The sequence below is a fragment of the Mobula birostris genome, chromosome 3 (genome assembly GCF_030028105.1).
Source record: "Mobula birostris isolate sMobBir1 chromosome 3, sMobBir1.hap1, whole genome shotgun sequence".
NCBI lineage: Eukaryota > Metazoa > Chordata > Chondrichthyes > Myliobatiformes > Myliobatidae > Mobula > Mobula birostris.
In genome coordinates this window covers 167,856,478-168,000,656 of record NC_092372.1, presented here as the reverse complement: position 1 = coordinate 168,000,656, position 144,179 = coordinate 167,856,478, and the positions used below count along the sequence as shown (strand labels likewise).

Here is a 144,179-nt window from a genome sequence, read left to right as displayed (position 1 = left end):
CCTGGATGTGGTGCATACAACCCTACACCTGGACATTGTACTGTGGTCAACTGAAGACAGGAAAATAATTCTGGTTGAGCTGACTGTGCTGTGGGAGGAATGATGGGAAGAGGCCCATGAGAGAAAGGCCTTGAAGTACCAGCCCTTAGTGCAAGAGTGCAAAGACAAGGGATGGCAGGCATGGTTGTTCCCTGTGGAGATCGGCTGCAGAGGTTTCCCAGCCAAATCAGCATGGTGGTTGTTGTCAGCTCTGGGCCGGGACGAAAGGAGCAAAAAACAAGCAACTTGTAGGATGAGGGAAAAGGCAGAACAAGCCGCTTGTTGGACTCAGAGTAAGCAAGAGGAGGGAAGCTGGAAGCCAGGAGCAGATGGGCAGTGATTTGGCTACCACTGCCAGCCCACCAACTGGAGAGTGTTGTGGTTAAGGGTCAAAACATTCTGTGAAGGTTGGGAACCACCTGATGACATCTGCTCCTGACCTTATAAGGTATCTGGAGGATGCACCCTAACAGGTGTATGTAACAATACAAGTAAATTTGCTGATGACACAAAGGTTGGGGGTGTTGTGGGTAGTGTGGAGGGCTGTCAGAGGTTGCAGTGGGACATTGATAGGATGCAAAACTGGGCTGAGAAGTGGCAGATGGAGTTCAACCCAGATAGGTGTGAGGTGGTTCATTTTGGTAGGTCAAATATGATGGCAGAATATAGCATTAATAGTAAGACCCTTGGTAGTGTGGAGGATCAGAGGGATCTTGGGGTCGAAGTCCATAGGACACTCAAAACTGCAGTGCAGGTTGACTGTGGTTAAGAAGGTATACGGTGCATTGGCCTTCATCAATCGTGGATTGAATTTAAGAGCCGAGAAGTAGTGTTACAGTTATATAGGACCTTGGTCAGACCCCACTTGGAGTACTGTGCTCAGTTCTGGTCACCTCACTACAGGAAGGATGTGGAAACTACAGAAAGGATGCAGAGGAGATTTACAAGTTTGTTGCCTGGATTGGGGAGCATGGCTTATGCGGATGAACTTGGCCTTTTCTCCTTGGAGTGGTGGAGGATGAGAGGTGTATAAGATGATGAGAGGCATTGATCATGTGGATAGTCAGAGGCTTTTTCTCAGGGTTGAAATGGCTAGCACAAGAGGGCACAGTTTTAATGTGTTTGGAATTTGATACTGAGGAGTTGTCAGGGGTAAGTTTTTTACACAGAGTGGTGAGTGCGTGGAATGGGCTGCCAGCGATGGTGGTGGAGGCGGATATGATAGGGTCTTTTAAGAGACTCCTGATAGGGACATTGAGCTTAGAAAAATAGAGTATGGGTAACCCTAGAAAAGGTGCAAAAATAACAGGGTTATGGGTAACCCTAGAAAAGGTGCAAAAATAACAGGGTTGTTATCATGGGTGACTTTAACTTCCCTAATATTGATTGGCACCTGATTAGTTCCAAGGGTTTAGATGGGACAGAGTTTAAGTGTGTCCAGGATAGATTTCTGTCACAGTATGTGGACAGGCCGACTGGGGGAAATGCCATACTAGATCTAGGACTAGATAATGAACCGGGTCAGGTCACAGATCTCTGTGTGTGAGAATCTGGGGGACAGTGACCACCACTCCCTAGCCTTTAGCATTATCATGGAAAAGGATAGAATCAGAGAGGACAGGAAAATTTTTAATTGGGGAAGGGCAATTTATGAGGCTATAAGGCTAGAACTTGTGGGTGTGAATTCAGATGATGTTTTTGCAGGGAAATGTATTATGGATATGTGGTCGATGTTTAGCGATCTCTTGCAGGATGTTAGGGATGAATTTGTCCCAGTGAGGAAGATAAAGAATGGTAGGGTGAAGGAACCATGGGTGACAAGTGAGGTGGAAAATCTAGTCAGGTGGAAGAAGGCAGCATACATGAGGTTTAGGAAGCAAAGATCAGATGGGTCTATTGAGGAATATAGGGAAGCAAGAAAGGAGCTTAAGAAGGGGCTGAGAAGAGCAAGAAGGGGACATGAGAAGGCCTTGGCGAGTAGGGTAAAGGAAAACCCCAAGGCATTTTTCAATTATATGAAGAACAAAAGGTTGACAGGAGTGAAGATAGGACCGATTAGAGATAAAGGTGGGAAGATGTGCCTGGAGGCTGTGGAAGTGAGCAAGGTCCTCAATGAATACTTCTCTTCGGTATTCACCAATGAGAGGGAACTTGATGGTGAGGACAAGATCAGTGAGGTTGATGTTCTGGAGCATGTTGATATTAAGGGAGGGGAGGTGTTGGAGTTGTTAAAATACATTAGGATGAATAAGTCCCCGGGGCCTGACAGAATATTCCCCAGGCTGCTCCACGAGGCGAGGGAAGAGAATGCTGAGCCTCTGGCTAGGATCTTTATGTCCTCGTTGTCCACAGGAATGGTACTAGAGGATTGGAGGGAGGCAATTGTTGTCCCCTTGTTCAAAAAAGGTAGTAGGGATAGTCTGGGTAATTATAGATTACCCTAATATTGATTGGCACCTGATTAGTTCCAAGGGTTTAGATGGGGCAGAGTTTAAGTGTGTCCAGGATAGATTCTGGTCACAGTATGTGGACAGGCCAACTGGGGGGAATGCCATACTACATCTAGGACTAGGTAATGAACCGGGTCAGGTCACAGATCTCTCAGTGGGTGAGCATCTGGGGGACACACGTCCTTACGTCTGTGGTGGGAAAGCTGTTGGAAAAGATTCTTAGAGATAGGATCTCTGGGCATTTAGAGAATCATAGTCTGATCAAGGACGATTAGCATGGCTTTGTGAAGGGCAGATCGTGTCTAACAAGCCTGATAGAGTTCTTTGAGGAGGTGACCAGGCATATAGATGAGGGTAGTGCAGTGGATGTGATCTATATGGATTTTAGTAAGGCATTTGACAAGGTTCCACACGGTAGGCTTATTCAGAAAGTAAGAAGGCATGGGATCCAGGGAAGTTTGGCCAGGTGGATTCAGAATTGGCTTGCCTGCAGAAGAAGGCCAAAAAGTTCTATTTCAACTTCATCAGTCCACAGGACTTGTTTCCAAAATGCGCCAGGCTTGTTTACATGTTCTATTCAAAAATTTCAAAGGAACTTTTTGGCCGCAATGAGCAATGGTATGTTTGGAGAAAATAGGGTGCAGAATTTAATGAAATGATCCCCTCTCCAACTGTTAAACACGGGGGTGGATCAATCATGCTTTGGGCTTGTTTTGTAGCCAGTGGCACAGGGAACATAGAGGGAAGAACGAATTCAACTAAATACCAACAAGTTCTAGAAGCGAACATCACATCGTCTGTAAAAAAGCCAAAGATGAAAAGAGGATGGCTTCTGCAACAGGATAATGATCCTAAACACACCTCAAAATCCACAATGGACTACCTCAAGAGGTGCAAGCTGAAGGTTTTGCCATGGCCCTCCCAGTCTCCTGACCTAAACATCATTGAGAATCTGTGGATAGACCTCAAGAGCAGTGCATGTAAGACGGCCCAAGAATCTTACAGAACTAGAAGCTTTTTGTAAGGAAGAATGGGCGAAAATCCCCCAAACAAGAATTGAAAGACTCTTAGCTGGCTACAGAGCTGTGATACTTGCCAAAGGGGGTGTTACTAAGTACTGACCATGAAGGGTGCCCAAACTTTTGCTTCGGGCCCTTTTCCTTTTTTGTTATTTTGTAAAAGATGGAAATAAAAGTTTTCTTGCTTAATATATTAAAGAAGTGTGTCATCTTTAACTTTATGCCTTTTGGAAATCAGTTCATCTTTTACTTGCTTAGCTATTGACAGTAACAGAAATTTTGACCATGGGTGCCCAAACATTTTCATGCCACTGTATCTAAATCAATATGATTGCATTGCTGAAGAAATCAGCTACACTGTTTTGCCATTTGATTATTAATTTGTCCAATGCCTAATGCATAAATGTACACTTGGTTCCTGTGTTGGTTTTGTTTCATCCATATACTTTAATCAGAATCCCGTGAGGTGTTTGGTTAACTTTTTGTGACAATTTCCTTAATTTGAGTGGGTAAAAAGATGTTCGTTCATACTTTTTATTCAAAAACTTTATTTCAGGAATAACGGTATAAAGTTCAGAAATTGGGAATGATCATTTAAAGCTGAAGTGCATAGGAGCTACTCGTAGCTTGGATCTCTTGAGTTCTTTTTCCCTGGAGGATTGTGAAAGTTTATCCTTAGTTCATTAGATCATTAGTTTATTTAATGCAGGTATTTTTGAAAAAATCAGGGAATTGAGACAGTGGCCTGGGTAGATCAGCATGATCATCAGAATCAGATTTAAATCACTGGCATATGTTGTGAAACGTGTTGCCTTTGCAGCAGCAGTACAATGCAATACATAATAGGAAAAATAGTTACAGTAAGTGTGTGTATATTTAATAATTAAATTGGTGTGGTAGTGTTCATGGGTTCAATGTCCATTCAGAAATCCAATGGCAGAGAGGAAGAAGCTGTTCCTGAATTGTTGAAGCCTTCAGGCTTCTGTACCTCCTTGATGGTAGCAATGAATGGTGGGATCTGGTTTCTTGCATTCTTACCAACACTAGGGGGTATTTCAACCTATTAGCACATCTTTGGGGTGTAGGAGGAAACTGCAGCACACAAGAGAAACATAATCAGAGACTAACAGCATTGGAAATCAGAATTGAACCTGGGTGGTTAGAGCTTTTGCAGCAATACCAACTGCTGTAATGACTGTGTTATCCTTTGAGACCAAACATGAATATTGTCATTTCACTTTCAACCAACCAATCTGATTCTCTCATTTCACTCCTAAATCCTTGACACACTGTTGTCCCTTGTTGTGGAGCCCTACCGGAGGATAGATGAAATAAAAACTATCCTATCTAAATTTTACATAATAGCATTGGGAAAGCTGCTTGCACTGTTTCTATTTGAGTATTCTCTTAATTTAATGTATGATAACATTTTTGATGAATCTGCTCACCACCTGCTTGTAGGATCCCAGGATCCATGAGGACTGTCCCCAGAACCTGAATGCAGTTCTCAAATGGAATATGGCCAAAGCTCCACTGCAACTTGGATTTCTGTCCTTTAATTTTGTTACAGATTTCCTGTCTGCCATATCTCTCCACTTTGATTCCTAGTTTTGCATGACTTACATCTAACAGTATCATTCTGATATCTAAACTAGCTAACCTTGCCCTATTCAATAGCAATATCATAGTATTTCAGAAGGATTGCAGCAGGTCAAGAATGTGCCCCCCCCCCGGGCACTTTCCCATAAACAGTTGATAATAGATGCAAACAGGAGGAAATCTGCAGATGCTGGAAATTCAAGCAACACACACAAAATGCTGGTGGAATGCAGCAGGCCAGACAGCATCCATAGGAAGAAGCACGGTCGACGTTTCAGACGGAGACCCTTCATCAGGACTGACAGATGTTTCCTCTTCCAGTGATGTGTAAATGCTGAGAAGTTTTGCACAGGATGAGGTTGGTATGCAGGGGAAAAAACTGAGCTGGGAGAAGAATACCTGAAGAAGGACACAGAAGGTACAGACCTCAAATTCTTCTCGAGCAATTTTAAGCCCAACAAGGAAGGGGCATTTGAACTGGAACAAAAGTGAAAAAGCTAGGAATGAAAAAGCATTCCAGAGGCAGCAATCAAAATTTGCAGCACACACAAAATACTGGAGGAACTCAGCAAGTCAGGCAACTTCTATGAAGAGGAATGAAGTTAGTTTTGGGCCAAGGCCCTTTATCAGTACAGTGGGGGGAGGAAAGGAGCAGGTCAGATTTCAAGAATCTGTATTATCTCTTCTGTTTAAAATTCCACTTAGATTAAACAGCCTGTGACCAATGGTGTGTCTCAGGAGTTGGTGTTGGGCACATTATTATTTGCCATCTATGTCAGTGGTTTAAGCAGGATACCTGGTAGTGTGGAGGAGCAGAGGAATCTGGGGGTACATGTCCACAGATCCCTGAAAGTTGCCTCACAGGTAGATAGGGTAGTTAAGAAAGTTTATGGGGTGTTAGCTTTCATAAATCAAGGGTTAGAGTTTAAAAGTCACAAGGTAATGCTGTAGCTCTATAAAACTCTGGTTAGGCCACACTTGGAGTACTGTGTCCAGTTCTGGTCAACTCATTATAGGAAGAATGTGGAAACATTGGAAAGGGTACAGAGGAGATTTACCAGGATGCTGCCTGGTTTAGAGAGTATGGATTATTATCAGAGATTAAGGGGGCTAGGCCTTTGCTCTTTGGAGAGAAGGAGGATGAGAGGAGGCATGATAGAGGTATACAAGATATTAAGAGGAATAGGTAGAGTGGATAGCCAGTGCCTCTTCCCCAGGGCACCACTGCTCAATACAAGAGGACATGGCTTTAAGGTAAGGGGTGGGAAGTTCAAGGGGGATATTAGAGGAAGGTTTTTTTCTCAGAGTGGTTGGTGCATGGAATGCACTACCTGAGTCAGTGGTGGGGGCAGGTACACTAGTGAAGTTTAAGAGACTACTAGACAAGTATATGGAGGAGTTTAAGGTTTGGGGTTATATGGGAGGCAGGGTTTAAGGGTCGGCACAACAATGTGGGTGGAAGGGCCTGTACTGTGCTGTGTTCTATGTTCTAATGTACAATGCTTTCTTAGTAAATTTGCAGAGGATGAATATTATGATTTCCAGTGAGATTGTGATCAGCTGGATAAATGGCCAAAAATGGCAGATGGCGTTAATTCAGATTAAGTGTGAAACATATTTTGAAAATCCAATCAAGGTAGGAATTTCATAGTGAACGGGGGGGAATTGAAGTATCGTACAACAAAAGGAGCTTGGAGTTCATGTACATAGTTACAAGTAGAGACATAGTGGTTTTTGGCATGCTGACCTTGGAGCATTTAGTATACAAGTTAGGAGATTATGTGGCAGTTGAACAGGATGCTGGAGAGGCCACATTTGAAGTATTGTTCAGTTTTGGTCACCCTTCTATAGGAAAGCTATTATGAAATTGGTAAGAGGTTCAGAAATGATTTACAAGACTATTTCCAAGATTCTAGGGTCTGAGTTAGAGCATGGGGTTGGACATGCTAAAATTTTGTTTTCCAGTGTGGGAGGCTGAGGTGCCTCCTACATTTTTGGAAGGAGTAGTAATTGGAAAAGTAAACAGCAGGTGGAACTAGAGGGACTATGTGGTGGACCATACTTGATACAAAATTCACAATTTAAGACTAAAATTTTTGTAACTACTCTACTGATAATTGTAATGGAAACTAAACTGTAAGATGAAACAAGTGTTTTGGCCTTCACTGGCACAATGTGATGCATGCCCTAAACTGTCTATCTGTCTATCATTCCAGTTAATTAGGCCATCTGTTAACTGGGTCATCACTTTTATTGAACTAAAACAAATCAAGAAAATAGCTGGGATTCCCTTCATTTATTTGGGACACAATGCTGCTGAATTGGGGTAGGAGACTATTGATGAACTGTTTCTACCTAGCACTAGATGTGCACACTTGTGTAGCCATTAGATGCTACACCATACTTAGAGCGGACAACTTTTAAATAATGTCAATTGTGTGAGTTTGTGTTCAAAATGCTCTTGTCACTGATGGTGAGAAATAAACAGTAAGACAATTAAGAACTGTTTTGCTCAGTGTAGTTTCAAGCATTCAAGCTTGGAGATATCAGAAATGCTGGGAATGAAAATGAAATGATTTCACTATTTCAACAAGTTTGGCACTATGAAGAATTTGAAGGTATCGGCAATCATCTTGAATGTTACACTGAAAATAAAGATTTGCAGGATGCAATCATCAAAAGCATTGTGTGAAGAAGTCTATTATTTGCACTAGGTGTTTGTGCTGATTTTGTTCATTTACAGTCAACAAAAAAAAACAGCAGTATACACTGGATGAACCCTCGTAAGAATTTGTACTGTTTTATAGTATAGTATGTGTTCTAATTTGATCAGTATTTCATGTAAATACGTAATTTGTTATTCAGTTAAACAGTAGTTTGTCATTTTTATTCCTTTTTAACTCTTTCCATGGAACTTCAGCTAATTGGGGCAACACTTAGTTGGGGCAGAATGTACTGGTCGTGATGTGTCCCAGTTAACCAGAATCCACTATTTATTTTCAGTGAGCCTGTATCGAGGTGGTACATCTTTTTGAAAGCATGTACCTATGTTGACAATAATCTTATAAAAATCTTCTTTTTAAAAAAAAATTCTATCGTGTGCCACAGTAATCTTGAGCAGAGATTATAATTGATTAATGAATTAAGTCACAGTTAGGCTCTTTACTGATAAAGGATGTGTCCTGTAACTTTATGTGTAATTCATTGTTTTCCCATTGAAAGTATAGCAGACATTTAAAAATGAATGTAACTTTTAATCTTAAAAAGAAAATTGAAAAATAACAGTTCTAACGTATTGTAACCATTTACTATCCAAACACTGTACAAAAAGTATCATCTAATGTCACCTACTCTCAAAACTGTTCAGCTGGTGCCAAGCCAACATGAGGCATTTCTTGTTAAAACATGTTACAACTCTTGGGTTGTAAAAAAAAAACACCATTCACTGCTTCATTTGGCAGTAAAGATGATCAGGTATTTTATTATGGACGGGTTTTAAAGAATCATGTGGGAACACTACATGTGAGCTGAATTTTTGTGTGTGTCGATGGTTTGCAACCCTAGCCTAGATATTTTTACTTGAACTTCCATTGAAAATATTTCCTGTGCAGCAAATACCTGCATCTTTTCAAATGATGGATATTCTGGCAACACACACAAAATGCTGGAGGAATTCAGCAGGCCAGGCAGCATCAATGGAAAAGAGTACAGTTGATGTTTCTGGCCAAAATCCTTCAGCATGACTGGAGAGAGAAAGATGAGGAGTGGATTTGAAGGGGGGTGGGGGGGGGGCGAAACACAAGGTGATAGGTGAAACCGGGAGGAAGGGGGGTGAAGTAAAAAGCTGGGAAGTGATTGGTGAATGAGATACAGGGTTGGAGAAGGGGGAATCTAATAGAGGACAGAAGACCATGGAAGTAAGAAAAGCGGGGAGCAGTTGTTTGGATTTCCAGCATCTGCACGCTTTCTCTTGTTTGTGAATAGATATTCTGCACTTGTTGAGGGGACTAGTTACCTCTTGTCCCATGTAGAAATTGATTTTTTTTGACATCTTTATGAAATTTTTCAGTCAAGCTTTGCTTCAGTATGATTAACCTTTTTATATGTTCTAACCACTCTGTTGAAATACTCATTTTATATTGCATATTTTTTCTGTACCCTCTCAGACCTTTCAAGTCCTTCCTAAAGTGCAAAGACCAGAACTTGTTTAATGATGGAACATTTTGATAGGAACTGCAGCTTTATCCATTCCAGCTATAATTTAGAAGTGGTGAGCTGCTCTAGTCCAAGAAGAGGACATGGAATGACATTTCAGTTTTGAGACTGAAAGAATGATAATATATATTAATCAGATGTCTGATTTTTGGAAATTGGCAGGTGTTGAAATTTCCTTGTATCTGTTGTCCTTGATGGTAGATGTAACAGTTTTGGAAGCCTGGAATAGCTCATTTGAATGATTGCAATGTATTTTGTTGATGGTACATAATGCATTCAGTGTGTGCTTGTGAAGGGTATGAATAATTAGCATAATTCATGAGGTAACAATCAAGCAGTTATAATTCACAGAAAGGCCATTGGGTTGGTACTATCTCTGGAGGAGCAGTCCATTGGGTTATATTCCACTCTTTATTTTTCCTGCAACCCTGCAATTTATTCTCCCTATTTTATTGTGCCTCCAAGTACCTTGAAACTGTATCCTTAGTAATAGACTCCAACTCTTTCTAATCACTGAAGTCAAGCTTATATATTTATTTTCTTCTGCCTGCCTCCATTCTTGGAGTGAGGTAACATTTGCAATTTTCCAGTGATTCTTGATTATTACTAATGCCTCCACAATCTCTTCAGCTATCTCTTTCAGAACCCTGCAGTGTAGTCCATCTGGTCCAGGTGACTTACCTACCTACAGGCCTTTCAGCTTCCCAAGGATTTTCTCCTTACTAATAATGACATTCACTTCTGCCTCCTGACATTCTCACATTTCTAGCATTGTGCTAGTGCCTTCCACAGTGAAGACGAATGAAAAATACTTGAGTTTCTCTCCCATTTCTTTGTCCCCCATTACTACCTGTCCAACGTTATTTTCCAGTGGTCCGATAACCACTCTTGTCTCTTTTACTCCTTATATCTGAGCTTCTCTTCATATTTCATTTTTTTCTCTCCTTACAGCTTTTTTTGTTCACTTCAGCTTTTTTAAAAGCTTCCCAATCCTCTATCTTTCCACTAATTTTTGCTCAGTTGGTTTTTATGCTGTCTTTGACTTCCTTTGTGAGCCACGGTTGCTTCATCCTCCCTTTAGAATCCTACTTAATATTTGGGATGTACTGAATTTTCCCTGCGCCTTTGGAATTTCCCCCCGAAAAACATGCCGTAGCTGTTCTGTCATCCCTGCTAGTGTCCCTGTCCAATCAACTTTGACCAGCTCCTCTCATGCCTCTAATTCCTTTCACTCCACTGTAATACTGTGGCATTATATGGTTCAGATTGTGTCTCTTGAACATGACTGAGTTTTGTTGAGGTATTGATGAAAGTGAGGATAGAGCAGTGGATGCTATCTACATGGATTTTAATAGGGCATTTAACAAGGTCCTTTACAGTAGGCTGATCCAGAAAATTGCATGGGATCCATAGTGTCTTGGTAGTTGGGATTTGGAATTGGCTTGCCTATAGAAAACAGTAGTGGTGGGAAGGTATTATCCTATCTGGAAGTCTGTTACTAATGGTATCCTGCAGATACCAGTGCTGGGACCTCTGTTTGTGATATATAAATGACTTGGATGTAAATATACATGTGTGGGTTAGTAAGTTTGCAGGTGACACCAAGATAGTTGCGGACAGTGAAGATGGCTGTCAAGAGATGCAGCACATTATAGATCAGTTACAGATTTGGGCAGAGAAATTGCAAATGGAGTTTAATCCAGGCAAGTGAGATGTTGCATTTTAAGAGGTAATGCAAAGAGAATCTATAATGTTTATGGCAGGGTGCTTACAGCATTAATGTACAGATGGAACTTGTAGTCCAAGTTAGTATCTCCTTGAAAGAGACCACAAGTAGGGTGATAAAGAAGGTATACTGTGTGCTTGCCTTTATTGCTCAGGCCATTGAACTCAAGTACAGTAGATCCCACCCAGCCAACAGACTTTTTGTCCCTCTTCCCTCCGGGAGAAGGTTCAGGAGCTTAAAGACTCGTATGGCCAGATTTGGGAACAGCATCTTTCCAACTGTGATAAGACTGCTGAACTGATCCTGACCTGGATCTGGGCCATACCCTCCAAATATCTGGACCTGCCTCTCAGTTTTTTTGCACTACCTTACTTCCCATTTTTCTATTTTCTATTTATGATTAATAATTTAAATTTTTAATGTTTACTAATTTTAACTATTTTTAATATTTATAATATTTAATATTTGTAATCCAGGGAGTGTGAAGCACAGAATCAAATATCGCTGTGATGATTGTACGCTCTAGTACCAATTGTTTGGTGACAATAAAGTATAATTGGGCTCATTGGGACCAGTTTATTGGCCCAATTTAACGGCTGTTCCAGTTAGCCGAAGTTTCATGGAAATATTTAGAAAGGAAAAAAAAATCAAACAGCTGATTAACTGAGTAACAAATTATGTACTTAAATGAAATACAAAACAAAAAAATTAGAACCCTATCAATACTACTATAGTACTACAAAACTTCATTAATTCCTAATGGTCGATGGAGTGGTGTATGCTGTTGTTGTTCTTTTGAATGATTGTCAATGAACAGCTAGTATAGATAATGGACTCCCTTCAGACAATGCTTTTGACAATTACATCCTCCAAATCTTCATTTCCATTTGTAACATTCAAGATGATTGTTGATGCCTTTCAAGTTCTTCATGATTCCTAATTTTTTTTGCAGTAGTGAAATTGGTTTAGTTTTACTTCTTGCCATTTCAGGTATCTCCAAGCATGAATGCCTCAAACCGCAGTGAGCAGAACTGTTCTAAACTGTCTTACTGCTTATTTCTTGACAACTTTCGGTGACAAAAATCTCTGCTTTTAGAATACAGTCATACACAACTGATACAATTTTAAAAACTTTTCACTCATAGCATGGTTGTTATCCAATGACCTTGCAAGTGCATATGACTGATACTAGTTAGAAGCTGTTTGGCAACAGTCTCCTGCTCCAAATAAGTGGCATAGTGTCCCAAATCAACAGATGGAATCCCAGCTATTTTATTGATTAGTTTCTGTTATTTAAGATTTGTCCCAAATGAGCGGCTGTCCTAGTTAACCAGAATCCACTGCATTGGGAAGCTGTGTTACAACTATACAAGACTCTTTAGGCTTTGCTTGAAGAATTGTGTGCAATTTTGGATGCTCTTTTATGGGAATGATAGGAAAGCCTTGAAAAGGGTATGAATGAGGTTTACCAGATGCTGCTTATAAGAGGTTAACCAAACTTGGGTTGTTTTCCTTGAATCATTGGAGACTGAGAGTATATTTCATAGAAGTGTATAACATTGAGAAGTAGAATGATAGAATCCTTTATACCAGGGTAGAAATGTCATGTAATAAGGACATGAAATTAAGGTGAGAGGAAGAGTTTAAGGAACTTTGCAGGGCAAGTTTTCCATAGTTGTGGGTGCCCGGAATGGGCTGATAATGATGGTGCCGTTTAAGACACTTGTAGATAGACAAGATGCATATACAGAAAATCAAGGGCTATGGATCATGTGCATGCAAGAGAGGTTTAGTTTGATTTGGCTTTGTTTGACACACACATGGGATCAAGGGCCTTTTCCTGTCCGGTATTCTTCTAGGTTCTATGAAGAGAAACTGGATAGACTGGGACTGTTTTCATTTCAGCAAAGATGGCTTTGGGGTAACTTTATAGAAGCTTGAGTCATAGGATAGAAATTTACTTTTCCACAGGCTAAAACAGGAGGAAGTAGGTTTAAGAGGACATCACGGTTCGCATGGGTGTTGGGCTAATGAGCCTGTTCCCATGCTGTATAACTGGATCCATGAATGTAATGCTCAAATCTGATCTGATTGTGGGATTGTAGTGATGCTGTAGTGGTTAGCACAATGCTCACAGTGCCAGCGATCCGTTATCAGGTTTCAATTCTTTCTGCTGTCTGTAAGAAGTTTGTATGTTCTCCCTGTGACTGGATTTCCTCCTGTTGCTGTGGTTTCTTCCCACTTTTCAAAGATGTACTGGGTTTTGGTTAGTGAATTGTGAGCAAGGTATGTTATTGACATTTGTGGGCCTTCTCCAACATGTCCTTAGAATGTGTTGATCATTGAAACAAAAGATGAATTTCATGTTTCAATGTACATGTGACTAATAAAGCTAATCCTTTTTCATCTTTAATCTTTATTGCTAGCTGTTTCACTGTATCATGTGTTGCAGCTTCAGACTTGCATTTCATTATGAAGCCCTCTGCTGTTGCTCCTACCTTGACTGTGTATTCCAGGGTTGATCCTATTTGTAAGCAGTGCCATTATTTTTATCTGATTTGATTTTAATATGGTGATTTATGTGCTGAACCATGAAGTTGCTGATTAAGTAGTAGATTATTGCTGTGCTATAGTTTTGTCAATTTTGTTACATTTTGGTATAAATTGCCTTTTGAAAATGTCATTGACATGTAGGGAGTGTCAAACTTAAGATTTCCATTCCTGAGAATTGTCTCTAAGATGCTTTCTCAAAGTCAGAAAAGTCCATTTTTGATGGTTGCCAATATTGCATCACTCTACATTTGCTATATTTTTAAATTTAATTGATTAATCACAAATGTTACCCATAAAGTAATGGAATACATGTATCCAGTTGTTAATGAATACCATGAAACATAATTACTTTCTTGAAAAATTATTTAATAATATATGCGGGATCTTCTGTAAAGTTGGGTTTTTGTAAGTCATCGGAAATCCAGTGATGTATTACACTTACTAAGTAACATGCATTTTTATTACAGTACTCTGTTCAACTTTTACCAGCTCATGTGGGCTTGATAACAGTTTAATGTAGGAAATCAGCAAAGCCCCCATTTTGTCAAACTGGTCCACTATCTGGAGCATGAAGTTCCTCATTCAAATGTTGTCAGGCATATGGCTTCCGTATCTCTACATCTGTGAAAGCTAATTTGCATTGCAATGGAAGAAGTTTTGATAACTTCCACCTTCATTACTGAAATCACAAAATACCAGCAGTATGTTCACAGGATGTAGGAAGCAATGATTCTGAAGCACTCTGGTTCCCTTGTGAATTTGTAGCTGAAGTTGTAAAATGTGCCACTTTTGTATTGGACTTTATCTCACACTCCACATTAACTTGTCCCCTTTCAGGGTGACTTCTTTTTCAATCAGGGCTGTGTCTTAGGAACCCTTTTCCTCAAGGGGCAAAAAAGCATGTGCAAGTGAATTTTTAAGCATTGTTGTTGAGCAAAGACTAAGGATTTCTGAGTTGGGCAAGAAAATTAGTTCTTGGGTTGGTCTAGTCAACCATGATATTAAATAAGACCATAAGATATAGGAGCAGAAATAGGCCCTTCAACCCGTCAAGTCTCTGCCATTCCATCATGGCTAATCTCGGATTCCACTCAACCACATACATGTGCCTTCTGGCTATATCTTTTGATGCTCTGATCAAAGGTTAGGCTGACTGGCCTGTAATTTCCTTCCATTTGCCCTCCTCCCTTCTTAAAGAGTGGAGTGACATTTGCAATCTTCTGGTCCTCCAGGACCATTTCAGAATCACTTGATTCTTGAAAGATCATGACCAATGCCTCCGTTATCTCTTCACCAACTTCTCTTAGGACTCTGGGATGTAGTCCATCTGATCCAGGTGACTAATCCACCTTAAGTCCTTTCAGTTTGTCTAGCACATTTTCCTTTGTAATAGCAATAGCACTCACTCCTGCTCCCTGACACTCTCAGGCCTTTGGCATACTGCCAGGGTCTTTCATCGTGAAGGCTGATGCAAGATGCCCATTAAGTTCATCTGCCATTTCCCCTATTACTACCTCACCAGCATCTTTTTCCAGTGGTCCAATATCAACTCTCACATCTCTTTTAGTCTTTATATAACTGAAAAAGACATTCTAGTATACTGCTTTATATTATTGGCTAGTTTGCCTTCATATATCATCTTTTCCCTTGCAGCTTTTTTAGTTGCCTTTTGTTGGATTTTAAAAGCTTCCAATCATCCATCTTCTTACTCACTTTTGCTACCTTATATGCCCTTTCTTTGGCTTTTGTGCAGTCCTTAACTTTTCTTGTCAGCTACTGTTGCCTACACCTGCCATTTGAGAATTTCTTCCTCTGTGGGACATATCTATCCTGCGCCTTGTGAACTATTCCCAGAAACTTCAGCCATTTCTGCTCTGCCATCATCCTCCTCCAACCCACCTGGGCAAGCTCTTCTCATGCATCTATAACTTCCTTTGTTCCATTGCATTACTGATGCATGTGAGTTATGCTTCTCCCTCTCAAATTGCAGTATGAATTCAATCATATTATGATCACTGCTTCCTAAGGGTTCCTTTACATTAAGCTCTCTAAGATCCAGGTTATAATAATCTCCCAGTCTAACATAGCCTTTCCCCTGCGTAGGCTCAAGCGCAAGCAGCTCTTTTATATTAAAAAAAAATCTTGTAGGCATTCAACAAGTTCCCTCTCTTGCGATCCGACACCAACCTAATGAAATACAAGGGCAGACTAGCCAATAATATATAACTGGATACCAGAAGTTTTTTCAGTTATGTAAAGAGTAAAAGGGAGATGAGAGTTGATAATGGACCACTAGGAAATGATGCTGGTGAGATAGTGATGTGATTGCATTCCTGTAGCTCCTATCTATCATTTCCTTAGACTCCTGGCTTGTCTGGATCTATGGAAATGTACACAGGCTTTTAACAACTGAACTAATAAAAATATTTCTAAAATGCATTTGAGAAAACGAAGGCAAAATTATACACTTTGTACATAACTCAGCAGCCCAGTTGAAATGTACTGTGACTTTGCTAATTTTGTTAATTTGTTTTTGTTCAGGGGAAGAGAGTACACAGGTTTACAGTTTAGAAGCAGTCTCAGTGTCTGAAGTGAAGTGACTGGTCCTGTTTATAGGATGGATGAAGCTGATCTTTGCTAATGTCTATACTGTTGATCCTTAAAACTGGGCTAAGTTATTTATGTTGGTTTTGTCGTAAGCACTTTTGATCATGTAAAACAAATCCATTTTCTTACTGGAAGCATTATGTAAAATCACAATTGTATCTATATCGACTGTATACCCTTTTTATATTTCTGATTTCAATTTCTATTGTACAAACTTGGTTATTATGTCCCAGGGTTATAATTTATCTTGTAGGTTTCTTTGGAATTGCCTTTTCGTGAAGTTTAGATGGTTATGACCTGTGATCTATGGGTTTAACTTTGACTTTTTTGACAGAATTGAATTCTGAATAAAATAAGATGCATGGTCATTAACAGAAATGGCAACATTACCTTGATGGTAATACCATCAAATTTCAGGAGAGCATAATTATTTTTCATTCTAAGAGTAAAACTTCCTTGTTTAATTAAAGTACCCATTTGACCAAACCTTTACAAATTGCATAAAATACTGAAGAAACAATCAGCATATGTGAAGAAATGAACAATTTATTTCTTTAAAGTATATTGTATGGCTTCCAAAGAGAATATTGTGATATTGACTTACTCGTAAGCAACATTCAATTTTAAAAATATTAATGCAGCTGCAAAAGACCAAGTGAACCATTACCATAAATCTGGAGAAAGATTTTATTATCATATCAGAGGATGTCACATGGTAGATGAATTTCAATATGTAATTACAAATATTCAATGTACTGTTCCAAATATTGAGATTTCACTATTGGCATTGTAATTTTGTATTTTATATCCAGGCCCTCTTACACGAGACACAACTTTTCATATAGGACTAAGGACTCAATCACTTGTGCCTTCATTTAAAAGCTCAGTTCTAACCTAAAATCTTTTTAGCACATACTTTCCCTTTCACCAAAATAATTGATTTGTGACCTACAGTAACTTAACGGATCTATTTTTAATATTTTGAATTTTAATTTAGTCACTAATAATGGCTTTGAAAGCAAATAAAACTTGACAATGCAAGCAACTTTTATTTTACAAAATGTGACAATATTTAGCTGCCATCACTATTATGTTTGATCTGATATTGTTTACTTTTTAAATTTCTTATTACCTAAGTATTTTAGAGCCTGGACAGTTTTTCTCCATAAATTTGATTGCTTTGTGCTTCCTGAAGTGCTTGGGAACATTAAGAAATTTAACATGCTGAATGCTATCTTATACAGGCTTTAACTTGATTGAACTATAAACTATTCCTGAAGTTCTTGATTTTAAATAAAACTCCATGCCTCTTAATCATCTTTATCAAGTATTATTTACTTGGCTTTACTTTCCTTTAAAGCAGCCATTTGGAAGAATACACCTTAGATAAAATAGTCTATCTGCTGCATGTACAAATATTGGAGCTTCCTGCATTGAAAAATAAAGGTTAATTGGCACTCTTCATAAAGTGTGTTTTAATAATGCAAGACCTTATTTGGTAACCTGGCATCAACTTGGGTTTGTGATTAATACTGTAACACTAATGCAAAATCTATTTTTGTGTACAGAATGACAAATCCAATTTTAACTTTCAATAGGGATCATACTTTCCAGAGTTTAGCAGAGTCAGTACTTCCTTCAAGTTGTCTGGTATCAAATCAGTGAAAAAATGTAAACTCAGATTTAAAAAAAAAATTCTTGGGCTGTGTTGGTGGTGAAACTTAAAGATTTTGTTTAAATCTGTAAAAATCTAACATATTGATAGAAACAAGCTGTCGTGAAAATGAAAAATTTCTTTGTAAGTTGTAGATGTGTGAAGCTTTAACTTTTGAATTTCTTGTCAGTGATTTAAAATATAGAATACTTTGCTGAATGCCTTAAAGTCTCACTTTCACGTATCATAATTTGTAAATGTAAACACTTGCTGATTTTATACTAAACTGTTGAACACTGTAAAATATTGTTTTGCTTAAATTTATGTGTGGTTCAGTATGCATTCCTGTCCTTTGTTTTTTGATCTATTGTAGTTTGAAGTAATCTGCAGTAAAGATTAATAATCATAGCTAAATATACTGGCTGGAAAGTGATTTTTTTTTTCCATTTCTGAATTGCATTACAATTCTGATTGATAGTAAACATGAGAAATTATGCAGATGCTGGAAATCCAAAGCAATGTACAGAAAATACTGGAGGAACTTCCCGTGGACACTATGGAAATGAATAAACAGTTGACTTTTTTTTTTGAGCTGAGACCCTTCTTCAGAACTAGAAAGGAAAGGGGATGATGCCAGAATAAAAAGGTTGGAGGATACCTAGAAAGTGGTAAGTGAAACCAGATAGGTAGGAAGGAATCTGATGGAGGAGAGTGGATCAAAGGAGAAGGGGACCCAGGGGAGGTGATAGGCAAATGAAAAGAGGTAAGAAGCCGGAGTGTTGGATGCGGAGGCTCGTAGTTCCTCCTGTCCTTAACTACCACTCTTATCACTGTAAAGGTGGCGGGAAGATGGTGTGAGTGTGGATGCTTGGGAAATAGAGGTGAGGGTAAGAGCAGCATCAATGGTGGAGGAAGGGAAGCCCCATTCCCATGATTATCTTGACTATACCACTTCCCAACCTGTTGCCTGTAAAACTGCTATTCTTTTTTCAATTCCTTCATCTCCATCATATCTGTTCCCAAGATGAGGCTTTCCAAGATATCAAAGATGTCCTCCAAAGAATGGGGTTTCCCTTCCTCCACGATTGCTGCTGTCCTCACGCGCAACTCCTCCATTTCCCAAACATCTGCACTCTCTCCATCTTCCCACCTTAACAGTGACTCTTGTCCTTACCTAGCAGCCTGAAAGCCTCTGCATCCAACACATCATTCTCTGCAACTTCTGTCATTTCCAAAGTGATCCTACCAACAAACATTTTTACCTCTTTCTTTCCACCCCCATCCCTTATCACCTTCTAGCTACCTTCCAACCCCTGCCACCACCTTTTTTTTTTCGTGCAGCCTTTCTTAACCTTTTTGCCCTGGAGGAACCCTTGAAGTAATTTTCAGGTCTCATGGAATCCCTGCATAAAATATATCTACAGCTCACAGTATATTAATGTATCAGTAAGTTATAAATATAATCCAAAAATAATTGACAATGCTCTTGAGTAGAGAATTTTTAGCCAACCTTGGGTGGGGGGGGGGGGGGGGGAGTTAAAGGTAGCTTACCTACCTTAAAGTTAATCTCCTTCTTCCCCTTAAATTTTAACTAATTTTTATAAAGTTTGGCTAGGTAGATTTAAATAAAATTGTAAATTGATTTTAATTAATGCTGTTTACAACATGAAGATTTATTGACAATGTTGAATAGTAAAGTTACCAAAAACTACACAGGTAGAGTTTGCTCCCATAAGTCAGTCAGCAGTGCATAAGGGGAGCTTGGGAGAGGTAATGTGGGAGGGAGAGGCTGACGTCACAGTCTATTCAATGCTCAGAAAAAGCAGTCTGCGTCGGGTGACTGCTTTACTGAACACCTACTCTCTGTCCACCAGAGAAAGCAGGATCTCCCAGTGGCCACACATTTTAATTCCACATCCCATTCCCATTCTGACATGTCCATCCACGGCCTCCTCTACTGTAAAGATGAAACCACACTCAGGTTGGAGGAACAACACCTTGTATTCCGTCTGGGTAGCCTCCAACCTGATGGCATGAACATCGACTTCTCTAACTTCCGCTAATGCCCCACTTCCCCCTCATACCCCATCCGTTATTTATTTTTATACACACATTCTTTCTCTCACTCTCCTTTTTCTCCCTCTGTCCCTCTGACTATACCCCTTGTCTGTCCTCTGGTTCCCCCCCCCCCCGCTTGTCTTTCTCCCTGGACCTCCTGTCCCATGATCCTCTCATATCCCCTTTGCCAATCACCTGTCCAGCTCTTGGCACCATCCCTCCCCCTCCTGTCTTCTCTTATCATTTTGGATCTCCCCCTCCCCCTCCCACTTTCAAATCTCTTACTAACTCTTCCTTTAGTTAGTCCTGATGAAGGGTCTCGGCCTGAAATGTCGACTGTACCTCTTCCTAGAGATGCTGCCTGGCCTGCTGCGTTCACCAGCAACTTTGATGTGTGTTGCTTGAATTTCCAGCATCTGCAGAATTCCTGTTGTTTGCCTCTCATAATTTTACATACTTCTGTCATTTCACTTCTTGGCCTCCTTTGCGCTTGGGAAAACAGACCCAGCAGATTCATTTTCTCTTTGTCACTCATTACCCATTCTTGCACCCTCTCATGCTTAAATATACCTTTCATAATAGTGTGGTGACCAGAACTGCACACAGTACTCCCAAGTGCAGCCAAACTGAAGTTTTATTCAAAGACCCAGCCCATACTCATTGCCTTGGCTAAAGACTGCAAGCATGGCATACATTATTTACTGCCCTGTGTTGCTACTTTAAGGAAATTATTTACTTGTACCCATGTCTATCAGAAACATTCCACATGGCTGTACCTTTTTCTGTGTATTCTGCTCTAGTTTAGAACATAGAACAACAGAACATTGGCAGGTTCTTTTGTTCACTATATCTGTGCTGACCATAATGTCAATCTAAAAAAAGTAATCCGATCTACCTGAGTGTAGTCTACAGCCATCAATTACTGTTAGTTCATGTACTTCTCTAAATGCCTCTTAAATGCTGTTGTACTAACTTTTGCCACCTCCACTGGCAGTGTGTTCCAGGTACCTACTACACCTAGTGTATAAAAAAAATTGTCTTGCACATTTCCATCTAACTTTCTCTCTCCTTAAACTTCTGCCCTCTAGTATTTGACATTTCCATCCTAAGAAAGAGATTTACAATATCTATCCGATCCATGCCTCTCATCATTTTATGTACTGAGGTCATCCCATCAGCCTCCAGTCCTCTAGTGCAAACAATCTTTTTTTTGTCCAACCTCTCCTTGCAGCTAATACTCTCAACATACTGGAAACCTCTTCAGCAGCCTCTCCAAACCCTCTAGGTCCATGCTGTAGTGTAGCAACTGGAAGTGCACACAGTACACAGTAAATGTAGCCTAACCGAAGTTTGAAAGAGCTGCTCCATAACTTGCAAGCTTTTATACTCAGTGCTCTGACTTTTGAAGGCAAGTGTGCTGTATGCCTTCTTTCTGACCCTATTCATTGTGTTGCCACTTTCAGGGAGGTATGAACTTGCACCCCAAGACCTCTGGTTTATCGATGCTTTTAAGGTTCCTGCTATTTACTGTACACTTTCCCCTTGCATTTGGTTCACAGACTGCAACACTTCTCAATCTTGCCCAGGATAAAAATCATTTTCCACTTCTTTGTTCAGACTTTTATCTCATCTATATCCTGTCTAAATCATTTAGATATGACAAACAAAAGTACTGATCCTTACAGAATATGACTGGTCGCTGACCTCCAGTCAGAATAACATTCCTCCACCTTCTGTCATTTATGACCAAGCCTATTTTATACATAACTTACTAACTCAAATTGACTTAATCTTCTAAGCAATCTTTCCATGAGAGATCTTGTCAAGTTCTTTATTAAAGTCCACTGCCCCTACCTTATTAATCATCTTTATTACTTCCTCAAAAATTTAATCAAATTTGCGAGACAAGTCAAGAGCTATCATTGCAAAAGGCAATGTTAGCTTTCGCTGTTGTTGAGTCATCATTGACTCACGGAAACCATATAGATGTTGTCTATAGGGTTTTTGAGGCAAGATATGAAAGTAGATTGCCAGGCCTTTCTTCCAAGCAGATACTGCTGTTTGCCCAGGTTGGGATTCGACTAGATTTGAACTCAGGACCATCCACCTAGAAGTCCAGTGGTGGTGTCACTACACCACCAGCCAGCCTGTTAACTATCCCTATCAAGTCCATATTTTTCACAAAGGTAAAGCAGGTGTATGAGAGTCTTCTCTAATAGTTTCCCAACAACTGATGTAATGATCACCAGCATGTAATTGCCAGGTTTATTTCTGTTGTACTTCTTAAAAGAACAGTATCTGTTCTCCAAACTTTTGGGATCTTACATGCTTAAGGAGGATATATGGACCCAGCACAATCATTTGTTTTCTTTCCAAATGTAAATAAATTCTGTCTCTCGAATGCCTTCCAGTAACTACCCCACCACTGATGCAATGCTTACCAGTGTGCAGGTGTATCCGGGCTGCTTTTATCAAATAAAGGAACAAAATTATCTATTCTAGCTTCAGGTTTGGCAGTGAGAAGTGTCCTATGAAGCACTGCAAGTACTGATCTTTGTGTCATGGTTCCTGACATCTTACATTGATCACCCATTCAAATGCTTTTTCAATTGTCTGCCTATCTCCACTGTGTGTCTTTAACATATGGTATATATTGGGAACTATATTTGAATGAAAGGGGCCTCTTTAGATATGTCTGCTATGATTGGCATAAAGCTTAGACCAGATCCAAACCATACAGTATCTGGCCCCTTGGCTCAGCAATTCCTGACTAAGCCCAGGAATTCAATTTCCAACATGTTCTTTACTTGTGAACGGCCATGAAAATGAAGGCACACTCTGGCCCTTTTGTATGTAGTTAATGTAGAACTAAATTTTAGAAAGTGACAGTCATTGGCTAGATAGCATAATACTTATGGAAGGATTTTAATCCTTTAATTAAGAATTAATTTACCAATTATCTCAAAAATGATAGATTTCTTGAGCAGTCAAGCATATGCTCCATTCGATAATACATTGAATATGGATGGCAATTCAATGCAAGATTTTCTTTACATGAAATTAAGTTTTTAGAACAAGATTCTCTCTAATCTACTCTGCCATTTCATTAAAATGATGCAGACCAATCCCATTCTCTATTTCTTTTTCTTTCCTCCTATTTATAACCATATAACAATTACAACAGTCTATGGTTTTAAGAACATAACAAAACTGGAGGCATAGGCCGCTCAGTCCCTTGTACCTGCCTTGTCATTCAATTTGATTATGGCTGCTCTTCTTCAGATTTCAGCTCTTCAATTTTAGTTCACGATAGCCTAAATTTAATGACCTTTCAAAAATGTATCCACTTCCTCTTTATACACCCTCAATAATTTATCCTTCACAACACCCCAGGATAGAGAATTCCAGGGATTTGCCGCCTTCTGTGAGGAGATATTCCTGCACACCTCAGTTTTAAATGATCACCCCCTAATCTTGAAACTGTTCCCCCGGATTGAGAGTCTCCCACTTTAGTGCCTAACCTATTGTGCCCTAATGGATCTTAATTTGTTTCAATAAGATTTCCCTTCATTTCTCTAAACTCCAAATAATATGGATATGATTTCTTTAGAAACTGAATCCCATCATTTAGATCTGTGTATCTTTGTTCTATTAACATCTACAGAAAGTACCTCATAGATACCGGGAAGTTCAAGTTTAATTATCATTCAATCATACATGAATATAGACAAATGAAACAGTGTTCTTCTGGGGCCACGATGCAAAATACATTACCAGCAGCACATCACACATAGCACATATGGTTATAATTTCAGAAAAACATGCAATCACAAAGAAAATTAAATAACATAGCTTGGGTTGCATAATTGTAGAATTGATGGTTAGTTGTTCTGTTCCAGCTTGTTCTATGAGATGGCTTTTTAGAGCAGCTTGTGGTTAAGCTCACTAGGGAATCAGCTATTCTGGATTGGGTGTTGTGCAATGAACCAGAATTGATTCGAGAGTTTAAGGTAAAGGAACCCTTAGGGGTGCAGTGATCACAATATGACAGAATTCACCTTGCAGAATCAGAATCAGGTTTAATACCACCAGTATATATCCTGAAATTTGTTAACTTAGTGGCGGCAGTACAATGCAACAGATAATAATGCAGAAAAAAAGTAAGTAATACAGTAAGTATATGTATATTAAATAGTTAAGTTAAAAATAGTGCAAAAAAACAGAAATAATATAGAAATAGTGAGGTAGTGTTTATGGGGGAAGAAGCAGTTCCTGACTCGCTGAGTGTGTGCCTCCAGGCTTTTGTACTTCCTTCCTGATGAGAAGAGGGCATATCCTAGGTGATGGATGTCCTGAATGATGGACTATTTCTTCTGAGGTACCACTCCTTGAAGATGTCTTGGATTGTACGGAGGCTGGTAGCCAAGATGGAGCTGACTAATTTTGCAACTTTCTGTAGCTTCTTTTGATCCTGTGCAATTGCACCCCCATCCCCATACTGGACATTGATGCAGTCTGTCAGAATACTCTTGCACAGTACATCTGTAAAAGTTTCAAGAGTTTTAGGTGACAAACCAAATCTCCTCAAACTCCTAATGAAATATAGCCACTGTCTTGCCTTTTTTTTATTTGCATCACTATGTTAGGACCAGGTTTGTTTCTCAGAGATATTGACACGCAGGAACTTGAAGTTACTCACTCTCTCCACTTATGATCCCTCTATGAGGATTGGTTCGTCTTCTCTCATTTTTCCCTTCCTGAAGTCTACAATCAGCTCTTTGGTCTTACTGATATTGAGTGCAAGTTTATTGGTATGACACAACTCAACTAGCTGTTATATCTCACTCCTGTATGCCCTCTCGTCTCCATCTGAGATTCTATCAACAATGGTTGTATCATCAGCAAATTTATAGGTGGCATTTGAGCAATACCTAGCCACACAGTCATGGGTATAGAGAGAATTGAGCAGTGGGATAAGCACACACCCCTGAGGTGCTCCAGTGTTAATGGTTAGCGAGGAGGAGATATTGTTACCAATCTGCACAGATTGTGGTCTTCTGATTAGGAAGTTGAGAATCCAATTGCAGAGGGAGGTACAGAAGCCCAGGTTCTGTAGCTTGTCAATCAGGACTGTGGGAATAATGGTGTAAAACACTGAGCAATAGTCAACGAACAGCATTCTAACATAAGTGCAATTTAAGAAGGAGAAGCTAAGGTCAGATGAATCAGTACTACAGTGAAATAATAGGAATTACAGAGGCATGAGACAGCTGACCAAAATTGATTTTCTGGAGCAATTCAGAAGGCACAGCATAGTTATATCCCAAGGAACAATAAGTATTCCTGAACAGACTGACAAGAGAAGTCAAAGCCAACATAAAAGCCAAAGAGAGGGCATATAACTAAGCAAAACTTTGTGGGAATTTAGAGAATTGGGTGGCTTTTAAAAATCCACAAAAGGCAACTAAAAAAGTCATAAAGAAGGAAAAGAGGAATATGAAGGTAAGCTAGCCAATAATATTAAAGGGGATACCAAAAGTTTCTTCAGATGTTTAAAGTGTAAAAGAGAGATGAGAGTAGATATTGGGCCACTGGAAAATGCTGCTGGCTGCCCCGGGCGAGCCCCTTGCTTGAGCCAAGTCCTCACCACAACTAAGACAACGCAGCTCCCCCGCCATTGGTCTCACCAATGAACCAGTGAACTGGACTTGCAGTATTCAATGTTACCAGCCCCAGTAGGATTTCACAAATACAAACATGTCCAAGACAATCACTTGCATCTGTTTTTGGAACACACCATCTCAACACAGCAGTACATGACAAGTCCAGACAACAACACAGCAATGGTGCACGATAAGTTTAGCTCCATTGCTATGGAGCAGCTGGCTGGTGGGATAGTCCTGCAGTACTTGTAGTTCTTGGTATCCAGTGGTGACTAGTGATCATAAAATAGACATACAAGGTGAACAAATACACATTTGATTGACCCTGGAGTCACTGCTGCATCCAAACACACTGCCATCTTACCAAATCTTCTGAAATAAGCAAATATTGATTTTTTTGCTATTATAACCCTCACCAGCTTAAGATCCCAGTTTATCATCCTTTTGTAAACCAACATCTAATCTGAAGGTCTGCAGGGTCTAAAGGTCCAGATAACACTTCCCTTCCCTGATACATTGTGACATTTGCACAAACAAATCTGAAGCAAAATTCCTTGAGTTCGAGACTCTTCGCACAGGTGTTGTTTCCGAGGATAATGTTACTCTCTGTGAACTCCCAGAAGCTGAATTGCATCTGCGCTAAAATCTATCCAATCTAACCTAATCTGATACATCAGTTAAATTACTTTGTAATTTACCTGTTTGCAAAGTAATTAATTTGATGGTATTGAATTTGCTGACTGCAAAGTTCTAAACTCAGACAAAGATCTTAAGGCCCATCCGATAAAAATAACCACAAGTGCCCTCAGTAAAGGGAGGTTATACTGTAACTACCCTATCTTCAAGGAGTCATTTACTTGCCTACTTATTTGTCATGGCACGTTTAGCTGAAGATACCCACTGCTGGTATCAGCATCACAGCTTTGAAAATTCTGTGTTACATTTTAAATGTTGAGACAATGGGATTATGGTTCATCCTTATTCATCAGCAAAGAATGTGCTTAAATGGATCTGTTTACTGAAAGCAGTGGACATTTCACAGATAACTGAGGACAAATTCCCACTTCTCTATTTCAGGTTGACCTATTCAACAACTTAACAGAGAGTAGCTGTCTCCTTAACTTTGTAACATCGTAGCCAGTTTACAATGTGTTCACAAAGGAGTATTATTGCTACACTGCCAGTAAATAACATCATATAATTATATTGATAATCATTGAAGTGGAGCTAAGTGTCATCTGAGTGTCATCTTCTTCGTATTGGAATGACTTCATGAAAATAATACAATAGTAATGAAAATCTATATGGCAAATGGATGCTTCATCCAGCAGCTACTAGCTTCAGTTTTACTCCAATGCCAGGGTATTTTTGCTCAGTTGCTACTTTTTATTTGCTTCCTTCAAATTTTCTATCAAGAATAATTGAGAAATGTATAATAGTGGGAACATACCCATATACAAAGACAGTAATGCCAAATCTCATTGGTAAATATATTCCTACAAGATTGGATTCTATCCTGAATAGCACAGCTTGAAAATGTGCTATAGTGGGTGCTATTAACTCATGTTAAATAGGGTAATGTTTCTACTGAAATAGTGGACTAGTGAGTATGCTGTGAATTTGTTCTGTAGTATGTTACAATATACTATTTAAATTTAATGTTTGCATAGTAATGGTTTAGGAGAGGCAGAATAGTCTCCAGTGGCATTTTTCATGGGATCCAATGACATAAATCACAAAACATATTGCTTTCTTGAAAATGTTGTCTTGATGAAAATAAACCATAACTTTTCTCCCCACTGTTAAACAATGATATTTTGCTGAAAAATATCTGAACTATTTCTAATCAGCTGAACTTAAGTTTACATCTTTTATCAGCCCTTAGCTGCTTCTTGCTTAGGGTTTGTTATCATAAAGAATGAAATAAATCTACTTGGTGACCTTGGCCTCCCTTGTGCGAGATATTCCCCTTAACCTAAACATCTATCCCTATCTGTGCTTCTGTTTTGCAGAAGAATCTTTGACCCCTAAAATGTTAATTTTCTTTTTCCATTAAAGCTTCCTGGCCTGCTGAGTGTTTCCAGTATTTTCTGGTTTTGAACTTCAGTTCAATGTCCACAGTGGCAGCAATGGAATTTCTATTTATTAGTTATTAGTAATGATAACCACTAAAAGAAAACAAATTGTTGTAAAGTCCCATCAGCTTCACTAACGATCTTCAGGGGAGGAAATCTAACATCATTACCAGATCATATGACTCCATTGTAGCTACTTCATTATCACAAATCTCTCCCACTGGCAGAACAGACGCTCCAGAGGGGAGTATGCATATGGCAGTGAGTAGCCCTGTGAATCACAGCAATTGCTCTGAATCCCATGAGGTCTCATGGCATTGGCAAACATCTGTTCAAACTGGCCTGAAGGAATGAGCTTCTGTTGGTGCTGAACATTTGAGGCCAGATTGATGGAGATAATTGAACAGATTAGAGGGAGATCAGTCCAGCAGTAATCTCCAGCTATTGTAGATTTGCAAGCATCTCCTTGGTTCATTGTTGGGATGATGATAAAAGGTAACAGTTTGACAAGGAGTGTTGCCATGAGGTCCTATGCTTGCGTCAGTGGTGAAACAACATGTTCCTTGTGAGAAGGGCACATAGCCGGAATTTTATTAGAAGAAGGACTCCCTTGGAGTCTGCTTTCTCTGCTCCTTTCTATGCCAGATGGTTGCATTGCTTCATGGAATTTGCCCAGGTAGAATAGTTTGTCTCCCTTCAGGATGCGGACTGGGATTTTTTTTCAACATTAGTGTCAAATCCCCCTTGGCCTCATCTTCAGTTCCAGAATTGGGACATGTGCACTGACTACTGTGGTATGTTGGTTCCATGTTAGAGTGAGCCATAGGGTCATCAAGTTTTTGTTAATTATTCAGAGGGAGTTGTTGAATTAGCTCATTCTCGACAGTTAAACTCACTCTCTAAAGATAATGGTCTCTTCCACTTTGCTCTTTCAGAAGATGTACCCAGCACCTTATTAAACTGATCACCTACTGCCTGTCTTGCCATATTCAGTGGCACATTGGTGATGTCAAAATATTTGAGTTTTTGAAATATGATGGTGAATCAGTGTTCAGTACCATCTCTGCCAGAACTGTCATGAGTGATCTAACACTGCAAATTGCCTGTGCTTGGTTTCTTTTTGCACACTGCTACCACGTGAATTCCATACAGAAAGTATTTTGGGAGCAGCTGTTTGAGGGTAAATTTCTATCTGGCAATTGGGTATCTTTCAAAGGCCATTTGATTAAAGTTCAGGACCAGCAAATTCCTACAATAAAGAAAGATCAGGATAGCAAGGTTCGAAAACCTTGGATGACAAGAGATATTGTAACTTCAGGATGCATATGTAAAGTTTAGGAAGCTGAAAGAGAACAAGAATCTTGAGGAATATAAAGAAAGCAAGAAAGAAATTAGGTCTTAAAGGGGCCATGAAATGTCCATGGCAAGTAGAATGAGAAGAATCCCAAAGCATTTTATACATACATTAGGAACAAGAGTTAAGCTAGGCAATGGGTAGTACCACTCAATGAGAAAGAGGGATTTATGTGTAGACACAGAGGAAGTGGTTAATACTTAGCATTGACATGGATTATGATGAGATCAGGGAAGGGTGCATTGTTATTCTATGGCATGCTGATATTAGGAAAGAGGACATATTGGGGGCCTTGAAAAGCATTAAGGTGGATAAGTCTACAGGGCCTGATGGAATCTTTCTCAGGATGCTGAGGGAAGCAAAGGAGAATATTGCTGGGGCCTTAACAGAGATCTTTGCATCCTCTTTATCCACAAATGAGGTTCGGGAATTCTGAAGAACAACCAGCATTGTTCTCGTTTAAAAATGGAAACAGGAATAATACAGTAAATTATCGGTCAATGAATCTAACACCAGTGGTAGGAGAATTATCAGAGAAAATTCTTAGGGACAAGATGAGTTGCATTTGGAAAAACACAGATTTGAGGAAGAGTCAGCATGGTTTCCTGCGGGGGAGGCCCTGTCTCACAAACGATTGAGTTTTTGAGGTGCTGACAAAAGTGATTGATGAAGGTAAGGCAATGGAGGTTATTTACAAGGTCTTAACGAAGCATTTGATAAGGTCCCTTTTTGTAGGCTGGATAAGAAGATTAGGTGAGTTGGAAATTGAATCCCAAATTGGTTAGTCAAAGACAATAAAGGGTAATTGTGGAGGGTACCTAGGACTTAAGTTGTTTATGATATGTAGGTATTCATGCTTGGATGAAAATGTAGGTGGTCTGATTGGTAAATTTGCAGCTGACACAAATATAGATGGAGTTGTGGAGACCAAGATATATTGTGAAAGGATTCAGCAGGATGTAAATTATCCTGTATCCTTTAAACGATTTGGAATTTGAGTGGAGAAATGGAAAGTAGAATTTAATTCAGACAAATATGAGCTGTTGCATTTTATGAGGTCAAATGATAGAGTAAGGTATAGAGTAAATGGCAGAACCATCAAGAACGATAGTATACAGAGGGATCTTTGGGTGGAAATCCCCAGCTCCCTGATAGTGGCATTGCAAGTGGATAAGGTGGTAAAGAAGTGGTACTAGATGATTGCCTTTATCGATCAGAGCAGTGAATATAAATAATGGGCAGTCATGCTGCAGCTGAATAAAACTTTGGTTAGCATATTCTACACATTTCTGGTCACCATATTAAATGAAAGATGTTGGAAGGTTTGGAGAAAATGCAGAGGAGATTCACCAGGATGCTGTCAGGTTTCGAGCAAATGAGACGTGAGGAGAAGTTGGTCAAACTTGGATTTTGTTCTCTGGAATATCAGAGGCCGAGTAGCAAACTGATAGAAGTATATAAAATTATGAGAAATACAGGTTGCATAAATTGAGTCTTTGTTCTCAGGTTGGAAATGTAAAATTCCAAGCCTCATAAAGCTTGAAGGAAATGTGTAGGCCAAGGTTTTACACAGAGTGATAGGTGCCTGAAAACTGTTGCTGGAAATTCAGATATGATGAAAATGTTTAAGAGGTATTTGGACAGGTGGAGAACAGGGGGATACAAGCCAGGTGCAGGCAGGTGAATTTAGTTTAGAATGACTTCATGGTCAATGCAGACATAGTGGGCCAAACAGTTTGTTCCTGTGCTGTTCACAGAGTAAAGTCTTGACCCAATGGCAGTGGGAGATTAGGCTCTATTGTGGTTGTTCCACCTTAAATGTATGCTGTAGTCTTACTGATAATGATGGCAAAACACTCCTCAGAAACACACTGAGCTGGCTGCATAAGCATTTGATGACCATCAGGTCCCCTTACAGAAATAATTCCTACTGTTCACATTCTACAGCTAATTTTTTCTGTAAAAAATAACTGAACAATTGGAATGTTGGAGGCTGCCTGCAAAACTGTGTGAATTTCTTTGAAATTACATAAATGTGCAGCTAGAGGGAGCAGGGTGGTTCGGTTTGGAAGATCCTACTAGAGATTGTTTTGCACCCCACCAGCACTCATTTCTCCCAGCTCTCTCAAGTTCCCTGTTTTTTCAGTGGATCTGCTGCTTGCACCCCTGCTGAATAACATTCTTCCCCTCTGGGGTCGATGCACAACATCTTGAGCTGTGATGAATGCCCCCTGTGTGGCTGTCACCTCCTGATGATGGCAGAGCCCTAGCTTTGCACGGTACGACTGTGCACTAATCTATGCTTAGCCGATCATGACTGGGAGCATGTCAGAATTTGGGAGAGAGTGTTTTTTCCATTTTCTGTTTAAAAAAAACACAGCATATTTTCTGCCTCCGTGTGCAATTAAAGGGTTTCGGGACTGTTAACCCTCAACATTCCTCACTTTGACACCAACCAGATTATTGAATCTCATGTGGCATTTCTATTTGAAGCAAACAGATCTTCCCATTGTTTTATTTAAACACAACTTCAGTTAGTCACAGATTGCTCCAGGAGTGGGTTGCCTCTTTAACAGTCTCTTCCGCAGATCGGACGAAAGGAGTTCAGCCTTAGGGGATTGTTCTGGGTCTTAAAATATGAATTTCATTGAAGAGTGAAGTCAGCATGCTGGCTGCCCCATCTGGCTGCTGAACTGGAGCTCACACCCACTTCAGCGAGTTAGACGTTTGTAATTCATTCTTGGCCGATGTTCTGTCTTTCACCTCACTATCAAGTCCCTTATTTCAGGGATCTTTATGGGACTGTGACTGGTATGCGTGTCGCCTTCACGCTGTTATGATTGGAGCAGTAAAGGAGAAGGGGTAAAAACATAAAACAGTGAACTGTTACAGGATGTGGTTTCACTGAACACGCAGCACTGAAGATTAAAATTTTTGATGCATGACGTTTTCAGCAGCAAAAAGGAAGTTAACGGATAATTTTAGACCAAAATGCTTCAATTGTAAAATTGGTATAAGAATCAGACCAGTCTGGTCACCTCTTATGCTGTTTGGAATAGTGCTTTGTTGCACTCTGCCTTTTCGAGTTATTTCTTGCTTGTAAAGCTGATCTAAGTTTCCTTCAGGGTCAGGAACTTCCACTCCTGAAATGAGAGTATCTTTAATTGTGGTGGCATTTTGATCACCGGCAATTCTTGAAAAGACTGCTGGCTTGCTTGAGATAATTTTCGTGCAAGCGTTCCTCAGGTAAATTATTCAATAATTATTTGTGTGCATGAATGCATGTGTTGATGGATTAATGTTAGTTGCACTCTGTGCTCTCAGTTTAGGTGCTAATGCTGAAGTGGAGGAGTTGAAGCTTTGACACAATAAACAGCATTTTATTTGATCTTTAGAATTTTTTTCCCTTTCTTAATTTGTTTGCTTCATTTAACTATCACAGGAAGCATGTTACTATGCAGCTATGAATCTGCCGAGAGTGCTCTTTTTAACTATCTGTTGACCAAAATCATTTATAAATGTGTTAAAAACAATCAGGGGTTGCTGTATTAAATTTTGCTGGTTCTCATGATAGATGGAGAAAGAGTGATCATTTCTATAATTAAAATGCAAATACAGATTTGTATTTGTTGCATCATTGTATATTAAATATAAACGGCACCAGCCTTCCATCAAATAGTTAAACAGTCTTCATAAATAATTATATAGTAATAAAGGGTACAATTCTTTTGACAACTATTGACTACATAATTATTTGCACCTTATTTAATTAAAATGAATTCCCAGGTTGACATCCTTGATTTTCAGCAGATATTTTAAGTTTTATTAGTCATTTTCTTACACCTTCTTAAAATTATTTGAAGAGTACAGCATGGTTAATAATCTTTAAGAATTTTTGTGTAACAATGCTGTAGGATTCTCTGTTAAAAAGTCATTGTACATGAGGCCAGTCTTTACATGCTGACAGAGTCTTGTAGAGAACTCTCAGAAAAAAAATCAGCTGGCAGTTGTTAACAAAACTGCAAATATAGCTGATAACAGAGCCCAAGAAGAGCATTACTCTATCCGTTATGTATTTGGTGGTAAGGGTTCTACCACACAGGCAACTTAAAAATATCTGCAGTACCTTCTTTTATATGATGTTTTAGTTATTTGAGTGACAGTACATTTCTTCTTAAGAAGTATATAAACAAATTCAGTAAAACCAAGTTTGTAAATAAGATGAAAAAACTGCTAACATATTCCAATTAAACCCATAAATATAACTGACCTAATTGGCAGCAGAATATGGAAATTGCGAGTAAAATTACAAAGCTGAACTTCCTTATAAGTTAAGCTTAAGAAAAGAAAGAGTGGTTTTAAAATGATAAACATGTGCTATGATTTAGGAGAAGGGTTTAGAAATGATAACAGAGTCAATACTGCACATTAGTCATCAATCAGAGATATTCTGGAATAGCACAGGCTGACTGTGAATGAAGTCAGTACTCAGTCTCTTGCTATTGAAGCTGCTGAATTCTTCCTATCATATACTACCTTAAAAATAACATAGACATAAGGGCACAATTTAACCATATTTCCTAGGCAAGAACTACTCCTTCAAGTTACTAACCTGTTGGAAAGGTGCACAGGATTCTCATTTTCCCAATTTGTGACAAATGCATAGCCAACAGGATCGTATTTCTCTAATGCTAATTGAGGATCTCCACCGTGACTTAAATTTCTGTCAGAAACCTTTTAGATAAGTTTATATTACTGTAGGAGGAGGAGTGCTTTAGCATGCCAGTGAGTGATTAAAGTTGTTGAATCCTCATACCCTCATTTAACCCTTAACTTCAATTCTGCCTTTCTATGCGATTGGCTTTATTGGAATATATTTTGGGATGCTCATTCCCCATTGTGTGAAAGTACGTCCTGGCTTCATTTCTGCATGATCTGGATCCCCCAGTTTATCATGAGAACAAATAGTTTATGTAAATCCATCACAATGAATAACACTATTTTAATCACCTCAATCAGATTACATCCTCACCTTCTCAAGTAAAGGTAACTCAAGGAACTCTTATGCAGTCAGTCTTAATAGCATAATACTTTAACCCACAAATCATTCTGGAGTAAACTGTAGCAAGAGGTTGAGGAATCAGTCGCTGACATTTAGAATCACAGCCAGTTTCCGCCCATCCTTACTGGATTATATGTAAAATATGTGATGTGATATTGCATTTGAATAATATTTATTTGATTCTATCACTGAGATAGAAAGTTTGTCAAAAAAACATAAAAAGCAATCAATGTAAAATGTTGTAGTTTATCCTAGCTGACTTTCTCACAACAAAGTATAGTTTTATTATCTTCTTTAAACAATTTAAATTTCTCTAAGCCATAATTGCGATGTGAATGCAATTGTAAGTAAATTAGGCAAAATATTGCAGATCCTGGAAGACAGACATAAAAACAAAATGCTGGAAATTCTCAAGTGGTCAGGCAGCATCAATGCAGAGAGAAACAAAGTTAGTGTTACAGATTAATTATAAATCTTGATTTGCAAAAATCAATGGGTTAATCAGAGTTTTCAGATTTCCCATTAATTTTATCCAAAGTATTTCAACCCTTTAAGAGTTAAAATATTGTTCTATTTTTAAATGAAGAAAACCTCTTCAGTACAGTTTTAATTATATCTATTTATTATTTATTCAGGATACATACCATAGAATCTCTGTTAAAGTGAAAGTACTGTTGACAACAAAAACTGAAATGCTGGAAACATCAGCACATGTAAGAGAATATTGGGTTAACTTAGCAATCTATGATTTTATGTTAAAAATTCAGTACAGTGGATTCCAGTTAATTGGGATACATTGGGACCAGTACATCTCGGCCCAATTAAGTTACCCTAATTAACTGAAGTTTCATGGAATTAGTTAAAATAGTATAAAAAAAAAGACAAATTACCATTTAACTGAGTAACAAATTATGTATTTAAATGAAACACGGAACAAATTAGGACACTACCATTCCTACTACAATACTATAAAACTGTACATTAGTTCCTAATAGTTATTGATAGAGGAATTCATTCAGTTTACGCTGACGTGTATGGCGAGTCCAGATAGAGGCAGCACCTCTGGTGAAGGGGCTTGTCATGATCATTCTGGAGTAACTCACTCACTTTTGGTCCCTACTGGACACTCAGCCCTCACCCCTGGCTCTAAGTAGCTGTTTGCAGGTGACAGCGGCCACACTCCAGTACACCGCTTTGATAGGAGGGCCAAACAAGTTGAGGATAGCCAGCGGGTTGCATGTCCCGTTGAAACAGGGACATGCTTGTCCTAGTATGTGAAGTCAGCTCCAGTGGACTAGGTGGATGAGATCAATAGTGCGATCCAACGGCTAAGAAACTGGCTCTGCAACACTTTGTGGAGAGCGAAGGCTATGATGACTACTCGTACCACTGGACCCAGACTTCCGAGGTTGAGAGAGTGGAACTGTTCCAGTGTAACGGCTCTTCCACTTTAAAGCTCTCTCATGGAGGTTCACTGTCATCGTCAGATACGACGAACAACCAACATGCTGCCGTATTCTTTTTGATTGCTTGTACATGAACAAAAGTAGTGCAGACACCTAATGCAGTTAATGGACTGCCTTCATACAATGCTTTCAACGATTGCATCCTGCAAATCTTCATTTTTATTGTAACATCCAAGATGATTGGTGATACCTTTAAATTCTTTGTAGTTTCTAACTTGTTGAAGTAGTGAAATCATTTCATTTTCACTCCCAGCCATTTCTCCAAGCTTGGATGATTGAACCCGCAGTGAGTAAAACAATTCTAAATTGTCTTACTGCTATTTCCCACCAATTATCAGTGACAAAAATCACTGCTTTTTGAACACAGGCACACACAACTGATGCTATTTAAAAACTTCGCTCTGAGCACAGTGTACTGTCTTATGGGCACACTAGTTCATGTGATTAACACTAGTTGGAAACTGTTCAGCAACAGTTTTCTGTCCCAATAAGTGGCACAATGTCCCAAATAAAGGAAAGGAATCACAGCTACCTTTTCAATTAGTTTTTGTTCCTTAAGGGTTGTCCCAAATAAGTGGCTGCCCTAATTAACCGATGGACCAATTAAATAGAATTCACTGGATTGTCAAAAGTTGTAACCTTTTCTTGACAAAAAGATTTATTGGGTGTTTACAGATGAATATCAAAAATAATAACAAAGAACCAGATCAACTTTCTGGTTTGTGATTTAAGAGGTCCGAGGTTAAGAAAGGAATACCATTTTAAATATTTCGTAGCAGTAAAGAATGAAGGTCAACTGGTTTGATTGTGTTTCGGATATATTATATGACTTCAGATTTATTTTACTCTTGTACAAGTGATGCACAATTAAACCATGCTGGCAGTTTAAGAGAAAATCAAATGTGGAAAATGTTTCATAATGGAATCATTGTATAGTTAATGCTTGTAAATATTTCCATGTTGCCAGCTGCTTTGTTAAGGATAAGGTTTAAAGAAAACAAATGTGACATCTGTAATAAATAGAATTCATACAGTTAGCAGCATGTTTATTTGATTAAGATTTATTAAGTTTCTCAGGGATATCTGAGGGTGTCATTTGTTGATGCTGTGCTGTTAATTCTATCACTCCCTGTACACTTCTATTTTATATTAGCAACTGAAAAAATGGGCTGCGGCTTACCAAAGCTGGAAAAATCCGATGAAAGCAGCCCTGGCAAAATCTATTCAACACTTAAAAGACCACAAGTGGAAACAAAAGTGGACATAGCCTATGAATATAAGCTTCTGGATTTCACTATAGCAGCAGAGGGTGGTAAGTGGTACTCATGTTCTTAATATTACAAAGCAAAGCTGTGAATTGTGATCCCACATCTAATTACATTGACTTTGAAGAGGTATTCTTAATTGAGTAACACTCAAAAAGTATTCTCTTGACTCATCTGTAAAATTGTAAAAATCTAAACTGGAACAGTAAAGTGATTATCTCACTGTCAATGTAACATGCAGCCATCTCTCAATGTGCCTAATATTACCTTCTTTCAGGTGGTCACCCATTGGTCTTAGTCTTGGAGTCATAAGGATATACAGCAAAGAAACAGGTCCTATGGCCTAACAAGTCCTCACTCAACATAAACCGTCCATCATTACACTAATCCTGTCCTAACCCATTTTATCCTCTTTGCATTCTCATCAACTCTCCCAGATTCTACCCTCATCTAAACACGTTAGGGCGAATTTACAGTGGACAACTAACTCACCAACACAAAAATTTTTGGGATGTTGGAGAAGACTGGAGTACCTGCATGATTTGAGTGAGAACATCCAGACTTCATGCTGGCAGCAACAGTGGTCAGCTTTGAACCTGGCTCACCAAAGCTATGAGGTAGCAGCTCTAGCAGCTTTACTTTAACCTTCCAACAAATGAAGCCACTTCAGGTGCTTGACTGGCTTGTGTCATTTAAAGATGTGCATGAATGTGCACACCTGAGCACTGAAGGATATTTCAACTTACAATGTTGTGAGTTAGTTTCCTTTGTCAGCTTCACCACTACAGTAAGGCAAGAACGGTTTGATGCCACAGATCTACTCACTCCGAGCACTGCCTTTGGGCCAGAGGGAGTAGGAATATTCCCTCAGCTCTGTATTTTCCCTCCCCAAAGTTAGCAGAACTGTTTATCCCTCCATGTTATTATAGTCCCAAGGTATATCATAGCCTTCTCCTGAACTTACTGAGAATCTCTCCATTTCACTGTCTTACTAAATTCTCTGTCTTTCTCAAGTCCATCCTTAGCTGCCACTAATCTATCCACAAATTTGTCCCATAGGCTCTTCTAATCAAAGCATAGCATTATCAAATGCACCACAATCTTTGCCCACTTCCTTCACATGTTCTACCTCCCCACCACTGAGGACATCTTCAAAAGATATTGTCTCCAGAAGGTGGTATCCTTGACAAAGGACTCTCACCACTCAGAGCATGCCCTCTTTTCTTTACAACGATCAGGGAGGAGGTGTAGGATGCTGAAGTGTCACACTCAACAATGCAAGAACAGCTTCTTCCCCTCTGTCATCAGCTTTTAGAATGGCCTATGAGCTCATGAATACTACCTTGTTTTGGAATATATACTTATTTCTGTAATTTATACTAATAATATGTTATTGCACAATCTGCTGCCACAAAACAACAAATATCACGTCATATAAGTCAGTGATAATCAATCCGATTCTGACTCTGGATCCAGTTAACCTCCCTAGTGTCCATTTGTACCAGACCAATTGTTGTCCCCCTCCAATAAGAAATTTAATCTCCTATGGGTTTGATTGTTTTTGCTCTCATTCATCTGCACTCTCACAAAATGTATGTAGCAGGCCTGTTGTGGGTATTGAAGGATTTTCTTGACGGAGTTTCTGCGTGTTGTCCATTTGTGGTTTTCTTGCTAAATGATGCTTTAAAAAGTCAAGTTTCCAAATATCACTCCACTTCTTCCCACTTGCAAATTCTCCAGCAACTTTTGCATTGTGATAATACATGCAGGTAACACCAGTTTCTGTATTTTACATAAATTTTTCTCGAAGCTGCACATTTCTGACCTCATGAGCATTTGGTGTAACAATTTCTACTTTTTCATTAAGCCATTCTGCTTTAAGTGAACTAGCAGTTCCTTTGGACTTCACACCCTTCGCTTCTTTGGAATTCAACATACTGAATCAATAATTTCTTCAATAAAAACAGTATAAATAAGCCACTTCTAAAATCTGCAGATAAATTGTCGCAAACTCCATGTTGTCAACACTATCTGCACCAGAAACTGGAAAAGGAAATGTGATTGCGTATGATTGTGAAATATACTTAACATGCCAATGAGGTAGAGGGTAACAACCTTTTGTGGGCAGTTTAAATTCCTCTGTGCAAATGATGTGTATGCACACACATGCACACACCTTAGATGGAACATTGTTCCTAAAAGCTAACCGACCTCTTAATTTACAGTTTCCAAACACATAAATTAGTTTCTGCAATTAATGTAGCAGCACTTGTTTCTGGAAACCTGTACTGTCAGGCTCCTTGGCCACTACACTTCCCAAGCCCACTCCCGTAAACCTTGGAATCAATGAATGAAGATAATATCTAAGGAACAAGAGAGCTGATGCCCAGTCACACTAGCATGTATTATTTCTTTTTGATTCATTCAGATTGTAAAAGCAATTGCCATCCCATCGTTTTGTCAGATAATACAATCCCTTTCAAGCGTCTGTCCAATTCCTTTCCAAGAATTGCATCAGACAAATATCAATACTTCGCTATTGATTAAAATGAATTTGGTAAAACATTGCCAGATAAGGGAAGAAATGATCCTTCGTTTTAATTCCACTCCTAATATAACAATATCCTGTAACTACATGACACTTCATATTATCAACAGCATAAAATATGAAACAACCAAAAATCTTTCACAGTATCTAGCTTAAGAAAGCAGACTGTTTCTATTTGTTTAAATCTTAAAATAACTGATAATCAAAAATACCATGGGGAAAATCTCCAAGAAGGGAAAAAAGTCTGCTAAAAACTTTATTTACCCTCCTTGATGATAAACCAAATATCCAGGATATGTTTATCACATCATAGCCAACATAGCTCAGCCTGACAGGTCGATTCTGCAGTTGCCATTTTCAGAAAGTCCAGGCCGCAGGACAACATGTAATCATCTGTGCCCATGTTGTGCTTCCAACCTTAATCCATGAGCAACTAATGATAGAACCAAATCAAAACAAGTTTGGTATCAAAGTATTCAGAAGCATAAGAACAACCCACTGTGCCTTTTGAATAAGGCTTTTTAGCACAATGTTGGTTCCTGGTAGTTCAATTTGCTCAGTCCCATTCCTCTTCTTTCTTTTCACTTGCAAGCTGCTTTCCCTCGTGTGCCTGTCCCAGTTCTCTATTTCCACTGTCCCTACAGGCAGTGGGTCCAACATCATAACCTCTTCATCAATGAATAAAGATTTTCCTTCATCCATCCAGTGATTTGCCCATCAGTTTCCAGATCTTGAACAATTTGTTACTGGGAATTGCTCCCCCTTTACCCTAACGAAACCTAATTGGGTACATATACACCAAAATTCCTCTCAATCTTTTATGGTCCAAGAAGAATCACCCCAGTTCTCCAGACTAACTTCATAGCTGAAATTCTACATCCCTAGAAACATTCTTATAAATCTTTTCTGCACCCTTACTAAATTTTTACTTCCTTAACTATGTTGACCAGAATTGGATGCAATACTCTAGTTGTGGTCTAACCAATATTTTATAATGTTTCAACTTAACCACTCAGCACTTGTGCTTTGTGCCTGTTTATGAAGCTCAGGATCCTACACACTTTATTAACCACTCTTGCAAAACACCTTGATGCTTTAAAACATTTTGACCTAGTTATACATAGGCCCCTTTGTTTGTGCACATTTTTAATGTGTGCACTATTCAGCCAATAGTCTATCTCAGCCTTTATTCTGCTAAGCTACTTCACCACTATTTTCTGCAGATGTATTTTTGATTTTGATTAGTTAATCAGCCTGTTATGCAGAAAATCCATATGAGCATCATCTACTCCATTGTCTTCATTAATTTCTTCTGCTACATCATTAAAAAAATTCAAACAGTTTAGTTGAACAGGAGACACAAGAGACTGCTGATACTTGCATATGGACTTAAGGAGCTGGAGGTCAAGTGGCATCTATAGAAGGAGATGGATAGTCAATGTTCTGGATCCAAACCCTTCCTCAGGTCTGGAGAGAAAGGGCGGAGGTAGCCAGTATGAAAAAGTCAGGGAAGGGGTGGAGCGAGAACTAGTGAGTGACAGTTGGATCCACAAGAGGGGATGGTAGGTGAGGGAGAATGGAAAATGGGGATGATGTCACAAGCTGGGAGGTTATAGAAGAATTGACAAAGGACTAAAGATGATAGAATGTGGAGCATGGAATACAGTGAGGGAGGTGGGGAGGGAAACCAGTGGGAGGAGTGTATGGATAATGGGCAGGTGGAGAGGGTGTGGGAGGGAAAGGGATAGGGTACTGGGAGCCAAGTGGATCGGGGGTAGTGAGAAAGAGAAAAAGGAACTTAATTTGATTTGCTACACTCTGGGGGGAGAAGTTCTGTTGGCTCCATTTCAATCCACTTAACGTTTGAATCAACTCCCTGACTTTATGCTCATTGTTTAAGTAAGCCTGGTCTACAGCACCTTTTGTTTAGAAATTCTGCTATGCAACCAGTAATTCCAGAGTCAGGCAAATGAAAATTGCAACTTCTCAGACTGAAACATGGGTTACCGAGTCCAACTATGCCAGGTTAAATATTAATCTGGGCACTTCCAGTTGCAAACTGTGCTTGAGCAGATGAGCTACTTCTATGCAGGTGTAAACCGTGACACAATTCATAATGTAACCGTCACGTTGTGTGTGGCAGGAAGAAAGGTCACCTTGGTCTTTGGCTCATCCACTGTTGGTTACCCACAACACAGCTATTGGTTCTACAGCTGTGCTATTTACGAAGGAACTCACTCAGCAAACTCAACACAATGCTGAATACCTAACTCTGATGGATCCCTTTTAAATTACTTGTTTATTGGTTCTCTTTATGACACTCTTCAACTCTTCTTTCATTAATACCTATCACATTTGCCTCAAGTTCTCTCAAACTGATAACGACTGACCATTCAACATCCACTCCACACCAGTGAGCACTTCCTAGTTCACTAATTCAACACCCCACTACTGCTGATTGCACTCTACAATTAGAGTCATGGGGTCAGACAGCCATACAGCCTGCCTTGTCCATGCTAATCTGCACCAATCCCTTTTGCCCTTATTAGGAATGGATCCTCCAGTGCTTTGCTTACGTAAGTGCCTGCTTAGATGCCTCTTAGAGTGACTTTACCACCTCCTATGGCAGTACATTACAGGTATTAACCACTCTAGGTCTAAAAAATCTTCCTCCTAAGGACTCCTATAATTCTCTTCAATTTCACCTTAAAACTATGCTCTCCTGTTTTTTTCACCACCTTCAACAGGATCCTACCACCGACCACATCTTTACCTCTGTCCCTCCCACTCTCCACTTTCCACGGGGATCCCTCTTGTCCATTCGTCCCTCCACACTAATCTCCCTCCCGGTGCTTATCCCTGAAAGCGGCAGAAGTGCTACACCTGTGCATTCACCTCCTCCCTCGCCTCCATTCAGGGCCCCAAGCAGTCCTTCCAGGAGTGCAACACTCCAGCTGTGAATCTGTTGATGCCACCTGCAGTGTCCGGTGCTCCCAATGTAGCCTCCTCTACACTGCTAGGACCTTTTCGTAGATCGGAGACCGCTTTGTTGAGCACCTTTGCTCCAACCACAAAAAGCAGGATGTCCTGGTGGCCAACCATTTTAATTCCAAATCTCATTCCCATTCTGATGTGTCAGTCCCTGACCTTCTCTACTTCCATGATGGAGCCAACTCTCAGGTTGGAGCAGCAACACCTCATATTATGTCTGGGTCACCTACAACCTGATGACATGAGCAATGATTTCTGCAACTTCTGTTAATTTTCCCCCTCCCCTTCCTTCTTCTTTAGTTCCTCACTCTGGCTCATCTCTTACCTCTTCTCTTCTCCTCACCTCCCTATCACCTCCCCCTGGTGCCCCTCTTCCTTCCCTTTCTCCTGTGGCCCACTCTCTTCTCCTATCAATTACCTTCATCTCCAGCCCTTTAACTAATCCACCTCTCACCTCCCAGCTTCTTACTTCATGCCCCATCCCCCACCCACCTGGCTTCACCTATCACCTTCTAACCTGTCCTCCTCCCATCCCCACCTTCTTATTCTAGCATCTTCCCCCTTCCTTTCTAGTCCTGATGAGGGCCTTGGCCCAAACATCAACTGTTTATTCATCTCCATAGATGCTGCCTGACCTGCTGAGTTCCTCCAGCATTTTGTGTGTGTTGCTCCCCTGTTTTTGCTATCTCGGCTGTAGGAAAAGAAAGATCCTGTGTATCTATCCTACCTGTGCCATTCATAGTTGTATATATTTCTGTCAGGTCACCCCTCAGTCTGCTTTGCTCCAGGGAAAACAAGTCCAGCCTTTCCTATTTCCACCAACAACACACGCAGAATATGGCAAAGTCTGCACACCATCGCAGACTTCAAAGCTAAGCACACTGGTGCTGCCAACATCGCTGCCTCTCTCCCAGATGAGCTAAATCTTTTTTACGCTCGACTCGATGTTGCCAACACTGAGCCCCTGAGGAAAGCTGCCGAAGCCACCTGCACCTTGGTCACCTCTGAGGCTGAAGTACGCAGGTGTTTCCAATGTGTGGACAGTCGCAAGGCTGCGGGACCAGAAGGCATCCCAGGGCGGGTACTCAGGATGTGCGCAGCACAACTGGCAGGTGTGTTTGCAGACATTTTTAATCTCTCCCTCTTCCAGTGTAGAGTGCCCTCCTGCTTCAAATTATCCACCATTGTTCCTGTACCAAAAAAGACCAAGGTAACATGCATGAACGACTGGTGTCCTGTCACACTTATCTCAATAATAAACAAATGCTTTGAGAGGCTGGTCAAGGACTTTGAGAGCATGCTACCACCCACACTGGACCCCAAGAATTCGCCTACGGCCACAACCGATCGACAGATGACGCAATAGCCACACCGTCCTTACACATCTGGAGAAGAAGGATGCTTATGTGAGAATAATGCTCTTGGACGACAGTTCAGCATTCAACACCATAATTCCCTTCAGGCTTGACAAGAAGTCAGCCTTCACCCTGCCTTGTGCATCTGAATCCTGGACTTCCTGTTAGATCGCTGGCAGGTGGTAAGGGTTGGTTCCTCAGCTCTGCCCCTCTGACCTTCAACACAGGAGGCCTTCGGAGCTGTGTCCTAAGCCCCCTCCTTTACTCTCTGTATACCCATGACTGTGTCGCCACCCACAGCTCCAATCTGCTAATTAAATTTGCTGATGATACTACATTGATTGGCCTTATCTCAAATAATAACGAGGCAGCCTACAGAGAGGAAGTCATCAGCCTGACACAGTGGTATCAAGAGAACAACCTCTCTCTCAATGTTGCAAAAACAAAGGAGCTGGTTGTGGACTACAGGAGGAATGGAGACAGTCTAACCCCTATTGACATTAATGAATCTGGAGTTGAGAGGGTGAGCAGCTTTAAGTTCCTTGACATACACATCAGTGAGGATCTCACGTGATCTGTACATACTGGCTGTGTGGTTTAAAAAGCACAACAGCACCTCTTTCACCTCAGATGACTGAAGAAGTTTGGCATGAGTCCCCATATCCTAAGGACTTTTTACAGGGGCACAGTTGAGAGCATCCAGACTGGCTGCATCACTGCCTGGTACAGGACCTGTATTTCCCTCAATCGCAGGACTCTACAGAGAGTGGTGCAGACAGCCCAGCGCATCTATAGGTGTGAACTTTCCACTATTCAGGATATTTACAAAGACAGGTGTGTAAAAAGAGCCCAAAGGATCATTGGAGTCCCAAGTCACCCCAAGCACAAACTGTTCCAGCTGCTACCATCCGGCAAACAGTACCGCAGCATTAAAGCCAGGACCAACAGGCTCCGGGACAGCTTCTTCCACCAGGCCATCAGACTGATTAATTCACATTAATACAATTGTGTTTCTAAGCTATATTGAGTGTTCTGTTGTATATCTTACTGTACACACTATTTATTACAAATGACTATAAGTTGCACATTGCACATTCAGACGGATGTGTAAAATAAAGATTTTTACTCCTCATGTATGTGAAGAATGTAAGAAATAAAGTCAATTCATTTCAATTCTCCCCATAATTGAAATTCTCAATCAGGGCAATATTCTGGTGAATCTTGTCAGTATTCACTCTAGCACAAACCTATCCTCCTTCTGGTGTGGTGACCAGAACTGCATGCAATACTTAACAAGCAGCTAAACCAATACTCTGAAGTGTTGTAACATAATATACCAATTCTTATATTATAGGCCCAACCTTCTTCACCACCCTATCCATTTGAGTTGCCATTTCAGGAAACTGTGGATGTAAACACCAAGATCTCTCTGTTCATCAGTATCTCTTAGTACCCTCCTGTTTGATGTATATATCAGGATTAAATTCCATTTGCTAACCCTCTGCCAATTTCTCCAACTGATCTACATATTTTGTTATAGTCTTATAAAAACTTTCTCGTTATTTACAACACCACCAACTTTTGTGTCATCCACAAATTTGCCAGTCAGTCCTCCTAGATTCTCAACCAAGACATTAATTTATGGACCTCTGTCCAGACTCTTGATCAGCAATCACAGGCCCCAACATCATTGATCATCAACAGTTGACCCTTCATAACACCTCTTCTGATCCACAGCTCTCCTTCAAATCCTGGAGATCTCTCCTCTCCGATTCCCCTAGACCAGGGGTGGCCAATCTTTTACATTCCACGCGTCAATTTTTTCACGCACGACCTCTATATTAACATATTTTACAAGAATTGAATGGGTGTACAAGAGTTGTGTGGCGCATCTGAACTTGTGCGTGAAAAAATTGACGCATGGAATGTAAAGGGTTGGCTACCCCTGCCCTAGACCATGCCCTGTTCCTGCCCTTGTGCTCTGGATTGTTAGAATTGTAAGGCCAACTTAGCAGTGCCTAATGCCTTTGACCTTGGATACTACTAAGTACCCAAATGCTCAACCTATTACTAAACCTCTAATGGTAAGACACGTAATGACCAGCTGGCACATCCCTGCTTATGCCAAGGAAATCCTAAGCATTGGAATTGGAATTGAGGATAATTTATTACTGTCATATATATGAGGTATGGTGAAAAGCTTGCCTTGCAGACTGTTGACACAGATCAAATCATTATACGGTGTATTGAAGTAGTACAAGCTAAAAGGATAACAGAATGCAGAATAAACTGCAGCTGCAACAGAATAAAGTGCCACAGTTGCAGAGAAAGTGCAACTCACGTAGACAATAAGGTGCAAGATCACAATGAGGTAGCTTGTGAGGTCGATACTCCTTCTTATTGAATTATTCCAAAGTTTTCAATATAGAGCAGAGCAGAGGCTGCCCTTGAGCCTTGAGATCTGTGCTTTCAGGCTTTTGAATGTTCTGATTGATGAGAGAAGGGAGAAAAGACAATGTCTGGTGTGGACGGTGTCTGATTATGTTAGCTTCTTTAATGAGGCAGCAAGAAGTATAGACAGAGTCCATGGACGGCAGGCTGATTTCCATGGTATTCCGAGCTGTGACCACAACTGTCTCCAGTTCCTTTTGATCATAGGCAGAGCAGTTGCCATACCGAGCCATTATACATTCAGAAAAGATGCTTTCTGTGGTGTATTAATAAAACAAAAAGGTGAGGGTCAACGGGGACATGCAAATTGTTTTAACTTCCTGAGGAAGTAGAGGTGTTGGTGATCTTTCTTGATATCTATGTGGCTGAACTACGGACAGGCTATTTGTGATAACCACTCCAAGGAACTTGAAGCTCTCAACCCTCTCCGTCTCAGTCCTGTTGATGTAAACACGAGCCTGACAACCACTTCCTGAAGTCAATGACCTGCTCTCTTGTTTTGCTGACATTGAGAGAAAGGTTATTGTCATGACATATGCTACTGAACACTAAGATGCATCATTATTTGAGGATTGGCTCACTGATGGTATCATCTGCAAACTTTCAGATGGATTTAGATTAGTTTCTTAACTTTAAAAAAGTTCATTTTTCATAAAATAAAATATTGGAGCAGGAGACCATCCTGGCTCTTGGCAGAAGCTATTGTTGGCAGAATCTCAGATGGAGACGGGAGGACATACAAAAGCGAGATATACCAGCTAGTTGAGTGGTGTTGCCACAACAACCCTGCACTCAAAGTCAGTAAGACCAAAGAGCTGATTGTCATCTTCAGAAAGGGTAGGACGAGGAAACATGAATCAATCCTCATAGAGGGATCAGAAGTGGAGAGAGTGAGCAATTTCAGGTGTCTGGGTGACAAGATGTCTGAGGATCTAACCTGGTCCCAACATATTGATGCAGCTATAAAGAAGGCAAGACAATGGCTAAACTTCATTAGGAGTTTGAGGAGATTTGGTTTGTCGCCTAAGGCACTCGAAAACTTCTACAGTTGTACCGTGGAGAGCCTTCTAATTCCTAAATGGACAATGAACCCATCAACACTACCTCTTTTTTTTAATAATATTTCTGTTTTTGCACTATTTTTTATTTAACTATTTAATATACATATATACTTACTGTAATTGATTTACTTTTTTTCCTATATTATCATATATTGCATTGTACAGCTGCCGCTAAGTTAACAAATTTTACAACAAATGTTGGTGATATTAAACCTGATTCTGATTCTCAAGTCTACTCAGGCATTCAAAAAGATCATGACTGTTTTATCTCATGTCTGCGATTCTATACAATGCTCGTTGTTCCTTGTTAATCTAGTGTCTGAAAACCTATTAAATTTAGTTATTTACTGAACAACTGTCTAAGGGATCTCACAGAGTGTTATAGTTTATTGCAAGGGAAAGTGAATACAGAAGTAGGCAGATTATGTTTCAGTTACACAGGGCATTGGTGAGACCACAATTGAAGTATGTTTAAGAGAGGGTATTTATTAATACTTTGGAAGCAGTTCAGGCAAGGTTTGCCAGATTAGTATCCGGATTGAGCAGGTTAAAATCTATAACTCACAGCCTGAGGAAGGAAAGCACCCTTATAATTTTCTAAGAAGTAAAAGTACTAAATGAAAATATTCTGCACCTGAGGAAAGAGAAACAGAATTAATGTTCAGGTCAAAATATTTAGAAGAGCATATGAAACATGGCAAAGAGGTTGTGCACCGTACACTAGAAATATTACTAATATATACTTGACAGCTGGTGTTGACACTGAGGGCCAAGCGCCTGTTTCTGTGCTATACAACTTATTAACTCCAAGGCTCTGTGTTTGTCTTATGAGGACGGGATGGACAGGCTAAGATTATATCAACTGAAGAGTAAGGCACTTCAACTGGAACATACTTGAGTCTTGGATGTGCAGAAGATGTATCTATATATGGCAGATTAGGAACTAGAGATCACTGTTTAAAAATATTTGGTTCAAAACAAAGATAAGGTTATTTTTCTTCTCTCTCAGAGGGTTGTGAATGTTTTTTTGGGTAACAGCTGAGAATATTTTTAAGACAAAGGTAAATAGATACTTGTCTCCCATTTTCAACATTGTAATTTCAATATTATATTCCTTCTACCATACCCTTGCCCATTCATTTACTCTGTCTATAGCCCCTGAGGTCCTTTATCCAAATTATTGATACTGATTGTGAACAGCTGGCATTCCTGCATCAAACCTGTAACATCGCACTAGTCATAGATCCCCAACCCAAAATAGGATCCATTTATTCTTACTTCTTGTATCTCTATCTTAACCAATCGTCAGTCTGTGCCAGTACATTACCTATAATATTGTGCATTTTAAACTTGTTCAATTATCTCTTGTGTGGCACTTTAGTGAAGGTCTTTTATTTTGAATGTTCAAATACACCAGAACCACCTAATCTGCTGATTATAACCTCAAAAACTGCCAACATATTTGGTCAAACCTTGTGAATAAATGTTTCACACTGATTTGGTACTAATATGCCATGATTGCTCTCTAACTGATACACCTTCTGAAAATTATCCAGTGAGACAGGTGGGAAAACAGGATAGGATGACAGGAATGTTAAAGTCTCCTGCTGTGAAACCTGGTGATCTGGAGCTGCTTTGCATTGATCAGGGTAATTACCAGAAGCATACTGTATGAGTGTAGCTTTTTTCTGACCTGTTTAAATAACATAACTGGAACTGCTGACTCAGTACAAGATAAAGCAATGTTTTCAGTTGAGCTCATGATACTTTATGACTTAGCTTGCACGAGATTTTTTTTATCTCATGAAGAGTATGTACATAAATAATCTGGATGAAAATATAGATGTGTGGGTTAGTAAATTTGTGGATGACACCAAGACTGGTGGAGTTCTGGATAGTGTAGAAGACTGACAGAATACAGCACGATATAGATCAGTTTCAGATATGGGCTGAGAAATGGCAGATGGAGTTTAATCCAAATAAATGTGAGGTGCGGTAAATGCAAGGAGACAGTACAGCGTTAAGGGCAAGATCCTTAACAAAGTTGCTGAACAGAGAGATCTTGGGATCCAAGTTCATAGCTCCTTGAAAGTGGCTACACAGGTTAATAAGGTGGTGAAGAAGGCAGCTTATAGAATGCGTGTTCTTATCAGTCGAGGCATTGAGTTCAAAAGTCAGGAGGTTATGTTGGAACTTTATAAAACTCTGGTTAGGCCACATCTGGAGTATTGTGTATAGTCCTGGTCGCCCCACTATAGGAATTATATTAAGGCGTTGGAGACGGTGCAAAAGAAGTTTAGCAGGATGCTGCCTGGTTTAGAGGGCACATGCTATCATGAGAGGCTGGATAACTTGAGTTGTTTTCTTTGGAGAATTGGAGGCTGAGGGGAGATCCCATAGAGGTTTAAAAGATTATGAGAGGCATATATAGAGTGTCACAGGGAGTATCTGCTTCCCAGGGTGAAATGTCTAATACCAGAGGGCATGCATTGAAGGTGAGAAGGGATAGGCTCAAGGGGATGTGAGAGGTAAGTTTCTTACTTGGATGCCTGGAATACAGTGCCTGGTATGCTGATAGAGGCAAATTCATCAGAGGCTTTTGAGAGACGTTTAGATAGGCACATGGATATAGGGAAGATGAAGGGATATAGACATGATTAGTGTTTGGGTGTTTTTGATTTGCTTTTTAGCTGGTTCAGCACAACATTGTGGGCCAAATGGCCTGTTGCTGTGCTGTACTCTTCTATGTTTTGTGTTTAAGAGCTGTCAATAATTCTAAGTAAAGCCCTTAGCAGGATGAAAATCTGAATCACTAAATTGTTTGATTTAAGGTTTCTAAATGTTGTTTGGAACTTTTAATTGTTAACCATTCTTCCCATTCCAGCAGGGTTGAAACATAACAGTTCTTGAAAAATATTATTGACAACAGAGGAGGTTTATTTGCTACAGTTTCTAATGCTAGAATTGATAAATCTCTGTCTTAATGGAATTTTTTAAATTAAGCATACTTTCAAGGTTCAGCTTTTTATGAGTTGTGCTGCCTATTAGAATTAAGCAAGGCTTATACTGCAATTCACCCTTCACAAGAAATGTAGTGAGGGTCCAAAAGATGAGAGAAAACAACAGACACAATGATTAGAAATCCATACATTTGCTTAAAATTTTCACAGTCTCTGACTGGACCATCTATACTTTTTTTAATTCTAAAGTTTTTCTCATCCTTATCAACCACATTGTCAATTTTTTGTTTCACATGCAAATTTATTTATCATGCTACCTACATTTAGGTTTAATTGTTATTATATGTCAGAGCTCTGAGGAGCCCCAGTGGTAACAACCTCTCTTCTAATCACAAAAATATGTGTCAGCTACGACCGTTTGCCTTCTGCACAGAGCCACTTCTGGATCCTATCTTCCACATTCTCTTGGATCCTGTTGGCTTGTACTTTCCTGATCAGACTGTTATTCAGGGCCACGTGTGTTGCTAAAATTAAATGAAGTCTACATCAAATGCACTGCCCTCATCATACCTTCTTGTTATTTCCTCAAAATATTCTAACGACAGTCTTGTACCAATTTCATTTAGCATGTTCTCTCTAGCTGTCTCAAATGAATTTATGACTTTCAAAATGAAAGTTATCCAGCCCCCTCAAATGGATTCCAATAATTTACTGACAACTGAAGTGGCACTAGCTGATTTGTAACAACCTGCGATGCACTGCATCCAAATCAGGTGACTTATCCATTTTCAAAGATATTCAAACCCGTAATACATTATGTTTATTCCACACATCTCTTGCTCCTGATCTTTCACAATAATATCAGTATCTCCTCCTTTGACAAAAATATCAAAAACCTCACCACACCTTTTGCCTCTAAACCCAGATTAATTTCTGAGTTTTAGCATATCATAGATTCCACTCTTTTATCCTTGTTCTCTATATTCTTATGAAGCTTCTTCACCTTTTCTTTGATTTTACTTTCTGATTTCCTTTTCCAACCTCCCTTAGTTTTCTGAATCACTTACTTCTGTGTATCTGGGCGTACTGAGCTCAAGGTGCCTTTATCTCTCTTTTGATCTTGATGTCTGCCTTTTCCAAGAGATTCTCTGTTTGTCAGTCCCAGCCTTGAATCTGCTGCTTCTCATTGCATTGAGACTCTTTAGTAACAGGTTCCAGTAACTTTTATTAAATCACTTCTCAGTTGAATATGATTGAACTTAACCCCATTTAAAGTATTTACGTACTATAATTTAATTATTGCCCTTCTCTCTATTTATGCTAAAGGGAACCAAATTATAATGAGCATCACAAAAATGCTGTCCCACTAATAACTCATCCACCACCCACTTCCTAAAAGAGTCACTCTCTCTTGTTGGACGTGTTCTCATGGAGCAGAGCAACACAGATACAGACCCTTTGCCCCAACTCATTCATGCCAACCACCACGCCTATCAGCACTAAGCCCATTTGCCTGTATTTGGACTGTGCCCCCCTATGCCTTTGTTATACATGCACCTGACCAAATGCCTTTCTAATGTTGTCATTGTATTTGCTTCCTTCCCTGGCAGTTCGTTCAACCCTCTCTGTATAAAACAGATTCAGATTGCCTCTAAATTTCTCACCTTAAAACTGTCTCTGTCAGTTCTACACACCCCTGCCCTGGGAAATGCACTCTGTCTCTCTATCATATCTATGTCCCTCGTAATCTTATGAATCTCTATAATAACTATACATTTTTCTGAACACAATGCCCCTTTGCACTTCTTATACTACATATATCCCAGGTAATGGACAATTAAGTTAAGTTCGTTTGTTATTGTCATATGTACCAGGGTACGGTGGAAAACTTTATTTTGTAAGCCATCCATAAGATTATTTCATCACATCAGTACACTGATGTATTACAAGGAAGACAATTACAGAATTTGAAATAAAATGCTACAGTTACCAAGAAACTACAGTGTAGGCAGACAATAAGGTGCAAGGCCCTGAGAAGAGTTTATCTTATTGTGCTACAGAACTATTCGGTCACAGGGTAGAAGTTGTCCTCGAGCGTGGTGGTACGTGTTCAGGCCTTTGTATCTATTGCCTGATGTAGGTGTGGGGAACTTCCAGGCTAGGAGGAATCTTTGATTATGCTGGTTGCTTTGCTGAGGCAACAAGAAGTATAGACAAAGTCTGTGGAGGGGAAGCTGGTTTCTGTGATGTGATGAGCTGTTTTCACAACTCTCTGCTGATTCTTGTAGTATCAGGAAGAGCAGTTGCCATGATGTATCCAGTTAGGCAGGTTCTTATAGTGCATTGGGTGAGGATTAATGGGAACACACTGAATTTCCTTAACCGTTTTTGGCAAGACATCTACATGGTTGGACCAGGCAGGCTGCTGTGATGTTCACCTGTAGGAACTTGAAACTGTTAGCCAGCTCCACCTTAGTGATGTAAATGGCAACGTGAGCGCCAAACTTTCTGAAGTCAATGGCAAGCACATTTGATTTGCTGACATTGAGTGAGAAGTTATTTGCATGACACCATGCAACTAGGTTCTCTATCTCCTTCCTGTAGTTATTTGAGATTCTGCCTACTGTGGTTGTGCCATCTGCAAACTTGCTAAGATTATTTAAACCTCCCATTGCCCTAATGCTTTTTGCATATTAATAATTTGCTTACACATGCCTTTTGATTATGTTTGGATTGTGGGAAGTATATCACACTCCCAAAAGCTTAAATGTCCCTTTTTGGCTGTTTAATTCAATGTATATAGCCTAATTTTAGAAGAGACATATTGTCTCTCCTTCCAGCTCTCATTGTTTCTTTTAACTGATTATGTCATCACTTCCACTTGTAATCCCATCTCTGCCTTCTTTGAAAGCTTTATAGCCAGAAGCATTAAGCTAGGAGATTGTTACCCTCTTTAAGGGATGTCACCATTAGATTATACCTCTTTGCCTATTAATGCCCCTCAATTTCACTATCTTACTTCCTCAACCTTTTACAGTGTACCGTTAAGCTGAGTCAGAGTCCATTTTTTGCCAATTTTCTACCCTTGATTTTCTCTTCTTACTAAATTCTCTCAATGTTTTCCTTTCGATTTTTCTATTTTGCTTTACGCTCTTCTGAATCTTTGCTCAGTTTCCAGTACCCACACCAATCTAATTTAAACCTTTTCAAACGACACTAGCAAACCTATCCATGAGAATGTTCGCCCGAGCCCTGGCACCTTCCCCAGATCCAGTCCCAGTTTCCCAGGAATCTAAAGCCCTCCCTCCTGCACCGATTCTCCAGCTATCCATTCACATGCACTATTCTCCTGTTTCTGCAGAGTGCCAGGGGTAATCTGAAGTTTATTCCTATTATGTCCTGCTTGGCAATTTCATTCCTAACTCTAACATCTGACTGAAGAACCTCAACCTTTTTCTATCCAATGCCATTAATACCAATGTCAATTACAACCTCTGAGCTCAGTGAGGCAATTTAGTCTCCAATAATTATGCCTGCAATCAGAGAAATATGTTTTACTCCTGAACTCTAAGATGTCCCTTACCTTCCCTCTCCTTCCTTATACAGCTGAGCCGTCAATGATACTGTGGTCTTGTTTCAGTTTGCACTCCTCAGGGGAAATCCCCTCCCTCACCACAGTAGTCTGAACCTGCAGGATAGTAGTTAGAGAGCAAAATCACTGTATGATTACTTTACAGGCTATTTGGCTATAAAGACAACCCACCTAGTCCCCCAACTTCACCTTTCTTTTCAAATATTTATCCACCTCCTTTTTAAATGTTAAAGAATAAAGGTATCCAGTAGTCTTGCAAGATCTTGGATCTGCACCTGGAAAGTCTTCACTCTCCAGGGCACAGACCTGGGCAAGGTTGTATGGAAGACCAGCAGCTGCCCATGCTGCAAGTCTCCCCTCTCCACGACACTGATGTTGTCCAAGGGAAGGGCAAGGGCCGATACAGCTTGGCACCAGTGTCATCGCAGAGCACTGTGCGGTTAAGTGCCTTGCTCAAGGACACAACACGCAACCTCGGCTGGGGCTCGAACTCACGACCTTCAGGTCACCAGTCGAATGCCTTAACCACTTGGCCACGTGCCACACTTCATTATAATTGGATGTTACAATATGCTTCAATGTTACAATTATAATTATAGGATTATATAGCGTGGAAATAGGCCACTCTCTAACTATTCTATGCCTACCAGTGGGCACCATTCTGTATTAATCCAGCACTTGGTCCATAATCCTCTATGTCCAATAAACTCAAGTGTTCATCTAAACCTGCCTTTCTCAACTGTCGCGCATGTGCCAAGTTCAAAAAACAGTATTTACTTTTTTTAAATTCATGATCTCTTGCAGAACCCTTAGCAACTTCTTACAGAACCCTAGTTCAAAGAAACCCTGATCTAAACACTTCTGAGATGCTGTTGGCAGTCCCAGGCAAGGTGTTCCAAACCCCATCTATTTCTGCATAAAATAATTCCTTGTGTCCACTTTTTGTACTTTTGTCAGTCATTGATTTTAGAAACATAGAAAACCTACAGCACAATACAAGCCCTTCAGCCCACAAAACTGTGCCAAACATGTCCCTACCTTAGAACTACCTAGGCTTTACCCATAGCCCTCTATTTTTCTAAGCTCCATGTAGCCATCCAGGATTCTCTTAAAAGACCCTATCATTTCTGCCTCCACCACTTACCCCTGACATCTCCTCTGTACCTACGTCGAAGCACCTTAAAACTGTGGCCTCTCATGCTAGCCATTTCAGCCCTGGGGAAAAGCCTCTGACTATCCAAACGATCAATGCCTCTCAGTATCTTGTACACCTCTATCAGGTCACCTCTCATCCTCCGTTGCTCCAAGGAGAAAAGGCCAAGTTCACCCAACCTATTCTCATAAAGCATGCCCTCCATCCAGGCAACATCCTTGTAAATCTCTTCTGCACCTTTCCTGTAGTGAGGTGACCAGAACCGAGCACCAAACACCAAGTGGGGTTTTTATGTTCACTGGTTCTCTCCCTCTTCTTTAATGGGAATCATTTCTCTAGCAATCAACTCCATTTATCAACTTTCCAGCTCTTAGCTCCATCCCTCCCCGTCCTGTCTTCTCCTATCATTTCGGACCTCCCCCTCCCACTTTCAAATCTCTTACTACCTCTTCTTTCAGTTAGGCCTGACAAAGAGTCTCGGCCCGAAACATTGACTGCACCTCTTCCTATAGATCTGCCTGGCCTGCTGCATTCACCAGCATTTTTATGTGTGTTGCTTGAAATTCCAGCATCGGCAGATTTCCTCGTGTTTCCCATTTATGCTTTTCATTGTTTTAAATAATATCAGATATCTTTATAAACACTTTTTGACCAAGAGCTACAACCCCAGCTTTTCCAATCTATCCAGTTAACTGAATACACTGGACATTAGTTTGGTAAATATATCTTGCCCCTTCGCCAAAGCCTTCACAACTTTCCCATTCTCGTGCATTGAGCTAGACACAGTATGCCAGTTGCAAGCAAACATATCTTAAGAAAGCTATAATTGAATTGGCCTTACTATTGCAGACAGAACCTTCCAGATCCTAAGCATTCACTTTGTGAAAAAGTTTTTCCTCGTTCCTTTTTTATTTATTCTCTCATCACTTCCATTTGATGTCTCAAATTATTAACCCCCCAATAAGAAATCTATCTGAGTTCCCCTCAGCCTCTGAATTACTCTGAATTTCTGTTGCCTGTCCATGCAGAGGAAGTTACTCATTCCAAATAATCATTCCAGTAATTTCTTATGCACTCTCCTACAGTTCTGAATCAGAATGAGAACCAGTGTTATTGTCACTGACATCTGTTGTGAAATTCACTGTTTTGTGACAGCAGTAGATTGCAAAATATAAAAAATTCCTGTAAGTTATAAAAATAAAAAAATATTGCAATAGAGAAATAAGGAGGTGATGTTCACCTCCATCATGATGGAGGATCCCTTCACCATCATTTTGCGGAATTTTAACCAGGCCAGCCTGAAAAAGTCACTAAATAATCATCATCAACAAATCACTTGTATGTACCAGAGGAAACAACATACTGGACCACTGTTACACCACCATCAAGAGTGCCTATTGTGCTAATCCACACTCACACAGTGGAAAGTCTGATCACCTGGCTGTACCTCTACTCCCTGAGTAGAGGCAGAGACTGAAGACTGCATCACCAGTAGTGAGGACCAAGGTGTGGACAAGGGAAGCACAGGACCGCTTACAGGACAGCACAATATTTAGGGATTCATCTCCGAGTCTGGATGAGTACACCACAGCTGTCTCTGACTTAGACAATAATAGACAATAGGTGCAGAAGTAGGCCATTCAGCCCTTTGAGCCAGCACTGCCATTCACTGTGATCAAGACTGATCATCCACAATTAGTATCCAGTTCCTGTCTTATCCCCATAACCTTTGATTCTGCTATCTTTAAGAGCTCTAGCCATCTCTTTCTTGAAAAAATCCAGAGACTTGGCCTCCACTGCCTTCTGGAGCAGAGCATTCCACATATCCACCATTCTCTGGGTGAAAAAGTTTTTCCTCAACTCTGTTCTAAATGGCCTACCCCTTAAACTGTGGCCTCTGGTTCTGGACTCACCCATCAGTGGGAACATGCTTCCTGCCTCCAGCATATCCAATCCCTTAATAATCTTATATGTTTCAATCAGATTCCCTCTCATCCTTCTAAATTCCAGTGTATACAAGCCCAGTCGCTCGATGAAAATCTGTGCAGATGAGTGTGTGCCTATGAAAACTTGCTGCACATTCCCAAACCAACAGCCATGGATGAACCAGGAGGTTCATCGTCTGCTGAGGGCTAGATTTGTGGCATTTAAGTCTGGTGATACAGGTCTATACAAGAAAACCAGGTATGACTTCCGGAGACCTATTTCAAGAGCAAAGAATCAATTGAGCGTGATTAGAGGCGATATTGGATGCATGTCAACACTGGCAGGGTTTACAGGACATAGCTTCCTACATGGTAGGGTGAAGGAACCATGAGTGACAAGTGAGGTGGAAAATCTAGTCAGGTGGAAGGCGGCAGCATACATGAGGTTTAGGAAGCAAGGATCAGATGGGTCTATTGAGGAATATATGGAAGCAAGAAAGGAGCTTAAGAAGGGGCTAAGAAGAGCAAGAAGGGGGCATGAGAAGGCCTTGGCGAGTAGGATAAAGGAAAACCCCAAGGCATTCTTCAATTATGTGAAGAACAAAAGGATGACAGGAGTGAAGGTAGGACCGATTAGAGATAAAGGTGGGAAGATGTGCCTGGAGGCTGTGGAAGTGAGTGAGGTCCTTAATGAATACTTCTCTTCGGTATTCACCAATGAGAGGGAAATTGATGATGGTGAGGACAATATGAGTGAGGTTGATGTTCTGGAGCATGTTGATATTAAGGGAGAGGAGGCATTGGAGTTGTTAAAATACATTAGGATGGATAAGTCCCCGGGGCCTGACAGAATATTCCCCAGGCTGCTCCACGAGGCAAGGGAAGAGATTGCTGAGCCTCTGGCTAGGATCTTTATGTCCTCGTTGTCCACAGGAATGGTACCGGAGGATTGGAGGGAGGCGAATGTTGTCCCCTTGTTCAAAAAAGGTAGTAGGGATAGTCCCTGTAATTATAGATCAGTGAGCCTTACATCTGTGGTGGGGAAGCTGTCAGAAAAGATTCTTAGAGATAGAACCTATGGGCATTTAGAGAGTCATGGTCTGATCAGGGACAGTCAGCATGGCTTCATGAAGGGCAGATCGTGTCTAACAAGCCTGATAGAGTTCTTTGAGGTGGTGACCAGGCATATAGATGAGGGTAGTGTAGTGGATGTGATCTACATGGATTTTAGTAAGGCATTTGACAAGGTTCCACATGGTAGGCTTATTCAGAAAGTCAGAAGGTATGGGATCCAGGGAAGTTTGTCCAGGTGGATTCAGAATTGGCTTGCCTGCAGAAGCCAGAGGGTCGTGGCAGAGGGAGTACATTCAGATTGGAGGGTTGTGACTAGTGGTGTCCCACAAGGATCTGTTCTGGAACCCCTACTTTTCGTGACTTTTATTAACGACCTGGATGTGGGGGTAGAAGGGTGGGTTGGCAAGTTTGCAGATGACACAAAGGTTGGTAGTGTTGTAGATAGTGTAGAGGATTGTTGAAGATTGCCGAGAGACATTGATAGGATGCAGAAGTGGGTTGAGAAGTGGCAGATGGAGTTCAACTCGGAGAAGTGTGAGGTGGTACACTTTGGAAGGACAAACTCCAAGGCAGAGGACAAAGTAAATGACAGGATACTTGGTAGTGTGGAGGAGCAGAGGGATCTGGGGGTACATGTCCGCAGATCCCTGAAAGTTGCCTCACAGGTAGATAGGGTAGTTAAAAAAGCTTATGGGGTGAGCTTTCATAAATCGAGGGATAGAGTTTAAGAGTCGCAATGTAATGATGCAGCTCTATAAAACTCTGGTTAGGCCACACTTGGAGTACTGTGTCCAGTTCTGGTCGCCTCACTATAGGAAGGATGTGGAAGCATTGGAAAGGGTACAGAGGAAATTTACCAGGATGCTGCCTGGTTTAGAGAGTATGCATTATGATCAGAGATTAAGGGAGCTAGGGCTTTACTCCTTGGAGAGGAGGAGGATGAGGAGACATGATGGAGGTGTATAAGATATTAAGAGGAATAGATAGAGTGGATAGCCAGTGCCTCTTCCCCAGGGCACCACTGCTCAATACAAGAGGACATGGCTTTAAGGTAAGGGGTGGGAAGTTCAAGGGGGATATTAGAGGAAGGTGTTTTTTTTTTTTTAAAAAATAAATACTCAGAGTGGTTGGTGCGTGGAATGCACTGCCTGAGTCAGTGGTAGAGGCAGATAGACTCGTGAAGTTTAAGAGACTACTAGACAGGTATATGGAGGAATTTAAGGTGGAGGGTTATATGGGAGGCAGGGTTGGAGGGTCGGCAAAACCTGAAGGGCCAGTAATGTGCTGTACTATTCTATGTTAAAGCAAAACCCAATAGCATGATTGGCAGCATTGCTTCACTACCAGATGATGTCAACCCCCACTATGCCCACTTTGAAAGGGAGAATGTAACTACAGCTGTGAAGGTCCCTGCTGCATCCGGTGACTCTAATCTCTGTCTCGGAGGCTGATGTCAGGCTGTCCTTCAGAAGGGTGAACCCTCGCAAGGCGGCAGACCCCGATGGAATACCTGGAAAGGCTCTGAAAACTTGAGCTAACCTAACAGCTGGACTATTCGAGGACACTTTCAACCTCTCACTGCTATGGTCAGAAGATCTTATCTGCTTCTAAAGGGCAACAATTATACCAGTTAACACATTTCATGGCATATGCCAGTGATGATAAACCTGATTCCAATTCAGTGCCCAAGAAGAGTAGGGTAAGATGCTTTAGAGACTATCGTCCAGTTGCAGTCACATCTACAGTGATGAAATGTTTTAAGAGGGTGGTCATTGCGAGAATCAACTCCTGCCTCAGCAAGGACCTGGACCCACTACAATTTGCCACAATAGGTCCACGGCCGCTGCAATCTCAATGGCTCTTCACATGGCCTTAGATCAGCTGGACAATACAAACACCTTTGTCATGATGCTGTTTGTTCCTATAGCTCAGCATTTAATGCCATCATTCCTACAATACTGATCAATAACCTACAGAACCTGAGCCTTTGTACCTCCCTCTGCAATTGGATCCTCGACTTCCTAACCAGCAGACCGCCATCTGTGTGAATTGGTAATAAAATCTCCTTCTCGCTGATGATCAACACTGGTGCTCCTCAAGGATGTGCACTTAACCAACTGGTCTACCTCTCCATACCCATGACTGTGTGGCTAGATTTAGCTCAAATGCCATCTATAAACTTGCTGATGATACAATCATTGTTGGTAGAAACTCAGATAGAGACGAGAGGGTGTATAGGAGTGAGATATACCAGCTAATTGAGCCATGTCACAGCAACAACCTTGCACTCAACAGCAGTAAGACCAAAGAGCTGACTGAGGACTTCAGAAAGTAGGGTGAGGAAACACGAACCAATCCTCAGAGGGATCAGAAGTGGAGAGAGTGAGTAATTTCAAGTCCAGGGTGTCAAGATCTCTAAGTAGCTAACCTGGTCCCAGTATGTCAATGCAGCTATTTCATTAAGAGTTTCAGGAGATTTGGTTTTTCATCTATGCTAGAGAGTGAGGGGTGGGGTGAAGAAAGAGTGGGTGGGTGCTACTGCATAGGATTGAAAGAAACTACAGAAATTTGTTAAATTAGTCAGCTCCATCTTGGGTACTCACCTCCGTACTATCTAAGACATTTTCAAGCTGTGCTTCGGAAAGGTAGTGCCCATTATTAAGGACCCCCACCACCCAGGACATAACCTTTCCTCACTGTTACCATCAGGAAGGAGGTACAGAAGCCTGAAGGCACATACTCAACAATTCAAGAACAGCTTCTTCCCCTCTGCCACCTGATTTCTAAATGGACATTGAACCCTTGAACACTACCTCACTTTTGATATATATTATCTTATGCACTATTTTTAATTTAACTTTAGTATATATGTACTGTAATTTGTTTATTGTACTATCTTATTATGTATTACATTGTACTGCTGCCACTAAGTTAACAAATTTCATGACATATGCCAGTGATATTAATCCTGACCCATGGGCCATTCAGAAATTTAATAACAGAGGGCAAGAAGCTGTTCCTAAATTGTTGTGTTTCTTCAGTCTCCTGTACCTCATCCCCAATGGTAGTAATGTGAAAAGGATATGACCTGGATGGCGAGGGAATTTAAAGATGGATGTCACCATGTCTTAAAGATGTCCTCAGTGGTGGGGAGGGTTGTGCCTGTATGGAGCTGGCTAAGTCTAGAAACCTCTGCAGCTTCTTTTAATCCTGCACATTGGAGCTTCCATTCCAGGCAGTGCTGCAACTAGACTGCAAGCAAGTCTTTGCAAACATCTCAAATTTCCTCAAATTCCAAATGAAGTAGAGCTGCTGGTATGTCTTTATGATTCTATCACTTTCTTGGGTTGAGGATGGATCCTTTGAGATGTTGACACCCAGGAACTTGAACTGGATCTGCTCACAAATGTGAAGCAAGGTATGTTCATTATAACTTACTTGCTCAAGTATTCTACAACTCCCTTCATACAGCCCAGGAACCTACCACATTTCATAAACCTATCAGGTTACTTTCAAAGAATTGAACAAATTTAGAGGTAAATGTGCTTTTCTAGATCCTTTTCAGAATCATGCCTTCCAGTTATTTTGCCTCCTGCCATTCTTTGCATTTCTCAGCATTAAATTTAACCCAATCATTCCACCATCTCCTTCAGATCTCTTACTATCCTAATTAGTCACTGTCTCTCCAAGGTTTGTGTGGTCTACACTCAAATCCAAGTCATTAATATGCCACACAAAACATTGGTTCTAGTACCAACCTCTGGGAAACTCCTGTGTACATTTCCCTCCAGTTTGAAAAGCAATCCTGCACACACTTTTATTTCCTCTTATTTAATTGTTCTTTTTTCTGTCCCTGCAGCTTCAGTTTCTTTTATTCTAATTGCTCTAATGTATATGGGACCTTACTCTATTTGAAAAATACTCTAGATGCTCTCCAAAACTAACTACACATTTATTAATGAAAATGGATCACACAATAGGTAAGGCCACAGCTGAGGAAAGAAAAATCAAGACAATTCAGAGACCTTTTCAACAGATGTTGCATAATCTGCTCAGTGTTTTCAGCTATTTGTTTCAGATTTCCAATATTTGTAGTTTTTTTTTTTGAATGTTCATTTTCTGCTCTTTTTTTTGTCTGTCTAACAGTTAGACTAGTCCCTGTCTTCACACTCTTGATCTGTGGTGGTGACCACTTCCTGAAATCTGCTATCCACAATCCAGTCAGACTCACATTGATGTCAGATGTTGCTTGAGCACCTCAGGCCTGAAGCAAAGGCTCCTTCAGCTGACATCACTTCCTGTTCTTGTGGCAGTTCAGGAGCTTGGATGCCATAGAGCATTACAACACAGAAACAGGCCCTTCAGCTCATCTAGTCCATGCTGACCTGGTCCTCCCCTTAGTTTCATCTCTCTGCACCCAGACCTTAGTCCTCTGTACCTTTTTCCACCCATATACTTATTCAAACTTCCCTTAATTGTTACAATTGAAATGCATCTATCACTTCTGCTGACAGCTCATTCCACACTTGCACCATTTTCTGAGTAAGAAGCTCCCCCTCAGATTCCCCTTTCACTCTAAACCTATGATCTCTAGTTCTAGTCTCACCCAACCCAAGGAAAGAAAACTGTGTGCATTCACTTTAATTATAGCCCTCTTAATTTTGTATACCTTTAACTCCCCTCATTCTTCCACACTCCAGGCAATAACACCCTAACCAATTCAAACTCTCCCTTTAAACTTAAGTCTGCAAGTCCCAGCAACATCCTTGTAAATTTTCTCTGCACACTGTCAAGATTTTCTTTCCTGTAATAGGTAACCAGAACTGCACACAATATTCTGGCACAGAGTCCTGGCACAGGATCTACATTCCACTGGTCTGAAGTATTGTTGCCTTGATTTATTTGATTAGTTCACAAAGCAGAAACCAGCCTGGGTCTCTTGCACTCATTGTACTGAGTTTCACAATAACCACTAGACCTAGAATATCTGTAGAAAGCCAGCAGCAAAGAATTCTCTCCTAACAAAAATAAAAATCAGTACATATGAAAATCTAGAAAATTGAAGGAGTAAGACTTTTGGGCCCTCAAGCTTATCCAACCATTCAATATGATTATAACTGATCTGCTCCAGGCCTCATCTCCACTTATGTGCCAGTTTTCCATAGCTCTAAATTCCATGAATTCAATTTATATACTTCCTCTTTGAATATCCCCACTAATTCAGTCTCCATAACTGTTTCAGAGATTCTTCATTCTCTGTGCAAAGGTACTATATACACCTCAATTTTAAATAACCACCATCTCAACTTGTAAAATTTTCCCCTTTCAAGGTTCTCCCAAAAGTGGAAACATCTCAATATCTGCCCCATCAAGCCCCCCCAGTATGTTGTATATGTCAATAAGATCACCTTTCATTTTTCTAAAACCCAAATATAAACCCAGTTTCCCTTGCTCTCCAGTATAGAACAATCCTCTTATCCCAGGAGTTAGCCTAGTGAATCACTGAGTACCACCAATACCACTATACTTTTTGAAATAAGGAGACCCAAATTGTGCACAGCACTCAAGATGTGAACTTACTCACACCTAGTGCAATTGTAATAATATGTTACTATTTCTCTAATCCTCCTGAAATAAAGGCCAACAGGTTATTTGCTTTCCTAACCCTTTCATGTACCTGCCTGCACATCCAGGTGAGATGCATTTACAATAAGTAAATTTCATTGACTTTGGAGAAGCTGATGGTTAAGGATATTGTAATTACAAAAGTAGACAACACCCAGCAGTCTTAGAAGAAAAAGTGTTCTGTAATTGTTAGTCCCTGTATTGTAGCAATTCCCACATTTAATTCTCACTTAGATATGACTATCATTGTGCACATAGCAAAACAGTGATAGTCAGCAAGCACCTCAATACAGAAACAGACCCTACAACACTTCAACCTATAGCAAACTTGGTCCTGCCCAATCCCATCAATCTGCACAGGGACCATTGTCTTTCATACCACTCCCATTCATGTACTTACCCAAACTTCTCTTAAATATTGTAATCAAACCCATATCTACCACTTCCACTGACTTTCATTCCACACTCACAGCACACTGAGTAAAGTGTCAGGACACTGGAGCAGGGATCCAATTGCAGACCCAGTACTGTACACACAGTGATATTGAGTAACAAATCCCAAGGTGCAAAAAAGGCAGCATCAAAGTTTAGGCAGAGATCAAAACATCCAAAGACATCCAAAAACCAGAAACAGGAAAAGTCAATATTCAGAGTACAGATACAAACTCTGGAAAGGCACAGGAAAATTCATTAGCACAGTCTAGCAACAAACAGGTGAAAACATAGGACTGAAATACACTAAGCAATAAACAGAGAGGCAGATGATAGGTGGAGCACAATGAGACACAGGTGGCAGCAATGCAGGTAATAATGAGAAACAGATGAGAGACAGAGTACTCAGTAATACGGGGGCCGGAGCAGAGCAGGAGTGGGGATAGGAGCACATACAAAAAGACAGAGTTCGACTGGAAGTACTGACAAGAAGTTCCCCTCCGAGTTCCTACTAAACATGGAAATTCACCATTTTTCTATAACTTGTAACCATGTGAAATTGCTCTATTTTAGTTAAAAAAAACTCAGGAAAATCCATTGGTGCCAAAACAGGGATCTGTTTTGTCTTATCTTTATAGTCTCACCTTAAGATAACAAGGTTATCTTAATAATATCACATTGCATAGATTGTTTGCATAATGAAAGTGATAAAGTAGATCAATTTTACTCTGTTCATATGAAACTTAATCTTCAGAGAGTACTAATTGTATTAAGGATGCAATGAAATGTATAAGTTAAATTAACACCAGCAGATGCTGGAAATCTGGAATAACACACACAAGATGCTGGAGGAACTCAGCCGGCCAAGCAGCATCTATGGAGAAGAATAAAGAGTCAACGTTTTGGGCTGGGACCATTAATGAGGACTGAAAAGGAAGGGGAAAGAAGCCAGAATAAGGAAGAAGATGTACAAATTGGCAGGTAATAGGTGAAGCCAGGTGAAGGGAAGGTGGGTGGGTGGGTGAGGGGGAGGGGGTTGAAGTGAAAATCTTGTAGTGATAGGTGGAGGAGTTTAAGTGCTGAAGAAGAAGCCCTTAGATAGGAAAAGAGAGTGGACAACAGGATAAAGTGAAAGAGGAGGGCCAGTAGAGCAAGGTGTCAGGCAGGTGAGGAGAAGAGAAGGGGTAAGAGGGGATCAGATTTGGGAAAAGAAAAAGGAGCGAAGGGGGAAGGAGGACATATCAATGTTTATGCAGTCAGGTTGGTGCTACCCAATTTGAATATGGTGCAAGTAAGTTTTTTATTGTATCTTGTGCATATGTTAATGAACTGCATTCTGACTTTGACTTTGTTCTGGGTTGAATCCATACCTTGGGTGTTGTCTGTGTGGAATTTGCACCATCTTTCTGTGACCACATGAGTTTCCTCCAGATGTTCCCATCTCCAACCACATCCTATATACTGCATGAGCAAAATATAGTTACACTTGAATTAGACAAGAAGAACCACAGGGGAATTGATGGGCATGTGTAATCCAGAGTAGGTTGCAAAGGTGCTAGGAAATGTGGAGAGAAGGAATAAGAGCTATGGATTTGATCACTGGGAACTGGCACAGACCTGGTAGGTTGAACAGCTACCTTTATGCTGACAGGCAGGAGATAAAATAGGAAAATGACTTTGGTTTCATCTTTTGGGCCGGGCCCACTAATAAGGCCAACAGTCAATGCCTAGTCTTAATTGCCCCTGAACATTATTGATTTTCGTTTCAAAAATATACTTTATTTATGATAAACAATTATTTACAAAGGAAGAAATGGTGTATTAACCCTTTACTTTCATGGTCATTACCTTCGGTAATGTAACCTTTAAAGAAGTACCATTGCCCCTCATGGCTCCCTGAGTTGATATCCTGTTCATTGTTCGAGGGGCTTCCCCACCCAACTCTATCTGTAACAGAGTGGAATGATCAAATACTCTGGTCCTTCCCCTCAGCATCTGCTGCTCAGAGCTTCAGTGCATCTCTCAGCACATACACTGGCAGACGGACTGAGCCACTCTGTAGTATTCCCTTATTGACAACTCACTCTTCTGGGAGTTTCAGGCAGACCAAAGCATGCCCTTCACTGATTTGATAGCTTCAGTTGCTGAGGATGAACTAGGACGCAGATCCTTGTATCGATCTCCACACCCACCCTGCAGCGGAATCTCCAGACCAGATGCAGACTATCATTCTCCCACCAACCCAATAATCAATCCCCGTGACCACCATGGTACCATCACCGACAGCTGCATAGGTGTGACATCCCACTCCTGTCAAAAAATTCATATCTGATTTGACCTTGGCCAGTTATTACAGGGTGTTAGCACATCTCACAGTGTTTTACACATTGTCCACATTTAAAGATGCCAGATTCATCTCCAATCTTACAGTTATTTGAGTTCAGGGGTAACAAACACAATCCATTACCAATCAACCTAAGCCTTCACACCCACAGCCTTAGTGAATTGCCAGACTCTTTTTGGGCTGATGTTTCTCCACAGGGTTTGGCGATGCTGGTGTTGTCGCTCTGTTCCTGTACCGACCACCAGTTCTGGTTTTTCTGCATGCTCAGTCTTTCAGCTGCTCCCAGACTTCCATTTCCAGAGCAGAGGGGTGGCACGCAACTTTGCTTCCTCACCCCAATATGTCTGTGGGCTCTCTTCTTTTTCTCCCCGCCATTTTTGTGTTTCTTCTGCTTGTGTCATCAGTTTCCAGTCGTTGCTTCATCCGCCGTCAGGGGAGGTCGCTGGTGGCTGTCTGCTGCATTGCCTTTTTCCCCATTATTTTCACTTTTAGTAGCCTGCTGTCTCTTTTGGTGGTGTCTTCTGGGATTTATTCCTTTCCAATACCTGCCATCCCTCTTCTCGTCCCTATGTCATCCCTCTTCCATTGACTCCCTCCTTGGGGTGGGGTTTGAGGACTTGTGATTGGCGGTTGGGAGGTTGAAGCGGTCACCTTTCCCTCAGTCTCACCCTCTACTGGGGCCTTTCCACTGGTGTCAGCATTCCTTTGGGGATTCTTCTTGCCAGCTCTCCCTCTTATTGCCTGAGCATAAGTACGGGCATATTTTGAACAGATCTTGTAAGGGTAGCCTCCCTCCCCACACAGGTTGCAACGTTTGCTTTTTCTGCCTTCCTTGGTCTGGTAGCGGGTCCTCTGAACTGAAGAGGATAAAACCCTTTTATCTTAAGTTTTTGTCTCTTCCCTCCATCTTGGACCAGGTATTACTTTAATCCCTGGAAGACTGGTCTAACAAAATTAGATTACCTGTGAAGGAGTTTTAGTAAATGTTGAAGGCTCTGTTAAGTCAGTTACAACAACTTCATGTATATAGGAAAAATCTATGGATTAAGTTTATATTTTTTCAGTGATATGGTACTGTGCAAAAGTCTTAGGAAGCTAGGCTATATATATATATATATAGCCTAGCTTCCTAAGACTTTTGCACAGTACCATATATATATATATATATATATGTCTAAGACTTTCATACTGTAGTAATTTTATGTTTTGCACTGTACTGCTGTGGCAAAAAGACCCAAATTTCATGACATGTGTGAGTGATGATGAACCTGATTCTGATATGGGTCTCTATTGTGGACTGAGAGTGGGAAGCCGGCAAGGAGAGGGGAGGGACTGAGAAGTACCAGAGAGACATTCTCTAATGAATAATATACAAGACATCGTCAAGGAACGGTGCCTCAAACAGGCAGCATTCATCATTAAGGATCCCCACCACCCAGGATATGCCTTCTTCTCATTGTTACCATCAGGAAAGAGGAACAGAAGGCACACACTCAATAATTCAGGAACAGCTTCTTCCCCTCTGCCATCGATCTCTGGATGGACATTGAGCCCATGAACACTATTTTATTTCTGATTTTTGCACTACTTATTTAAATTAACTATTATATATATACTTGCTGTAAATCACAGTTCTTTTCCTATATTTATCATGTATTGTATTGTACTGCTGCCACAGAGTTAACAAATTTCCCAACATGTGCCAGTGATATTAAACCTGATTCTGATTCTGATAAAACAATTGTTTGGAATCAAATAACCTTCCCTGTTGTCTTAGGGCTGGGTTTGGCACCCGTGCACCCTCCCCACACTTGGCACTCCTCTGCCTCCTGTCCCATACCCCTCCCACGGCACTACACCCTCACCATTCCTAACATCCTTTGTTCCGTCGTTGTATTTCTTCCTATAGATGCTGCCTGGCCTGCTGCGTTCCACCAGCATTTTGTGTGTGTTGCTTGAATTTACAGCATCTGCAGATTTCCTCGTGTTTGCGTTCACAAACTCACTAACTCACTCTCCGCTTCGTGCTGACAAATACAGTACTGTACAAAAGTCTTTTTTATATATATCTAAGACTTAATCACAAAGGAATAGTTCAAGGATTGATATTTCAGGTTCCGCACTATTTCTCTGTTAATGCACAGCCTCAATGTCACTACCAGCAGAGACACCCCATAATGTTAAAATCAGAAAATACTTCATTACTGTTATAAATATTGAATTAATCTAATCTAACACAGAGAAAAAAATCGTTGTTTCATAAATTATTACCTTTGAGGACGGTTCTAAATTTTAAGCATCCTCAGGAAAGCACATTGCATTTCATTAACATTATGAAAAGTAGCATCTGTTTGGCTTGTTTCTATCAATAGCATTGAGAATCCTGTCAATATTATCCAGTGTTAGAGCCTGCTGAGTAAAAGTTAATTGATTCAAGGTTTCCAAAATTTAGAAAAATTTATGACTTTTAATCTGGTCGGTGGACTCTGGTTGGCTTATCAGAAATACAATATATATTCGGAATGAAACTATGAATCGGTAGGCTCCAACCAGGAGCCTCAGCAGTTCAAAAACATTACTGCAAATAATTCCTGCTGAAGATCTCAGCCCAAAATGTTCTTCTTCAGCTGTTAAACTTTTCCACCTATCGCTTCCTAGATTTTCACTTCAACCTCCACCCCCCCCTTCACCCACCCACCTTTTCTTCACCTGACTTCACCTATCACCTGCCAGCTTGTACTCCTTCTTCCTTTTTCTGGCTTCTTTCACCTTGCTTTTCAGTCCTCATTAAGGGTCTTGATCCAAAACATCAACTCTTTATTCTTCTCCATAGATGCTGCCTGGCCTGCTGAGTTCCTCCAGCATTTTGTGTGTGTTGCTTGGATTTCCAGAATCTGCAGATTTTCTCTTGACCCTTATATAATTTGTTATTTTAGCAATTACTAGTTTTTATCAAATAATCCTTCGTCAGAAGAAAAGTGTATTTATGTTACAACTAAGGTACACCAACAGAGGCTTCAAATGAAATTTTTGTCTTCATGAAAGTATAACTTGTGATCAGCTCAGTAGTGGTGGGAAGCACAGTGAAGCAGTTAGTAGAGCTGATGCCTTACAGCTCTGGTGACTGGGGTTCGATCCTGACCTCTGGTGCTGTGCAACACACACAAAATGCTGGAGAAACTCAGCAGGGCAGGCAGCACCTATGGAAAAAAGTACAGTTGACATTTTGAGCCGAAACCCTTCGGTAGGCAGGACTGGAGAAAAAGTTCTGAGGAGTAGATTTAGAAGGTGGGGGGGGGGTGTGTGGAAGAAGAGAGAGAAACACCAGGTGATAGGTGAAACCGGGAGGGGAAGGGATGAAATAAAGAGCTAGGAAGTTGATTGGTGAAAGAGACAGAAGGCCATGGAAGAAACAAAAAGGGGGGAGGAGCACCAGAGGGAAGCAATGGGCAGGCAAGGTGAGAGAGGGAAAGGAGGAGGGAAAATGGTGAAGGGGGAGGGGCATTACTTGAAATTTGAGAAATCGATGTCCATGCCTCAGGTTGGAGGCTACCCAAATGGAATATAAGGTGTTTTTCCTCCAATCTAAGTGTGGCTTCATCACGACAGTTGAGGAGGCCATGGATGGAAATATCAGAATGGGAATGGGAAGTGGAATTAAAATGGGTGGCCACTGGGAGATCCTGCTTGTTCTGGCAGACAGAGCATGGATGCTCAGTGAAGTGGTCTCCCAATCTACGTTGGGTGCTGTCCGTGTGGAGTGAGCCTGTTTTTCCGGTGCTCTGGTTTTCCTCCATGACCCAAAGATGTGCAGATTGGCAGGTATAGATGGCCCTGGGTGTGGTGAAGAGTGGTAGACTCTGAGGAGAGCTGGTGGGAATGTGAGACAAAATGAACAGGATTAGTGTAGGATTTGTGCTAATTCCTGCTTGATTGTCAGCACCAACTCCCATGCAATATGACTGAGTATAATTAGTTAGTCACTGCTAAAGGACATTTGGTGTGAGCATAGCCTGAACACTCACACTGTGCATCCTCTCCAATATTGATCCACTCTTGACGATTAACATAGTTCTGGAAATTTATTTGGTGGTTCTATAAATTTAGCAGAAGCTAAGCAGATGATTCAGATAGATACAAAAGTGACATTTCATAAAGTTTTCTGAATTTAAACTAGCTAATGGTGGAAACCCCTTTGAGAAAATCCCCTGTGAGATGCTATAGTCAGTCATAGTCATAGTCATACTTTATTGATCCCGAGGGAAATTGGTTTTCGTTACAGTTGCACCATAAATAATTAAATAGTAATAAAACCATAAATAATTTAAAAGTAATATGTAAATTATGTCAGTAAATTATGATATAAGTCCAGGACCAGCCTATTGGCTCAGGGCGTCTGACCCACTAAGGGAGGAATTGTAAAGTTTGATGGCCACAGGCATACTGTATGTCCTGTTGCATTCAAACCATGCAAGTTTCACATTCGTGCAAGTCTCAGTAGTGTTATAGCAAAGCTGGGCTTGGAGAGGGAACTGATGCTAGAGGGAATGAGTAGCAAAACTATTTTCACACTGAGCTAATATATGCTGTTAATACAGAGTTAATGCACTCTGAAAGTTTTTATCTGGCAGCTAATAAAAGGAAGTTTGATTATCTGACTGAAAATTCTGACTCAGGGCTTTCGCTGTGTGTTAAAATTGTGGAAACATCTACAATGCAAATTAATTAAATGTGTTAAACCATGGAAGATCAAAGGTATAAAAAGTGATAACTCTATCCTATTATGAGGGGAAAGTGCAAAAATGTTCCACATAATGTTTCAGTGTGAAATTGCTCCTATAAATTCCTGATCTTAGCTGTGTTATAATGGGAGGTTTCTCCACTGGAGATAAAAGAAGAAAAGAGTCTGGAATTGCTGTTGGTGAGTTAATCTAATGAAATAAATTTAGTATTTTCTGTCATAGTCTACAATCTGTGGCTACATGCTTAAATTCTGCACAAGAGAGAGTCACTTGGAAGTAATTTGTCCAAAACTTCCATTATTTAACATTTTTGAGGAGTTTTGAAAGGCACTGTGTGATCAATCTTCTCTTGCATATCATATTCTAACCAGGAAGGGAAGTCAAGTCAAAATGTATGATTTTTTTATATAAAGGTCTCTTCCCAACAATATTTCACAGATTAGGATCCACATTGAAAGAATCATGAAAACTGAATGACTGAGACCTGACCTCCAGGGTCAAAGCAGTCAAGGCACATGAGGTTGTTTTTCAGATCTCAGTGAGAGCCAGTTATGCAGGATGGCTGACGGCCCTTTAAGTAGCATGACCTTGGAGGGACATGGGATTATCAGATTATGAGGACACGCAGTCCTCTTTTATTGTCATTTAGTAATGCATGCATTAAGAAATGATACAATATTCCTCCGGTGTGATATCACAGAAACACAGGACAGACCAAGACTGAAAAACTAACAAAACCACATAAATATAACATATACAACAGGAATTCTGCAGATGCTGGAAATTCAAGCAACACACATCAAAGTTGCTGGTGAACACAGCAGGCCAGGCAGCATCTGTAGGAAGAGGTGCAGTCGACGTTTCAGGCCGAGACCCTTCGTCAGGACCTGGTCTCGGCCTGAAACGTCGACTACACCTCTTCCTACAGATGCTGCCTGGCCTGCTGCGTTCACCAGCAACTTTGATGTGTGTTGCTAATTATAACATATAGTTACAACAGTGCAACAATACCATAACTTGATGAAGAACAGTCCAGGGCACAGTAAAAAAGTTCAAAGTTTCTCAAAAGTCCCACATCTCACGCAGATGGGAGAAGGAAGAAAACTCTCCCTGCCATGCCCGACCACAGTCCGACTCTCAGTCGTCCGAAAACTTTGAGCTCTGATCAGCCCTCCGACACCGAGTACCGAGCACCATCTCTATCCGAATGCTTTGACCTCAGCCTCGGTCGCCAGCAGCAGGCAAAGCCAGGGATTTTGGGGCCTACCCTCCGGAGATTCTCGATTGTTTTACCAAGAACAGGCTGCTAAGAGAGTAAATGAGAACTCTTGCAGACAAGCTAGGTTGAATACCTCGCTGTAAATGATCTTTGTGTGTTGCACTGTCGAAGAAGTTTTACACCAGAAAAAAAGTGCTTCAGAGAATGAAAATCCCACCAAAAAAGTGAGGTGATAAATTTATCACAGTGTTAAAACACCCTGATATTTATTTTGTACTCTGGTTAACTCTGAATAACTTTCCAGCTCTGAATTCCTCATGCATGTCTGGGCACAAGGCTCTGACTTGGAGCTTGTTAAAATCCCTATAATATGGTTTATTATATTGCAACAATGTTCCAAAAAGGCTGTTTACAATTAACACAGACCTCTCCTGATTTCTGGCATGCCAGATTCTTCATATGTTACTCGTTGCCGTTGACAATGACAATACTCACTTTCATTTAAGTCTGGCTCCATAAGTTTAAATCTGTTTACAACATGTGTCTCAGTTGCTGTTTGTAGATCTGCTTCTTATTATTCTGTTAAACTGATGGCTCTGGGACTTTTCAATTTGCTGCACTGGATGTACAGTAAATGACAGATAGGAAATCTTAATCTCAGTGGCCCAGAATATCCGATCATCCAATGGTGCATATCAAGTCAAGTCAAGTAACTTTTTATTGTCATTTCGACCATAGCTGCTGGTACAGTACACAGTAAAAATGAGACAACGTTTTTCAGGACCATGGTGCTACATGAAACAATACAAAAACTACACCAAACTACGTAAAACAACACAGAAACTACACTAGACTACAGACCTGCTCAAGACTGCATGAAGTGCGCAAAACAGTACAGGCATTACAACAAATAATAAACAAGACAATAGGCACAGTACAGGGCAGTAGGTTGGTGTCAGTCCAGGTTCTGGGCATTGAGGAGTCTGATGGCTTGGGGGAAGAAACTGATACATTGTCTGGTCGTGAGAGCCGGAATGCTTCGGTGCCTTTTGCCAGATGGCAGGAGGGAGAAGAGTTTGCATGAGGGGTGCGTGGGGTCCTTCATAATGCTGTTTGCTTTACGGGTGCAGTGTGTAGTGTAAATGTCTGTAATGGCGGGAAGGGAGACCCTGATGATCTTCTCAGCTGACCTCACTATCTGCTGCAGGGTCTTGCGATCTGAGATGGTGCAATTTCTGAACCAGGCAGTGATGCAGCTGCTCAGGATGCTCTCAATACATCCTCTGTAGAATGTGGTGAGGATGGGAGATGGGAGATGGACGATGGACTTTTCTCAGCCTTTGCAGAAAGTAGAGACGCTGCTGGGCTTTCTTTGCTATGGAGCTGGTGTTGAGGGACCAGGTGAGATTCTCTACCAGGTGAACACCAAGAAATTTGGTGCTTTTAACGATCTCTACGGAGGAGTCGTCGATATTCAGCCGAGAGTGGTCACTCCACTCTCCAATATGGCAGGTATTGGAGATTATTGTAGTACTGAACAAGAGCACAATTAATCTGCACTTTCAATCCAGTGCATGGCACACGTGACATTTACCCTGCCCACACAATTTGATGATTTCTGTATCGAGCCAATTTGTGACCATGGTCCAATTTTGTCATTGGTTATTGCCATTTCAAGCTAGCTTTCATTGCTTAAGAGTAACCCGTAACTGTTAAAAGGATAAACAGGGTGGGTAGTTTGTGTTTTGGTGCGCTCCTTCCGCCATCTAAACAAGGCTGTGTGCTCCAGATGAATGGCCTCAAGATTCTCAATACCACTGCTTCTTCTGCACTTGAGATGTTATAGACAAGGAATTTCCAGGATCTCTGAGGATGTTGCTCCTTTTTTTAAAAGAAGCACAATCTTAGCTCTTTCCCTTGGTCCACCTGGGAGTTCCTTCCCATGACAAGGGCCAGAACAGGGAAGTCGTTCTGAAAGTCTGGTGTTGGGTATGTCACTGGTGTGAGGTGCCCAACATTGAAAACCAGGTGGGACTAGGGCCTCACTGCTGAAGGTGTTGGTTTGGGAGAGGACACTGATTTGTTCTTACAGTGAATTTGGAGGAGTTTGCAGAGACGACACTGCTGATATTTTTCCAGTGACTTGCTGAGATGGCTACTGTCAGTAGTCCAGCTTGTGGGGGTTCAGGATTACAACTGTGCAGTCAACCATGAGTTTTGTGCCAAACTGAGTCCTTGGTCTCTGAATGCCAATTTCCTCAGTCAAGCTCAGGCTATGCAGGTTCATTGAGGGCAGTGATGAATTTTATCGCTCATGTCCAACCTCACTGAGAAGTGGCTCCTGGAATATGGCAGGTGGGGTCTTGGAGACGGTCCAGAGGAGGTTCATGAGAATGATCCTGGGTATGAATGGATTAATGAATGAGGAGTATTTGATGGCTCTGGGCCTGTACTTGAACTTAGAAGAATCAGTGGGAATCTCATTGAAACCTATTGACTATTGAAATGCCTAGATTGAGTGGAGCCAGCCAGTGGTGTAGTGACATCCGCACCGGGCTTCGAGGCGAGTGGTTCCAGGTTCAAATCCGGCTGGTTCCTGGCACACTTTCCATCTGTGTCGGGAAGAGCGTTGAGCTAGCAATTTGACCTCATAGAAAAACAAGCAAAAATGCTAAAGGACAGCAAGGTTGCCACCAGTGTGCCACAAGGTGCAGAAAGGAACAACAACAACGACAAGATAGAGTGGACATGGAGAGGATGTTTCCTATAGTCCACTAGGACCAGATGGCAAAGCCTCAGAGTACGAGATACCCCTTTAGAAAAGAGATGAGGAGGAACTTCTTTAGCCAAAGGATGGTGAATCACTGTCACAGATGGCTGTGGAGGCCAGGTCTTTGGGTATATTTAAAGCGGAGAGTGATAGATTCCTGATTAGTTAGGGTGTCAAAGATTATAGGGAGAAGGCAGGAGTATGGGGTTGAGAGGGATAATAAATCAGCCATGATGGAATGGCAGAACAAACTCAATGGACCATATGGCCTAATTCTGCTCCTATGCCTTGTTGTCTTATCATGAACCTTTACTTCAGAGGGCAGTGTGTTACAGAAGGGGAATGAGATGCCAATTCTTTATTTCCCTGCATAGATGCTGCTCAACCTGTTAAGTTCCTCCAGCATTTCATGAGTAGTACAGTACTGGCAGGTTGGTACTTGTCTTACAAATGTTAAGCGTAAAGGCCAATCCTCCTACATGTTTCAGTGAATTAGTTGTGATGGCTTTGATCTCAGCCTCTGAGCCTGCACAGCTTCAAGAGTTGTCTGCATATTGCAATACTTCTATTGCATTGAACCTAGTTATGGAATTCAGTCATCATAATTGGACAGTTTCACAGTAGTTCTGAATATCAGCTTCGCTCCTGTAGGAAATTTATTGCAGCGAGAAAGTATTGAGGCAATGACATAGCCTTGTCGACACTGGCTTCACTGAGAATAGCTCTGTTGTAGAGTTGTAGATCCAATGGTTGGTATCATGGCTTCATGCTATTCCAATATAGAGATAAATTTCTGGGGGCAGCCAGATATGAGCAGAGTCCAGTGAAGTCCCTCCTGGCTGATAGAATCAATGATTTTAGTGATCTTGAAAAAGGCAATGTGTGGTCATTGATGTAGCTGGCTGTATTTCTCTTGGAGTTATGTAGTTTTGAGTCACATATCATGAAAATATGTGCTTCAGGCTGCCTTGGTCAGACTGACATCAAGTATTCATCTATACAAATCCCATTTACCAACACCTTGCCCTATGCGTTGTGAAGATCATACCCACTGTGCTTCTCAATGGATGTATTCCTCACTACTCTATATGGAGCAGCTGCTCAAGAACCTCCAGGATAACTTTCTCTGCGGCAGATAGTAGGTCATTCCCTCTAGAGGTACCACTGTAGGATTTGTCTTATTTCTTATTCACATGAAGGCACCTGATATATCTGATGCGGGCAATGAGATGCTGGATTCATGGTTGCAGCTCTTCTCCATGCAATTTTAGAATTTCAGTATGGATACTGTCTGCTCCTGACACTTCATTCATTTTCATTGTTGTAGAGCCACATTTTATCAGTCAGAAGAGGAGGCAAAGATGGATCAAATAGGCTGCTGATGTATGGAGCCATAGGTGCTCATATCAAGAACAATTATGGTTAACTTTGATCTATCAGTGGGTATTGATTGTTTCTGTCCCAATATAGTGAGTTTTCCCCTTTCTAGGCCCTCTGTGGAGTGTGTCATTCGTACTTGGACCATAAGTAGTCTTGACATTGCTGAAGACCCCGCTCATGTTGCAATGGCTCTCAATGAGTTGCTGAGCTCTTTCCATCCAACATCTGTTCTGATCACAGGTGTTCTCCTGGGTGGCTGCCTTCAGATGCCTATGCATCTGTCTCCTGGTCATTCTCGTCAAATCAGTCCTACTTGTTCTTGACAGAAAAGCCAGGAATCTCTTCACAGGGATCAATGTTGTTGGAGCTTGGGGCAGCCCATCCACTGTTGGCTGGTAGTCAACAGCTGAGCTGCTGTTTGAGAAGGGTGAGTTTTGTTAGGGTTCTTGCAGCAATAACCTTTGCTACTGTACTTTTGGAGCCAGTTTGATGGAAGATCTAACATTATTAGGTGGGATCAGTGCAGTGCCCATTGATACCTTAATGATGTTAATATATTTATGGTCCCTATGCTTGGACAATGTTATAATCTGACAAATACAAATGCTTGGACTGTGTGTGTTGCCATGATGTCTTATCCTTCTGATGAGAGTGTTGATTGCATCTAGAATGTGCTCCATGTATTCTGATAGAAATTAGCTGTAACCTACTCCTTCCTTGCTGGTACTTTGTGTCCTTTCTCACTCTAGTGCTGAAGTCTCCAAAGGTGATCCATTTCTCCCCCTTTGGGACATGGATCAGGACTTTTTTTATGAACAGAGTAAAATTCTTGCTTGGCTCCATGACTTCCAACATTGGGGTTTATGGACTGATGTTGGGTTGCTTCTGAGTTAGAGAAAACTGTTGAGTCATCAAGTATCTAGCAGTTCTACAGTGGGAGTCACTCTTGATAGCAAAGTTCAATCTGTTTCTTGTGTGCATCATATGCCAAATTGAAAACGTATTGGCACCCATTACATCCAAACAATGTCCAGCTTCGGAAGAATCAGAGTCAGAACCAGGCATGTGACGTGAAATTTGTTAACTTGGCAACAGCAGTTCAATGCAATATATAACCTAGCAGAGAGAAAAAAATAAATAAAATAAAACATAATAATAAATCAACAAGTCAATCAATTATGTATATTGAATAGATTTTTTTTTAATGTGCAAAAATAGAAATACTATATATTAAAAAAGTGACTATCTCCTACCACTGAGAAAAGGGCATGCCCTGGGTCCTTAATAGTGTAATGAAATCTGCAAAAGTAGACCTTTTTCAAACAATCTGCTAGAAGAAATCAACAGGACAAGTAGCATCTGTGGGAGGAAAGGAACTGTCAACATTTTGAGTCAAAATTCTGCTTCAGGACTGCATTTTATTTTGAACTTGTGCCTAGATGTTGAGAATTCCTTTTACCTCCACAGATACTGCTCAGTCTGCTGAATTCCTCCAGCAGATTGTTTTGTTGCCTCAGATCCTGACATCTGCAGTCTCTTATGGCTCCATTTATTTTCTTCAGTCTGTGGACCCAGCAATTTTAAACTATTTGTAAGTTTGATCTTGGCTTTTTGCACAAAATATAAAAAGAGGAATGAGAAGGGCATTTTTCTTTTAAAATGTTTTTCCAAGATTGTTTTAAATCTTTACTTTAGCCATGACCTCTCTTGCCTATGTAAATATTGAAGCAGAGGAAGGTCATACTGATACAATAGGTCTGGGATATTTATTCATTTGTCCTTGTGGCCATAATAGTTACAGAAAGTGGTCTGAAGTCAATTGGCTTACTTAAGCTGCATGCATCAAAAATATAAATGAAGTTTGCCTAATTATTCAGCAGTGAAACATCTGTTGTGAAAGCAATCCAATACCAAATTCTTGTGAAAAGCTAGAAAATTAAAACAATGAATAAAAGTAGGATGCATTTCCTAGGTTTTAAAAGAGAACATGGACAGCCCTGTATGCATGGAAATAGTTGAAGAGTCATATATCGTCTTTCTCTGTTGCAATATTTTGTGGCTCAAGAGATTCAGGTACATCTTTCACTTGTTTTCTGTGGTTGAAGATCCCAACAGACAAGTGTTAGAAGTGACAGAGTTATAAGGACCTTTCAAAGCCAGGTCACTTTTCAAAACCACACTGTACACTGTTAGAAGAGAACCAGATAAGCAAAATAGCCCTCTTTGTATCCTGTGTAAAAGGTGAAAGAAAAAGTTTACATGCATATTCAAAAAAATATTCAGACTAACAAATGACTGGGAAGTGATATTCTTGGATATAGTTTTGTATATTCCATACTTTGAATAATTTTTCAGGAACTGCGGGTCTGGCATACTTTGGAGAATGAATGCTGAAAAAAATGTTTGGTCATATTCTTGGTTGTAGAATGATTGATTTGTGTTAATTCCAGTGATTTCTAATGCTCTGTTTTCCCTTTTGTGTTTTGTCTCTTCAGAATCATCTGCGGTGAAGCTCACGTCCTTACATGATCTTCCTCATCACCTGCAGGAATTCTACCAGAAGGGCTTTGTTCTGGCTGTTTTTCACCCTTTCATATACCCCATCAATGGCCAGAAGACAACTCCGTTAGAAAAAATGTTCAGAGCTATTTTGATCAAGGCAGTGGTGAGGTAAAGTCGGCCATATAAGTGGGAGATAAACACAGTAAATTAAGCTTTATTTTTGTAGTCAAAGAGTTATTTAACAATATAAATATTTAAGTTATTTATTCAGTATTGAGCACATCAGAAGTTTAAAGCTCACAGGAAGTCAGATCATAATCCAAAAAGAAACATGGATTTTAAAAGAAGCTTGAGTGTATTGACACAAGCATATTCAATGTTTTTGTGAAAGATTTCTGTCATGGAATGTACTTCTGTCAACTGTTAAAAATCGATTTAGTTGAAGGAAAGGGCATTACCTAATTTAATAGTAAGCGACTCTCTGCCATATTATACAAACAATGTCTAGTCAAGGGTTATCAGGGTAGAGCATTGCCCAAGGTTACTGATGTAATTGAGGAATAATTACCCACTTAAGGTCACATCTGCAACCCGCCAGATAATTGTTATATTTCAACCAAAGCAATACAATCAATATTTTCTTCATAAGCCCTTGGGCTAGCACTCAGAAGAGAAAATTCCTTTCATTCATTTCCAACAGGCTATCACAAACTTGCACTTTAAGGCATAACAGTCTGAAGTTATCTGCCAACATAAATTGAAGTGACAGCTGAATTCAATTGTTGGACAATTTTCTTTAAGCAAGAGCTAGGTAGAGTTTCAGCATACATGTATCACAGCTTTAGATGCAAAGTCAATTTTTGTATGATTATGAGAAAAATCTGATCGCGTTTCAATTATCTCAAAGGCATGACATTTAATGTTTACATTCCTGTTATTACTTGTTCCTTATATTGCACAATAGCTAGTGGTCGGTGTGACCGCTGAATGAAGATTTGATTTTAAAAAGAATAACAATAAATCTCTGTGGATTTAAAATAATTATTTGATATTTGGAAATTCATAACATTTTTAAGTCTGTGTAATATCGTAATATCATTCTGGATATCTTCATTTGGAATGTATCAGTTATAAATGATTATTATCCGAAAACAGACAAGCTATTGACCTTATGTTGCCATTTTCCCCAAAAGTATTAACTTTACCTTTGCTTAAAAAGCCATATGCAGAGTAGGCACAGATTACGCTGGGGAGGTACCACTGTTCAGAAAGTGGGTTCATTTGTGCCTGTCTTATATGTAAAGATTATGCATAAAAATCATTTGGCATCCATTTGCCTCGAAGCCTTGCCCTATATGGCTTTGGCATAAGTACAACTTCTCTGTTGCCTTTGGTTCTCCTTCCCAGCTTGATCTTATTCTCTGCTTCCTCCTTTCTATCCCCTTCATTAATGGGGTTGACATGCTTCCTAGCAGGGAGTGTGTGACAGGTGTGAGATCTGCAAGCACCAGCAGTCTGTGCTTGTTTTCCACTACTTCTAACTAGGAGAGAGTTATGATAATGATTTTGTTTAGAGTAAGGATATCCCAATTTGTTGTCTGCAGGTAGTGCAGCTGCATCACAGGCCCAGCACTGCAGGGTTGAGCCTGCCTTTGTAGAATTTGCATGTTCTCCCTGTGCCACTGCTTTGGTTTCCTCCTTCTAAGGAAGTTCTGGTTGTTTGGTTCATTGGCCACTGTAAATTACTGATAGTGTAGGTAGGCAGTGAGAGGAACAGTAGGGTATTAATAGACCTGTGCAAGTGAATAGGGAAGCAAGTGAAATTAATCGAAAATTTGGCCAAATGCTCTTTTTCAAGATCGTAAAGAAATATGGTAATTTCCCCCTTTTTGGTGCTATTTTAAAAACTCATTTAGTGTAAAATTTAAAAACAAAGTTGTCTAATTTCTAGGGACACATGTATGCATCATTTGCAAAAAAGTAAAAAGCGGATGCATTTCTCAGATGTAAATCTATCGTTAGAATGACAAAGGCTTCACACTTCACAGTTAAATGGTCTATTTCCTTCCTTGAAGATCTTACACCTTTTTAAATTATTATACTAGCTTGGAGATGGTGACTATTAAAATCTTGATAATTAGAAAGATTTTTGATTTATGATTTGACACAGAAATTAAAAGATTAATTTGCATTGCCTAGTTATAAAATACAACTGGGACTTTCTCCAAGTTTCCCCTTTATTTGGATATAAAAGCAACGGGAAGCTTTGCTATTCATGGTGATAAAACGTTTTTCATAAATACTGCTTTAATTTCTTGGAAACAAATTTTACATATCTTTGGCATCTGGCAAAAATATAGAGATGCATACATATATCAAAGCAATTACTCCAATCTATTTTCTTCCGATAATCAATATAATTTTAATAAATAATGAAATTAGTGAAAATAATTTTATTTTATCTTCTATTACTGAGACGTTTGTTTTAAAATATTCCTTTTAGAAAGTCATAGACCAGAAAATAGTATTGTTAGTTGTAAAGATGTGATGAACTAATAATAAGCAAATAATATACTAATAAATAATAATAATGATAGATAACTGGAGGGCTATGTGGGAGGGAAGATTGATCTTAGTAACGGTTAAAAAGTCAGCCCATCATGGTGAGCTGAAGAGCCTGTACTGTTCTATGTAAACACCAGATCTACCTTTTTGAGGAAGCCTTGCACCATATCACTTCAAATTAACAAACCCAGTGATCTTAGTTGTACACATTCGTGCGTGAAGTCCCACAGAATTGGAATTGGTTTATTATTGTCACATGTGCTAAGATACAGGACAAAGCTTTTGTTCACATGCCATCCAGACAGATCATTCCATACATCAGTACATTTAGGTAGTAAGAAAGAAAGAAGAATTCACAATATAGTTAGATTTAAAAGATATTGTTGGTAATGCTTGCAGACTTAGAATTGAGATTTAAAAGAACAGAATTATAATAATAAATGTAACAAATAGATTGACTGACAGCAACCCATAAAAAATTGCCATGCTCCACAGCATCTTGCTATATGCATTAATATTGTGAAGAAAATATTCTGTTATCTTATCCTTATATGAGATTTATTTAGCAGTGAACACCATTAGGGTAGTCACAAGAAGATACAGTAGGTGCAGGAGTAGGTGAAATGGCCCCTCAAGACTACTCTGCCATTTAGTATGACCCCAGGCCTCCTCTGAGTCACACCCCTGCAGAGGTACCAAATACTCCTCCCAGTCCTGTGACTTTCCAAAGCTGGCCGTGTTCCTTACTTTAAATGCCTGTTCAAAGCAGCTTTACCAGTCTACACAAGAGAATTATATTTTGCAAGGCATGAGATAGGCTGGTACTGTGGTGGTGTTACCACAATAAAATCTTTCACTCTTAGCTGTGGTGGATCTATAGGGAAGGGGATCTGAACCATCATTTGGAGAACTGAAATGGCTGGTTATACCAGGCTAAATACTGTTGCCTATCAAATCTTGATTGGAGGCCCCAGGATTACAGAAGCTCCAAATTTTCTGCAATTCCACCATGAACTTGCATTGCTGTAGGAAAATGCTCCCTGTTGCATAGGCCTAGTGTGCAATTCCCAGTGCAAGGCGAGGAAATGCTGCATCTGGATCGTGTCCTCGAGGTGCACTGTTATTTAAATTATGGCAGCAGTGTAAAGGAAGGGCATTGAAATTTCAGTCAGTAACTTGACATGTCAAGTTAGGAATTTCACCTTGGGTTTAGTGAACCACAGTCTTCACAAATTCACTGTGGGTTTGTTGGATAGTAATTAATTCCAAACAGCAGCGATCCCAACACTTTTTATAATGTTGAATACGTAATGATATACAAGAAGATTTGTTCCCAGCATCATTGCAGGAAAGATAATAATATGCTGCATTTTTGTTTTTGTGATTGAATCCAGATTGCTAATTTAATCCAAATGTTCTTTTCTGCTGTTTGAAAATGTGAATATCCAAGGGTTAGGTCCACAGCAGAAAACTATTTATGCTTTCTGAAAATACATCATCACTGTTCACAAAATAAAGGTCTCCCTGTTGAAAGCATGCTAAATGCCAGAGGGCACCAAGGTATTGTAGTTGTTAGCGTGAAGCTATTACAGCTCAGAGTGTCGGAGCTCAGAGTTCATTTCCGATGTTATCTGTAAGGAGTCTGCATCCTCTCTGTGGAATGCATGGGTTTTGTCCTGGTCTCTGGTTTCCTCCCACAGTCCAAAGGCATTGCCTTAATTGGGGTTATTGTTAATTGCCCTATGATTAGGCTAGGGATAAATTGGGGGTTGCTAGGCAGCAGGGCTTGAAGGCCCAGAAGAGCTTGCTCACTGCTGTATCTCTACAAAATAGAATAGAATAAAATAAACTCAGCAAGTCAAGCAGCATCTATGCAGGGGAATACACAGGTGACATTTTGGGCTGAGATCCTTCAACAGAACTCAAAAGGATAGGGGCAGAAACCAGAATAAGAAAGTGGGGGGAGGGACCCACTCACCCCTTCTCTTCTCCTCACCTCCCTCTAGTTCCCTTCCTCAATCCCTCCCTTTCTTCCATGGTCCACAGTCGTCTCCTATTAGATTCCCTTTTCTTCAGCCCTTTACCCTTTCCACCTATCACCGCCAGCTTCTTGCTTCATTCCACCTCCCCCGTCCACCCACACTCCCTCTCACCTGGCCTCACCTATCACATGCCAGCTTGTACTCCTTCCCCTTCCCCTCCCACCTTCTTATTCCAGCTTTTGCCCCCTTTTCCAGTCAGGATGAAAAGTCTCCCATGAAATATTAACTGTTTATCTCCCCCCCCCCCCGCCCGCCCCCCGATGCTGCCTTACCTGCTGAATTCCTCCAGCATTTTGTGTGTGTTGCTTTGGATCTCTGCAGAATCTCTCATGTTTATGATCTGTTGAAATCAATAAACTTAGAACTTCATTCCTTTTGTCAGGGTGTTTACAGTCTCTGTAACGGCAATTTTTACATCCAGACAGCCCTTAGCCTCCAAGACACTTGCATAGTGCATCAAATAAGCCCAAACCTTGTGGTTAGACGTAATTTTAGACTTTTTTTGGTATAAGGGGGTGGTGAAGTGGAAAACTTCTTTGAAGCCTGAACTAAAACTGGAAAATACTGGAAACACTTGACAGGTCAGGCATCATCTGTGAAAAGTGAAACAAAATTAACTTTTCAGTTCAGGTGAAGGATCTTCAACTTGGAATGTTAATTCTGTTATAACGAAGAAACTTGATGGAGGAACTCAGCAGGTTGAGCAGCATTTGTGGGGAGACTGGGGTCAAGTAAATTGTTCATATTTCAGGCTGATACCCTGCATCGGGATTATATTGGTTTCTCTTTCCACAGATGATATCTGACCTCTCATATGTTCTCAGCATTTCCTACTTTTTAAGGAGATGTAAAATGGGATATTAATTCTCTCACTTGGGTCCAGTGCGGTTTAATTCCACGCCAGAGGTCAAATTCCAATCTCCTCATCGGGAATCCAGCAGTGTTCAATTGTAGTGAAGAATTAAAATGTGAAACGGTACAGCACAGGAACAGGTCCCTGGCCTGTGATGTTGTGCTGAACTAATTAAACTAACTCCATCTGCCTTGCAAATGATCCAAATCCCTCCGTTCTCTGCAAATTCACCTGCAGAGCCTCTTAAATACTTCTATTGTATCTGCCTCCATCAACACCTCTGATAGAGCATTTCAGGCCCCCCAAAACATTATATGAAAAGAATTCCTTCCCACATTTCCTTTGGATTTCCCCCCTAAATACATGACCTTTAGTATTAGATATTTTAAGCCTAGAGAAAGATACTGGCTGTCTACCCTATCTATGCCTCTGTTATTTTGTAAACCTCTATCATGTCTCTCCACAGCATCTGCCACCCAGAGAAAGTTTGTTCAGCTTCTCCTTATAGCAGAAGCCCTCCAATCTAGGCATCACAAGAGAAACTGAAGATGCTGCAAATCCTAAGCAGTACGCTCAAAGTGCAGGTGGAACTCAGCGAATCTGGCAGTGTCTATAGAGGGGGATGAATAATCAAAGTTTCAGGCCTGTAAATCAGGACTGGACAGAAAGGGGAGGCTGAATAAGAAGATGGATGGGAGAGGAAGAGGTACTAGTTGCCAAGTGATAGGTGAGAGGTAAAGGGCTGAAGAAATAGGAATCAGAATCAGGTTTATTATCACTGAATTACAGTATGTTGTGAAGTTTGTTGTTTTGGAGCAGCAGTACAATGTAATATATAAAAATTACTATAAATTACAATGAGATTATATAATAAATCAATAAATTATGCAAAAGGAAATAAAATAGTGAGGTAGTTAGAGTCCTCTTCTGCACCCTCTCCAAAGCCTCCACATCAGCCTTTCTCAACCTTTTTGACCTGGCGGAGCCCTTGAAATAATTTTCAGGTCTCAAGGAATCCCTGCGAAAAAATTATTATATCTATAGCTCATATAGCGTGGTCAGTAAGTTGTAGATATAATAATCCAAAAATAATTGTCGATACTTTTTGAAATAGAAAATAAATTATTAGCCAACCCCAACCTTTCTTGAACAAAAGACAGATTCTTAAGCTTAGCTTACTTTTCTTAAAATTAATCTTTCTTTTCCTTTCATAAATTTTAAAAATTCCTAAGGCAAACATAATACTTTTCTCAATTCTGGGTCAAACTTGAGATAAGCACACAGGATTTCACCTTCAGCTGAGATAAGACGATTTCTATCCTTGCTCTTGATGCTTGTTAAACAAGACAAAGCTCGCTCACACATGCAAGAAGTTGAAAAGTGCAGCTGATAAAGTTCTTCATCTTCTCTCAAAGTCAAATTCTCAGGCTGAGCAGAAGATTCAGAGAAAAGGTCCCTCACCCAGTCATACACTTGTGTTGAAAGTGAGGAAAAATACTCTTTCGTTTTGTTCTGCAGTTCTTCCAGGTGGTTTTAAATAAGACTCAAGAGTTTCTGATATCCTTCCTCACTCTCAAGCCCAAGCAGCAATGGAAACATTTCAAGATTTCCTTTTGCAACATGATTTTTCCAAAGATTCTGTTTCCTTTTAAATTCAAAAATCTTGTCAAGAAAAGTCAAAACATTTTCTCCAGGGATTTGGACAGACTTGCTAAACTGATTCATATGATGAAAAATGTCTACTAAGTAGGCTAGTTTTTGCAGCTATTCTTCATCTTCAAAGCACTCAGCAAAATCAGGCTAACTATTTTCTTGAAAATACTTCCACAATTCACCTTTCAGCTCAAATATCCTGTTGAGAACTCTTCCTCTACTAAGCCACCAGATTTCTGTATGTAGCAGGAGATCGGTGTGCTCTTTGTCCAGGTTTTCACAGTTTTTTTTTAAACATTCTCGAGTGAACTGATCTTAAATCTACTTAATAACTTGCTTCTTGAGTCATTTTACTTTTGACTTTTTATTGTGACACAATTTTCAAAAGCTTTAATCTGTTTATTTTGAGATTCCAATAGTCATTTAAAATAATCAGCATTTTTATGTGTCATATGGCTGTGATTTGTAGTTAAAGTATCTTTTCAGTTTCGTTGGAGCCATTGCTACATTTGTAAGTTGTTTGCCATAGACGAGGCACAATGGAATAGGACGACTTGTAAAGCCCACTGATAAGTAGCTTTCACTCTAAATGGGCTTTTTTTGTGTCTGTTGTTGCACTAGTGTGGTGAAATAACTCACAAGATTGTAATTCTTCATCATTAACCTTAATCAGAATTGGCCATAGGCCTAGGCCTAGGATCCTCCTCTTCCATCACACACCTCCTCTTCAAAAATCACCACACTGGACCATCTATAGAATGAAAATTTCCCTCCAATTTTCTACTATGCTGGTGGTTTGTTCGCTCCCATAACTCAGTTGGTGGTGCGTAAAGGGAAGTTGTGGAAGGTAATTCGGGGGGGAGAGGCTGATGTCACACCCCAAGTTGGGCGAGTCTATTCAATGCTTGGAAAATGCACTTCATGCTCCTCATCAGCCTACCATCCTCCCCTCCATGCAATAACAGTTATCACCAGCCTTCCCTACCCCTATGGACTCAGCCAAATAAACATGGTCCTGTAGCGCACTGCCACACTGGGCTGAGAGATCTCTAATGAGATTGCTAATGGGACTGCTCGGTCACTGCCCACCACCATGAGTTCTAGCATCGCACGTAACATGAAGTTCAAAAAATGATGTTTATTTTTCTAATCCTGACCTCCCACAGAATGCTAGAGTTCCATGGAACTTCGGTTGAGAATCCTGCTCTACATCCTTCTGTGATGGGGTAAACTGAATTGAATGCTCCAAATGTGGACATGTCAGAGTTCTATAAAACAGTAACAGAACTTCCTGGCTCTTGAATTTAGTGTCTTGACTAATTAAGGCAAGCATGCAACCACCCAATCAACTTGTCTTGCCACTTTCAGGGAGCTACGGACTCAGACCCCAAGATCCCTCCTGTTATCAATGGTGTTAAGTGTCCTGCCATTAACTATGTACCTTCCCTTTACGTTTCATCTCCCAAAGTGCAACAGCTCACAAATCGCCAGATTGAACTCAATCTGCCATTTCTCCATCCATATCTGCTGCTGATCTATATCCCATTATATCCTTTGACAATCCACAACACTGCCAATCCTTGTGTCATTTGTAAACTTCCCAAACCTCCATCCATGTGTTCATCAAAGTCATTTATGTGTATTGCAAATGGCAGAGGTCCTAGTACGGATCCCTGAGAAACACCATGAATCAGGGATCTTCGGCAGGGTAAGACCCATTATCAAAGGGTACCATTCTGTGGGCAAGCCAATTCTGAATCCAAGCAGCTAAGACGCTGTGGATCACATGCATCTCAATCTTCTGAATGAGTCTACAACAGGGTACCTGGTTGAACACATTACTAAAATCCACCTGACCAGGTAACCTACTCTAGAAACTGCCTAGAATTCCCCTACTGCATAGCCCTCTATTTTTCGAAGCTCCATGTGCCTATATAAGAATCTCTTAAAAGACCCTATTGTATCTGCCTCTACTGCCATCGCTGGCAGTGTATTCCACGCACCCACCACTCTCTGTCTAATTTACTCTCTGCCATGCTTTTTCAAACGTCTATCCCTAAGCATCCTCTCCAATAGCATCCCTGCAACTGAGATTAAGTTTGTCTGTCTATAATTTCCAGGATTATCCCTATTTCCCTTCTTGAATAATGAAACAAGATTAACTACTCTGGGACATCACCTGCGGAAAGAGAGGATACAAAAAACTTGGTCAAGGCCCCAGCATTCTCATCTCTTTTAACTCTCAGTAACCTGGGGTTTATACTATCAGGCCCTGGGGACCCATCTACCTTAACATTCTTCCATTTGGTAAATTGCTTTATTATTTATTATTTATTATGGTTTATTATTAATACATGTATTGAGGTACAGTGACAAGCTTTGTTCAATCAAATCAAGTTTAATTATCCTTCAAACCATACATTGGTCCAGCTGAATAAGACAGTGTTCCTACATGCCTTTAAGAGACCCAACTTCACCTCGATCTTTATTTCAAAATGCCCAAGTGAATTGACATATCCGCACTGCACTTATTATCCTTCACGACATTTCCTTTTGTGAATACCAATGCAAACGACTCATTAAAGACCTCATCCACATCCTCTGCCTCTTCCCTCCTGTCCCACTCCCTCCCCAGTAATCCTCTTGCTATTGATTATATATTCTTAACCTTATGTACACTCAGTGGTCACTTTACTAGGTACACCTGTAAACCTGCTGATTAATGCAAATATCTAGTCAGCCAGTCATGTGACAGGAACTCAGTGTATAAGAGCATGCAGACAATAGTCAAGAGGTTCAGTTAATATTCAAACCAAATATCAGAATGGGGGAAGAAATGTGATCTCTGTGACTTTGAACTTGGAAAGATTGTTCGTGAGTGATGGGCTGGTTTGAGTATCTCAGCAACTGCCGATCCCCTGGGATTTTAACTCACAGAAGTTTCTAAAGTTTACAGACAATAGTGCGCAAAACAAATAAACGCCAAGTGAGCGGCAATTCTGTGGGTGAATGTTAATGAGAGAGGTCAGAGGAGAAGCTGACAGGAAGGGGACAGTAACTCACATAACCACATGTTAAAATAGTGGTGTGCAGAAGAGCATCTCTAAAGGCACAACATATTGAACCCTGATGTGCATGGGCTACAGCAGCGTGGGTATACACTCAATGGTCATCTCATTTGGTACAGGTGGTACAGTGGCCCCTGAGTGTTTACTTCCTTTTCATTCTTGATTAAATTCACAGCATCTCTTATCTTCATAGGTTCCCGTACATTTCCATCATCATCCTAACCTCTTATTATAACATACTAGTCCTGCACTCTCCGTAGTTGGTCTTTAAACACCTCCACATGTCAGATGCGGTCTGGCTTAATAACAGCTGTTCCCAATTAACTCCCCTAGTTCCTGCCTAATACTCTCAAATGGCATCATAATTGCACAGCATTTAACTTGCGTTTTGATGCCTGAACTGTAGTTTATGTACTGCAAGCAGATTACAATTGTATTTCAAAGTCTTGTTTATACAGCAGAGAAACAAAAGACTCCAATTAGTTATCTTTAAGTTAACGAACCCGTGTGAGATGTTATGATTTTACAGAGGGAGCAGAATGCTCAGTGCAAGTTAAGCAGACAGACATAAGTTCCTGTATTTAAACTTTTACACTTCAACACAATGAGTAACATTTTTGTTTCAAAGTCTGTCTGAACCACATACTGCACTTTAGGTGGAATCCACTGTATTCACGGTTCCAGGATTTGTGGTGCTGAGTTCCATACTACATTTGGGCAAGATTACTCTTCTGCACATATTTTTATGAACTTGTTTGTTTAATGTAAGGGTAGCCCTGTTCCTTATCCTGATTATTTATTCGTGTCTTAAAGAAAGATGCTGGTCACATCCTTTGAAAAGTAATCTTTAGAGTGATTTCTGGAAGCAAGTTCAACAGGGACTTGGCACAGGTCAATGTCCTATAAAAGCAATGCTATAAATGACCAATAAATCTGTGAATTTGGCTCAAGTGGACTCCATGCTCCATATCTGAATCAGATCATAGATTTCCTTTCGTGTGTTTGGATTGACAGATGGAGTTTAATGTTTTGTTCAAAGTAGAGCAACCCGAATAGTATTTCAATCCCTCAATAGAGCACTACATTATCAGCTTTAAGTATGCATTCTGATGAGTATTTTAGAATCATAAAATTGGACAGCTAGAAAATGGCCCTAACTTCCACACTGACCCCAATAGGCATCCTTTCATACTAATCTCATTACATAGCACTTGTGTGCAAAGTTAAGAACATTTCTGAGGATCCCTACCACCCATCCCGCAATCTCTTTGACCCACTACCAATAGAAAGGAGGTACGGGAGCATCAGGACTAGGACTGCCAGACTGGGTAACAGCTTCTTCCCCCAGGCTGTGAGACTAATGACTACCCAGACACCACTGAGGTCTCATCACTTGGACAGTGAGCTGTTTACTGTTTATCTGCACTGCACACTACATGCACTTTTAATTATATTTATTAACTTATTTATGTTAATAATTTGGTTTATATGAACCATGGTTTGGAGGAACACTGTTTTGTCAGATGAGAATATACTTTAACTTAATAGTGCAAGGGCAAAAAGACCTTCATGGGAGTAATGTACAATCCTCCTAACAGTAGCTAGGATGTGGGGGTACAAATAACAATGGTAGATAGAAACGGAGTGTAGAAAGGGCAATGTTATAACGGTCATGGTAGATTTCAATACACTGAAAAAAATCAGATTGGTGCTGAATCTCAAGAGAAGGAATTTGTAAATGGCTTTTTCGAGCAGCTTGTAGTTGAGCCCACTAGGGAAAAGGCAATTCTGGATTGGATGTTGTGTAATGAACAAGATTTGAACCAAGGTAAGGGAACCATTAGGAGACAATGATTATCATATGATAATCATTCTGCAATTTGAGCAGGAGAAGCTAAAGTCAGATGTATTCAGTATTACAGTGGAGTAAAAGCAACTACGGAGGCATGAGAGAGGAGTTGGCCAAAGTTGATTGGAAGGGGGTGCTAGCAGGGATGACAGTAGAGCAGCAAAGGCTGGAGCTTCTGGGAGTAATTTGGAAGATGTACAAATGGTTTATCCCAAAGATGAAGAAGTATTCTAAATGGAGGATGAGGCAATCATGGCTAACAAGGGAAGACAAAGACAGCACAAAAGCAAAAGCGAGGGCATACAATATTGCAAAAATTAGTGGGAAGCTGGAGGATCAGGAAGCTTTAAAAACCAACAGAGGGCAACCAAAAAAGCAATAAGGAGAGAAAAGATAAAATATGAAGGTAAGCTAGCAAATAATATAAAAGAGGATATGAAACGTTTTGTCAAGTATATAAGGAGTATAAGAGAGGCAAGAGTGGACATCAGTCTATTGGAAAGTGATGCTGGAGCAGTTGTAATGTGGAATAAAGAAATGGTAGACAAACTGAATTGGGGACAGAAGTGAATTAGTCACTATTACTAAGGAGGAGGTGCTTAGAAAGCTGAAAGATCTGAAGTTAGTTAAGTTACCTGGACCAGATGGGTTACACTGGTCTGAAAGAGGTAGCTGAAGAGTGATGTGCGGAAGAACATCTTTGAACGTACAACGTGTTGATCCTTGAAGTGCATGGGCTACATCAGCAGAAGACCACAAACATACACTCAGTTGCCTCTGTTTTAGTACAGGAAGTGTTCTATCTCTGCCCTTTTCCATAGTCACTTTATAATATGTGGAGTTATGTTCGCAACCTTCGAAATTATCTTTTGCTGACACATTCCCAACTTGACCAGCTTCATTTTCCAAGATGAGATCCAGTAATGCTTCTTTCCTCATTGCTCTGTCTAAATACTGCATCAAAAAATCTCTCCTGGACACAACTCAAAAATTCTATCCCTTTTGAGCCTTTAGTGCTAAGGCAATTCTAGTTAATGTTTGGGAAATTGAAAATGCAGTACAATAATCCTGTTTTTTTATTACATCTCTCTGATATCTGCCTTCACATTGGTTCCTGTATCTCCTGTTGACTTTTGAGAGGACAGCAAGGTTATGGGCGTAGTGGAAGGCTATTAAAGCTTGCATTGGGATCTGGACCAGCTGCAAAAATGAGCTGAAAAATGACAGATGGAATTTAAAGCAGATGAGTGTGAGGTGTTACACTTTGGGAGTGCAAACCAGGGTAGGACTTACACAGTGAAAGGTAGGGCACTGAGGAGTGTGGTAGAACAGAGGGATCTGGGAATACTGATCCATAATTATCAGAAGTAGCATCTCAGGTAGATAGGGTTGTAAAGAGAGCATTTGGCACATTAGGCCTTCATAAATCAGAGTATTGAGTACAGGAGTTGGGACGTTATGTTGAAGTTGTATAAGATAATAGTGAGGCCAAACTTGAAGTACTGTGTGTACTCCTGGCCACCTATCTACAGGAAGGATATTGATAAGATTGAAAGGGTGCAGAGAAAATTTGCAAGGTTGCTGCTGGGACTTGACCTGAGTTATAGGGAAAGGTTGACCAAATTAGGGTTTATTCCTTGGAGTACAAGAGAATGAGGGGAGTTTTGATAAAGGGATATAAAATTATAAGGTATATAGATAGAGTAAATGCAAGCAGGCTTTTTTCTACTGAGGATGAGCGAGACTAGAAAACATTGGTTAAGAGTGAAAAGTGAAATGTTAAGAGGAACATTAAGATGTTAAAAATTAAGGGAAACTTATTCTCTCAGAGGATGGCAGAAGTTTGTGAATGTTGTGGATATGGGTTCGATTGCAACTTTTAGGAGAAGTTTGGTTCAGTATGTGGATGGGAGGGGTATGGTTCAGGTGAAGGTTGATGGGACTAGGGAGAATAACAGCTTGACATGGACTAGATGGGCCAAAGGCCTGTTTCTGTGCTGTAGTACCTTAAACTATGACTATAATACAACCCAAACAAAGTGACAACACAGTTTTAGTCTCCCATCTCTACCCACATGTCCTAATTTGGGGAACCTTGTAAGTTACCCTCCTTCAATATTGAAGAAACACAATCTTTATCTGTGCATTATCTCCCTCCCTCTAACTCCTCCATCTATTAGACTTCAATCTACAAATTTCTAATATTGCCAAGTGTGCTGTCACTGAGGCAACTGGATGAAAAACTCAAAAATATATTGGCTTTATTAGACAGAAAACTACACCAATAGTTTTGCAATGACTAAAATTGTAAATAATGGATGTGATAAAACTGCAGCTTCATCTAATTCTTAATATTTACTCTATGACTCTGACTGTCAGAAGCTGGCAGTATTGTGTATGATCACAATTTTGAATGCCCTCTAAATCCTATTCTTGTTAGTGTGTGTTGATGTGAATTTATTTAAAGTGAAATATATTTGGAAAATTCTGAAGTAGAACGGAGCCTGGTGTTAAGATGTTGGAAAGACATGTCTGTAAACACACTTTGGACCATCAAAAACATTTTAAACTGATAAACAAGGGAAAATCTGCAGATACTGGAAATCCAAACACCACAAATAAAATGCTGGAGGAGCTCAACAGGCCAGGCAGCATCTATGGAAAATAATTACAGTTGACATTTTGGGCCAAAACCCTTTGGCTGATAGTATAATTGAAAAATAATTTCAGCATAAGATTTTAAAATAAAGTATTATGATGTTCAGATATGAAACTTCTGTCCTTTCAATTTGCTTTTGCAAAACATGCATTATTACAAAGACAAGTGAACATGTGAATATCGCGGAGAGCGAACAAAATCATCAAACCTAGTCTTAAAAGCATTTTATTTAAGAACACCAACTGTTCTAAAAGCATGTTTCTGTGTGGCTTGATTCTCCTTTCTACTGCTGCAAAGGTTGCTCATTTTTTTAACTAAGTCTTCATTAGAAGGCAATTTGTGCTTGTATGCAATAAATAAAATAAGCATTAATCCTTGCGTCATTAAAATAAAATATTTCTAGAAGTAAATTAATAGTACTAAGTCTTTGAAGATTGTGCTAACTTAAATTTATTGTTCTACAATCTCTCCAGCTCTGAAGAGAATAGTGTCAAGGCAGAACCAAGCAGCCTTGAAGTGGATCTGTGTTTATTGGCTAACCAACCAGTTAATTCCAAAGGACTAGAAAATATCCTGCAAAAAGTAAGAATATAATCCTTTGTTTTAACTTTTCTTAAAAGCCTTGGCATTGTTGACATGCAACAAAATAATAATAATAATAATAATAATCCAATCTGCATTTTTGCACATATTAGCTTCAAAATAGGAACAGTAATTTCTGAGCATGTGGCTGCTATCCATCCTCATTTAAAGCCTTCAATCATGTAATGTTACTTCCCCTTTATTCCTCCCATCATTTTTCATCTGCTGAAGCTCTGATTAGTTTGAGATATAATCTCAAAAATACACTAGCAATTGTGATAATTTTCTGGTACAATTAGTGTTCTGTTTTAAAATGGGGCTCCAGAGAAATTCCAACTGATAACATGCAGAAAGTAAACAGGAAACTTTGGAGGCACAGCAGGTCAGGCATTATCTGTGAAACGAGAAATAGAATCAATGTTTCAGGTCAATTGCTTTCCATCAAATGACAAAGTTGTACAGGAGTCAGTTCACAGGAGAGTGAAAATGCACACAAGTTCTGCTGCAGAACCGTCAGGTGAAGAAGACTTCAATGTGACAGATTACAGAAGAAGATGGATGCACAATGATGTGCTTGATCCACTTGGAAGGTCCTGCTTTTACTGATAAGAGTTAAGGAGTTTTCTTCCTGAATATCACAAAAGGATTTGCATAGTGCTTCAACCCAAGCCACTCCAGAATGGGAACAGTGAGCATCTCCGTTCCAAACTTGTGGACTAAACCATGATGCAATGTTAGCTGAGCGTTATGGCAATTTCCACTGAGTCACAGATGGAAAACACCCAAAGTCAGGTTCTACTATAGGGGGAAGACAGTGGTTCCATGGAGGCTGAAGCTGTAGTTCTGTCACAGGATGTTAGAGTACAAGATCACTTGACTGTCTGGTACATGGGCTATCCTTTCCACATTTCTTTTTTGCCGGGCACTCAGTGTATGTTATTCAAGTTCTCTCCAATCTGCAATTGACAGATGTGTTCACTTTCCACAAACACCATTTGGATCGCAATAGGCCTTCTGAACACAAATCAGTGAACAGTATATTGAGCAATAATTTTCTCCTCACCCAAAGTGTTCTGACACTGAAGCTCTGAGAGATTAGGCTGTAAAAACACAAGTAGAGTCCCATAACATGGCAACTGTGGCACCTATGGGAATGAAGTGAGCACACTGCAATTTACCAGATTAGAGCTGGTTGCATGTCAGTCCAGTCCCTTTTTTTTCCAGACTTCATGTAATGAGCTCAAAATAATACTGAAATAATACACTTCAAAGCAATGTTATGCAATGCATAAAAGTTGCTGGTGAACACAGCAGGCCAGGCAGCATCTCTAGGAAGAGGTACAGTCGATATTTCGGGCCGTGACCTTTCGTCAGAAAATTCCAGCATCTGCAGATTTCCTCGTGTAAAGTAATGTTATACTCATTTTTATACAGTACTTTCTGTTGTCCTTTGTTTAATAATTTGTGATCTAAAGAAATCAACTTTTATTCTGTACTGCAAAAGGAGCATCACAATATTTCCATACTGAGAGTATCATGTATAGTTATTTGTATGATCAGCATTACAGTTACCATCCATATATCATTCTATTTTATAAAATAACTTTTACTCTGATTAGTTTTATGGATTCAAAGTACAGATGGAAATTCAAGATATAGGTCTGTTTTTATTTTTGCCCCCCGGTTCAGTGTAGAGATATTCTCAAGTTATTCTGCAGTATAAAAGAAGCTATTATTCCTCCTGACTTAAAGATACCACACTTATAGTAATTGCATGTTAATCAACATAGTAACTGGTAATTATTTAACATTTATATTTACGTCCATTAAAATAATTTTCATTATAATTATGTGCTTTACGTTCAAAATACAGCTGGAAAATCCAGAGTAACAGTTGTTTTATTTTTATTTATGGTTGGAATATAATTTGATACTCCTTATCCTGCTGCTTACCAGGACTATGTCCTATTATTTCAAAGAAGTTCTTTTGTGTGTGAGAGGAAAGGATGTGAACCAAATAAATTATTCCTTTTGAAGATAAGAAAAAATACAATAATGTAATTTGTGATTAAACCTTTCCTTGCAGTGCTAGTGAAGAAACAGCTGTTTGGACATAATATTCCATGTCAATGCCCTAAGAAGCGACTGGAAGAGCAGAATTTTCCTGATGATTTATTTTGTTAAATAACAGTTTAAAAAAATGTGAATTATCATCCTTTTTGTTACTATGCAATATGTGCATCAAGTTTTAGAAACATAGAAAACCTACAGCACAATACAGACCCTTCGGCCCACAATGCTGTGCTGAACATGTATTTACTTTAGAAATTACCTAGGGTTACCTGTAGCCCTCTATTTTTCTAAGCTCCATGTACTTATCCAGGAGCCTCTTAAAAGACTCTATTGTATCCACCTCCACCACCATTGCCGGCAGCCCATTCCACGCACTCACCATTCTCTGCGTAAAAAACTTACCCCTAACATCTCCTCTGTACCTGCTTCCAAGCACTGTGCCCTCTTGTGTTAGCCAGTTCAGCCCTGGGAAAAAGCCTCTGACTATCCACATGATCAATGCCTCTCATCATCTTATACACCTCTATCAAGTCACCTCTCATCCTCCGCCGCTCCAAGGAGAAAAGGCCGAGTTCACTCAACCCTCAACCTATTCTCAAAGCATGCTCCCCAATCCAGGCAATATCCTTGTAAACAACACACACAAAAAATACTGGTGAACACAGCAGGACAGGCAGCATATATAGGAAGAAGTACAGTCGACGTTTCAGGCTGAGACCCTTCATCAGGACAGGGTCTTGGCCCGAAACGTTGACTGTACCTCTTCCTATACGTGCTGCCTGGCCTGCTGCGTTCACTGGCATTTTTTGTGTGTGTCGCTTGAATTTCCAACATCCACAGATTTCCTCATGTTAACATCCTTGTAAATCTTTTCTGCACCCTTTCTATAGTTTCCACATCATTCCTGTAGTGAGGTGACCAGAACTGAGCGCAGTACTCCAAGTGGGGTCTGACCAGTGTCCTATATAGCTGCAACATTACCTCTTGGCTCTTGATCTCAATCCCATGATTGATGAAGGCCAATGCACCGTATCCCTTCTTAACCATAGAGTCAACCTGTGCGGCAGCTTTGAGTGTCCTATGGACCTGGACCCCAAGATCCCTCTGATCCTCCACACTGCCGAGAATCTTACCATTAATGCTATATTCTGCCATAATATTTGACCTGCCAAAATGAACCACCTCACACTTATCTGGGTAGAACTCCATCTGCCACTTCTCAGCCCAGTTTTGCATCCTATCAATGTCTCGCTGTAAACTCTGACAGCCCTCCAGACTATCCACAGCACCCCCAACTTTTGTGTCATCAGCAAATTGACTAACCCATCCCTTGACTTCATCATCCAGGTCACTTATAAAAATCACAAAGAGTAGGGGTCCCAGAACAGATCCCTGAGGCACACCAGTGGTCACCAACCTCCATGCAGAATATGACCCATCTACAACCACTGTCTTCTGTGAGCAAGCCAATTCTGGATCCACAAAGCAATGTCCCCTTGGATCCCATGCCTCCTTACTTTCTCAATTAGCCTTGCATGGGGTACCTTATCAAGTGCCTTGCTGAAATCCATATACACTACATCTACTACTCTACCTTCATCAATGTGTTTAGTCAAATCCTCCAAAAAATTCAATCAGTCTCGTAAGGCATGACCTGCCTTTGACAAAGCTATGCTGACTATTCTTTATCATCTTATACCTCTCCAAATGTTCATAAATCCTGCCTCTCAGGATCTTCTCCATCAACTTACCAACCACTGAAGTAAGACTCACTGGTCTATAATTTCCTGGGCTATCTTTACTCCCTTTTTTGAGTAAGGGGACAACATCTGCAACCCTCCAATCCTCTGGAACCTCGCCTGTCCTCATTGATGATGCAAAGATCATTGCCAGAGTATCAGCAATCTCCTCCTTCACCTCCCACAGTAGTCTGGGTTACATCTCATCTGGTCCTGGTGACTTATCCAACTTGATGCTTTCTGAAAGCTCCAGCACATCCTCTTTCTTAATGTCTATTTGCTCAAGCTTTTCAATCTGCTGTAAGTGTTCCCTATACTCACCAAGGTCCTTTTCCATAGTAAATACTGAAGCAAAGTATTCATAAAGTACCTCTGCTATCTCCTCCAGTTCCATACACACTGCCACTGTCACATTTAAGGTCCTATTTTCTCACGTCTTATCCTCTTGCTCTTCACATACTTGTAGAACGCCTTGGGGTTTTCCTTAATTCTGCTCGCCAAGGCCTTCTCATGGCCCCTTCTGGCTCTCCTAATTTCATTCTTAAGCTCCTTCATGCTAGCGTTATAATCTTCTAGATCTCCATCATTACCTAGTTTTTTGAATCTTCCATAAGCTTTTCTTTCCTTCTTGACTAGAAGTTCAATACCTTTGTTCACCATGGTTCCAGTATCCTACCATCCTTTCCCTATCTCTTGGAACGTACCTATGCAGAATACCACACAAATATTTGCCATTTTTCTGCAGTACATCTGTTCCCAATTTATGCTTCCAAGTTCCTTCCTGATAGCTTCATATTTCCCCTTACTCCAATTAAACGATTTCCTTAATTATCTGTTCCTATCCCTCTCCACTGCTTAAAGGAGATAGAATTGTGATCACTATCTCCAAAGAGCTCTCTCACTGAGAGACCTGACACCTGACCAAGTTCATTTCCCAATACCAGATCAAGTACAGCCTCTCCTCTTGTTATCTATATATGGTGTCAGGAAACCTTCCTGAACACATCTAACAAACTCCACCCCATCTAAACCCCTCACTCTAGGGAGATGCCATCAATATTTGGAAAAGTAAAATCCCCCACCTTGACAACCCTGTTATTATTACACCTTTTCAGAATCTGTCTCACTATCTGCTCCTCGATGTCCTTGTTACTATTGGGTGGTCTATAAAAAACACTCAGCAGAGTTACTGATCCCTTCCTGTTTCTAACTTCCACCCACAGAGACTCAGTAGACAATCCCTCCATGACTTCCTCCTTTTCTGCATCCGTGACACTATCTCTGATCAACAGTGCCAAGCCCCCACCTCTTTTGCCTCCCTCCCTGTCCCTTCTGAAACATCTAAAGCCTGGCACTCAAAATAGCCATTCCTGCTCCTGAGCCATCCAAGTCTCTGTAATGGCTACATCATAGATCCAAGTACTGATCCATGCTCTAAGCTCATCCACTTTGTTCATAATGCTCCTTGCATTAAAATAGACACATTTCAAACCATCAGTCTGAGCTCATCCCTTCTCTATCACCTGCCTATGTCACAATGGGGGTGTTGGGAACAGACCCAAATGCAAGACACAGACACAGAAGTACAAGGAACAGGACTTGACTAGAGTAGGGACATGACAAGATACAGGCAAGGAGCAGGGACAAGAACACAAACTTGGGCTAGGGAAAGCGGGACCAGGACTAGAAACCATGGACTAGGAGACAAGGCTTGGACTCCAAGCCCGAGACTGGTCAAGGACCCAGAACCTGGGTCTTGCCTTGGGCTCGGACCCCAGAACCAGGCAAGGACATGACATGGCTTCAAGACAGGACGTAGCTGGGGTCTAGAGGCCTGAGCTTGGAGTCAGGCTGGGGTCTTTGCTCTTGAGGCTTGAGGCTGGGGTCTTGGGTTCTTGGAGCTTGGCTGCAGGCTGGGATCTTCGGGGCTTGGGTTCTTGGAGCTTGGCTTCAGGCTGGGATCTTTAGGGTTTGGGTTCTTGCAGCTTGGCTACAGGCTGGGATCTTCAGGGTTTGGGTTCTTGGAGCTTGGCTTGGGATCTTTGAGGCTTGGGTTCTTGGAGCGTGGCTTGGGATCTTTGAGGCTTGGGTTCTTGGAGCTTCTCCTGGGCAGGACACAGAACTCCTGGTTGCTCCAAGGGGAACTGACCAGACAAACCAGCAGCCTACACTCAACCCCAAGGCTACTTATATTTCAAGCCACAAGATGGGAATCAGGTGCCTATAATTAACTCAACCAAACAAGGGACAGCTGGAAGACCCGGAGTCCTGAGTCTACAGACTGGACTGTGAACTGGAATGCAGACTTCATGGACTGGACCATGACAACCTATCCTCCCTGTCGCACTGTCTCTGAGCTTTCTCGATTTGTGAGCAAATAGCCCCTTCCTCCGTCTCTTCAGTTCGGTTCCCACCCCCCAGCAATTCTAGTTTAAACTCTCCCCAATAGCCTTAGCAAACTTTCCCGCCAGGATATTGGTCCCCCTGGGATTCAAGTGCAACCCATCCTTTATGTACAGGTCACAGCTGCCCCACAAGAGGTCCTAATGATCCGGAAATCTGAATTCCTGCCCCCTGCTCCAATCCCTCAGCCACGCATTTATCCTCCACCTCAATCTATTCCTATACTCACTGTCATGTGGCACAGGCAGTAATCCTAAGATTACTACCTTTGAGGTCCTGCTTCTCAACTTCCTTCCTAACTCCCTGTAGTCTGTTTTCAGGACCTCCTCTCATTTTCTACATATGTCATTGGTACCAATATGTACCACAACATCTAGCTGTTCTCCTTCCCACTTCAGGATATCATGGACACATTCAGAAACATCCCAGACCCTGGCACCTGGGAGGCAAACAACCATCTATGTTTCTTTCCTGCATTCACAGAATCGCCTGTTTGACCCCCTAACTATAGAGTCCCTTATTACTGCTGCCTTCTTCCTTTCCCTACCCCTCTGAGCCACAGGGCCAGACTCTGTCCCAGAGGTGCGGCCACTGTTGCTTCCCCCAGGTAGGCCGCCTCCCCCCCCACAGTACTCAAGCAGGGGCACTTATTGTTAAGGGGTACAGCCACAGGGGTACTCTCTAGTATCTAACTCTTGCCTTTCCGTCTCCTGACTGTTACCCACTTCTCTGTCTCCCCAGGCTCTGGTGTGACTACCTGCCTATAGCTCCTCTCTATCACCTCCTCACTTTCCCTGACCAGACGAAGGTAACTGAGCTGCAGCTCCAGTTCCCTAACGCAGCCCCTAAGGAGCTGCAGCTCAACGCACCTGGCGCAGATGTGGCCTTCCAGGAGGCTGGGAGTCTCCCGGACTTCCCACATCTGACACCCAGTACAGAACACCAGCCTCACAGACATACTTCCTGTTTCTATTCTTCACAGGTAACCTACCTCACCTCGTCCTGTTATCGCCGAAGCCCTGTTGAGCCAAAGCACTCCTGCTCTGTTTACCTCTACTCCGTTGCCTGCTTGCCAGACACCCACTCTATAAAGCTGTCTTCTTTTTATACTCTTCCTACCGGTCTAACTCACTGACATCCACACGTCTGCACATTTGTTCTCGATACTCTGTCGGAAATATTGTCCTTTATTTTTCAAATCCAACAATTAGCAAAGACCATAAGACCCTATGATACAGGAGCAGAATTAGACTATTCAGCCCATCCAGTCTAGTCTGCCATTCAGTCATGGCCTTTCTTAAACTTTTTTTTTCCCACAACCCTTAACCCCTTCACCATTCAAGAACCTATTAATCTCTTCCTTTATTTTAGGAGAGTGTTATCAGAGGAATACTTCAGTGCCCTCTGGGGATTCAACAAATACCCTGTTACAAGGGAGGTGTTGTCTCTCCATGTATTAGAGTGAATGTGTTTTAATGAGTGAAAATAAACTGCAGGAAGACTGAACTCCAGTGATCTGCAGCTTGCACCTCAGTCATGACAGGAAATAGAGCTTCGACACAGGAAAAACCTTTATTTTCATTTTTGGAAAGTGTTTCGTTTGTGAGATTGGATTGAGGGAAAATAGTTTTGATCCATTCAACCCTTCCTGCTGAGTAGGAAGTGGCAGCAGTGGGTTGGCTAATTATTTCACTCGATAATTACCATTAAAGAAATCAGGATAAGAAATAATGTTGGGTCTAAATCACTGCTGCTGTTCCATGAGCATGGGATAATTTTAAAAATTATAATTGTTGATAATAAGTAAATAAAATTTTGCAAATAAATTTAATTGAGGTAACATTTAAAACATTAATATTAATTCATTAAAGGAAATCAGCAATGATCTTCACTTTCCTTTTCCATTAAGATCTGCATTCCATTGGAATGGATGTAACAGACACTACTGAGGGCCCAGATGTGCAGTGCACCAGGGTTCTCAGTTCAGTCCAGACTGGAACCACACCCAGACTCATTGCTGATCCTAATGGCAGAGAGGGAAAGTCATGTCAACCAGCATCTGATCCCTGCATGTCCCATGCTTGCAGTGTTTCGGTATCGAAGCTAAAGATACACAGAGCAATGAGGCTGAAAGGACAAAAGTTCTCCATGGCACCGATACCCACAATCTTCAGTCTGGTCATTTAATGTTTATGTTATCACTGATGATAACATTGGCATTGCATTACACAATCATTATACATTAAAACTATTCAGATACTTAATAAAATGTCAAATCCTTTCAATTAGAAAATATGTCAGTACAGTTCTTGCAAACTGTTTTGATTAAAAGTAATCTGTCTGCTAATAGATGACTAAATGAACTAAAGGTTCATTATGATCTTTCGACAGGCAGATTTGATTTAAATAAGATTATTGGGAACCTGCTAATGTTACATAACATTGCATTTTATGTTTCTATATTATAACCAAGGAATCACTCATTGTTCAGCGCTTCATTGGTAAATGGGTGACTTGATTAGACTAGAAACAAATAGACTGAAATATTCAGGTTCAATACCCAACCTGTATGGAATTAGCTGATCTCAGCTAGAAGTACTGAGATGTATAGTTGATGTACTGTTTTCCGCCAAGGGAAGAGAATGTCATGTGGAGTTCTTGTTCTTCTCCAATAATCCTGAACATGAATAACAGCAGGTACTCAGTTGGAAGTGGCAATGATCCATTGCATTTGACTGGCTTGCTGACATCCACTCTATATCGGAAGAAGGGCAAACCAGCTGCACCATCACTGGCTCACTGATAACCAGTGATCCAGAGTCCAGCAGAGGTTACCGGCTGATTCTCAAAATAATGATGAAATTAGCTGTGCGGGTATTTGTTCATCCAAGCACGGGAGACATTTTGTGAGGTGGTCTTATAACCGTTATTGTGCTCTGAGGAGCTGCTCAGCTATGAAAGACCACTCCCCCTTTCCTATTTCCAGCACATCCAACATCAGCGGCCTGAGTTTTCCCTCCCCTGATTTTCAGTTATTGACAACTGTTCTCAGACATGGAATGGATTAAACATAAAACACTTCGTGTCTTCAGAATAAAATTAGGGGAAAGGATGTTTTTTTTTAAGTTGCTGAAGTTGAATAATTATTTTCTGATTAATAACCAGGTACAAGAAAAGTCAAAGAAAGACTCACGATTTGTTGGACATGTGCTGTATCAAAATTCCACAGCAAATTCACTGGAAAGACCTGAAGAAGTGTCAGCAGCTAACAGTATTTTGAATCAAAATAAAGTGGGAAAGAATGAGCAAAGTGATAATAATGGAGATAGACTGGCATCGAGTCAGGATTCCAAAGGGCCACCTGGTGAGGGATCCCAATCTGAAGCCCAACCTATTGAATGTCAAGAGAAAGCTGATGATCAGCCAACATTAAAAATAACGAGTCAAACATATCAAGAAGATGAAAGCCAGATACAGGATAAAAGCTTAGCTGGTAGTGAGGTAGATGACATCGTTACTGATAAACAAGACGCTTCATCACCAGCAGAAGCATCAGAACTTGAAGCAGCAGACGGCCTACATACTGTGGGGACAGCTGTGGGGGAGCAGTCTCCAATGGCAACAAATGAGTTCACTGAGGGGAAGCCAATTACAGAATGTCATGGAGCCAATGAGGCCAGCATGTCTGAGACCGATGACAGAAAACAGGAGGTGCACTCAAAGCAAGGACTGGCTGAAGGGATCAGACAGAGGAATGTTGTGGGTGAGCTGCGTTTACTACATTCTGTTTCAATCCCCGCAAGATATTTATCCAAGATCATATTTTATAACATTCTTTGTTAAACAATCTCATGTTGAAATCAGTCTGCGTGTACAGGTTTCTTTAATAACCCTCAGAATTAAATGTGTATAATACAGTAAATACAGAAAGGGCATCTGCAAATTGAACATCTGACCTCATATGTGTGATGTGCCAAATAACCATTTATTTTATTTTCTCTAAATCTGTTTTGACATTTTCCCAAGCCACGCACTTTTTTTAGTTAACAGAGCCACAAATCAGCACGATTTTCCCCTGCTGATGTTATTCTGATCACACAGTTGTTGCTCCCACTCTTGGCTTTCCCTTCAATTCTCCTGTGCTGCTCCATCTGCAATCCCTTCCACCCAATGTCCTCTGGCCACCTCACAGCACCACTTCCCACACCGACTCCAAACGCCAGAATGTTAGAGAGGGGTGGCTTACAGAGAGGATGACATCCATTGTTCTGAGGCTTGGACTCTCTCCCTTCCTGACGCTGCCTGACCTGCTGAGTCATTCTGCTTTTATTTTAGTATTCGGATATCTGCAGTATTTTGCCTTTTGGCAGGGTAAACATCCTTGTACAATAATGGGGATTGAACTCTCAAAGGTCATTGAAAACAGACAGAAAGCAACTTCTGAGACACACGAGATTCTGCAAGTGCTGAAAAACACACAGAGAATACTGGGGGGACTCAGCAGGTCAGGAGATGAACAGTCAGCATTTCGGGCACAATCCCTTCTTTAAGACTGACGAAGGCTACTGGTTCATTTTCCTCTGTAGATGCTGCCTGACCTGCTGAGCATTTTATGTGAGAAAGCTCCTTTTATGCAGCTTTGGAATCAAATCTCAATTGATGAGCCACTGTATGGTAATCACAGAAGAAGCCATTCAGGTCATCATTCCTGAGCAAGCTGTTTGAAAGAGCCACCAGTTACTGTCTTGATGTTTACTGGATCCAGTGGCGGTGTATGGATTAAGTTCTGAGTGTGACCTGGATAACATTTTTAGATCAGGAATTTTAGCCTTAATAGAGCAAGAAGAGAAGTGTTGTCAGTTTGTTACCCTTTCTCCATTTAGAGTTCAAGCCAGATCACAACATGTGTTCTTTGATATGTCTTAACTAATTTGGCAAGGGGATGAGAACTGGAGTGATAGGGCTGCGGATGGGGCAGTTGGTATACAAGTAGATGTGGTATGTAGTGAGCCTGTGAAGAAAGACAGGCAGGCGACAGGGCAAAATTGCAGTCAGTGGGATAAGTTGAAATGAAACATGGGTCTTCTTACTGCAAGAGTAAAAAGACCCTGATGAGAGTTATTTAGAGGCCTCTAAACAATAGCCAGAATGCGAGATATAAATTACAACGGGAGGTAGATATAAATTACAATGGGAGATAGATATAAATTACAATGGGAGATAGAAAAGGTGTGTACAAAGAGCAAGTTTACGATAGTCATGGGAGATTTCAATATGCAGATAGATTGAGTAAATCAAATTGGTGCTGGATCCCATGAGAGAACATTTGTAGAATGCCTACGAGATGGCCTTTTAGAAGAGCTTTTGGTAGAGTCTACTACGAGAAAGGCAATTCTGGATTGGATATTGTAGAATGAATCAGATTTGATTAGGGAGCTTAAGGTAAAGGAACCCTGAGGCAGAAGTAGTAATAATATGATAGAATTTACTCTTAGTTGAGAGGGAGAAGAATCAGATATATTAATACTGCAGTGGGGTAAAGGGAATTACAGAAGCTTGAGAAAGTGGGTGGCCAAAATTGATAGGAAGGTGTCGCTAGCAGGGATGACAGCAGAACAGCAATGTCTGGAGTTTCTGAGGGCAATACAGGAGGCGCAGGGTAGATGCACCCCAAATATGAAGAAACATTGTAAGTAGTCAAATATTCCTAGAAGGAGGATAAACAACCGTGGCTGACAAGGGAAGTCAAGGCAGCATAAAAGTAAAAGAGTGGTCATGGAATATAGCAAAGATTAGTGGGCAGTTAGAGGATTGGGAAGCTTTTAAAAACCAACAGAAAGCAGCTAAAAAGCCCTAAGGAGAGAAAAATGAAATTTGAGGGTGAGCTAGCCAATAATATACAAACGTAAAAGAGCATACCAAAATACAAACGTTTGTATCTTTCAAATCGATAAAATGTAAAGGAGAAGCGAGAACAGATATTGGACTGCTGGAAAATGATGCTGGAGAGGTAGCAAAGGAGCACAAAGAAATGGCAGATGAACTTAAGTATTTTATGTCGGTCTTCACTGTGGAAGATACTTGCAGTATGCCAGAAATTCAAGAGTGTCAGGGCAGAATTGAGTGTAGGTGTAGTTGCTTTTACTAAGGAGAAGGTGCTTGTGAAGTTGAGAGGTCTGAAGGTAGATAAGTCAGCTGGACCAGATGGGCTACACCCCAGGGCTCTGAAAGAGGTGGCTGAAGAGACTGTGGAGGCATTCATAATGACCTTTCAAGAATCACTAGATTTTGGAATTGTTCCGGAAGACTGGAAAATTACAAATGTCACTCCATTCTTCAAGAAGTGAGAGTAACAGAAGAAAGGAAACTATAAGCCAGTTAGTCTGACCTCAGGGTTGGGATGATGTTGGAGTTGATTGTTCAGGCTTCAGGGTACATTGAGGCACATAATAAAATAGGCCTTAGTTAGCATGGTTTCCTTAAGGGAAAATCTTGCCTGACAAATCTGCTGGAAGTCTTTGAATAGCAAGCATTAATTTAAGTCACCTGGACCAGATGGACTACACCCCAGGGTTCTGAAACAGGTAGCTGAAGAGGTTGTGGAGGCATTCATAATGATTATTAAAGAATCACTAGATTCTGGATTAGTTCTGGAGGACTGGACAACTGCAAATGTCACTCCCCTCTTGAAGAAGGGAGGGGGCCAGAAGGAAGGAAATTTTAGGCCAGTAGGTCTGGTTGGGAAGATGTTGAAGTCCATTATAAAGGATAATGTTCTGGGGTACTTGGAGGCACATTATAAAGTAGGTCAACATCAGGATGGTTTCCTTAAGGGAAAATATTGTTTAACAAATCTGTTGGAATTCGTTGAGCAAACAACAGGCAGGATAGACAAAAGAGAGTCAGTGGATGTTGTTTACTTGGATTTTCAGAATGTCTTTGACAAGGTGCCACACATGAAGCTGCTTTACAAAAATAGAACCCATGGTATAACAGAAAAGATTCAAGCATGGATAGAAGACTGGCTGACTTGCAGGAAGCAAAAAAGTGAGAATAAAGGAGACATTTCTGGTTGCCTGTGACTAGTGTTGTTCCACAGGGTTTAGTACTGGGACTGCTTCTTTACACATTATATGTCAATGATTTGGATGATGGAATTGATGACTTTGTGGCAACGTTTGTGGACAGTACAAAGATAGCTGAAAGGGCAGGTAGTGCTGAGAAAGCAAAGAGTCTGCAGAAAGACTTAGACGGATTGGGAGAATGGGCAAAAATGTATCTGATGGAATATAGTGTAGGGAAGTGTATGATCATGCACTTTGGTAGAACGAACAAAGGTGTAGACTATTTTCTAAACAGGGAGAATATTCAAAAATCTGAGGTGCAAAGAGACTTGGGAGTCCTTGTGCAAGATTAACTGAAGGTTAATTTATAGGTTAAGTCAGTGATGAGGAAGGCAAATGCAATGTCAGCATTCATTTTGAGGGGACTAGAACGTAAGAGCAAAGCTGAGGCTTCACAAGGCATTGATCAGACTGCACTTGGAGTACTATGAGCAGTTTTGGTTGCAACTTTATGGAAACCAGAAACCAGAGGGAAATATCCTGACAGCTTAAAATTTATACACAATTTTATTTTGAAATAGATATTTAAATAGCTTTCATTCAACCACGTGTTTAGATTGGATGGCTGCTCCATGATGAGACCTAGATTAACTTTAATCTACACATCAATTAAAGTGTTGAACAAAGTTGTATTTACACACATGCAAGGGTAATGGTTTGATAATTTAATTTAATATATGTTATATGTTATAATACACACACACATACATACATATATATATATATATATATATATATATATATGTACTGAATCCGTTGCCACAGGCAGCTGTGGAGGACAAGTCACTGGATATATTTAAGGAAAAGGTTGATAGATTCTTGATTAGTCAGGGCATGAAGGGTTATGAGGAGAAGGCAGGAGAATGGGGTTGAGAAAGATAATAAATCAGCCATGATGAATGGCGGAACAGACACAATGAACTAAATGGCCTAATTCTGCTCCTATGCTTTATGGTTTTATAAATTCCCAAAGATCTGTGGATAATCGGTATTCATTGTACAGCTTCTGCCCAGGGTTTCTTTTTTCAGTCAAGACTAAGATCAGAACACAAACAATCTCCCATAGAAAATATTGTCTTTTACCTGTCATTTTCCTGATTTTATTCTTTCATAATTTCTTTTCCTTAATGACTTGTCCTTTCTCGCTTACCACTTCAGCGGATTTACCTTTTTTAAAAAATAAGTTCCAATATTCTGTTTTATGCTCAATAGTTCTGTTAAATCAATTCAATCTTGTCCTTAAATTACACTTTAAGAACATAAATGACACTTTGACCTTCAAGTGTTTTGACAAATCATCACATCCTGAACATTTATTTTTTGGGTTACATCTGGTGAAAATAGGAAGGAACACTATAAAATGCCCAGTTAATCGAATGATCAATTAGTTCCTGGATTTTGCTTTGGAGGACCAGGTGTCAAGTTTGAAAATTTTAAATGGTCCTTTTCCTTCCAGCAGCACAGCAGAGTTTTTATTACAACTTCGCATTAGAACACTATTCAAATATGTATTAAGAAATTGAGCATACTGAATCTAATTATTATAACGTATAACATGTATTCAATTAAGTTAAATTATAAAACCATAAGACCATAAAAAAGTAGGCCATTCGGCCCATCGAGTCTGCTCCGCCATTTTATCATGAGCTGATCCATTTTATCCTATTTAGTCCCACTGCCCTGCCTTCTCACCATAACCTTTGATGCCCTGGCTACTCAGATACCTATCAATCTCTGCCTTAAAGACACCCAATGACTTGGCCTCCACTGCTGCTCGTGGCAACAAATTCCATAGATTCACCACCCTCTGACTAAAAAAATTTTTTCGCATTTCTGTTCTGAAAGGGTGCCCTTCAATCCTGAAGTCATGCCCTCTCGTACTAGACTCCCCCATCATGGGAAACAACTTTGCCACATCCACTCTGTCCATGCCTTTTAACATTCGAAATGTTTCTATGAGGTCTCCCCTCATTCTTCTAAACTCCAAGGAATACAGTCCAAGAGCGGACAAACGTTCCTCATATGTTAACCCTCTCATTCCCGTAATCATTCTAGTGAATCTTCTCTGTACCCTCTCCAACGTCAGCACATCCTTTCTTAAATAAGGAGACCAAAACTGCCCACAGTACTCCAAGTGAGGTCTCACCAGCGCCTTATAGAGCCTCAACATCACATCCCTGTTCCTATACTCTATTCCTCTAGAAATGAATGCCAACATTGCATTCGCCTTCTTCACTACCGACTCAACCTGGAGGTTAACTTTAAGGGAATCCTGTACGAGGACTCCCAAGTCCCGTTGCATCTCAGAACTTTGAATTCTTTCCCCATTTAAATAATAGTCTGCCCGTTTATTTTTTCTGCCAAAGTGCATAACCATACACTTTCCAACATTGTACTTCATTTCCCACTTCTCTGCTCATTCTTCCAATCTATCCAAGTCTCTCTGCAGCCTCTCCGTTTCCTCAGCACTATCGGCCCCTCCACCTATCTTTGTATCGTCAGCAAACTTAGCCACAAAGCCCTCTATTCCATAATCCAAATCGTTGATGTACAATGTAAAAAGAAGCGGCCCCAACACTGATCCCTGTGGAATACCACTGGTAACCGGCAGCCAACCAGAATAGGATCCCTTTATTCCCACTCTCTGTTTCCTGCCAATCAGCCAACGCTCTATCCACGTATGTAACTTTCCTGTAATTCCGTGGGCTCTTATCTTGTTAAGCAGCCTTATGTGTGGCACCTTGTCAAAGGCCTTCTGAAAATCCAAATATACAACGTCCACTGCATCTCCCTTGTCTAGCCTACTGGTAATTTCCTCAAAAAATTGTAATAGGTTTATCAGGCAGGAATTTCCTCTAAGGAACCCATGCTGAGTTCTGCCTATCTTGTCATATGCCTCCAGGTACTCTGTAACCTCATCCTTGACAATTGACTCCAACAACTTCCCAACCACCGACATCAAGCTAACAGGTCTATAATTTCCTTTTTGCTTCCTTGCCCCCTTCTTAAATAGCAGAGTGACATTTGCAATCTTCCAGTCCTCCGGAACCATGCCAGAATCTATCGACTTTTGAAAGATCATCGCTTATGCCTCCGCAATCTCCACAGCTACTTCCTTCAGAACACGAGGGTGCATTCCATCTGGTCCAGGATATTTATCGACCTTTAGCCTATTCAGCTTCCTGAGTACTTTCTCTGTCGTAATTGTGACTGCGCACACTTCTCTTCCCTGCCACCCTTGAGTGTCCGGTATCCTGCTGTCTTCCTCAGTGAAGACTGATGCAAAATACTTGTTCAGTTCCTCTGCCATCTCCTCATCTCCCATTACAATTTCTCCAGTATCATTTTCTATCGGTCCTATATCTACTCTCACCTGTCTTTACTCTTTATATACTTGAAAAAGCTTTTAGTATCCTCTTCGATATTATTTGCTAGTTTCCTTTCATAGTTAATCTTTTCTCTCTTAATGACCTTCTTGGTTTCCTTTTGTAAGGTTTTAAAGACTTCCCAATCCTCTGTCTTCCCACCAATTTTTGCTTCATTGTATGCCCTCTCCTTAGCTTTAACTTTGGCTTTGACTTCTCTTGTCAACCACAGTTGCATCCTTTCTCCACTCAAAAATTTCTTCTTTTTTGGAATATACCTGTCTTGCACATTCCTCATTTCTCGCATAAACTCCAGCCACTGCTGCTCTGCCGTCTTTCCTGCCAGTGTCCCTTTCCAGTCAACTTTGGCCAGTTCCTCTCTCACTCCACTGAAATACCGACACATCAGATTTTGGCTTCTCTTTTTCTAATTTCACAGTGAACTCAATCATGTTATGATCTCTGCCTCCTAAGGGTTCCTTCACCTCAATCTCTCCAATCATCTCCGGTTCATTACACAATACCCAATCCAGTACAGCTGATCCCCTAGTGGGCTCAACAACAAGCTGTTCTAAAAAGCCATCTCGCAGACATTCTACAAATTCTCTCCCTTGAGATCCAGTGCCGACCCGATTTTCCCAATCTACTCGCATGTTAAAATCCCCCACAATTATCATAACACTGCCCTTCTGAAAAGCCTTTTCTATTTCCAGTTGTAATTTGTAGTCCACATCCCTGCAGCTGTTTGGAGGCCTATAAATAACTGCCATCAGGGTCCTTTTACCCCTGCTATTCCTTAGCTCAACCCATAAAGATTCTGTACCTTCCGATCCTATATCACCTCTTTCTAATGATTTAATATCATTTCTTACCAATAAAGCCACGCCTCCCCCTCTGCCTACCTTCCTATCCTTCCGATACACTGTGTATCCTTGGACGTTCAGCTCCCAGAGACATGCATCCTTTAGCCAGGTCTCAGTGATGGCCACAATATCATACCTGCCAATCTGTAGCTGTACAACAAGATCATCCACCTTATTTCTTATGCTGCGTGCATTTAAGTACAACACCTTAAGACCAGTATTTGATACTTTTTGCTTTGATTTCACTGCAACTTTATTGCACTGCAACTCATCCCAATGGCTACAAATTTGCCCCATCACCTGCCTGTCTTTCCTGACATCTTTACTGCTCACTATCTTAGATTTATTTCTGTTTTCCCCTTCCTCCGCTCTATCATTCCAGTTCCCATCCCCCTGCCAAATTAGTTTAAACCCTCCCTAACAGCTCTATTAAACTTTCCCGCCAGGATATTGGTCCCCTTCGGGTTCAGGTGTAACCTGTCCTTTTTGAACAGGTCATACTTCCCCCAGAAGAGATCCCAATTATCCAAGAATCTGAAGCCCTGCCCCTACACCAGTTTCTCAGCCACGCATTCACTTGCCTGATCCGACTACTCTTGCCCTTGCTAGCACGTGGCACAGGTAGCAATCCCGAGATTACTACCCTGGAGGTCCTGCTTCTCAGCTTCCTTCCTAACTCCTGGAAATCTCTCTTCAGGACCTCCTCCTTTGTCCTATCTATGTCATTGGTACCAACCTGTACCAAGACAACTGGCTGCGCACCCTCCCCCTTTAGAATATTCAGGACCCGATCCGAGACATCCCGTACCCTGGCACCTGGGAGGCAACACACCATGCGGGTATCTCTGTCAGGCTCACAGAATCTCCTGTCTGTTCCCCTGACTATGGAATCCCCCACGACTACCGCATTTCTCTTCACTCTCCTTCTCTCCTGCACAACAGCGCCAGGCTCAGTGCCAGAGACCCGGTAACAATTGCTGTTGCATGTGTGTAAATGCAACTTTGTTCAACGCTTTAATTGATGTGTAGATTAAAGTTAATCTAGGCCTCATCATGGAGCAGCCATCCAATCTAAACAAATACGTGGTTGAATGAAAGCTATTTAAGTATCTATTTCAAAATAAAATTGTGTATAAAATTTAAGCCATCAGGATATTTCCCCCTGGTTTCTGGTTTCCGTAAAGTTGCAACCAAACATTTTAGGCAGTTCCGTGTTTCACTTAACAGGTTATTATATAGAGCTGAAGATTGTATAATTCCATTTAAAAATAAATTTATATTAAACCAACTTTAAATATGTTGGCAAATCAGGTAAGCTGTGATGAAATGCAGAGACAGGCATGAGCAATAAATGCCCAGTAAAGTCTATTTAAATCTGCATAAATGGAATGGTGCACAACAGCAACCTATTTTTAGAAATTATGTTTCATTTTGTGAAATGTCTAAATGTTGTGAAATATTTTGGAGGATGAGGACATCAACAAGAAGAAAAGAATGTGAGTATAAATTGTCAGGTCTAAAGTAATAACTTCTGAAGTTGTCATTTAAGGTTTAGGAAGGAAATCTGAAAGCATGAACGGAGATGGAGATTTCCTGCTGCATTGTATAGGGGCTGGGGAGACCACAGCTGGAATATTGGGCACTGAAACAAAAGCAGAAAATATCTGAAATACTCAGACAGCATCCATAAAGAGTGATATTTTCAGTAGATAACCCTTCGCTAAAACTGAAACAAGCATGTTTTAATTTATAGACCGGGATTGAGGGTGGAGAGATCAGAGGGCATGCCAGAGAAAAATGTTATTGTCAGGACAACAATTACTTTAAAAACATTAAATTGGAGAACAGAGAAAAATGTAGAAATACAATGGAACAGAATGACTCAGCCATGACTGTTGAGAAATTCTCCTTCACTTTCTTGATATCTCTCACTTCCTTTCTGGGATAGGTAACCTACCAATATCCATTATAAGCCCACTGATTCCTGCAACTATCCAAACCTCCTGCCACCCTGCTTCCTAGAAGGACTTCATTTCAGTTTTCCAATTTCTCTGTCTCTGTTGTAATTGCCTGATGAGATTTTTTTTTGTATTAGTTTTCTTAAGAAGTCTTCCTTTTCCATATCTAAGCTTTCCCTGAACAAGGCTCTTAATGGTCTCCTCTATTTCTTACACTTGTGCTCCTTCTACTCCCAGTTAGAATAAGAATAGTGTTTCCACCCCACCATCCTCCACATTTCACATAACATCTTCAATAATTTCTGCCACCATCAATGTGTATCCACAAGCAGACACATCTTCCTCTTCTCTTCACGCATTCCAGGACCATTCCACTTGTGATGGTTTGGTCCTCTCTTCAATGCCCACCAACCACTCCCCTTCTCAAAGCACTCTCCTATGCAACTATGGCAGATTCAACACCTGCTTTTTTATCTCATTCCTTTCCAGCATCCATGGTATAACAGACAGTCAGGTACATTGAAGCACTTTGCATTTGTTATTGAATTTAATGTTTGCTTGCTCTGCACCACTATGGCCTTATCTGTCTGTTTCAATTTATTTATTTTTGTTCCTTTTTCCACCTGCTGCTTTTTGAAGCAGTTGTTTCCCTGACAATGTTAATCTCTACATTATCAGTGACATTTCCTCTGATCTGTCCATCTCGCCCTCTCTTAAATACACTTGCTTTCCCAATTTTCTGTTCAGACGAATTGTCCACCCAAAATGTCTACCCTGTTTCCCTTCCCACTGACGCTGTCTGAGCTGCTAAGTGTTTCCAATATTTTCTACTTTCATTTTGGATTTCTAAAGGCGCAGCAGGATATTGGTCAACTGAGAAGTTGGGCAGAATGGTGGCAGATGAAATTTAATTTAGACATGTGAGGAGTGGTAATTTGAGAAGCTCCATTAGGACATAGAGAGCAGTTAGTAGGGACCTTAGGTGTATTTGCGTACAAAGATCTTGGGCTGCAAAGTCCATAGCTCCATGAAAATGACCACACTGGTTGATGAGGTAGAGAAAAGGGCATGTGGTATTCTTTCCTTCATAGTCTGAGACATTGAGTAAAGGAGTTGGGAAGTCACGTTGCAGTTGTACAAATAGTTTGTCAGAATGCATTTGAAGTTTGTTTACAATTCTGGGATCGGCATTAGAATGCAGAAGAATTCACCAGGATGTCGCCTGGAATGGAGGGCTCTTAATGTAAGGAGAGATTGGGTAGGTTGGGTAGTGCAGTGTTATGTGCTTCACTGGAGCGGGGCTGTATGAGGACATACCCGATCAAAACTTTTCCATGGACAGCTTCCAGACCGTTTGGGCTGACCGGGAGTGCACTGAGAGTGGTAAGCGTAAAGGAGTTGGGTGCTTACTGTTCTGGTTAACAACAGATGGTGCAATCCGGGTCATATTACGATCGAGGAACGTGGTTGTAGACCGGATATTGAACTTTTTACTGTTGGACTTCGGCCATATTCCACCGAGATACAACAGTGGGCGGCACGGGAGGTCGTTCCTACCTGTGGCCATCGAACTTGCAGCTCCTCCCGTGGAGGGTCAGACACCCTGAGGCAATAGACTGGTCCTGGACTTATTTTCCATCTGGCATAGTTTGCATTTTGTTGTTTGATTGTTGGGGGTTTTTGTATTGTTATATTTATGCTCTATTCTTGGTTGGTGCGGCTGTAACGAAACCCAATTTCCCTCGGGATCAATAAAGTATATCTATCTATCTATCTTATTCTCATTGGCCTATAGGAGAAATTACTTTATCGATTTATAAAATTATAAGGGGCATAGATAGGGCAGATAGTCTGCTTCCCAGGGTGAGGAGTATAGAACTAAAGGCACTGGTCTCAGATGTGAGGGGTATTTTTTTAAACAGACCTGGAAATGTAAGTGCTTCAGTGAATGGTGGTTATCTGGAACAAGCTGGCAGAGGAGCTGGTGCGGGCAGATACAGTTACAACATTTAAAAAGGGGTAATTGGGTGGGAAAGTTGGAGAATAATGCAGGTTTAATGCAGGCTGGCAGGATTAATCGGAATCAGGTTTAATATCACCATTATATGTTGTGAAATTTGTTAACTTGGCAGCAGCAGTGCAATGCAATACATGATAAATACAGAAAAAATAAGTAAATCAATTACAATAAGTATTTATATAATAGTTAAGCTAAAAAGAGTGCAAAATCAGAAATAATAAAAGTGAGATAGTGTTCATGGTTTCAATGTCTATATAGGAATTGGATGGGAGAGGGGAAGAAACTGTTCTTCAATCACTGAGTGTGTAACTTCAGGCTTCTGTACCTCCTACCTGATGGTAACAGTGAGAAAAGGGCATGCCCTGGGTGATGGATGTTCTGAGTGATGGATGATATTTTCTGAGGTACCGCTCCTTGAAGATGTCTTGGAAACACGCAATAGCATCCCCCATACCGGACAGTGAGGCAGCCCGTCAGAATGCTCTCCATGATACATCTGTAGAAGTTTCTGAGTGTTTTAGAAGACAAACTAAATCTCCTTTGACTCCTGTTGACATATAGCTACTGTCCGGCCTTCTTTATAGTTCCATCGATATGTTGGGACCAGGTTATATCCTCAGAGATCTTGACACCCAGGAACTTGAAATTTCTCACTCTCTCCACTTCTGATCCCTCTATGAGGATTGGTTTGTGTTCCCTCATCTTACCATTCCTAACATCCGCAATCAGCTCTTTGGTCTTACTGCCGTTGAGTGCCAGGTTGTTGCTGCGACATCACTCCACTATTTGGTATATCTCACTCCTGTACGTCCCCTCATCTCCCTCTGAGATTCTACCAACAATTGTTGTATCAACAGCAAATTTATAGATGGTATTTGAGCTATGCCTAGCCACACAGTCATGGATATAGAGAGAGTAGAGCAGTGGGCTAAGCACAGACCCTCGAGGTGTGCCAGTGTTGATCTTCAGTGAGGAGGAGATTAGAAAGTCAAGGATCCAATTGCAGAGGGAAGTACAGAGGCTCACATTCTGTTGCTTATGATCAGGACTATGGGAATGATGGGGTTAAATAAACAGCATCCTGACATAGGTGTTTGTATTGTCCAGGTTATCTAAGGCCATGTGAGGAGCCATTGAGATTGTGTCTGCCATAGACCTATTGTGGCGATAGGCAAATTGCAATGTGTCTAGGTCCATGTTGAGTCAGGAGTTAATTCTAGCCTTGACCAACCTCTCAAAGCATTTCATTACCATAGATATGCTACTGGATGATTGTGATTAAAGCAGTTTACACTGCTTTTCTTGGGCACTGGTATAATTATTGCCTTTTAAAGCATGTAGGAACTTCTGACCATAGCAATGAATGGTTGAAAATGTCCTTGAATACTCCCACCAGTTGGCTGGCACAAGTTTTCAGAGCCTTACCAGGTACTCCATCGGGCCTGCTGCCTTGCGAGGGTTCACCCTTCTGAAAAACAGCCTGATATCTGCCTCCGAGGCAGAGATCACAGGGTCACCGGGTGCATCAGGAATCTTCACAGCTGTAGTTTTATTCTCTCTTTCAAAGCGGGTGTAGAAGGTATTGAGCTGTCTGGTAGTGAAGCATCACTGCCATTCATGCTATTGGTTTTCGCTTTGTAGATTAATGTAGATAGGCATCACATCTGGTGTGGATGAGATGAGTCACAAGGGCCCACTTCTGAATTCTATGATGTTCAAGATCTATAGATTGTTATATATTAAATTAATCAAGTGACAAGGGGCTAATGTGGAAAAATGATAAGAATTAAAAATCAACTTTGATTGTACTGACTCCATGACTGTGAATGGTGAAGCAGGCATGAGGTGCTGATTGGCTCATTGCTTCTTTTTCCTTTAATGTTCTATGTGACTGATGAATAAATAATGCAAATGCAGACTATTTTAAAAGTATGTATATGTAATATCATGTGATCTACCGGGCTGATTGCATTAATGTCTGATATAACAGCTTGAATGCACTGGAACGGAAGAAGCTGCAGAGAGCAGTGAGCTTTGACCAGTACATCACTGGCAGTATTTATAGATGATGCTGCCTCAATAATGTAAATTCTGTTGTCAAAGATCCCCACCACCTGGGCCAAGCCATCTTCTCATCGGGTAGGAAGTTCCACACCATCAGATTCAAGAACAGTTACTTGCCTTCAGCCACTTCTCTCTTGAATCAGCCAAAAAACCCTAATCACTACAGTTTAGTGACTACTTTGACGACCTTATATTAAAATGGACGTGTTTCTTTTTGTTATGATTGAGTTTTCTTGTAAAATGTGTGTGCAGTGACTGATTCATTTATGGTTTTTCCTATAAGTGCTGTTTACATGATGTGATGTGCCTGTGGTGCTGCTGTTAGCCTTCCGTTTCACTTGTGCAGATAACAGTAACTCAACTCTTCCTTTGACTTTAATTGTAAATTCACAAACTAAGAGTTTACTTATTGCTTCTTTCTAGAAAATGAGATATTTCTCCTTTTCAACAAACAACAAGTAAACCAGAACTCTCGCAAGTATTACACAGCTACAATTCCACTGAAGATCAGTAAGAAGGGAGAGGATATCAACAGCTTAGAAGCAGACTGGCTGGAGCACATGACGGAACACTTCACGAAGGGAGCCTTGTTAGTGGATGCTTTGATTTATCTGGGAACGCTGACGGGTATGGAAACCAAACCTTGCCACTTAATTAGCTTAATGGATTCAGCGGTTCACGAGGCTGTTTCAATGTTGTATTTCTCGATGACATTATGATGCCAATGACTGGTTCTAGGTTAAGATGCTAAATAACACTCATAGCCCAAACTGTGATGGCAGTAAAAGCCATCAGGGTGGTCCAGAGGCAGAGGGTCACGGCCACCTACTCAAAGTTGGCTGCACATGACAGGAAGTTTGTAGCAGTAAGGCTTTGTGCTGAACCACGGCTGTGAAAGGCTGGAACAGCTGAGAGGGTCGCGCTTGTGCCTAACGTGACCCAAGGAACGTGCTAAGCATGAATTGGTGCACCAGTGATTTGTGCAACTCTTTTTATTAGTTTTGCACAGGTAAACTGACTGACCAGACGTGTGTTTCCTGTTTGGGCAGATTCAATACCGAAATCAGTGGATGGGCTTTTTATCTTTGAAGGAGTTTCAGATGAAAAGTATGAAACCTACGATGCTATAGTTGTGGAACAGTGGACGGTGATTAACGTAAGTATCAGTGTGGAAGCTGCAGTGCAACACATAGGCTTAACATGTGAGACATGGGCATATTTCCAGCAGCTGGGATGGGAATTCTTTCAGTTCCAACCCTGAAAATTATACCTGTTAGCAGTTTGCTGAATATTCTGGTGTTTCAAAACGTGACTAGTCTAAAATTTCTATTCTTTAAATTTCCAAATCAAATTTGCATTTACTGTAAAATATTAAAATTAATGTTTTGTGGTCATCTGTATGTTTGTCACGTGTGTAATGAAATTTCAGGGTTAAATTACTAAATTTCAAACTAGATTACAGAGAAATCCTGAGCAAATGTTGTTCTGTCTGATTTGGGTTGCAGACATTCACCTCGAAATAAGACATGTCACTTAGCTTCGACTTGAACTTGGGTTCAATTCCATCAAGGCTGAAGTGGTACAGCAACACCAACGTAATAATAATATTTGCCTGCACAACCGTGCAATGAAAACTAAGGATTTACGCTGCGAATGGAAGGTTCTTGTTTTGATTTTCAAATGGAGTCCTCTGATGTGCTGACGAATGGAGGACTCTGGATATGAGCAGTGGCATCTGTTCATCTCCAAGAATGAACACCAGTCCAGATCTCTCATAGGCACACCATGCCATGCCACTAATAAGTCCTCACATGACAGCAGACTTCTACAGGGCCTGCTTCTGTGACTATGGCTTTCAGGGGACCTCTTCAGGCAGATCTCAGCCTGGCACTGCAAGCTCAGTTCAGGCACTTTCTCCACTGGGCTCCCTCAGCATAACTGTAGCAATGCCCTTCTGATTCCCCCTCCCACAAGCTCATGATCCTTGCCCACCACCACCACACTGATCTGCCATGTAATGCTAACATTATCCAGCCAATCATCCCCCAATAGTATTTGCACCCCCGCAACCCATGACTGCTGATGGATAAGGTGGTCATGAAAACCCAATTAAGGTTATGTAATTGGGGTTTTATTACAATATAATGTTTATTTCAAGGACAAACTATAATGTAGTTCATGGGAAAGTTGTGTTGAAGGATAAGCTTTTCATGTAGGGTTCAGATTGGCCTTATGCCACATGCAAAGTTTTAAATTCCCAGCCATGGGCATTTCTAACATAGATTACATAAAAATTCAAAGCTGCATGCTTTTAAATATGGTGAATACAAGACCCAGAAAGTGTTAGAGGAAGCTTCTGAAGGGTAACACGGCTGTTTGCAAACCTGTTTGCAGACTTCCTGTTTTGATTTCAATGTGAAGCACATGAAAATGCAATAAGTACACTGAAACCAGGGTAATGTGATTTGGCGGTCATGCTGTTCCTACTAAAACTGAGCTCAGTATGAAAAAAAATGTGCTAAAAATTGGCAGCACAACATTTTTAAGTAGTTAGCAAACCAAATATTCACATACCCTCATTAAATAGGATCAGCTTGTGATAGAGAAATCAAGAGATCATCAGCGATATCCTGTCACATAGTTACTTCTCTCTGAATTATGCAACAATATTTTCTCATTAATATGTTGGTTGTTTTCTTTTCCCCTCCTGTCACTGTCCAGTAAACTGACAGATTATAGCTGAAAATAAGACTGAATAAAGTATTCTCACAGAGACATAAAAATAAGTCATGCTTACACTGACATCTTGAGGCTTTTCTACACAGTCAGCTACTCATCTTTAACCATCTCATCAAACATCATAAACGATACTTTGGATTCCATAACCCTGCTCGTTCCTGGAGATCATAAGAGCATGGCGTGGGTACCTGATCTAGGCTGTCCACCACCAGGAGAAAGGAATATTGGTGCCCACTATGACTGAAAGGCTTATTGCTGCCACACTGCCAGATCTAATTAGTCTTCACACCTACTATGTCCCCCAACCATCCCTCTAAAGTGTAAGCTTGCATCTCCTTCATTTCCTCACCCCGCCCATCTACAAACATTTATATCTCCTCCATTCCCTGCCTCCCCTCAGCCCAACTTCCCTTCCAGGCGGTGAGAAATGTAACCTGCCAGAGCATGGAGTATCAACGAGAGATGGTAATGACTAACTTGTGCCATTACTCAGTTTTATATTCTCAACCAAAATCTTAGGTAACAAAATTGAGAGGCTGGTCATGGCCAGAACCAATCCCTTCCTAAGCAAGTACCTGCACCCACTGTAATTTGCCTATCGCCACAGTAGGTCTACAGCAGATGCGATCTCACTGGCTCTCCACTCTGCCTTGGATCACCTGGATAACAGTAGTACTTACATCAGGCTGCTGTTTATTGATTACAGCTCAGCATTCAATATAATCATACTGTCATCTGTAATCAATAAGCTCCAAAGCTTGGGTCTCTGCAACTAGGTCCCTGACTTTCTCACTGGGAGACCACAGTCAGTGCAGCTTGGAAATAACATTTTCTCCTTGTTGACAGTCAACACTGGTGTACCTTAAGGATGTTTGCTTAACCCACTGCTCTACTCTTTCCACACTCAGGATTAATTAAAAGCAGAGATGACTGTTTTTTCTCCTTATGAAACCGAAATCACTCTAGCTTCATACCTTAAAAGGAGTTTTAACTTGAGGAAGTGTTACCATTTTGATCAAACAATACATGCATGCTCATTCACAATCTTAGCCATGTCCAAGGAAACAAATAACCTTTGCCATGGGACAGGAAGAATTGTCCACAAATGAGGAATCTGGGTTTATTTGTGACCTCCTAGACAGCTGAAGAACAGAGCTGACAGTAGTGAGGAGTAATTTCTTAGCAAGAGGGAAGTGAATCTGTGGAATTCATTGCCACAGAGGGTAGTGGAAGCCAAGACACTGGGTTTATTTAAGGCAGAGAATAGCTAATTCTGTTCCTATATCTTATAGTCTTATGAGCTAATCTACAAAAAGCACATAAAGATCTTTTAGATATGGGCTAAATATGAATGGTCTATTATTCATAGGTAATATAGTGAAAAGCAAATTTATACAATCTGATCATTCCAGGCAGAATGTAGTTCTTTCAACACTTTGCATGGATTTTGTTGCCATGACACTTACATAAATTTTATTTATTAGCTAGCACTGTATAATTTAGAGAAATATAAAGATTTGTACAGTAAAAAAGCATGAAGGGATTTAAAAAACAAATAATGTCATGCAAGATAAAAAAACTTCAAAAATGACATCTCAAACTCACATTTATCTCTGTATCTTCCTTAAAACATCACTAAGAGTGTTGCAACTTTATTATTAGTTAAAAATAATCTTGTCAGGAAAAATAATCATTTTTTAAGTGGTGTACAGTCCACCAGTTGAAAGTGATTACATTTTTATACTAAGGAACAGAACTAAACAGAAACAACGTTGCAGCACTAAGCATTGGAATAATTTATGGATGTTTAAAATAACATCCTTATTCCTAACAAGGAGAATTTTTGAAAGCTCACTCACATTTTTATCTATTTTCGAAATGTTATGAAATGCTTCTATTACTCATGAAAGATTAATTAAGTAAAATGTATACTTTTAGTGTTGAAGCATTTAAAAGAGCAAAATATTTTTTTAAAAAGAGTTGAAAATAATGAGTAAAAGTTAATAGCCCAACTAAAATTCTGTAAAACCACAAGCCGTGAAAATCTTGGTTCCCAAGTAGGCGCTTCACTGAATTTTTACATCAGATACATTTTCTGAACTGGATTGCCTTCAGCACAATTATTTTCAGCTGGAAGTAACAGAAAGCCCTCTTCTTCTGCCAGTGTCAATTTAAGCATATCCTATGATGATTCACAGTCCAAACTTTTCCTGGTAAGGTACCTTTGCTCCACCTTGATGCTCCTTATAACAACTAACTCAGAATGTCAACTCAGCAGAGTGTGCTCTTGAATTTACAGCCTAAGACTTTTGAAGACTCTAACCCTGAATTTATCAACGAAATTGTCAGTAGCAGTTAGTGTTAAAATTAATGAAACTGACAAACAAATTAAAATCTGGAACAAACAAAAATAACACGGCAACCATTAACAACTTGCTTTTCTTTGTTTCTTTAGGGAAATGAGGTGAAAACTGATTACGTTCCCTTGCTGAATTCCCTGGCTGCATATGGCTGGCAGTTAACCTGTGTGCTGCCTACTCCTATACTGAGGAGGGACAGGTACGAAATGTTGTTCAAACACCACAGTGCTGCTAGAGTATTCTATTTGATCATTATTAGACGCCAATGGAACAACGAGTAACTCCCACTTAGACAACAACATTTATCTGTGGCCCTGGAAGTAATTCCTTCAATAAAATTGATTATTTGTTGCATAACCAGAAGCAGCTGGAAATAATCCTTGATAAAATGTCATTAAACTTTGACATAAACTATCTTTCTCTCTCCGCAGATGCTGCTTGATCTGCTGCACATTTTCAGCATTTTCATATTTGCAGCACCTTCAATCTGAAAGATAGTGTCTAAGCAGGCTGACGTTTGCAAACTATAGTGATTATCACTGTGCACTCTTGCAGCAACCTCCACCATGGGAGTGCCAGACAGTGTGAACTAGAGCCTTCACATGCTGAACCTGTGCAAATATCCCTTTATTAATCGCTGAAGTGGACATGTACAATACTAAGTATTGGGCAGTACACAGCTCTGTCAATCAAGCTAGTTGCTTCACTAGTGCAAGAACCTTTACTGCTTTCATACGAGTGAAATCTGAAAGTATTGTAACTTGTCTGTTCATTAGGATTTCCCCAAAATCTAAGAATTATCCCCAACGTTACTTCCAGGGAATACAACTACAGTGATGTCTTTGTAAGACCTTTCACTGTAAGGTCATAAGACAAAGGAGCAGAATTAGGCCATTCAGCCCATCGAGTCTGCTCCTCTATTCCATCATGACTGATCCTGGATCCCACTCAACCCCATACACCTACCTTCTCACCATATCCTTTGATGCCCTGACCAATCAGGAAGCTATCAACTTCTGCTTTAAATATACCCACAGACTTGGCCTCCACCGCAGTCTGTGACAGAGCATTCCACAGATTCACCACTCTTTGGCTAAAAAATTTCCTCCTTACCTCTGTTCTAAAAGAACACCCCTCAGTTTTGAGGTTGTGCCCTCTAGATCTGGACACCCCCACCATAGGACAAATCCTCTCTACATTCACCTTATCTAGTTCTTTCAATATTCAGTAGGTTTCAATAAGATCCCCCAACCCCCTACCGGCAGTCTTCTAAATTCCAATGAGTATAGCCTTAAGACTGCCAAAAGCTCGAGTGTACAATGTCACAAAGAGTAGTGGGAGACTGGAGGATTGGGAAGACTTTAAAAAGCAACAGAGAACAACCAAACAAGAAATAAGGAAAGGAAGATAGAGTATGAAAGTAAATTAGCACAAAATATAAAAATAGATAGCAAAAGTTTTTATAAATATATGAAGCGGAAGAGGGTGGCTAAAGTCAACGTAGGTCCCTTGGAAGGTGAGAAGCGGAAATTGATATTGGGTGATAAGGAAATGGCTGAGGCATTGAACGACTATTTTGTGTCGGTCTTCACAGTGGAGGACACATTTAATATGCCAAAGAAGGATGTTATGGACGAAATGGGAGGTGAGGACCTTGATAAAATCACTGTCACCAAAGTGATAGTGATGAGCAAACTAGAGGGCCTGAAGGTAGGTAAGTCCCCTGGTCCTGATGGGATGCATCCCAGGGTGCTGAGGGAATTGGCAGAGGTTATAGTAGATGTGTTGGTAATCATTTACCAAAATTCTCTGGACTCTGGGCAGGTCCCGGCAGATTGGAAGACAGCAAATGTCACGCCACTTTTTAAAAAAGGATATAGGCAAAAGACGGGCAACTATATGCCAGTTAGGTTAACATCTGTAGTCAGGAAAATGCTTGAAGCTGTCATTAAGGAAGAAATAGCAAAACATTTAGAAAGGAGTGGTTCCATTGGACAGATGCAGCATGGATTCAGAAAGGGCAGGTCCTGTTTGATAAACTTACTGGAGTTCTTTGAGGACATAATGAGTACAGTGGATAGAGGGGAACAGGTGGATGTTGTATACTTGGATTTCCAGAAGGCGTTTGATAAAGTGCTACACAAGAGACTTATAAATAAGATACAGATGCATGGAGTCAGAGGAAGTGTATTGGCATGGATAGTAGATTGGTTAACCAATAGAAGGCAGAGAGTTGGTATAAATGGGTGTTTCTCTGGTTGGCAGTCAGTGGTGAGTGGGGTGCCGCATGGGTCGGTGCTGGGCCCGCAGCTCTTTACCATTTACATTGATGATTTGGAAGAGGGGACTGAATGTAGCGTAGCAAAATTTGCTGATGACACTAAACTGAGTGGAAAAGCAAATTGTACAGAGAATGTGGAGAGTCTGCAGAGGGATATAGATAGGTTAAGTGAGTGGACCAAGATCTGGCAGATGGAATACAACGTTGGAAAATGCAAGATCATCCATTTTGGAAGGAATAATAGAAGAGCTGATTATTATTTAAATGGTGAAAGATTGCAGCATGCTGTTGTGCAGAGGGACTTGGGAGTGCTTCTGCATGAATCGCAAAGTTGGCTTGCAGGTGCAACAGGTTATTAAGAAGGCAAACGGAACTTTGGCCTTCGTTGCTAGAGGGATTGAATTCAAGAGCAGGGAGGTCATACTGCAACTATACAGGGTACTGGTGAGACTGCACCTGGAGTACTATGTGCAGTTCTGGTCTCCAGACTTGAGGAAGGATATACTGGCTTTGGAGGCAGTGCAAAGGAGGTTTACCAGGTTGATTCCAGAGCAATTGAGTCACCTGGGACGATACTCTCTGGAATTCAGAAGACTGAGAGGGGATCTTATAGAAACATACAAAATTTTGATAGGGATAGATAAGATAGAAGTAGGAAAGTTTCCATTGGTAGGTAAGACTAGAACTAGGGGTCATCACTTCAAGATTCAGGGGAGAAGATTTAGGACAGAGATGAGGAGAAACTGTTTTTTCCAGAGAGTGGTGAATCTGTGGACTTCTCTGCCCAGGGAAGCAGTTGAGACTTCTTCACTAAATATATTTAAGATACAGTTAGATAGATTTTTACATAGCAGGGGAATTAAGGGTTATGGGGAAAAGGCAGGTAGATGGAGCTGAGTTTACGGACAGATCAGCCTTGATCTTATTGAATGGCGGGGCAGGCTCAATAGGCTCCTGCTCCTATTTCTTATGTTCTTATGTTCCTCATATGTTAACCCCTTCATTCCCAGAATCATCCTTGTGAACCTCCTCTGGACTCTTTCCAATGACTACATGTCCTTTCTGAGATATGGGGCCCAAAACTGTCAATAATACTCCAAGTGCAGGCTCACTAGTGTTTTATAAAGCCTGAGCATTATCTCCTTGCTTTTATATTCTATTCCCCCTGAAATAAATTCAACATTGCATTTGCCTTCTTCACCACTGACTCAACCTGTAAGTTAGCCTTCTGGGAGTCTTGCACGAGGACTTCTAAGTCCCTCTGCACCTCTGATGTTTGAACCTTCTACCCATCTAGATAATAGTCCACACTATTGTTCCTTTTACCAAAATGCATTATCATACATTTCCCAACACTGTATTCCAAGTGCCATCTTTTTGCCCATTCTTCCAATTTGTCTTAAGTCCTGCTACAATTGTATTTCTTCCTCAGCACAACCTACCCTCCACCTATCTTTGTATCATCTGCAAACTTTGCTGCAAAGCCATAATTCCATTATCCAAACCATTGACAAACTATGTGAAAAGTAATGGTCCCAATACTAACCCCTGAGGAACACCACTAGACACTGGCAGCCAACCAGAATAGGCCCCCTTTATTAACACTTGCTGCCTCCTGCCAGTCAGCCATTCTTATATCCATGCCAGTATCTTTCTTGTAACAGCATAGGATTTTATCTTGTTAGACAGCCTCATGTGTGGCACCTTATCAAATGCCTTTTGAAAATCCAAGTAAATGACATCCACTGCCTCTCCTTTGTCCACCTTGCTGGTTATTTCCTCAAAGAGCTCTAACAGATTTATCAGGCAAGATTTCCCTTTACAGAAACCATACTGACTTTCACTTATTTTATCATTAATCCCTAAGTACCCCGAAACCTCATCCTTAATAATAGACACCAACATTTTCTAGACCACAGAGGTTAGTCTAACTGGCCTATGATTTCCTTTCTTTTGCCTTCCTCTCTTCTGAAAGAGTGCAGTGACATTTGCAATCTTCCAGTCCTCCAGGACTCTGTCAGAATCAAGTGATTCTTGAAAGATCTTGACCAATGCAGCCATTATCTCTTCAGCAACCTCTCTCAGGACTTTGCAATGTACTCCATTTGGTCCAGGTGACTTATCCACCTTAATACATCTGAGTTTGCCTGGCACTTTTTCCTTTGACATAGCAATGGCACTGACTCCTGCTCCCTGACACTCACGGACCACTGGCACACTGCTAGTGTATTCCACAGTGAAGACTGACGCAAAGTACCCATTAAGCTCATCTGCCATTTCTTTGTCCCCTGTTACTACCTCAGCAGCATCATTTTCCAGCAGTCCAATATCAATTGTCTAGTTTGCCCTCATATTTCATCTTTTCCCTTCTTACAGCTTTTTTAGTTGCCTTTTGTAGGATTTTAAAAGCTTCCCTGTCATCCCACTTCCCACTCACTTATGCTACCTTATATGCCCTTCCCTTGGCTTTTATGCCATAGCAGTGTCTGCATAATGACACTCTCAGTCCAACCCCCAATCCTTAAAGTAGATCTAACAGAAGTATTTCAGAAACACGAGGAATTCTGCAGATGCTGAAAATTCAAGCAACACACATAAAAGTTGCTGGTGAACGCAGCATGCCAGGCAGCATCTCTAGGAAGAGGTACAGTCGACGTTTCGAGCCGAGACCCTTCGTCAGAACTATTTCAGAGAAATATAGAACAGGCAATTAATTGTTTTTTCACTTTTATTTGCATCCTCCCCAAAATCTACCCCATGACATAAAGAACACTCTGATATTTTTTTTCCTTGTATAGTGAGATACAATGTGAAACTTTTCTTACCTAAAACTTTCTTGAGCAACTGTTTCCATCTTTGTTGTAGGAGTTTCACTACCTGCTAAGTTTTCTGCAGCTGACCAATTGTGGAGAGATGCTCCACATGTCAAAACAACCTCTTTGTCACACCTCATGCAATAGAAGCCCCAGCCCTGAATGTGAAATGTTTGCCTCATCCTGTTTTCAGCACAAATTCCCTTTAATTTTACATCTTTAAGTCTCAACTTATCCTGCATTTTGCTGCCTGAAACTCCACAGAAAACCTCCATGTTATCAGAACTCAGATTTACAGGATGTAAACACTTTAAGGTGATATGAAGGGTGCGATATTAGAATTAGATTTTCTTTCTACTAATTATAGTTGGAGTTCAACTAATGATGGGGCTAGATGGAATGTTTTTCATTAAAAATTGCAGCCATTTTGATTCCTGACAATTCTCTATTACTGCAACCTGCTGTAGCTGCCAAATCACAAAGAAAGCATTTAAACTCTGGAAGCAGTGCAAAAGAGGAACAAAGGGACTGATCTCATTCCAGGGGACCGACACTGGACTAACAAGCAAATTGGGTGTTGAAATTATAACATTGCACAGAACTGCAAGACTGTGAGACATAATCTTATGATATTTATTCTACAAACTCAAAACACACATGATTAATTTATTTGTCATGATCATTGGTAATCATTTTCAGATTATTGAAACAAGCATCTATATTCTAAAATGCTGTAACACAATTTTAGAGTCTTTGTCACTCTCTCATGTATTGCCAATTCTTCACAGCTACATAGATGACCCCATACAATTTATCATTTTCCCTTTGAAAAATACTTTTGAGATGCCGACATTGATTTAAAGGAATTTATAAATATAAATAGTTATACTTTTGAAAGGACCAGCTCAGAGTTGACCTTACATGGTTTGCAAGTTATATCAACAAAGCAAACTCAAAGAGAGGACCTGTTCCTGTACTGCTCTATTCTAAAACATGGAAGACCCTCAGCATGTGAGGCAGCGTCCATGTAAAGAGAAACTGCTGCTTCACGCTACAGTTTCTGAAACAGTTCTTTGTTCCAACGATCCCTCCCCCACCTTCTCTGCTATTCTGAAAGCTGACAAGTTTTCTCTTTTTCCTAATCCTACTGAAGCATCTTGACCTGAAACGTTAACTCTGTTTCTCATTCCACAGATGCTGACAGGCCGGCTAAGATTTTCTTTCATTATCTTTATTTTAGATTTCCAGTACTTGCATTTTTAAAAATTAGTTTCACTTACGAGGGTCAGAAAAGTTGGGTCACACCTTAAAATTAAACTGTGCCATTCAGATAAAGTTACAATTTAAACTACAAAGAGCATATTTGTAGTTAACACCAGAAAAGAATGGTCAGAACCTGAAATGCTTGTTAAATTGATGGACCCCCAACCATTAAGAAACGGTTCTGCAATAATGAATGGAAGTTGATTTGGATGACTGAGATCAGAGTGATCATACTCGCCTTCATACTGAGAACCTTAGCAATTCAGTGAGCTTATCCATTGTCTGACAAAATAAATAATTTGGGTGATTTGCAGTTTAAATTATATTCCTAAACCGAGGCCACTGTTGGAGATAGACAATAGACAATAGACAGTAGGTGCAGGAGTAGGCCATTCGGCCCTTCGAGCCAGCACCACCATTCACTGTGATTATGACTGATCATCCACTATCAGTATCCAGTTCCTGCCCCATCCCCATAACCTTTGATTCTGCTATCTTTAAGAGCTCTATCCATCTCTTTTTTGAAAGCATCCAGAGACTTGGCCTCCACAGCCTTCTGGGGCAGAGCATTCCATATATTCACCACTCTCTGGGTGAAAAAGTTTTTCCTCAACTCCGTTCTAAATGGCCTACCCCTAATTCTTAAAGTGTGGCCTCTGGTTCTGGACTCACCCATCAGCGGGAGCATGCTTCCTGCCTGCAGCATGTCCAATCCCTTAATAATCTTATATGTTTCAATCAGATCCCCTCACAGCCTTCTAAATTCCAGAGTATAACTAGAGCTGGCTCAACTGAGACAGATTAGGGAAAGTAAAATGGGTCAGACTTCCAATTTCAAACAGTAATTGAGTGAGCTCTGCTGGAACTGCACATCTGGAGGCTGGATGAGGAAAGAACCACACACACTGTGCAGCTTACGATGCACATCCTACCAGCACTCACTGTCAGCCTTCACTCATGAATGATGGCCACACGGGAGAGACCTTAAGACATAGGAGCATAATTAGGCTATTTGGCCCATCCAGTCTGCTCCACCATTTAATCACAGCTGATCCTCTTCTTCCTTCCTCAGCCCCACTACCTGGCCTTCTCATTGTAACATTTGATGCCATGTCCAATCAAGAACCAAGAGCTTTAAAAGAAGACTAAGCTAGCAAGGAGCATTGATAAAAATGGGGGCGGGGGGGGGGAATTGGCTTAGTGGGAAAAAAGTAAAACAGGGAGATAAGGCATGGAAGTCACCAAGTCCATACTGACCTTCAAGCACCCATTTCACTAATCCAACCCTAATCCAATTTATTGTCTTCATGGTCCTTTCAATTTCCCTAGAGACCGCTACTCACCCATACGGGGAACCTCTAGTGGCCTATGAACCTACCAACTCGCACATTTTAAGATGTAGAAGGAATCCTTAGTACCCAAAGGAAATCCCTATGTCCACAGGGAGAATGTATAAATTCCAGAGAGATAAACAGCAGAGGTCAAAATCAAACACAGGTTACTGGAACTGGAAGCAGCTGCTGAAAGTAGGAAGTCTGTCTTCTGAACCTGTTAAGATTTGTTCACAGCATTCAGATATTCTGCACAATTTTACATCAGCAATTGAAGTCAAAGTCGAGTTGATTGTCATATGCACAAGTACGTGGATGCACAGGTGCAATGAAAAACTTACAGCAGCATCACAGGAAAAACATACTTTGAGCATAAATTACGCACAATATTTACAAGAAAAGCACAATTAGAACATAAAGAAGTCCATTTTAGTGCAAAGTGATCAGAGTGGTCAGAGGGTTCTAAACTGCAGTGATTGTGGTTTTACCGGTTGATTGAAGAGCTGAATGGTTGATGGAAAGTAGCTGCTCTTGAACTTGGTGGTGTGGAACTTCAGCCCTCTAAACCTCCTGCTCCAAGACCTTTTCTCATTGATGAACATGAGCATCTACCCCATATTTTCCTACCAGCTGTTTCCTGAACTGTAATAAACCCAACAGAATTTTGCTTGATTATTTTGCCACATTGCTAGCTGCTTCTAATGCAGGAAAACATTAGTGAAATTTTACAATTAATTGCTTTTCTCATATTTACATATTTCTATTTCATTACAACACTGAATGCTATTTGGCCCATCAAATGTGACTGTTCTTAGAGCAAACCTATTCTCCCATTTATTTTTCTTTAACCCATTTTCTTATAGATGCCTATTAATAATCCCCAATTCTCCAGGGAAATTTAAAGCAGTCGACTATTTTAATAATGAAAGGTTCATTTATTATGGAAGTATGTTTGAGATTCTTCTTCTCCAGATAGCCAGGAAACCAAGAAAACCATGGAAGTCATTTCAGAGAGAAAATGCAAACCCACCCCTCCCACACACACACAAAAGGAATGACAACACAATCATCAATCCCCAAACTCCCTCCTCTGCACGGAATGCAACAAGGACATCAACCACCCCCCCCCAACCCTCTGCCCCGCATGAAATTCAACAAGAACATCAGCCTCCAAATACACCTCCCCACACAAAGAAGCTAACAAAAAAATGTAACAGAAACATTGAACCCCACCCCCGGCACAAAAACGAGAAAAAATGGACATGTCTTTTGTTGGTGAAGGGTACTGAAGCACCTGGAGGAAACCCATGCAGAGACAGGGTGAATGAGCAAACTCCACACAGACAACATTGGAGGTCAGAATCAAACCCAGGCGGCTGAAGCCGTGAATCAGTTGCACATACTCTTTCAACAGCTTTCAGTATAGGGAAGGATATACTGCAGGCTGGGACGTGCATGGCTGATCTACCCTCCGACGTCATAAATGTAGGTGTCAAGATCTTCACATTCCTGCTGTGCTGTTGGATACCAGCAATGGCATGGTGGGAAAGTGGTTCTGCAAGAGGGTAGTTTTCAGGAATGCATTCAGCGGTAGGGACCACAATACAGTAAGTGGAGGGAGCTGCAGATATATATGTATATATATATATATATATATATATACATATATATCTCAACAGAAACCAAGGCCCGAGAAGTAATTCAATGAGAACCAAACCATGAGAAGAGGAAGTCTTTACTCTACACTCTTGCTTCATTGCTATTTGGGGCAAACTGCATCAACCTTGGGTGTAATATTACTCATCAAAACAGCACTAGCAGGGTAGCTGTTACTGGGATAAGCAGGCTGAAAATAACATAGGATATATCTGGTCTCAATTTGCACAACTTAGACCTGGTGCATGTGTTGTTTTCTTGATATATCAGGGTTTATAGGTAATAAAACTAACAGAATGTTAAAAAAAAGTTTTAATCTAACTTTTGCTAGATTTGGTTGGAATTCATGAAATTAATGAAAGAGAATAATGTTCTTCTTGGTGTGATATACTTTACAGCGATGGGAATCTTGCTACAAAACAGATCGTCTTCCTCCAGAGACCATCACTGCCAAGCAAAGAGAAGAAAAAGGAGCCAAAGGTAAATGGCCTCTTTTTTTTTGTTTGCAAGTGTAACTTTATACAGCATTTTGCACAGCAAAGCTATAGAAGATTAGTTATGCTTGACTCGACTAGGTTGAAGTCAGTAGAACAAAGATTGCTATTGTGGATTGAATCACATTTAAAGAGACCATGTCAGTATGAGTAAGGGTGAAAGAGTACAGCGGTATGTAATATTCATCATGGTGCCATCACACAAATCCAATCCAATGATCTTTTCTTTAATATTCTCTGAAGTTGTTGCCAGTGAAACACGTTGTTTCTAGCACTATAAACAAACTGCTGGAGGACCTCAGTGGGTCAAGCAGCATCAGAAGAAGCAAAAGGATGTTCGTCATTTCAGATTGCAGATAATATCTAACCCACTGAGCTTCACCAGCCTTTGGGTTTTTGCTCCAGATTCCAGCTTCTGCAGCCTCCTGTGTCTCCATGCTGTTTCTAGCTTTTGGCAATATCCTTCTCCTTTCTATTCTGGTTCTTTCCTCGTCAGCACCTTTCATCTTTCTCTCTCTGTCAGTTGCCACCCATTCCCTTCCACTCTGTGCCCTTGCTTATTGGCTCAGTGCTGCTCATGTTTAAGTGTTGTGAGTAAAGTAGTAGTTCAGGTTGCTTCTGTGCTGGTCATGATACCTCAGATCAGATTCCTTGCCATTGGCAGGTAGGAGCCACAGTGGAAGTTGAAGGAGGGGGTGAAGGGGCAGTCACTACATTAGAAGGGGAAAGGAAGAGTGCTTTATAATGAATGAATTGAGAAAAGGGCCCGCTGTGACTTAAGTACAGAAAAACAGTCAGAAGGGGTTGAGGATTTGAAAGAAAACACAAGTTATCTTGAATGGAAATTATCTGAGCAGTCAGGGCATCCAGGGTTATGGTGAGAAGACGGGGGAGTGGGACTAAATGGGAGAATGGATCAGCTCATGATAAAATGGTGGAGCAGACTCGATGGGCTGAATGGCTGACATCTGTTCCTTTGTCTTATGGTCTTATGGAAAGGAAACCTATTTTACATGGTGAGCTTAGTAGGTATACAGACGGATGTTCTTAATAAAACAGTTCCCTATGTTTTGCATGTGTAGTGTTGGCAAGAATAGACACAATTTAAGTTCCTCAGGAGCTTTTTGTTATGCTGAATTTTGCTAATAATTGCAGTATTCGGACCACGTTTTACATGTACTCTTTTATGCCTTTATATTTGCTATCTGTGTATTTTCTCAAAAGGTGTAAGTCCCACCCTTTTTAAAATATACATTTGATCCATGTGACCTTTTTCTCCCACTCTGAGGAGCCACACAGATGGCTGTGATGAGAATTGGCATTTCTTCACCATTACTCTGAAGAGACACAATGTGTAGAGCATTAATTCATTCCAGTACATAAGAAAGTGTTTTTGTTACCCACACAAACTTTATGGGCTACAGCAGTTATTTCTAGTAAAACAACCAAGGGAACAGAATCTTATTCAACTCTCTTGCAGGAAAAGGAGCCTGTAGAACTGAATTAATCAGATGAAAAGCACTAACTTTATTCACAGAACAAACGCTGTAGAGTTGTAAAATATTCTATTTCTGCTCTATATAATGAACTTCTGGTGTCCTTTACAACAATGGGAATCTTGATACAAAACAGATTGTTTTCCTTCAGCCACCTTGGTGGTGCCAGAGGTTGTATTGAAACCAGTGCAAAACTGAGGCAGCAATGTTGTGAACTGTTTAGTATTATTTGGATGGTGTATATTTGAATTACTTGGGTTTATGGACTTCAGGCATTTAAACGTTCCATAACGATGCCACAAGAAATGAACCATAGCTTTCTCTAAGAAGAGAAAAGGTCGTAGATGTAGCCGGGAAATTAATCTGTAGACAATCCTAGCAATAATTCAACTCTGTTCTCCATATTTGTCTGCAGAAAAAATCAACAAAAGATGAAAAATCAAGCAAGAAAGACAAAGGCTGTTTAAAAGATAAAAATGGCAAAGCACCTCTTACAGTGAAGAAATCTAAAGAAGTTTCAGATGAAAAACTGGAAGAAAGTGTGGCAAAGAATGGAGACAAAGAAAATGTTGAAATTGGAATTTCCCTGAATGCAGAGGGGAATGAAAACAATATCCCTGGGACTGAGGGAGTGCAAAGCTACATATGTGTGACAAATGCTGAGGGGGCTGGGAGTGCAGGGTTAAGCACAGTTCCGGAAAATGTAATGAATAAAGCCCATGATGACAAAAATATTTGTGAAAATGAGGATGTGAAAGTAGTACAGGAAAAGCATGAAAATGAATGTCAAAGTGATACAATTAGTCAAAGTGAAGGAGAGGCCTGTCAAGCAAAAGTGGATACTCCAGTGAATGGAGAATGTATTGTCACTAGTCAGCACCTTAATAACACGCCTGCCCAAGCCTCGGAAGAAGCAATTGGATCCATCTCAGAAATAAAGCCTACTGCACCTGAGGAAGGGAAAGGAGGTGTAGAATTACATGATGGTGAATAATGCAATATTCTGGATAATAAAAAGATAGTGCAATTTTTTTTCCCCTGTGAAGTCTGGTTGTAAAATTTTTGCTGGTCTGTTTGTAAAATTATGCCCATGTTGTGTCACATCCTTAGTGAATGAACTCACTCACACACACACTTGCTTGTTATGTGATAAAGCAAATAACGATAGTTTATGCTAGAATTCTGTGTTTTTATACAATACTACAGTTGATAGTATGACATTCTAGCATTAAACTTAATAAGAATGTAGGTGTTACAGTTAATATTACAGTAAAATCTATTAGTTGATCAACAGCAAATAAAATATTTTATACAACAACAACTTATGCTTGTCAGCAGTTTCCTCTCACAGGATTATGTATTTACTATCATTTAATATTGCTCCTGTAAATAAAATATTGTTTTCATTGAGAAACTCGCTTCAACATTTGTATTTTACACGTTCAAGTATTATAATGCAATTATTTTTTTGTGATGTTAAAATCACAACCTTGGGTCTGATACCTGGGCGATACAGAGTTAATGGATCTCAAACTGAGTGAAGACGGGCATGGTTTATTTACAGCAGAGGTTATCAACAGCCAGACAACATTTCCTAATCCCTGTCAAACATGCATCACGATTTTGATTGACTGTGATGCTTTATAACAGGGGTCCTCAACCTTTTATGCACCGCGGACCGGTTTAATATTGACAACATTCTTGCGGACCGGCCAACAGGGGAGGTGGAGTGGTGTTAATCACGACCGGAATATGGGTGATGAGGCAACTATAAGTCACTTGTTTATCTAACGAAGTTAACATTAAACACACAGTGCATATTTTCCTCGCATGAATATGGTAATAAGTCAATAATAACAGTGGTTCCAAGCCTCCTTGCCGTGAAGAATGCAGCAGTGGTCGGAACGCACCCAGCACACCTTTAAGAAAAAAGCCGAAATAAACAAGCTAATCGATTAGGTGCTGCACGGCATGTAAGTGTCGGCCCAGATCAGAGGCGACGCAATCAGCAATCGCCTCTGATCTGGGCCGACATTTACGTGCCGGGCGGCACCTAATTAATTAGCTTGTTTATTTCGGCTTTTTTCTTAAAGATGTGCTGGGTGCGTTCTGGCTACCGCTGCATTCTTCGCAGCCCAGAAGTTGGGGACCACTGAATTATAAGTCACTTATAAGTCAATAGCATCATAACATTTTAAGTAACGTTTGGATATTAAACACACAGTGCATATTTTCCTCATATGAACATATAAAATCATTGCAACAGACCAATATCTCTGAATCAATGGGAGCTCTGGGCTTGTTTTCCTGCAACAAGACGGTCCCATCGAGGGGTGATGGGAGACAGCGATACTTGAAGGGGGTACGTTATGTCCAGTCTATTCTGCAATTTAGTTTTCGTTGCATTCATTGCAGAAAACTCCGCTTCGCAGAGATACCTTGGAAATGGAAGCAACGTTTTCAGTGGTGGCTATCTCAGGATATTCAGCCTTGACTTTGATCCAGAATGCCGGCAGAGATGTTATGTCAAACATACTTTTCAGCCCGCCGTCATTTGCAAGCTCGAGGAGTTGATCTCCTTCCCGCGCTGACATGGATGATTCACCGGGGACATTCACAAATGGGTCATGGACCCATTCCTTTGCATGTCTTAGGTCATTTGCGTCTTGGGTCACTGATGACCTCACGTACGTTCAAGTTCAGCAGTGCGTGACAGGGAATGAGGAAAGGTGCAGCTGACTCATATCGTTTCATATCGCCAAATCATATCGTTTCCTCCTGGCCCGGTAGCACATGCTTTGCAGCCTGGTACCGATCCGCGGCCCGGTGGTTGGGGACCGCTGCTTTATAACCATGTAGCTTTTCTGTCTCACTGACTTACTGTATGGCTGAAGATGGGTGAAGTTCTTCATATCTGCTCCAGATAAGAATCAGGTTTATTTTCACAGACTTATGTTATGTGAAGTCTGTTGTTTTGTGGTGGTTGCACTATACAAAGGCATAACCATTGCTATAAACAACAAAAAGAAATAAATAATACAAAGAAAACCCAAGTGGTGTTCATGGATCATTTATAAATCTGACCGTGGAGGGAAAGAAGCAGTTTCTGTATCACTGAGTGTGGGTCTTCAGGCTCCTGAACCTCATCTCTGATGGTAGTAAGAAAGAGTGCATGTCCTCGTGGCAAGGCATAGCTCAAATACCATCTATTAATTTGCTGACGATACAACCATTGCTGGTAGATTCTCAGATGGAGACGAGGGCGTACAGGAGTGAGATATACCAACTAGTGGAGAGGTGTTGCAACAACAACCTGGCACTCAACGTCAGTAAGATGAAAGAGCTGATTGTGGATTTCAGGAAGGGTAAGATGAAGGAACACATACCAATCCTCATAGAGGGATCAGAAGTGGAGAGAGTGAGCAGTTTCAAATTCCAGGGTGTCAAGATCTTGGAGGACCTAATCTGGTCTCAACATATTGATGCAGCTATAAAGAAGACAAGACAGCAATTATACTTCGTTAGTAGTTTGAAGAGATTTGGAATGTCAACAAAAACACTCAAAAACTTCAACAGATGTACTGTGGAGAGCATTCTGACAGGCTGCATCACTGTCTGGTATGTGGGGGGGGGGCACTACTGCACTGAAAGAAACTGCAGAGGGTCATAAATTTAGTTGGCTCCGTCTTGTGTACTAGCCTACAAAGTACCCAGGACGTCTTCAAGGAGTGGTGTCTCAGAAAGGCAGTGTCCATTATTAGGAACATCCAGCACCCAGGCCATGCCCTTTTCTCACTGTTACCATCAGGTAGGAGGTACAGAAGCCTGAAAGCACATACTCAGCGATTCAGGAACAGTTTCTTCCCTTCTGCCACCTGATTCCTAAATGGACATTGACCCGTATCCGAGTCTACAGTTCCCTGCAGCCTCTTGTGATCCCGTGCATTGGAGACTCCATATCAGGTGACGATACAACCAGTCAGAATGACGTCCACCATCCATCTATTGAAATTGTTGGCTAGAAAATACCACCATCTTAAAAAGATAGGGATAGAATTACTACCATTTTACAAACACTACACAGGCACTTCTGAGTTTTTATTTTCAGATTTGACAAAATCAGTTTGTTCTTAATTCTTCCAATTTATTCACATTTACCATAATGCTTTACGTGTTTACTACTTTTTAAAAATCTTCTAATTCTCGTTTTATTTTTGCCAAGCTATTTTAAATATGCCTGAACAGCTTCGTCAAATCCCCATAGAACATAGAACACTATAGCACAGTACAGTCCCTTCAGCCCACAAAGTTCTAAATCAATCTAACCCTTCCCTCCTACACCACTTTCCATTTTTCTATCCTGCCATGCTGAGATATTACCATCTGTGCTGCCCAGATCTCACCAGTCCAAGGAACTGCCCTAGTGTCTTAGAAATGTACTAATCAAGAAAGATGGAAGAGAAAAAGCAGACCAGTTAGCATGTCAGTAGCAGTAACAGAAACATCCAGAAAATAATATTTGGATTGGGGAGAGGCAACATGGATCAGTTGAAGGAGAAACCATTCATGACAAATCCCTCTTGTGAGGTGAGTTGCAGAATGGATAATGCAGAACCAATTGATGTGGTATATTCAGACTTTCAGATGTCCTTCAACAAAGGGTCACAGAAGAAGTAACTGAATAAAATTAGTGCATGCAGGACTAGGAATAACGTGCAGTTGAGGATTGGTTGCTGGATAGAAGACAGACATTAGAAATAAATAGTTGAGTTGAGAGGTTGTAACCAGTGGGTTCCACAGTACTAAGTACTTGGGTACTAACTATTCACAGTTTATGTCTATCATACAAATAAACCAGCAAGCCCTTTGATTGTGTTGATTGTTAATGCAAATGAGACATTTCACTCTATGTTTCAATGTACATATGATAAATACATGGATGTGAATCTGAAGGGGACCAACTATAATATAGCCTAATTTACTAAGGATATAAACTTCGGATGCACCATGACTTATTAGGAAGATGCAGAGAGGATTAAAAGCAATTACAATTGAAGAACTTTTTTGATTACTGAAGATTACAAAGTGCCTTGCTGAAAGTGTACATGGAGTATTGGGTACAGGTCTGGTCCTCCTACTTAAGGATGCACATGACAGATAGAGAGGAATGACAGTTTTTCATATTGATTCCTTGGATGGGTAGTTGTCCTATGAAGAGGAATTAACTTTACTCTCTATAATTAGAAGAATGAGAAATGATTTCATTGAATCACACAAATGTCTTGGAGAGTTTTTCAGGGTAGATAGAGGAATGACGTTTCCTCGGACAGGGCTGCCTAGAACCAGGTGTCACAGTTTCAAAAGAGAGGGCTGCCTATTCAGTAAAGAGATGAACAAAATATGTTCACCTAAATTCTCTAACCAAGAAAGCTATTTGTTGAGTTAACTCAGATAAGTTGGTTTATGTTTATAACATATATTGAGGTATGTGAAAAACTTTGTTTTGCACCCCCATCCCCTCACATCATTTCATGACGTCCATTCTATGAGGGAGTACAAGGGAGGGGCAAAAACAAAATACAAAATAAAGTCTTACAGTTACAGAGAAATTGCAGTGCAGCCAGCCGGTAATGAGCAGGACAATGATGAGGTAGGTATGAGGTCAAGAGTTCATTTCACTGAAGACAGCAACTGATCAACATGCAGGAGAGTGGTGCTATTGTAAAATATCAGCCATGATTGTATTGCAAGATAATGCGGGTTCAAGGTATAAAAGAAAAAAGCTCCTCATTTTATATGAAACCACCCCACATTCTAGAGTTATCACTGCAGTGGGTTAGTATTCTTCTTCTTTAGTTGTCCATCGAAATCCGATGACGACGTCTACTCCTTTAACAGTGAGATCTTTGCTGACTATACAGTCTTATCCTGGACCCACAAGCTCTATTGCAGGAGGGACATGTATATGTGGTAGTGGTGGCGACCATGGCTGCATTTCTCCTGGCCCTCTTCTGCTGTCTTCTGGTTGTTCTTTCCATCTCCAGAATACGAACCCCATCCCTACACAGCTGTCGCCAAGTGGTACAGTCAGCAGCAACATCCTCCAGTCCTCGGGTCTGATCTTGCACTTCCTTAAAGTGCTTCTTCAGCCCTCCAACTGAGCGTCGACCATGATGTAGCTGGCTGTATAACACTCCGCGGTAGCTGACATGGGGGCACCCTTATCACGTGCCCCAGCTACTGCAGCTGACGCTGGGTGATCGTGGCTTCAATACTTTTGCAGTTGGTCTTTACAAGTATTTCAGTGTGAGGCACCGACTCATGCCAGGTAATTCCCAGGATGCACTGGAGGCAGCTTATGTGGAAGCGCTCCAAGGACTTGATGTGATGGCTGTAGGTTATCCAAGCTTCACAGCTATAAAGGAGGGTGGTGACACAGACCGCTTGGTATACTTTATACTTTATTGTCGCCAAACAATACGGCGATCTTTGTGGAGGGACGAAGGCTCCTGTCCTGAAAGACTCTACGCCGAAGTCTCCCAAAGGCCTGTTCAATGCGGCTCTGGATATCGTCGTCAATACCGCTATTCTCAGAGAGAATGTTCCCCAGATATTTGAAAGATGACAGCTTTTCATCACCAACAGTGAAGGCAGGTAGAGTGGGTGGGACACTGGTACTCCATTGGCAAACTACTTCTGTCTTGGTGGTATTGACAGTCAGCCCCATCCTACTGTACGCTCTCACCGCCACAGCAAGGACAGTCTGAAGATCCTCCGGAGTATGGGCCACAAGAGCACAGTCGTCTGCATACTGCAGCTCCAGGACCCGCTCTCTATGGAGTTTGGTGGTTGCGTGGAGCCTCCTGATGTCAAAGAGGTTGCCATCTAATCTGACGTCCACTGCCACACCGCTGCTGTCTTCAATCTCGTTGTGGAGAAGCTTGGTAACACACAAGAGGAAGATGTTAAAGAGCACTGGCGCTAGCACACACCCCTGCCTCACCTCTGTGCGTACAAGGAAGGGCTCGGTCACCCGAGCAGTCATCCCATCATGGAACTGGTGGAGGATGTTAATAAATTTATTGGGACAGCCAAATCTAAGGAAGACATCCCATAAGAACTCTCTTTGCATAGTGTCGAATGCTTTGGAGAGGTCGACAAAGGTCATAAACAGGTCCTGATGTTGCTCCCGGCACTTTTCCTGCAGTTGCCAGGCTGTGAACATCATGTTGAACGTGCCCCTGTTATTCCTAAATCCACACTGCGATTCAGGCAGCATTGACTCGGTGATGTTGCTGATGAGTCTCTGAAGCATCACCTTAGCCAGGACTTTTCCAGCAACAGAAAGGAGTGATATGCCCCGACTATTGCCACAGATGGCCTTGCCACCCTTGTTCTTATAAATGACAACAATGTTTGCATTTCTCCATTGCTGTGGGATGTTCTCATCAGTCCAGGCCTTGGTGATGTACTGGTAGAGGGTGCACATACACATGTACCCTCCGTTCTTCAGTAACTCAGTAGGGATATCGTCAGTGCCTGGGGACTTATTGTTCTTAAGGGAATGGACAGCTGATAGAACCTCCTGGAAGGTTGGTGGTAGACTGAGGTCGTGGATAGGAGGAAGTTCAGGCAGTTCATCCAGGATGGTGGGGTCTACATCAGGGTCCTACATCCAGGGCAAGCATCAAAAAGGGCCACTTTTCAACATAATTGTATAAGGGCTAAGAGAGTTGTAAAAGAGCGCCTGAAGGCTTTGTGTGTCAATGCAAGGAGCATTTGTAACAAGGTGGATGAATTGAAAGTGCAGATTGTTATTAATGATTATGATATAGTTGGGATCACAGAGACATGGCTCCAGGGTGACCAAGGATGGGAGCTCAACGTTCAGGGATATTCAATATTCAGGAGGGATAGACATGAAAGAAAAGGAGGTGGGGTGGCGTTGCTGGTTAAAGATGAGATTAACGCAATAGAAAGGAAGGACATAAGCCGGGAAGATGTGGAATTGATATGGGTAGAGCTGCATAACACTAAGGGGCAGAAAACGCTGGTGGGAGTTGTGTACAGGCCACCTAACAGTAGTAGTGAGGTCGGAGATGGTATTCAACTGGAAATTAGAAATGTGTGCAATAAAGGAACAGCAGTTATAATGGGTGACTTCGATCTACATGTAGATTGGGTGAACCAAATTGGTAAAGGTGCTGAGGAAGAGGATTTCTTGGAATGTATGCGGGATGGTTTTTTGAACCAACATGTCGAGGAACCAACTAGAGAGCAGGCTATTCTAGACTGGGTTTTGAGCAATGAGGAAGGGTTAATTAGCAATCTTGTCGTGAGAGGCCCCTTGGGTAAGAGTGACCATAATATGGTGGAATTCTTCATTAAGATGGAGAGTGACATAGTTAATTCAGAAACAAAGGTTCTGAACTTAAAGAGGGGTAACTTTGAAGGTATGAGACGTGAATTAGCTAAGATAGACTGGCAGATGACACTTAAAGGATTGACGGTGGATATGCAATGGCAAGCATTTAAGGATTGCATGGATGAACTACAACAATTGTTCATCCCAGTTTGGCAAAGGAATAAATCAAGGAAGGTAGTGCACCCGTGGCTGACAAGAGAAATTAGGGATAGTATCAATTCCAAAGAAGAAGCATACAAATTAGCCAGAAAAAGTGGCTCACCTGAGGACTGGGAGAAATTCAGAGTTCAGCAGAGGAGGACAAAGGGCTTAATTAGGAAGGGGAAAAGAGATTATGAGAGAAAACTGGCAGGGAACATAAAAACTGACTGTAAAAGCTTTTATAGATATGTAAAAAGGAAAAGACTGGTAAAGACAAATGTAGGTCCCCTACAGACAGAAACAGGTGAATTGATTATGGGGAGCAAGGACATGGCAGACCAATTGAATAATTACTTTGGTTCTGTCTTCACTAAGGAGGACATAAATAATCTTCCAGAAATAGTAGGGGACAGAGGGTCCAGTGAGATGGAGGAACTGAGCGAAATACATGTTAGTAGGGAAGTGGCGTTGGGTAAATTGAAGGAATTAAAGGCAGATAAATCCCCAGGGCCAGATGGTCTGCATCCCAGAGTGCTTAAGGAAGTAGCCCAAGAAATAGTGGATGCATTAGTGATAATTTTTCAAAACTCGTTAGATTCTGGACTAGTTCCTGAGGATTGGAGGGTGGCTAATGTAACCCCACTTTTTAAAAAAGGAGGGAGAGAGAAACCGGGGAATTATAGACCGGTTAGCCTAACGTCGGTGGTGGGGAAACTGCTGGAGTCAGTTATCAAAGATGTGATAACAGCACAGTTGGAAAGCGGTGAAATCATCGGACAAAGTCAGCATGGATTTGTGAAAGGAAAATCATGTCTGACGAAACTCATTGAATTTTTTGAGGATGTAACTAGTAGAGTGGATAGGGGAGAACCAGTGGATGTGGTATATTTGGATTTTCAAAAGGCTTTTGACAAGGTCCCACACAGGAGATTAGTGTGCAAACTTAAAGCACACGGTATTGGGGGTAAGGTATTGATGTGGATAGAGAGTTGGTTAGCAGACAGGAAGCAAAGAGTGGGAATAAATGGGACCTTTGCAGAATGGCAGGTAGTGATTAGTGGGGTACCGCAAGGCTCAGTGCTGGGACCCCAGTTGTTTACAATATATATTAATGACTTGGATGAGGGAATTAAATGCAGCATCTCCAAGTTTGCGGATGACACGAAGCTGGGCGGCAGTGTTAGCTGTGAGGAGGATGCTAAGAGGTTGCAGGGTGACTTGGATAGGTTGGGTGAGTGGGCAAATTCATGGCAGATGCAATTTAATGTGGATAAATGTGAAGTTATCCACTTTGGTGGCAAAAATAGGAAAACAGATAATCATCTGAATGGTGGCCGATTAGGAAAAGGGGAGGTGCAACGAGACCTGGGT

At 40.7% G+C, this 144,179-nt stretch overlaps 1 protein-coding gene across 1 annotated transcript; it reads left to right on the top strand.

The window, feature by feature from the left end:
• The first annotated feature begins 31,812 nt into the window (after positions 1-31,812).
• LOC140195407 (raftlin-like) lies at positions 31,813-135,618 on the top strand. Its single transcript, XM_072253648.1, has 10 exons — positions 31,813-32,258; positions 36,694-36,852; positions 78,923-79,097; positions 94,092-94,200; positions 103,581-104,178; positions 118,233-118,436; positions 118,859-118,965; positions 123,004-123,107; positions 132,651-132,732; positions 134,658-135,618. Exons 2-10 carry the CDS (start codon positions 36,705-36,707, stop codon positions 135,234-135,236), a joined length of 2,106 nt encoding a protein of 701 aa, XP_072109749.1. The 5' UTR covers positions 31,813-32,258; positions 36,694-36,704; the 3' UTR covers positions 135,237-135,618.
• Positions 135,619-144,179: the final 8,561 nt, after the last annotated feature.

Bases quoted from the DNA above. Each gene is read 5' to 3' on its own strand.
- LOC140195407 (XM_072253648.1), top strand. From the start codon at position 36,705: ATGGGCTGCGGCTTACCAAAGCTGGAAAAATCCGATGAAAGCAGCCCT. The intron at 36,853-78,922 runs GTAAGTGGTACT...TTGTCTCTTCAG, and splicing joins CACTATAGCAGCAGAGGGTG to AATCATCTGCGGTGAAGCTC. The intron at 94,201-103,580 runs GTAAGAATATAA...ATTAATAACCAG, and splicing joins TAGAAAATATCCTGCAAAAA to GTACAAGAAAAGTCAAAGAA.